Raw genomic sequence first — 144,179 nt, 5'->3', positions numbered from 1 at the left:
TGGTTCATCTCATTGTTGAAGAGGGCCACATCCATCAGAATTGATCATCATATAGTATTGTTGTTGAACTATATAATGATTTCCTGGTCCTGCTCATTTCACTTAGCATCAGTTCATGTAAGTCATTCCAGGACTTTCTGAAATCATCCTGCTGGTCATTTCTTACACAGTAATAATATTCCATAATATTCATATACCACAATCTATTCAACCATTGTCCAGTTGATGGGCAACCACTGACTTTCCAGTTTCTGACCACTACAAAGAGATCTGCCACAAACATTCTTGCACATACAGATAGCTTTCCCTTCTTTAAAATCTCTTTGGGATATAAGGCCAGTAGTAACACTGCTGAGTCAAAGGGTATGCACAGTTTGATAACTTTTTGAGCATAGTTCCAAATAGCTCTCCAGAATGGTTGGATGTATTCACAATTCCACCAACAATGTATCAGTGTCCCAGTTTTCCCACATCCCCTCCAACATTTTGCATTATCTTTCCCTGTCATTCTAGCTAATCTGACAAGTGTGTATTGGTATCTCAGAGTTGTCTTAATTTGCATTTCTCTGAATTTTTTCATATGGCTAGAAATAGCTTCAATTTCTTTGAGAACTGTCTGTTCAGAATCCAGCCATTCTGGAGAGCAATCTGGAATTATGCCCAAAAAGTTATCAAACTGTGCATACCCTTTGATCCAGCAGTGTTTCTATTGGGCTTATACCCCAAAGAGATAATAAAAAAGGGAAAGGGACCTGTATGTGCCAAAATGTTTGTAGCAGCCCTGTTTGTAGTGGCTAGAAACTGGAAAATGAATGGATGCCCATCAATTGGAGAATGGCTGGGTAAATTGTGGTATATGAATGTTATGGAATATTATTGCTCTGTAAGGAATGACCAGCAGGATGAATACAGAGAGGCTTGGAGAGACCTACATGGACTGATGCTAAGTGAGATGAGCAGAACCAGGAGATCATTATACACTTCGACAACGATATTGTATGAGGATGTATTCTGATGGAAGTGGATTTCTCTGACAAAGAGACTTAACTGAGTTTCATTGGATAAATGATGGACAGAAACGGCTACACCCAAAGAAGGAATACTGGGAAATGATTGTGAACTATTTGATTTTTGATTTTCTTCCCGAGTTATTTTTACCTTCTGAATCCAATTCTCCCTGTGCAGCAGGAGAACTGTTCGGTTCTGCAAATATATATTATATCTAGGATATACTGCAACATATTTAACATATATAGGACTGCTTGCCATCTTGGGGGGGGGGAGGGAGGGAGGGGAAAAAACGAAACATAAGTGATTGCAAGGGATAATGCTGTGTAAAAATTATCCTGGCATGGATTCTGTCAATACAAAGTTATTATTAAATAAAATTAAATTTAAAAAAAAAGAGAGAGAACTGTCTGTTCATATCCTTTGACCATTTATTAATTGGAGAATGGCTTGATTTCTAATAAATTAGAGTCAATTCTCTGTATATTTTGGAAATGAGGCCTTTATCAGAACCTTTAACTGAGAAAATGTTTTCCCAATTTTTTGCATCCCTTCTAATCTTGTCTGCATTAGTTTTGTTTGTACAAAAACTTTTCAATTTGATATAATCAAAATTTTCTATTTTGTGATCAATAATGATCTCTAGTTCTTCTTTGGTCATAAATTCCTTCCTCTTCCATGGGTCTGAGAGGTAAACTATCCTATGCTCTTCCAATTTACTTATAATATCATTCTTTATGCCTAAGACCTGAACCCATTTTGACCTTATCTTGGTGTATGGTGTTAAGTGTGGCTCAATGCTTAGTTTCTGCCATACTAATTTCCAATTTTCCCAGCAATTTTTGTCAAACAGTGACTTCTTATCCCAAAAGCTGGGGTCTTTGAGTTTGTCAAACACTAGATTATTAAAGTTAGCGACTGTTTTGTCCTTTAAACCTAACCTATTCCACTGATCAATTAGTCTATTTCTTTGCCAATACCAAATGGTTTTGGTAACCACTGCTTTATAATATAATTTTAGATCTGGTACAGCTAGCCCACCTTCATTTGATTTTTTTTTTTTTCATTAATTCTCTTGAAATTCTTGACCTTTTGTTTTTCCATATGAACTCAGTTGTTATTTTTTCTAGGTCATTAAAATAGTTTTTTGGGAATCTGATTGGTATAGCGCTAAATAAATAGATTAGTTTAGGTAGTATTATCATCTTTGTTATATTTGCTTGCCCTATCTAAGAGTATTTGATATTTTTCCAATTGCTTAGATCTGACTTTATTTGTGTGGAAAGTGTTTTGTAGTTTTTCTCATATAGTTCCTGATTTTCCCTTGGCAGATAGATTCCTAAATATCTTATACTTTTGGTAATTACTTTAAATGGAATTTCTCTTTGTAACTCTAAGTGTTAGATTTTGTTAGTGATATATAAGAATGCTAATAACTTATGTGGGTTTATTTTGTATCCTGCAGCTTTGCTAAAGATGTGGATTATTTCTAATAGCTTTTTAGTGGAATTTCTGGGATTCCATCAGATCATCAGCAAAGAATGATAATTTGGTTTCCTCATTACCTAAACTAATTCCTTTCATTTCTTTCTCAACTCTTGTTGCCAAAGCTAGTATTTCTAATACAATGTTAAATAGTAATGGTGATAATGGGCAATCTTCTTTCACTCCTGATCTTAATGGGAATGGATGCAGTTTATCCCCATTACATATGATGCTTACTGATAGTTTTAAATAGATGCTGCTGATTATTTTAGAGAAAAGTCCATTTACTCCTATACTCTCAAGTGTTGTTGGATTTTGGATGTTGGATTTTACCAAATGTTTTTTCTGCATCTATTGAAATGATCATATGGTTTTTGTTAATTTGGTTATTAATATGGCCAATTATACTAATCGTTTTCTTAATATTGAACAGCCCTGCATTCCCACTATAAATCCTACTTGGTCATAGTGTATTATCCTGGGGATGATTTTCTGTAGTCTTTTTGCTGATATTTTATTTAAGATTTTAGCATCAATATTCATTAGGGAGATTGGTCTATAATTTTCTTTCTCTGTGTTCAATCTATGTGGTTTAGGTATCAGTACCATGTCTGTGTCATAGAAGGAATTTGGTAGGACTCCTTCATTCCCTATTTTTTCAAATAGTTTACATAGCATTGGGGCTAATTGTTCTTTAAATGTTTGGTAGAATTCACATGTAAATCCATGTGGTCCTGGGGATTTTTTCTTAGGGAGTTGATTAATAGCTTGTTCTATTTCTTTTTCTGAAATGGGACTATTTAAGCAATTTACTTCCTCCTCTGTTAATCTGGAAAGCCTATATTTTGGGAGGTAGCCATCCATTTCACTTAGGTTATCAAATTTATTGGCATAAAGTTGGGCAAAGTAACTCCTTATTGCTCTTTTCCTCTTCATTAGTGGAAAGTTCTCTCTTTTCATTTTTAAGACTAACAATTTGATTTTCCTCTTTCCTTTTTTCTAATCAGATCGACCAAAGATTTATCTATTTTATTGGTTTTTTCATAAAAACCAATTCTTAGTTTTATTTATTAATTCAATAGTTTTTTTTTTATTTTCAATATTATTAATTTCTCCTTTAATTTTAGAATTTCAAGTTTAGTACTTGATTGGGGGTTTTTAATTTGGTCTTGTTCTAGCTTTTTAAGTTGCAAGCCCAATTCCTTGATCTTCTCTTTCTCTATTTTATTCAAGTAAGCCTCCAAAGATATAAACTTTCTTTTTTTAATTTTTTTTTATTTAATTTTATTTAATAATAACTTTGTATTGACAGAATCCATGCCAGGATAATTTTTACACAACATTATCCCTTGCAATCACTTATGTTTCGTTTTTTCCCCTCCCTCCCTCTTCCCCCCCCCCCCAAGATGGCAAGCAGTCCTATATATGTTAAATATGTTGCAGTATATCCTAGATACAATACATATTTGCAGAACCGAACAGTTCTCCCGCTGCACAGGGAGAATTGGATTCAGAAGGTAAAAATAACTCGGGAAGAAAATCAAAAGTGCAAATAGTTCACATTCATTTCCCAGTATTCCTTCTTTGGGTGTAGCCGTTTCTGTCCATCATTTATCCAATGAAACTCAGTTAAGTCTCTTTGTCAGAGAAATCCACTTCCATCAGAATACATCCTCATACAATATCGTTGTCGAAGTGTATAATGATCTCCTGGTTCTGCTCATCTCACTTAGCATCAGTCCATGTAGGTCTCTCCAAGCCTCTCTGTATTCATCCTGCTGGTCATTCCTTACAGAGCAATAATATTCCATAACATTCATATACCACAATTTACCCAGCCATTCTCCAATTGATGGGCATCCATTCATTTTCCAGATAAACTTTCTTTTTATTACCACTTTGGCTGCATCCCACAGATTTTGGTATGAAGTCATTGTTGCCATTATCTTGAGTGAAATTATTAATTGTTTCCATAATTTGCTGTTTCACCCAATCATTCTTTAAGATGAGATTATTTAGTTTCCAATTACTTTTTGGTCTATTTACCCTCTAACTTTTTGTTGAATGTAGTTTTTATTGCATTGTGATCTGAAAAGAAGCATTTACTATTTCTGCCTTCCTGCATTTAATTTTGAGGTCTTTCTGCCCTAATGCAGGGTCAATTTTTGTGTAGGTTGCATGAACTGCTGAGAAGAAAGTATACTCCTTTCTATCACCATTCAGTTTTCTCCAAAGATTTATCATACCTAATTTTTCTAATATTCTATTTACCTCTTTAATTTCTTTCTTATTTGTTTTGTGGTTTGATTTATCTAATTCTGAGAGTGCGAGGTTGAGATTTCCCCCATTATAGTTTTGTTGTCTATTTCTTCTTGCAACTCTCTTAACTTCTCCTTTAAGAAGTTAGATGCTATACCACTTGGTGCATATATGTTTAGTATTGATATTGCTTCATTGTCTATGCTACCCTTTAGCAAGATATAGTTTCCTTCCTTATCTCTTTTAATTAGATCAATTTTTGCTTTTGCTTGATCTGAGATAAGGATGGCTGCCCCTGTTTTTTTTTTTTTTAATTTCACCTGAAGCATAATAGATTCTGCTCCATCCTTTTATCTTTACTCTGTATGTATCTCCCTGCTTTAAATGTGTTTCCTGTAAACAACATATTGTAGAGTTCTGACTTTTGGTCCACTCTGCTATCCATCCCTGCTTTATGGGAGACTTCATCCCATTCACATTTATGGTTAAAATTACTAATTCTGTATTTCCTGCCATCCTACTATCCCCAGATTATGCTTTTTCTTTTTCTTGCCTCCCCTTTCCCCCTTTCTCAGTACTAAACTTACAGGCTCCACTTGTGTCACATAGCTCTCCCTCTTTAGGATCCCTCCCACCCCCTTTGAATTCCTTCCCCTTTCTTGTATCCTTTCCTTATTATGCTTTTCATTTTCCCTTTTCCTCTCCCACTTTTTAATGAGGTGAGAAAAGTTTCTCTGTAAACCATATATATCAATTATTTTCTCTTTGAGCCAACTCTGATGAGAGTAAGATTCACACAATGTTCCTCCCCCTCTCTAAATTAAGGGTTGCACTATTTATGGGGCTACATCATCTTATGTTAAAATGGTATTAGAGAATTTGCTTATGAAATTTTAACTCCTAGTGATTGGAAATCTATAGCAAGGACACATTTAGAACCTGGACAAAACTTGTTGTGGCTTTCAGAGTATAATGAACTCCGTAGGATACAACACCAACAAAATAGGAAAACTGGAGTTAAGGTACCAGTCACCTTTGATTAACTAGGAGGTATAGATCATTATGCAGACACTTTAGTGCAGATTAATTACCCTTTGATAACATATGAGCAAATTGCTGCTGCTGCTATCAAAGCATGGGATACCCTCTGAGGAAAACAAGATAGAGGGGAAGCCTTCACAAAAGTAGAGCAAGGTCCAAATGAACCCTTTGCTGATTTTGTGGGACATCTGCAGACAATTGTCATATGAACTGTTGATGAAAATGCAGCAACAGGAATAATGATAAAACAACTTGCTAGAGAAAATGCTAATGAGTTTTGTAGAAGAATTATACTAGGACTACACAAAGATGCTCCTTTAGAGGAGATCATAAGACACTGTGCCACAATGGGCACAAATACTTTTTATACCCAGGCTATGATGAACATGGGAAAACAGGGTCCCTTTTGGCAAGGGACTTCCAGTGAGACTTCTTAGTGCTTTCATTTGAAAGTTTAATGTTGGCATAGAGATAGAGTGAGAAGACAGGGTGGGAGAACAAGACCCAAAACCCTATGTCCAAAATGCAATAGAGGCTTCCATTGGGCATCAGAATCTAGATTGATTCAGGGAAATGGGAAGTGGGACCCAGCTCCGGGGCTCCGGTGAGTATTAGAATGCAGATTGACTCAGGGAAACAAGAGGTGGGCCAGCTCCAGGATCCCAGGCAAAAAAGAGGTTAGGCATGATGGTAGCTGAGGTTACACCCAGAGAGTCTTTAGAAACTTCTAAAGACTCATGTACTCAGACATGATCAATAAGTCAAAAAGTAATCTAATGGCAGAAAGGAATCACATGATCTATCAGCCAAAAAGCAATTTGAAAGGGATTATAATTGGGGAGAATACAGGTTTTATAATCAATGAAAGGGCAATGTCTGTGCAAGCAGCTCCACCAGGTGATGTGGAAAGCTCCCCAAAGTGGTGAATGGAAGGGACTAAATAGATTAACTGGTAGGAGGAGAGGATTTATTTGTATCTATACAGATGGAGAAAGAACCAGATGGGTTCCAATAAGCCATATTCTCCTTATCCATCAGAGAGAGACAGAAAAAGAAAAAAATCTCGAAACAAAGGAGAAAACTCAAGAAACATCAGATCACACTGTTACAGAACTTCAAAGCTCACAGGAATCATAGGATTCTCTGAGACATGATAAGACTGTTGTAGGACTTCAAAATCTGCAGGAATCATTGGATTCCCTAATGTATAGAGAATTGTCTACTCATCATCCACCTTCATCATACATCATCTGCATACAGGAATACACATTAACCTATCTATTCTCACCCCACCCCACCCAAAAAAAAGCAGTCAAAACTCTTCAACCTACAAACCCAAAGACTACAGTTTTGGGGATAAGAGCACATTATTTGACAAAAATTGCTGGGAAAATTGGAAATCAGTATGGCAGAAACTAGGCATTGACCCACACTTAACACCGTACACCAAGATAAGGTCAAAATGGGTTCATGACCTAGGCATAAAGAATGAGATTATAAATAAATTGGAAGAGCATAGGATAGTTTACCCCTCAGACCTGTAGAAGAGGGAGGAATTTATGACCAAAGAAGAACTAGAGATCACTATTGACCACAACATAGAAAATTTTGATTATATCAAATTGAAAAGTTTTTGTACAAACAAAACAAATGCAGACAAGATTAGAAGGGAAACAATAAACTGGGAAAACATTTTTACAATCAAAGGTTCTGATAAAGGCCTCATTTCCAAAATATATAGAGAATTGACTCTAATCTATAAGAAATCAAACCATTCTGCAATTGATAAATGGTCAAAGGATATGAACAGACAATTCTCAGACGAAGAAATTGAAACTATTTATAGACATATGAAAATATGCTCCAAATCATTATTAATCAGAGAAATGCAAATTAAGACAACTCTGAGATACGACTACACACCTGTCAGATTGGCTAGAATGACAGGGAAAGATAATGGGGAATGTTGGAGGGGATGTGGGAAAACAGGGACACTGATACATTGTTAGTGGAATTGTGAACACATCCAACCATTCTGGAGAGCAATTTGGAACTATGCTCAAAAAGTTATCAAACTGTGCATACCCTTTGATCCAGCAGTGTTACTACTGGGCTTATACCCCAAAGAGATACTAAAGAAAGGAAAGGGACCTGTATGTGCCAAAATGTTTGTGGCAGCCCTATTTGTAGTGGCTAGAAGCTGGAAAATGAAAGGATGTCCATCAATTGGAGAATGGTTGAGTAAATTGTGGTATATGAATGTTATGGAATATTATTGTTCTGTAAGGAATGACCAGCAGGATGAATACAGAGAGGACTGGTGAGACTTACATGAACTGATGCTGAGTGAAATGAACAGAACCAGGAGATCATTATATACCTCAACAACGATACTGTTTGAGGATGTATTCTGATGGAAGTGGATCTCTTTGATAAAGAGAGCCTTAATTGATCAAAGATTGACAGAAGTAGCTATACCCAGAGAAAGAACACTGGGAAATGAATATAAACTGCTTTCATTTTTGTTTTTCTTCCTGGGTTATTTATACCTTCTGAATTCAATTCTGCCTGTGCAACAAGAAAATTGTTCGGTTCTGCACACATATATTGTATCTAGGATATACTGCAACCCATTCAACATGTAAAGGACTGTTTGCCATCTAGGGGAAGGGGTGGAGGGAGGGAGGGGAAAAATTGGAACAGAAGTGAATGCAAGGGATAATGCTGTAAAAAATTACCCTGGCATGCGTTCTATCAATAAAAAGTTATTTTAAAAAAAGTTACTTGAAATTCTCCTGGTTGAAATAATTTTAACTGATTTCAGAATGTAAAGAATGTTGTTTTATTTTTAACTGTTAAAATTTTAGAGGGAAGCTTTTCTTTTAACTTATAAAGTTTATACTTTACAACTGAAAATGTCATTTTGTAGTTCTGTTTTTCCATTCCTCTTCTTTTTTCTAAAATAAGTCTATTTAGCTATTTTATTTATTCTTCTGCTAATCTAGGCAACTTATATTTTGTAATTATTCTTCCATTTCACTTAAATTGCTAATTTCTTGACCTATAACTATTAAGACTATTTGGTACTTGCTAAGAAATAGAAAGACAGATTAGTGGGATAGAGTAGACATAATTTATAGCAGGCAATAAATGCAGTAACCTTGTATTTGACAAACATAAAGACAAGTTTTGGGATAAAAATATTTTTTTGTGGCAAAAATTGTTGGGAAAATGAGAAAGCACTCTGGAAGAATTTAGACGTAGCCCAATATCTTATAACATTTACCAAGATAAGGTCAAAATACATCACCTTTATATATATACACATATATGTGTGTGTATATATATATATATATATATATATATATGAAAGAAAACAAGAAAAATTGAAGAATATGAAATGTATTACCTATCAGACTTATAGATAGATGAGCACTTCATGAATAAACAAGAGATAGGATTATGAGATTTAAACTGTATAATATTGATTACATATAATTTAAAAAGTTTTGAATGAACAAGACAAATGTAGACAAGAACAGAAGAAAAACAAAAATTGGAGAGATGTATAGACAGTTTCTCAGATAAAGTTCTCATACCTGAAAAAAAATTGTCAAATCTTTAAGAAATAAGATATTACCAAATTGATAAATGATTAAAGGATATAAAGAGGCAGTTTTCAATGAAGAAAATTTTCCATCATGAGTCTTTTGGAATTGTCTTGAATTATTGTATTTCCTAGAAGATCTAAATCAATCATAGCTGATGATCCCACATCATTTTTTAAAGCACAATATAGTATTTCATGACATTCATATACCAAAACTTGTTCAGGCATTTCCCAATTTATGAGTATCTCCTCAATTTCTATTTATTTGCCACCATGAGAAAAAATGCTGTATTCTTATAAATGGAGGTCCTTTCCCTTTTTTATGATCTCTTTGGGATACACCTAGTATTCATATTGCGGGAACAAAGGGTATGTACAGTTTGATTGCCATTTGAGCATAGTTCCAAATTGCTTTCCAGAATGGTTCACACCAACCATGCATTCTTCTCACATTTTCTCCAACATTTATCATTTTCCTTTTCTGTATATTAGTCACATTTCTACTTTTGAAAAATGCATTTGTGATATAGAAACATGGAAGTTCTCTGTAATACAGAAATCTTTGGTCTCTGTCTTTTTTTTTTTTTTACCTGAATCACACTTTGCCATATGAAATATATTCTCTCTATTCTCACTTTTCTTAATGTCTGCATTAAAGTCACTTAGTATCCAAGTATTTGTTGATTTGGTTTGGAGGGTTGCATCAAAGATTCTAGGATCAGAAATTCTCATAAAAGTTCTCTACTACTTTATCCTCTGCAATTGATGCTAATACCTAAGCTGCAATTATTTTCGTTAGTTTTTTTCTAATATTTATTATTAGTATTACAAAATGTGATGACCAAATGTCCCTTGAAATAATATACTTTGTAACTTTGGGTCTTATAATTAAATCTACTCTGCCATTCATTTTCTTTGCCTTTCTAGGGACTACTGCTAGCCACCCTTCTATTTAGCTACAACTTCCTTTTTTTTTTTTTCTGATTTTGTTTATAACAAGAATGTCACAATTGATATGATTCAGCTCCTCCAGGAATAGGTACACTCAGTCATTGAATAAGGATCTCATAATTAACACCTCCAACAGTTAAGTTCAAGTTTGCTGATGGTCTAAAATCTGTGATTTTTAACACCCCCTACTTCCTTTCCCACCACCTCAGAAGCAGAAGGAAGTAGCAAACATCTGAGATCCATTTTAGATCCATTTTCTCTATAAAAGTACTATACTGACACCTCATTTTGATCTGGGGTAACCTTGGGTTCTCAAAGGCTATGTCAGTGGAAAAGGACTGGAATATACTACCATGCTGGAAAGTCTTTGAGTATGACTCTTGAAAACAGAAAGAGTCTGTTTTCTGAGAACCAATCTGTGAGGTCATGAAGAAGCATGTCATCTGTAGGCTGTTCATCTTTTGATGCAACATTTTCATTTCTGGCAGTCCATGAAACAAGAGGAAAAAAATTATATATATATATATATATATATATATATATATATATATTTAACCTATTTTCCTTCCTACATAATCCTCACCAACATTTGAGTCCTCCCAACCTGAAAATAAGAACACTTAGTTTGTCTTGGTTTAATATATAATTAACATTTATTCAGAAATTGCATGTTGGAAAGCTTTGAGCAATTTAAGAAAAATTTCTACATTGATTAAAATGTTCAGCATTACTGCTGTTTCTTTGGGGACCATATTAACAAAGCTTATTTATCATCCAATTTAAAAGGATAAAGAGAGGAAAGATTGGAGGCCCATATGGGATCAGTTTATCTGTGTTTGTGAGAGGAAGGTCAAAGTTACAGTAGGGGATGAGGAGAAGAAGACACATTTTTTGAAACTGAGGTTTCCAAATCTTTCCCATGGATGAATTTGTCTTATGAGGAATTATTTCTTTGATCTAAAGAAATACTTTGCTAACAAAGTATTATGTTAACTCTAGTAGTATATTAATCTCTTTAGTAGTGTTGGAGAGGAAGAATGGTATATTTCTATTATTACAATTATTCATTATTATAAACAAATAATCTTGTTTTTCTACCTATATTTTCTACCTATTTCTACCTATAAACAGATTATTTTGACTAATGTGACTGTCAAGAAGAAATAAAAACATAATAGTGAAGTCAGTAAAAAAAAAAATTGACACAATTTGACTTTTTAAAAAGCCAATTTGATTGTCAATCAAAATAATCAGGCTAGTTTATGCTCAACACATATTTCAAATTATCTTCAAATTCCAAATTACCACATTCTAATTACCTCAAGTAAGTATTTAAGTACTTACTAGTGTCATCAATGGTTACAGAATTACTCAACAATTTGAAGAGAATGTGACCACTATAACTTTCCACCTAATCCTTTACAGCTAAGAATTCCAGGAATTGATTATAGACTTGAAAAAGAGAGAGATTATTTATCTTTTTGTTTTAAGTTTATTAGAAGTCCATTCTCATTTTACTTTAGAAAGAATTTGAGATTCCATCCTATACAGCCCTTCATCCCCTGGTATGAACTGGGAAATGGATCAGATAGTTATCATGTTTACCCCATAGGAACAGTTTCATTAGTTGGACTCCAAGACTCTTAAGGAGAAGGGGAAGAAAGAGGAGATTTTTTTTTTTTGCTTTGTTCTGTTCTCACCAACATTTCCACATTATGTTCAATTTGTAAGCTTTAAAGCCCAAGCTTTAAATATGATATTGCACAGATAAAAACAAAATTTATAGCATAACATTTTAGAACTTTATATCAGAAATCTTCCAAACTAGAGTGTTTCCCAACAGGAAGACTATAACTGTTGCTTTCCTTTTAGACAATGAAAATTTTGTCTACTTTTGAAAGTTTTTCATAGCATTCTATTAAATAAAGCTTAAGAATGAACTATTTTAGCCTTCAATAGTTGAAAAGAAAACATCATTTCTTTTGTGTGTAAAAACCGTTGCTCTAATGATGGATTACTATTGAGTTTAATTTTGAGATATTTTAGTGTTATGTTAAGCATGGTATAATGAAATTAATGCAGAAAGCAGGGCAAGGATGAAAATTATATGGTCAATTTGGATAGTAGAAATTATTAATCTGCATAATTTGCTTTAAAATGAGGTTTTCCCTAAATTATCAAATCATTTATGAGTCAAGAACACCAATTTGGGTCTAAATTACAGCTTTATAAACCCAACATAATGATCCAATTTGGAGCTTTTGACATGGAGAATACCTAGTGTTTAAATCTGTAGTTCAGTGTGATAGAGGAAAGTCACTTAGCAATTTAGGGAACATATTTATGATCTTATGAGCTATCCTTGACTTCATTTTAGAGTTAATTATTTTTTTAAGTCCTAACATATGTAAAAGTCTTTATTGAATTCTCTTCAACACATCTGCTAAGATATTTCATATTTAACTTTTCAAAAATGGCTAAATTAATTCCTTTTTATTTGAGCTTCTCTTTGTAAAATCTCTCTAATTATTTATTCAAGTGCCTAAGATTTTGACTGAGTTTTTTAAATTAGCACTTACTTTTTTTCTTCTCTATTCCTTGTGATCACCTTTTGTGATGAACCCTTTAAAGTTTTCCTACAATTACTTACTGATGTCTAGAATCACTTGGATTAATGTTCCTTTCACAGAATTCTCTGGATGAGATTTAATTTGAATTCAGTTTTAGATTGCTACTAGAGGCACATTTTGACTAAAAAGAAGTCCTGCATTTGAATTAACAGGCAATTCATTTTAGTTTATAGAACTATCCTCGTTCAAATACTAAATCCAGATTTTCTTGGTTTTCATAAAATTAATGCACCACTTCCGCTCACTGGCAATCAAATATCCATTTAAGCACAGATTGTTCTTATGTACTGAGAATGCATTCAAATTCATAACATTGCAGTAATTCTCTAGCATTTTTTTTAAATTTTAAAATTCAGTTTGTAATCTAGGAAGTATACAATTTTTAGGAGAAAATATGGGACATCCCCAGTAATATTCAGAATTTCAAGGGGGAAAGTACATTTATATTCAAATTTACATGAATATAATCTAATATGACAAGGATCTATGATAACAATTTTTGTTTAATCATTTGGACATTCTCTTTGGAAACTATTGCTGACCAACTACTATCAGATTGGTACAACAATGATGAGGTAGAGGAAAAGAGTATCATAATGGGACAGACAGAAATAAAGGTGGAGATACACAATAGATGAGTAATATAATTTAGCAATGATAACATGGTTAGAAGATAGAGAAAATTTTTTTCTTCCTGTCTGTATATAAATATACCAGGCACCATACTAAATACCAAAGATAAAAAGAAATAATCCCTCTCAAGAAGCTCATAGTTTAATGATAGTGGTTGTGGGAAGACAGGACGTTTAAAAAAAAAAAAAGAGAGGGATAAGATTGAAGGAGTTGCCAGGGCAAAACACAATGAAGTCCCACACCTTGGTGGGAAATGATGAGATGACTGCCCTAGGCACTTCCTAAAATGAAGAATCTGGGAGAATCTACCAGCATGTCTACCCATGATCCACTTCAATGAGAAAAAAGGAAGGTTTCAGGGGCACAGGAAATATGAACTTTAGAATTGTGGATCTTTCAGGATGAATGGGTTCTGGAGACAAGAAAGAAGTTTTATTTATTTATATTGATGAATTGATCTTGTTAAATTTAAAAATAGTATTTAAACTATAATGCTTTGAAATTATCCTCATTTTCCTTAGATTCAACATTTAAATGAAAAGATTTTGGATATGTCTTAAGGGGTTTTCCCAGTCTGTTCAAATGGTTTTTACTCTTTTTGTATGGTTGTTGCCTAGGTTATGATCCTTTTAATACTTATCTTTTCTCACATCTTGACTTTTCCTATCAAGGTTTCAATATACTGCCAGTCTTCAGAAGAAATTACTGGAAATGGCAATTTGAAGGAATTTTGCAGAAGCTGCACATGACACATGAAGGGCAGCAGATGACCTATCTTTAACTTATATCTACCTTATATCCAAATACCTAACCCAAATTTTGTAATAAAGCACTATAAACATCCCATAAGAAAAAGAGAAAAACAGACTTCTTTTCTAATATGAGGGGAAGACCAAAAAATTTTATGTGAAAATTTTTTTCAGATCATGGAAACACTATCCCCCTAACTCCTTTGATGTGCAAGGAATAACAATGACAGCAGTACAATGGTGCAAAATTGGGCAGAAGATGCTAAAAATCATATGCAGACTTTTTACACTATATACAAATATTTCTCTTACTTTTAAAATTATTATGGTAATATTTTTATTTAATGATTGATGAGCTAATATAGCAATGAAGTTAAACCATATTGACATGGACATTTTAATCTACGTGAAGTCAGAAGACATAAAGATATTGCAAATGTAGGGAGGTTCACTAGTTCTCTTTACAGAGTTGAGTAAATGATTACATAGAGTTTTGGTGAACAAAAGGGTAACAAAGAATAATTTTATAGCTCATTGTCATTTTAACTTCTAGCTCCCATTAATAGCACAAGCAAGTAGATTGATACAAACATTAATACAACTTATCCATCAGTATCTATTTCAGATGAGTAAGAGTACGCAAGGCAATATATGCCATGATATTGTGTGACTTCAAAGTGAGGGTACATGAAAGAATTTGATAAAAATGTTGAAAATCTGACTTGCCCAGGGAATACAGCTGGGTGACTCAGAATCAGTAAATGAAGAGACTGACATTTTTTCTATATAGCTGTGATTTCTTATTTTCTGTTCTCAATAACAGCAAGAATGTTTATATATACAGATTTGATATCATTCAATCCTCCTTTTATGCATTTTAAGTTTTTTAGTAGTTTCATGCCTATCGATCATGAATTCTTCTTACCAGAAAAGAACTGGAAGTCTGTGGCTATGATAAAACAGACAATATCACTCGGGAACTAGGGAACAAAGCATATAAATATTTGTTAAGTGCCAAGCACTGTATTCAACACTTTTCCAATTTTATCTCATTTGATCCTCACAGCAACCCCTGGAAGCAAGGGATTTCATTATCCCTATTTTATATTGAAGAATTTGAAGCAAACAGAGGTGAAGTGACTTAGCCATAGACAAACAGCTAATAAGTGCTAGAGGTTGGATTTGTATTAAGGTTAGACATTTCTTTGTAGACCATGCATTTCAGTCTGATTTTAGAGATGAAGATAAGACTGTAAACTTCCCAAGGCAGGAACTGTCTTTTACCTCTTTTTGTATACCCAGCACTTAGCACAATGCCTGGTATATAGCAAGCATTTAATAAATATTGTTTGGTTCTGATTGTTAACATCTCAGGAAAGGGGGAGGAAGGGACAGAAAAATGGAATTTAGAACTCAAAATTTAAAAAAATCAAATATTAAAATTGTTTTTTTACATGTAATTAGAGGAAAATATCATTTTATTATTTTTTATGTAATTAATAATAAATATTATTATTATTAAATAGTAAGTATTGATTGAAGAAATTGAAGCATAGAGAGATTAGGTGATTTGTGTAAGGTTACACAGTGTTTAAAACATCAGATCCAGGATTCAATATTCAGATTCCCCAAATTGAAGTACATAACATGCTGCCATCCAATTTTGACTCCTATCATTACTATTTTTGACAAAGTTTTGATTTTGTTAAAAACTTGTTATTACATCAATATGGGAAGTTCTACAGAATTAGTACAAATCTGAAATTTGTCAATAGATTATTGTCTTTAAAATTTTTCTGGAGGTACTGAGAAAGGAAGATCAGTTGTCCATGGTCACATGATTAGTATCTATTACAGGAAAAATTTACATTTATATCTTCCTAGGTACAGAGTCAGTTCTCCATTTCATATCACTAAAAGAGATAGCTTGCTATAGTGACCAGAAAACTGATCTCAGAGTCAGAAAGAGCTGGGTTCAATGACTACTTCTGACATTTTGACTCTGTGACCCTAAGAAAGCCACTTTATTTCTCAGTTCTCCAGAGAACTCTGTACGAGTTTAAGTTGCAGATCAAGTACTAATCTTTAGCAGAGAAAATTTCTCATCAGGAGCTTCCTATACTAATAAAAAAGAGAAATTCTGGTCAAACCAAAACAAAAAACAATCCTCACAATAAGAATGTCAAAACGAAGTAGACTTGTACTCAGCAAATAATGTTATTTGTATTCACTATGATAAAAGAGCAAATGGAAATGAATGTAAAGAAAATTGACTCATGTAAAGTGGTTGCATTTGGCCAAAAATATACAGAGGAAATCTATATATGAGGTAATACAATTTTAGGTCAGTCAGTAATAGATTTTTCAAGATATCTTCAAGAATTAAAAATTGCAAAATAACTTTAAAAAGAGCTTAAAAATTATTAATTCTTCAAACAAGTGATGAAGAGACCCATATGCTAATTATTCTCATTGTATGAAATTTTTATGAGCATCATATATATATATATATATATATATATATAAATCTTCAAAGAAGATTTTAAGGATTTCCTTCATGAAAGAAATAGTTCTTTCAGGTAGTTTCCCATAGATCACATTTTTATTGTCACACATTTGATTGGGAAGTCATGAGAACATAAGCTTCATCTGATATTTATTGTTTACTGCATATAAAAAAGAAATTCAAATTGGTAGAGTAAAATTTAGCTTTAATAGTTTTTATTTTACAAAATGTCTCTCATGCATATATTAGATTATACTGGATTCCTCAAGAAATGCAACCACAGAAATACTTTGTTAGATGATCCCCTAATCATCAGTATTAAGTGAGGCACATATCAGGATATACTTATCAAAGAGATACATTATAGGGTCTTAAAAATATTTGTTAATTATTGACAAAATTATGATACATCTTTGGATGAACAACATATCTAGTTTGTTGATTAACACATGTATTTTGGAGGAACAAAGCAAATGGACTGCAAGTTAAGATGGGAATTAAAAAGGACAAAACCCAGCTGTATTGAGTTTGGGAAATTATGTAGCTCTTTCATACATCTAAAAGTGTTCTCTGTCAACCAAAACCTATCTATTAAGTACTAATTTTTCCCTTGAGGTGCTAGACATGACTTCCAAATAATTAAAATTACAACTAAGGGAAAAAGGAAGGAAATGTTTGGTGGGTGCAAATAGGGTATTGAATATTGTTAATTATGTCAACATTCTTGGTAAATTCATGTAAATCAATTACTTATGACTTCACTAACATCCCAGTAACTTCCAAAACAACATTTACTGGACATCACCCATATCTTTGTCTTATCTATTAAAATGTGAGCTCTTTGAAGACAAGGAATAATAGCTTACCTTTGTTTTCACATTCCCAGTGATTAGCACCTGGGAATTTACTAAATTTACCAAATATTTTTTCATTCATTACTTTATTCAGTTATGAGTGGATTGCAACCCTGCACTAGCAGAGAACATTCAGATTGATTACAGGTTCTTAGAAGCAAGATTTTGAAAATGTACAATTAAAAATAAAACTCAAGAAAAAAAATGAGTGGATGAGAAGACCAAAATCAATGTTGAAATCATATTCAAAAACTGAGTTGTCAAATACAGGTACTGAGAATATTGTATTTTTTCCGGTGTAGATGACTTAGATATTCTGTATCTCAATTGACAACACTGTAAAGTAAAAGACCTCAAAAAGTTCTGTTGAATATAATTAATGCATGATAACAAAAGATTAAAAGAGACTGGAAAAATTTGAAGATTAATTATTAAAAATACTAACAATTTATCTATAAAAGCAATCTATTAAAAACCCAATAATACTTTACCCAGAAAGTAAGTTAAATTGTTTTAGATGAACATCTATCTCATTTTATAAGAACTACCTGAATATATCATAAGCAAAAAAGTTTAAAATCAGGGTAGTTCTTATCATTCAACCAACTAACAAATCAATCAATCAAATAATAAATAATTATTAAAATACTATGTACTTTATATTGTTCTGCAAACTAGAAATCACAAACACAAAAATGAAGCATTCCCTTCCTTCCAGGAACTTAAATAGACTGAGGAAGACAATATATAAAGGAGCACAAGTACATATAGAATATGTGCAAAATCAATCCAGGTAAAATACAGAATCAGAGCACTAGCAGTTGGAAGGAATGAGGAAAGATGTTAATGACGAAATGGTGTTTGAGCTCAGTGTTCAGGGGAAATGGATGCTTAAAGGCAGAGATAAAGAGAAAGTTCATTATAGGCTTTGCCAGAACAATTCAAGACAACAAATATTTATTGAGCCTAATATCTTCTGGTCACTGAGGATACAAAGAAAAGTGAAAAAAAAAATAACTGATATAATAAAATAGTCACTACTATTAAGAAACTCAATCTAATGAAGTGTCTGTTTTGTGTAAAGTACATTAAGAAGAGCAATTTGTCTGAATTGTAGAGTCCTAATAGAATAGTGATGTATAATATGACTAGAAAGACAGGGTAGATGATTCCAGAGCAAATTACATAATATATCAATCCTATGCCATGCCAATATATTTTTTTATATCGGTAAAAACAAAACACATTATCTTTGTGAAAATATTTTTTTAATAAAGGAGGATGTGTCATAAAAATGTATGATGCAACTCAAAAGTATATATGTGAGGTGATGGGGGATAGGACTTTACTTCCTGGTGTGAGAGATGATTCATTTTGGACTCCTGCTCAAATTCTAATCAGTATTAATCAGTTCAGCATGATTCTATAAGGGGTAATAATTATCAATAATTATTAAGTAACACACTTATCTAGTAATATATATAGTCAGGCTTCTAATAATAGATATAAAAATAAGCAATATACAAATCTATATTTTATACAAATCACTTAGGAATAACTGGATCAAATAGGTCCTTATAAAAAGCTTCAATAATAGGCTCATATTAGCTATTTGTTTACTACTAAGAAGCTTGCTTGTACACAGAATGCTGATATGGATATCTCAATCCTATTTGCTCAAATTTTATGAGCAAGCCAAGCAAGAGTGGAATGGTACAGAAAGTGCCACAATTCATATTTAATATCCTGTATGACTTGTATCATTTCTCTTGTTTCACATGAGGAGGAACCCCTCAATCTGAAGTCCAATTAGTCATTGGAGGTTTTCCCTGTTTCACTCAAACCATGACTCCTCTACTGACAGATCAAGTATAGTTGATGATTCATTTTTGGCCCTCAAAGCAAGGTCTATAAAGCAATGGGATTCTGTATTTTATGTAACTCCCTAGAGTGTTCAGTTATCAAAACTGGTATTAAAGCTATAAAAAATAAGGCTGTGAAGGAAGAAAACATCTTAGATTGTAGGAAGATCTGGTATCTATTTCTTGGAGAGGATCGTATCCCTTTAGAAAAGTATTATTGGTGCAGAGCTCTACCTCAGTTTCTCTTTTTGTCATTTGAGTGTCATTATTTCCATGCTGGCATCTGTTCCCAGTTGTGCTTTCTTCTCCTTTTCAAGATCTTTCTGAATTACAAGACCTAACTGCTTATTATCTACAGAAATCAGATTTCATTATTTCCAGTGGGGACTTTGAGCAATTGAACCTACAAATGGCAAGATCATGGGTATAGACACATACTTCTAGAACCCTTGTGCTTAGTATCATGCAAATAAACTTGGAGATATGGATGCAAATTGCTCCCCTCCAATTATTTCAATTTCTGTAATAATAAAATCCTCTCTATAAAATTTGGCTCAGTAATAGTTGACAAAGGTGATCATCTCTATTCAGTTGTTATTCCAGAAGGCTGAACTAATAGAATTTTACCATTGTGATATTGTGAAAAATATATGAAATTAAAACCACCTTATATTTGTATAGCATTGGAAAGTATATCGAGATGAAAGAAAAAATATTACTTTATATAAAGAATGAATAGATGATATTCACAATAATTCTGATAGGTAAAGCTAATATGGATAATGCTATTTTGTAGATGAGTAAAGTGAGTCTCAAAAAGGTTAAATTTTTACCTAAAATCACACAACTAGAGAATGGTGTTGTTAAAGTGGTGAGAATTATTGACTTTTTTGTATATTTTGTATGTGAACTATCTGAGAGTCAGCTTGAAGAAAGCCAATTAATCCTGTGTCAATTTTCTACAGCCTATGACCAAAATAAATCAATAATTTTCTCCTCCTTTTCCTCCTCCTCCTTCTCCTCCTCCTTCTCTTCTTCCTCCTTGTGCTTCTTCTTTGAGACAGGGTTTTTTGTTTTTGCATCACAAATGCTTAGTACAATACCTGCCCCAGAGTACGCACTTAGCCAATACTAATTGATTACCATCATCATTCACTAAGAATTGTTGAACATCTAAAATGCATTTATTTTTCTACTTATAAATAATACTATCTTGTTCTCATACTAAAAAAAAAATCCATTCCTATGAAAGAAGTTATTACAATGATCATCTAGTAACTTTCAAAGCCCCTTCCCCCCTTTTTTCCCGGAATGGATAGTGAGGAATGGAGAAAATATTTTGCATTAAGTAAAAGGGAAACCAAAACTTCTATTATTAGCACAGACTCACTGAATGAACTTGGACAAATTGAATGACTTCATGATTGTGCCTCAGTTTGTAAACTAGACATAAGACAGTGCTCTACCTTCTCTGAGGAGTGTTGGAGAATCACTGAGGTCTGTATGTAAATATTTCTCTTTGAGTTACCTAGAAGATGGGAATTTTTTAAGCATTAAGTATTATTGTTACACCTCTGGTATGCTGAGGAAAAAGTGCTTACACTTATGCTATTCCAAAAGAGAAATGACCTACTTTAGACACTCCTTGCCTCATCAAGTGGCTTTGGTTAGACTCTCTACTGCTCTTGGAGAATTTTTTTTTTTTTTTGCAGTTGACTAATGTGGAAATATAAATAAACCTTTGCAGCAGAGGGTTTGTGGGTGAGAAAGCTTGGCATGGGTGCAGGTATCCTGGCTGATCTCAAGCTGTGTAACTGAAGAGGATGAAGGCTAAAAACTGTTTAAAGGATGATTTTAAATTCCCCATTGGAAAACACAAGAAAATGATTCATTGTAAAAATTAGAGATTTTGTAAGGTTTCTAGGACTTAATTTAAATAGGACTTCATTGATTCTCTGATCTTTTATCTCATCTTATATGCCCATTTTAAAAATTTTATTTTAGATACACATAAAAAGAAGAGATTGGTGTAATACACTTACTGACATGGTTAGAAAATAGGATTAATTTGACACATTTCAAATAAGGTATAGAAAAAAAATTCAAAGTGAATTCACCTGTTTTCTTCCTATTTATTCTACAATGAAAGTTATTTAATTAGTCTCTCCAAGATCTAAGAATCTTCAGATTTTATTTTTATCTTATATATTATTATATACATACAGTATATATATATTATATACTTATATATTATTATATATTGTTTTGATACTTAATAATAACAAATAGCATTGAGGTTCACAAAGTAGAAGTATTTGATTTTTTTTTTCCTTACAGCAACCCTGGAAGGTAGGTATTGTTATTATCTTTACTTTCAGATGAGGGAATTTAGGTGAAGAGTGGTAGTGATTTGCCCAGGGTCATATTTAAGGTGACAGACAAAATTTGAACTCAGATATTCTTGAGTCGAGCCCCAGGTTTCTGTCTACTGCACCACCTTGTTTTTGGATACTACCTTGCATTCTTCTTTATTTTTTCATTTGCCTGCAGGGCATACCATCACAAAATTTTGAGAAGTTAGTAATTTACATAGTAATTAACTTAGTAAAATTCAAGCTGGACTCAAATGAAGGAGAGACAGAGAAAGACAGAGACAGAGAGCGAAACAGAGAGAAAGACAGGGAAGAAGGAAAAGAGAGAGAGAGAGAGAAAGAAAAAGAGAGAGAGAGAAAGAAAGAGAGAAAGAAAGAGAGAGAAAGAGAGAGAGAGAGAGAGAGAGAGAGAGAGAGAGAGAGAGAGAGAGAGAGAGAAAACCAGCCAGTAATTATCTCATGAATTCTGAATTTTTGTATTCTATAACTGAGCCATTTGAAGAACAGACAAAGTGACAAAGTAACTTTACTGGGGTTACACAAGTAGTATCAGAGTTGAGATTTGAATTCAGGTATTCCTGATTCCAAGTCCAAACCTCTACCTGCTGTGCCATTAGGCATCTCAATAAACCTTTATTGAACATGTTTTTCTATAAATAGAAGCAGCATGGTAATGGTAGATAGAGCTCTAGCCTTGAAGTCAAGAAGACTTCAATTTGAATGTTGTCTTTGACTATACAGTCTACATGACATCAGAAAAGTCATTTAACCTCTTAGTGAACTAGGTGATTCCAAAAACAAGTGCCAATATGTATCAGTAGAAGAAATTTACCTACCAGCAGTTCTTTATACCAAGAAATTTTGTTCTGTTCCCCCCCCCCCCCCAAGAAAAATACTTAAGTCCATAAGTGTAATAGGTTGAAACTGAGTTGATGCCCTGAGGTCTGAGCACTTAAGGCTAATTACCAAAAGGACAATACTCTATTAGCATATGCTTGGGGAAAGAATGGACCTGCGCACTAAGTCTCTGTGCAGGTTTGATCTATTTGGTATACAAGAGAGATTGAGGCAGAATTTAGAGGGTGGAGTGAGAAAGCCAGAGTCACTCCTGGCAGGATTCATATCTCTATTGCTCTCACTTCTTATCACCATTCTGTTCACATCCAAAAAGAATAAAGATCAAGGACTTTTGCTGATCCTGACTCCGGCTGATTCTAAAGTATCCAGGGTGCTAACGGGGTCACCACATGTAAGCATTTTGGTAGGACTATATAGTTTTAGGAAACTTTCTTCATCTCTTTTCTCCTCAATCTCTGGGTCAACTCAGACCAAAGCATAATAATTTCAGAGCACAAATTAAGCTTATTAACTGTGTATATAGAGTTAGTTTTTTATTAATTTTAATAGTTGTTAAACCCTTGAATTGGATGAAATTTCAGACATGAAAAATACAAATTCCTTATATACTCAAAGACTTTACATTAATGGAAAAATAAGATAAAAATATATGATTTTCTTTTTCATTTATGCAAATATAAACCAGTAAAAAAGGGGAGATTCAGTTATATATAGGATCATAAAAGTCATTCTAATTAGTTGAAAAGAAGCTTTTTTTAAAAATTGGGTACCAAAATGAGTTTTGAAAGGAAAAACAAACAAAAAATTATAAGTCAAAGTTTGTTTAAAGCATGCAGATAGACAGGAAGAAAGTTGAAGCAGGAATGAAAGTTGAAATAAAAAACAGATTAGAGCAACAGAGCATGCTTCAGGTAGAAAAACAAAGTCTGATGAAGCATAATCCTTATGCAACACTGGTATCCGAAATGCGGTGTTCAAATGCAGAGTGAATAAGTTTTATTTGATATAGAGGGTAAGTAGAAGTTATTGTGGCTTTTTAATTTTTGAAAATGAGTGATTGTGGTCAAAACAACAAGCATGAAAGATTTGATGATGTGGCTATAATGAGACCTCAAAATAACCAAAGAGAAAGGATGTGGGCTTAGAATCTTATGACAAAGTCCAAACTTCAACTAGACTAGTATTCTGCTATCCAGTTTAACTATTCAGTTCATTAAGCTAAACATTTAAAGGCCTAGTATGTGCTTTGTAAACAAAGGAAAAATCTCCAAGTGAAAAAGGGTAAAAATATTTTCCCTCAATGATCTTACTTTTTTCTTTCCGGTGGGTATGTCAAATGTATACACAGATATGTACATAGAAAACAATATTAGGAATCAGAGAACACTAATCTCTGAGCAGGGATCAACAAGAACAATTTTTTCTTTCTTTTTTTTTTTTTTTATACTTTTATTTATTTATTTTTTAAAATAACTTTTTATTGACAGAACCCATGCCAGGGTAATTTTTTACAACATTATCCCTTGCACTCACTTCTGTTCCGATTTTTCCCCTCCCTCCCTCCACCCCCTCCCCGAGATGGCAAGCAGTCCTATACATGTTAAATATGCCACAGTATATCCTAGATACAGAAGGCAGAAATAACCGGGAAAGAAAAACAAAAATGCAAATGGTTTACATTCATTTCCCAGCGTTCTTTCTTTGCGCCTAGCTGCTTTTGTCCATCTTGATCAATTGAAACTGAGTTAGATCCCTTTGTCGAAGAAATCCAATTCCATCAGAATACATCCTCATACAGTATCGTTGTTGCGGTATATAATGATCTCCTGGTTCTGCTCATTTCACTTATCATCAGTTCATGTAAGTCTCTCCAAGCCTCTCTATATTCATCCTGCTGGTCATTCCTTACAGAACAATAATATTCCATAACATTCATATACTACAATTTGCCCAACTATTCTCCAATTGATGGGCATCCATTCATTTTCCAGTTTCTAGCCACTACAAACAGCTGCCACAAACATTTTGGCACATACAGGTCCCTTTCCCTTCTTTAGTATCTCTTTGGGGTATAAGCCCAGTAGTAGAACTGCTGGATTAAAGGGTATGCACAGTTTGATAACCTTTTGGGCATAATTCCAGATTGCACTTCAGAATGGTTGGATTCAGAACTGTTTCTTATTGTGTAGGCATGGTGAATTTAGAGTGCTGGGCATGGAGTTAGAAAGACTCATCTTCTGTTGGTGGATCTGTGAACTGGTCCAACCATATGATTCAAGTGGGAACTTGAGTGAAAGGGCTGTTAAACTGTACATATCCTTTGATCCAGCAGTATCTCTACTAGGTCTGTGTCCCAAAGAAATCATAAAAAAGGGGAAAGGACCCATATGTGCAAAAATGTTTGTAACGGCCCTTTTTGTAGTGGGAAGGAACTGCAACTGTGTGGATGCCTATCAGCTGGAGAATGACTGAATAAGTTATGGCATACGAACTTAATGGAATATTATTTTTCTATAAGAAATGATCAGCAGAATGATTTCAGAAAGGCCTGGAGAGATTTATACAAACTGATGTTAAGGGAAATAAGTAGAACCAAGAGAACATTATACACAGTAACAACAAGATTATGTGATGAACAACTGTGGTGAACTTGGTTCTTTTCAACAATAAGGTGATCCAGGCCAATTCCAATAGGCTTGTGATGGAGAGAGTCCTCTCTCTGCACCCAGAGAGAGGACTATGGGAACTGAATGTGTATCACAACTTAGTGTTTACACCTTTTTTATTGCTTGCTTGCTTTTTTATTTCCTTTTTGATCTTATTTTTCTTGTGCAGCATGATAAATGTGGGAGTATGCTTAGAAAAACTGCACATGTTTAACCTATATTGGATTACTTGCTGTCTAGGGGAAGGGGTGAGGGAAGGGAGGTAGAAAAATTTGCAACACAAGATTTTGCAAGGGTGAATGTTGAAAACTATGTTTGCATGTATTTTGAAAATAAAAAGCTATATATGAAAAAGTGAGATTCATGTTCCTGAGTTCAAATCTGGTCTCAGACACTTATTAGCTTCTTAATCTTGGACAAGTCACTTAATCCTGTTTGTCTCCTAAGTAAAATGAGCTGAAGGAAATGGCAAACCATTCCAGTGTCTTTGCCAAAAAAAACCCAAATGGGGTTATGCAGAGTCAGACAAGATTGAAAGGAATGAACAACAGGAGATGACATCTGAGCTGAGTCTGGAAGGATTTTGAAGATTCTAAAAGGTGAAGGTGAGAAGGGAGTTCATTGGAGGGATGATAAAAGAAGACAGTCTTTCAAAGAAAATGAAAACCGAGATGGCATACTAATTTGGAGTTATAGCTACTAGTGTAGTTTGGCTGGAATGCTAAATGCATGAAGGAATGAAACATGAAAATATGAATTGGCTGGAATTGTAACTGGGAGCCTGACTGATCATTTATACCTTTAAGAAGAAAACTGAGGAAATAAGAGCTTCCTTGGTTAAAAGGATTACAGTTCCATCTTAAGAGAAGGAGCTTCTTTTACCTTTGTTATATTCTCAGTGCTTAGCACAGTGCCTGACACATAGCTGATAGTTAATAAAGGTTGACTAATTGCCGAGCTCTGGGGCTGGAAATAGGAATTTAAAAAAAGGACTGACTAATCACCAAGGGTAAAGTATGAGCACTTCCTGGACAAAAAGAGAAAGGTACTTTCTTCTGTATAGTAAAAAAAAACCCAAAAAAACAAACAAACAAACAAACAAACAAACAAACAAAAAACTACTGGATTTTGAGTCAGAGGACCTGACTTAAAATGCTGGTTTTGCCATTGTTGGCCTATGCCATTTTATCTAAGTCACATAACAGTTTGCAACCTTATATTCAAAATGAGAGGGTTTGACTCTGTGGAAATGGAGGAGAAAGAAGGAAACAGTAAGTGGAGAAAAAAAGGAAAAAAAAAACCCTTTCCTAGTCTTTCTTTTCCATAAGATAATCGTTATATTCAGCACAAGCTCCTCCTTTTGTCCCTACTTTCCCTCTTAAACTTATTCTGACTGCTCATCAAATCACCCATTCTTCTTCTTTGTGACATTCCTCAAATGAATTTCCTCTTTCCTCCCAAGAGAATATCCCCCTACCTCTTTCTATCCCTCCTCCCAAAGTCCTTTTCTTTCTCCCCACCCTCATTTCCCTTTCCGCTATTTTGCTATCTTTAGCCCTACCATTCTTCCTCTCTCCTCTTTTTAACTTTCTCCTTCGTCCAGGATCCTCCTGTGCCTTTCTAAGTCCACCTGTCTTTCCAGATTCTAGAACCCTGGAAAGATCCCAAGTGGGATTTGGTGTCCAAGGGGAATTTGCAGGTCATCTAATTCATTTTACAAATGAGAAAACTAAGATTCCAGAAGTGATCATAAAGTTGCAAAGTAAGTAACAACGTCTGGATCTGAACCCAGATCCTGGGATACTAAAGCCAGTACTTTTCCCACAGCACCGCAAGGGAAAAGGCAGCGGTAGTATACAAACTAGACTGGACTAGACGGGATGGGAGCAGACTGGTTGCTGGGTCTGGGGCCGCCTAGGGCGCAGCAGCAGGGCGGGCGCGCTGAGGCAGGCCGGCCCCCTCCTGGGCGCGGCGGGACGCCGAGTGGAGCAGCTACCATCTGCTGGTGCGGGGCGGTGAGGAGGGGGGGAAGAAGGTTGGACGGGGGAGGGAACCGGCACCGAGGGGGGAGGTCCCAGTCAACCACTCTCCCAAGTGGCTCTTTTTCTCCCACTCCCTTTCTCTTTCCTCTCTCGCATTCTCTCAGGTGCTCCAAATAAGAGGAGAACTACAATGTGCCGCTGGTCCCTGCTGTTCCTGTGGGGTTTGCTCCCCAGCAGCGCTCCAGGGGGGACTGGTCGCAGTTACCCACACCGCGCTCTCCTGGATTGGGAGGGCAAGTACTGGTTACAATGGGGCCACGAAGGCAGCACGCTTGCCTTCCGACTGGAGGTGCAGACCCCTGGCTACGTAGGTTTGGGCTTCTCGCCCACCGGAGCGATGACTTCAGCGGACATCGTCTTGGGAGGGGTGGAGAATGGCAGTCCTTATCTTCAGGTAAGCTCTCCCTCCCCACGGGACGGGGTGGTCCCTGACTCACTACTTACGTACCTCGTGCCCTACAGTATGTATATGGGGGAGTTTGGGCGCAAGCAGCAGGAAACAGATTCTGTGTTTGTGCATTTATGTAGAAGCTGGGGATCTTCAGAGATTGACATTCAGAACCACCCCATCAGTCTTTCTAGCGTTTCTAGAGTCAGCTCATTGACAACAGAGATTATTTCTTTGTAGTATCTGCAGCACCTGGCATATAGTAGGCACTTAATAATTGCTTGTCATCAGTGAGTCACCACCTTCCGTGCGCCTCATCCCTCTCCCAAACCTCCCATTTAAGCAAGAACATCCAATCTGCCAGAGCAGTCTCAGTTTCCTCTGGGACAATACTCTAACTCTGTTGGAAAGCGCGGTTCGAAGACATAAATGAGGCTCTTGCAGGTTCCGTACTACAGCTGCCTGCATTTCCAAGAGGGCACACTACGGGTTACAGACTTCCTTTCTCTCAGTTCATTCACTGATGGCTTTCTGATTGTTGTCAATCCCTGCTTTCCATTATTCTCCAGCCCTCGAATTTGGGAATTCCGGGTCGCCTTTATTTTAGTATCTTACTAACAGTAAGCACGGGATTTGAGGTTATTCTGTCAGAGTTTGGTAGTCTCGTGCTAAAGTTTTTTCTACTTGTCACCAAAGAACTTGGGAAGCAGAGGATCATTTCGGACAATTTCCTGTCATGTGGGTCACGTTGATCGTATTAACATTCATAATGTTATCACATCTCCTAATGCATCACAGGTGGAAGATCGCGTTCTCACTACTCTTTAGTCACTTGACAGCTACTGTCTTGTCAGATTGCTCATATCTCTCTTTATGAATAGAAAAGAAAGTGTATTCTTCAGGTGACTAGAATAAATCGGGAAATCATATCATCTGAAACCATTCATTGTCTTCACCTTCAGCAACATTCCAAAATTACTTATACATTCCCTAATGATAATGTACTTAAAAGTTATTCTCTTAGTTTCTTAAGATGATTCATTAAAAATATTAGATATTAGTATGCTAATAGTTCATAGGACATCAGTTCAGAGCATTACCTGAAAAATCTGTAAATAAGATTAGTGAATATAAAACATAATTTACATTCACCTAAAAGATATTTCCAGATGTCCTTTCCAGTATGCACTCCTCAGCTCTTTCTATCCCTACTAACACATTCAGTTTTAGATAAGAAGGGATTATGATTCAAGAACACCTATTTTAGTAAAAAAAAAAAAAAAAACTAACAAAGTTAATAGTAAAAATTGCCAGCATTGTCCTATTTTTAATTTCCTACTATTTTAAAGAAGACTAATGTACCCTTCCTCTTCCCTCCCCCCCCCCCCCACCCAGGGAATTTCATCACTGTTTGAAACCTAAAAGGTAGTCTTTGGAAATAAAATGATACTTAAGAATTTCATTCTGTGAAATGTCATTGATAAACAATTTCTTCTTGTTGTTTATACACTAGCTTTTTGAACCAATTTTTTTGATCTGAAGGCATGCTTCAGCAAATGGAATGATTTGCTCTCTTATGACAAGACATAATGTCTTATTTAAATGAAACCTTTTCATTTTATTTTCTTTGGCAATGTTTTTTTTTTTTTTTTTTTTTGTTGTTGTTGTTGTTGTTTCTTTGTTTGTTTGTTTGTTTGTTTTTTTAGTTATTGCTACATCCTCCATTGGAAAGAACATAGGGAAATCTCATTATCTAGATTTACAAAACAAAGTATTCTTTAAAGATTATCTTAATATTTCTCCCTTCAAGAAAGAGACATTTTAGAGAACCCAGACAATATGATAGAAGAAAAACTAAACGTAGAATCTTGTTTTAACATGCATAAAATCCTAGTTCACATACAAGCACAATGAATTTGTATTGTGATCCCACTAAATATAGACTTTATTAATCTAAAATTCATTTCTCATAATTCTGGTATTCAACAAATGTTATATGTAGATAAATTAGCATTTTAATTTATAATTTAATTTTGTAATTCAAATAATCCTTTGACATGTAATATGAATATACAACTAGAGATCCACTCTTTTGAAATATATTTTAATTAGAAAGGAAGAGAAATTTGTTACCATCTTTTTCATATCTAATATGTTTGGTTCAAATATTAGGCTAAAGAAGATTATTTTTCCCCTGAGCTATAATGTCACTACTTTCCCTTCATTTCATAATATGGAGAAATACAATGAAATTACTTTAATCAGGCTTCCAGGAAGATGGGGAAAAGAGAATAAAGAGTATAAATAGAAACATCTTTCATTTAAGATAATTCATGGAAAACAGAATTTATGCCTTTCATTTTGTTATTCTAGGTTGAATTTAATTTTGAGCATATTTATTTTAGAATATTTTCATCAGATCCCCATTCATTTACAATTTCTTACTTATTAATTTGGATAATGGTCTTATGGCAGTATGGTAAAGTAGGAAAAGGATGGAATTTGGAATCGATCAGTCTGGATTCTTTTGAGTACTATCCTGTGACCTCACTTTTATGGGCCTCGGGCTCCTTACATATAAAAATAATGGGGTGAGACATATGCTCTCTAATGTTTCAGCTCTAAATCTCATGTTGATAAGTAGCTAAAGCTTAAAAGTTTGGGGTATGGGTCTATTAGTAATTTACTTCTGGGATTAATACTGTGCAATTATTTGCCATAATAAACTTTTCAAAGACCACTGGGAGAATATCTTCAAGCAGATTAAGGAGAAAATAGAGAGGAATATAAAATTTAAAATAATCATGACTATTCAAGGAGTGGAATTAAGTTTTTAAGGATGTCAGAAACTTAAACTGACATACCTATCCTTCATGAGTATGCCTTTAAGATTTGTCTTCCTAGTATGTTTCCCTTAGTTTTAATGCGTAAATTTGATCTTAGGGTTTGGATTTCTCCCTTTCTCCTTTTCAACTTTTGGAATTATTATTTTTTTAACAGGATCCCCTATGACCATAGACAGTAATACATTAGACTGTCAGAATAAAAAGGACAGACCCTTTTTTTTTCTTAGAATTTAAAACATTATAAAAGACTGTAGACTTAAGTATGATTTTATTCATTTATATTTACAAATTTGAGCCACTGAAAAAAAAGGGAAAGATAGCAATTGAAACCAAAGGTTAGAGATAAACTTTCTAGAATTATGAAAATCAGAATACATGTTACAGAAAAGTGTTCCAAGTCAGAAACTAATAACAGTTGATGTTGATACAGTTATAAAGTGTTTTTAAAGTTATTGTTATTACACCAACCCTGTGAGGTAGATATTAATTAACTTGCATTTATTAAATGCCTACTCTGTGCTAGACATTGTCCTGGGCACCAAGAATATAAGGACAAATTAAAGTTAGTTAAAAACAACAAATATTTATTAAATACTTACTATGTACCTCTTACAGTGCTAAGAATTAGGAATGCAAGGACAAAAAAAAATAATATTTGCCCTCAAGGGACTTCCATTCCAGCTGAGGAGATAAGTTCATATGTAGATATATGTTAATTTTTTTTTTAAATTAAGGCAAATACAAAGTAATTTTTAGGAAGCAGGGAGGAGGTGGGGAATGGAGAGAAGAGGTGAAGTTCAAGGGTTCTTATAGAAAATGGTGTTAAACCTGGAAGAAAACTAGGGATTCTAAGATACATAAGTAAAAAGAGTGTTCATTCTAGATTCATTCAAGGGGAAATGAGTATTTATTAAATGTTTTTATGTGCCATGAATTTTTTTTAAAACAAAAAGAGGAACAGCCCCTGTCCTCAAGGAGCTTGCATTTTGATGAAGGGAGATAACATAGAAAAGAGATCTGGAAAAGGGGACAATCAGTAAAGAGTAGCATAAAGAAATACAGTCAGTGTTATTTCCACAATAAATATAAAGAAATTGAGGCTTAGAAATTAAATAAGTTACCCAGAATCATGCTATGGGGACTTGAAAACCCAGTTCTTCTGATTTCAAGTTCAAAGCCATTCTTCTCACATCTCAGTCTCAGAGGTTTGGGTTCAAATCCAGGTTTTGGGACCTTGAACAGATGATGAGTTTTTGGGTGCTTATCTTTTTCATCTCTAAATTAGGGCATTTGGATAAAAGATCTCTAATGTCCCTTTCTGTTGTGAAGTTCTGTGGGCATCCATGATCTTCTGTTTGGGCTGTTCTTCATTAGTCTTCACCCTGCTGCTACTCTGTCTTTACCCTATTCATCACTTGCTATCACCTGCCTGGCCTCCTCTCATATTGCTAAACAATTGCTTGTTCTTCTACCATCTATATCCCACTCTCCCCTCTATTTCTTGAGAGTCAGTGGGTGGCCAATACCATAGTCACTCCCCCCTTACAGGAAGGGGGACTTTGCTTGTCCCATCACTTTTCAATGGTTGCTAACCACTCTTGACAGTGTGAGGCCACCTCAGACAGCAGAGTGTGGCATTTGCTTGATAGCTTGTTAAATAACTTTGTATTTTGCATTTTTGCACATTTATAGGGTTGGGAGGAGCAGTACTAAAATTTGGCATTTTATCCATTTGTCCTTCCCATTTCATGAAATTAGTCTGACAGTGTTTTAGAGAAATATATATCGGGCCATACAAGATGCATATGTTAAGATAAAAAAAAAAAGTGAGAGAAGTGTTCAGTTTATATAGTGAAGAGTATCTCCATCTAACATATTAGATACATTGCTCTAAAGCGATTTACCTTTATTACCTAGAATATGGCTAGGATTGATTCCTTTACTATCTAAAATTTAAGTGCCTAGGGGCAACCTTTATTTGATTTTTATAGTTACTCTTTAGATCCTTGTGTCAGTGAATGGGTTTAACATGCTTGCCCATGATAGATTCATGTTCTGTCCTTGTCCCCCATCCTTATGTGACACAGGGCAACCCTACCCTCAGCCAAACCACATAGCAGCTGAGAAGCCCCATTTTGAAGCAAGTAATCCACTCTGATGAATGCCTGTTTTGTGTGAGTTAGAGAAGAGAGTAGCATTGTGAGGTTTGTCTGTTGCAGTTACAAAAAAATTGATTCATCTTTACCGTGGGGCCATAAATCCTTAGTGAATGGGGAGTGAAACATATGTTATCATTTGTTACTGCCTGGCTTGTTAGCTGTCATTAAAACCAAAGCATTTCTATTATCAAAAGTAGTTTTCAGTGGCAGCTTAATTGCTCCTAGGCTGTTCACTGGGAAGTGCTTGGAATGGATTTTAAATAACAGAAAACAGGGAGCATTCTTTGTGGTTGACGATATGCTGCTTTTAAGTGCATCCCTGCCAACGGCAACAAAGAAATGTTTGGAAAGCAAATTGGAAGGCCGGCAAACCGTGAAGATGAAAAGTGTGTGCCATATTGACCGAGCTCAGCTGGTCCTTTGTTAAGAGATATTTTTAAGTCTTTGAGTAAAGCCAAAAAATTTGCAGATGACAAAAGGATCCATCCATGCTTCATGCTTTGGGGTTATTAGTAATAAGTAGACACGCTATGGTGTTTCACAATGCTCCCTCCAGCAGTATTGTTCTCTCTGGCTCAAAGAATGACTTCAAAGAACCTGATTGAAGAAAGGCAATTTAGGGAACAATGTATCTGAGTTGATACAAGTAATTGAACCGTTTTGGGAAAGCAGCAATTTCACTACTGAAAGTTGGAAGAAACCTATATGCATTTTAGAGAATGAGAAGTTGATTTTTTCCCTCTTAATTGTTGATGATACCATGAACATTTTGTTGTTCAGGAAAAGGATATAGTCTTCCATAGAATCGTGCAATATTAGAGTTGAAAGAAAATTTAGAAATTAGAAAAGTAGAGATTTAGGCAATCTGCTAAGCGTTTTACAGTATTTTCTCATTTAGAGAAATAACTCTCTCAAAATAACCTTTGTATTATTATTATCCTCTTGTTATTATGATCTTGGATGTCATCTAATCCAATATCCTTATTTTCTAAATGAAAAAAAAATTGAATAACAGCTAGAACAAGTGACTTATTTAAATTCATTCAGCTAATTAGTGGCAGTCCCATCTAGAACCAAGTTTTCTGAATTCCAGAACTTGATCTTTTTTATATTGTAGTGAAATGTGTTCTATATTATGAGAGTTTACAATATTAAAAGGGAAAAAATCTACATCTGAAACATACTGTAAAGATCAATTAGTCAGTGGTTTTCAAACTTGTTGATCTTCAGACTTCTTTACAAACTTAAAATTATTGATGACCCCAAAATATTTCTGTTTATGTGATTATACGTATCTATTTATAGTAGTAGAAGTAAATCCTAATAATTTAAAAATATTTATTTACTAATTCAATAAAATTTTAATAAACCCCATTATATGTTAACACAAATAACATGAAACAAATGTGTGTTTTTGGAAGCAAAATATTTCGTGAGAAGAGTAATGGTGTTTTATATTTTTGGAAATATCTTTTAATGGCTGGTTTAACAGGAGACAACTGGATTCTTATATCTGTTTCTGCATTCAATTCAATGTTATTTGGATAAAATATTAAAAAAAAGAAAAACGACCTTACACAGATATATAGTTGGAAAAAGGAGAAGTATTTTATTAGATTAATAATTCCTTAGTCTTATGAAAATAGTTTTGACATGAGATTGTTGAAAGAGTCTCAGGAATATGCAAGGTTCTATAAGAACTGTTGATCTAGTCCAAACCTTCATTTTATAAATGAAGGAACTGAGGCCCAGTGAATTTAAGCTACTTCTTCAAGAGTCACACAGCTAGCAGGAAAATGAAAATTCATACTAAATCTAGTGTTCTTTCTATTACATAGCATATTAACCCTTACTAGACATGAATATTTTACAATTGTAAATTGTTATATAAATATGTTATTATAAACATAAAGTGACTATAAATTAGCTACATTTTATATCTGGATGCTAGACAATAATTTGTTATCAATGAAAGAATTTTGAGAAAATGTAGAGAAGAGAACCAATAAGAGTAATTTTATTGATTTTTTTTTTCTGGGGAGATTTAAAAAAATTAATAATAGTTTTTTATTTTTAAAATACATGCAAAGATGATTTTCAACATTCACTCTTGCAAAATCTTGTGTTCCATATTTTTCTCCCCTCTTTCCCTCTACCCCTTTCCCCTAGACAGTAGGTAATCCATTATAGGTTACACATGTGCAATTCTTCTAAACATATTTCCATATTTATCATGTTGCATAAGAAAAATCAGATCAAAAAGGAAAAGAAATGAGAAAAAAACAAGCGAGAAACAACAAAAAAGGTGAAAATACTATGTTGTGATGCACATTCAGTCTCCATAGCCCTCTCTCTGGATGCAGATGGCTCTCTACATCACAAGTTTATTGGAATTGGTCTGAATCATCTCCTTACTGAAAAGAACTAAGTCCATCACAGCTGATCATCACATAATCTTGTTGTTGCTGTGTACAATGTATTCTTGATTCCCCTCAATTCATTTGGCATGAATTCATGTAAGTTTCTCCAGGCCTTTCTGAAATCATTCTGCTGATCATTTCTTACAAGCAATAATATTCCATAGCATTCATATACCATAACATATTCAGCCATTTTCCAACTGATGGGAATCCATTCAATTCTAGTTCCTTGCCATTACAAAAAGAGCTTCTAAAAACATTTTTGTACATGTGGGTCCTTTTCCTCTTTTTTATGATAAGTGATTCTATTCAGTGACCTTACTTTTAGGTATTTTAGGTCATTCTTTTAGGTTTATATATCTGAATATTTTACAGAGGAGATAATCGGTTTGATACTGCACCATTATATTCTAAGTACAACTGATAGCTAATATCTTCTTATATTTTGGGGGGGTTATTATAATTTTTTGGCAATGCCAATGCCAAGATGATTTTGTTCATAGAATCAACAAGAGTTAGGTGGATTCTTAGGGATTCTTTAGTTTTTATTCCCTTCCCCTTTTACAATATCATAAGTTCTCAGTTAGGATGATGTCTTTTCAAAATTTTGTATTTCCCCATTGCCAGTTACAGCATTTTATAGATTGCAGGTGATTAGTAAATATTTGTTCAAAAAAGTAATGGATCTAACAGATAAAGAAACCCAAGAGCAATTCAAATACTTTGTCTATGAATAATCATATAGCTATTTAGCTATAGAGTTGAGAAACCTTAACTCCTCAGAACAGCCTTTATTAAACTATACTTGTAAGTTATAGCATAAAGACAGATTCTAACTTTTTTTATAACTGTTCAAAACTCAACCAGCTTCTTTTTGTTTTTTTTTTTTAATAACTTTTTATTGACACAACCCATGCCAGGATAATTTTTTACAGCATTATCCCTTGCATTCACTTCTGTTCCGATTTTTCTCCTCCCTCCCTTCACCCCCATCCCCGGATGGTAAGCAGTCCTTTACATGTTGAATAGGTTACAGTATATCCTAGATACAATAAATGTGTGCAGAACGGAACAGTTTTCTTATTGCACAGGGAGAATTGGATTCAGAAGGTAAAAATAACCCGGGAAGAAAAACAAAAATGCAAACAGTTTATATTCATTTCCCAGTGTTCTTTCTTTGGGTGTAGCTGCTTCTGTCTATCCTTGATCAATTGAAACTGAGTTAGATCTCTTTGTCGAAGAAATCTACTTCCATCAAAATACCTTCCTCATACAGTATCATTGTTGAGGTATATAATGATCTCCTGGTTCTGCTCATTTCACTTAGCATCAGTTCATATAAGTCTCTCTAAGCCTCTCTGTATTCATCCTGATGGTCATTTCTTACAGAACAATAATATTCCATACCATTCATATGTCACAATTTATTCAGCCATTTTCCAATTGATGGGCATCCTTTCATTTTCCAGCTTCTAGCCACTACAAACAGGGCTGCCACAAACATTTTGGCACATACAAGTCCCTTTCCCTTCTTTAGTATCTCTTTGGGGTATAAGCCCAGTAGAAGCATTGCTAGATCAAAGGGTATGCACAGTTTGATAACTTTTTGAGCATAGTTCAAATTGCTCTCCCGAATGGCTGGATGTGTTCACAATTCCACCAACAATGTATCAGTGTCCCTGTTTTCCCACATCCCCTCCAACATTCCCCATTATCTTTCCCTATCATTCTAGCCAATCTGACAGGTGTGTAGTGGTATCTCAGAGTTGTCTTAATTTGCATTTCTCTGGTTAATAATAATTTGGAGCATAATTTCATATGGCTATAAATAGTTTTAATTTCTTCGTCTGAGTATTGTCTGTTCATATCCTTTGACCATTTATCAATTGGAGAATGGCTTGATTTCTTATAAATTAGAATCAATTCTCTATATATTTTGGAAATGAGGCTTTTATCAGAACCTTTGATTGTAAAAATGTTTTCCCAGTTTATTGTTTCCCTTCCAATCTTGTCTGCATTAGTTTTGTTTGTACAAAATCTTTTCAATTTGATATAATCAGAATTTTCTATTTTGTGGTCAATAGTGATCTCTAGTTCTTCTTTGGTCATAAATTCCTTCCTCTTCCACAGGTCTGAGAGGTAAACTATCCTATGCTCTTCCAATTTATTTATAATCTCATTCTTTATGCCTAGGTCATGAACCCATTTTGACCTTATCTTGGTATACGGTGTTAAGTGTGGGTCAATGCCTAGTTTCTGCCATACTAATTTCTCAAACAACTTGCTTTTCCCTTACCATTTGCCAGATATGTTTTTTAGGAAAATATTCACCTGTAGACAGGGACTAAGTCAGAATATAATAATAACAATAATAACATTGTAACAACTATGGACTTCCAGCATCGATTACAAGTTTCTGAAAGTTGTTTTTGCCAAGTTCACTACCGTATACATACTATGAAACATAACCTGGCAGGAGCTTCAAAGAACTCAATAGATGTTGAGCATAACAAGCTGTCTGCCTACAAGAAATATAATTAAGGCTTTCTCAAATCTATGTGTAAACTACATGTTCTTTCCTTTCTCTTACTATATTGTTTATATGTATGTTTAGTAAACTACAAGAGTCTAACTTTGATCTAGCTTGCCAATGACTTTTATAAAAGTTTGGTTTTTATTAGTATCTAAACTTTTTCTCTTGCTCTGTTTTATTTTCTTATCTATGATGACAAAAGATTCATAGGATAATAAGACTTAGAGCTAGAAAGGATGTTAAACATCATTTAATCTGTTTTCATTCCACAGATGAGAAATTAGTCTCAGAAAGGTTGGGCTTACCAATAATTATGTAGGAAGGAAGTAGCAGAGTTGGTGTGATAGACCTCCTTATAGATCCACTAATAATCATGCCAACATTACCTAATTTCAAGCATTCCCTGAATTCTGCATTCACTCACACTGGTGTCCTCTTCCTCTGTTCTTTCATCTCTTCACCCTCATGCAGGTACCTTCTATACTCTCTGCTTTCGAGCACCCCTTTACATCTGTCTGTCTATCTTCTATCTATATATGTTGATCTTTCTGTCTACCACATCATTTTCTATATTGTGATAATGTTGATGTATATTATAACACAGAGACTCTTAGTACAGATAGTTCTTATTTTATATAAATGGATCTTTCCATGGATTTCTATATAAAGATAAAAATTTGCCAGAGGATATAGGAAAGGAAGGAGGAAAAGCAGGACCATGAGAGCAGGAGGAAAAATACCTTGAGGTTAGCTATGTGGGAGTCTGGTCAGAATTGAGAAGAACATGAGATAGATGTTTAGGAACTAGATATGGACAGAGGAGAAAAAGAGGTGGACAAACAGGCACCAGAGACAGACATGATGTACCTGAGCATAAACAGAATTTAGACATTTAGGGGGCCTGGCAAGCATTCTGGTGGGCAGAGTGAAGCCAAGTTTTCCTCTTTCAATGCAAGAGGTTTCAAACCAAATCTGGCAGCAGCAGTGGCAGTGTCTTCATGTAGCTCCTTTTCTTTTTACTTGGAGAGCTTCTTAAGTTTTGGGGAATGTATGGAAGAGGAAGCCATAAGCACAGAAACAAAGGGTAGGAGGAAAGAGAGAAAGAGACAAAAAGAGAGGGAGAGAGAGGGGGAGAAAGACAGAGGGAGAGGGGGAGAGAGAGACAGACAGACAGATAGACAGAGAGACAGAGACAGAGATGGAGAGAGACAATGAGAGAGACAGAGACAGAAAAGAGACAGAGAAACAGAGAGAAAAGACAGAGACAAAGGGAGACAGAGACAGAGAGAAAGAAATAGAACAGTAAAATAAATACAGGTTTTGTTTTTGTTTTTTAGAATATAGCTTTCTTTCAGGATTCTTTATAATTTGCATAATATGAATTTGCATAAATTCATAATGTGAGAACTGTTCGTAAATGTCTTCCTCAATCAATGCGGCTGAAGAAATTTGTCCCTTGATGAATGACTGCCAAGAAAATAAGTCAATTACAACATCTCTTTCAGCTTAACTTCAAAACCTCTGCATTAGTGGGGGAAATAGAATGTTACGTCTTCACCCAGAATTAGAACATCACTATAATGGCAGCCTAGATGACTACACCTATGAGACTATATTACAAAATTCACTTCCTCTCCTATTGACTCCAAGATTAAAATAAGCTATTCTGAGTCGCATAGTGGTTCTCATTATGACAAAAGTCTGGTGACAATAACATAGATTTCAAAACAAGAACAGAAAATGAATTTGCCTCAAAAATTACATTTGTGAGCAAATCCTCTTTCATTTGATTCTCTTCCAGAAACCACTAGTGGTCCATCACTTTTATTGACTGTAACATCCTGAAAATTCTGGATTCTCAAGGTGGCATGTTTAGTTTTCAGCATTCTGCCAATTCTCATAGTAATCAGGCAATAGAATACATTTATCTTCCTTCAAACTTTTCACTAACCCTAATGAATATTAAAGTTGATTCATTTTACATTTGGAAAATCCTAAAACTTCACATCATCTATATAAACACATCTCTTCTTCCCCTATAAGTGCTAATGAGCATTGAAATGTCCAAATGCCACAGAAGCATAGAAAAGCAGCACTGCCTGGGGATCATGAGTCCCTAAATACTGGAATATTAACTATACAGGTAAGAAATGAGTCAGTGCTGCCCTAGTTTAAACTTTCTATTTATTTTTATATTGGAGGGAGAGAATTTCAGCTTAAAATTAATCCATTAAATGTAAGATTTAGAACTCTGAAAGATTCCCAGATAGTTTGAAATAGAGAAAAAGAATGTTTTTATTTAGTTTATGTTTGTTTCATTTTAATAACTAAAGTCCTTTGAGAAAATGTAATAATGTAGTAATGTTTAAGATTCAAAAACTGTGATACTTTTTTATTTTATTTTAATTTTTTACAAAATCTCCTATGATAGCTTTGTGGGTAAAATGTAGACTGTTTAACAATAAAAGTAGATGTAGTGTTCTTTAATCAAATTTAAAAGGGCTTGGTTCATGGATCAGTGTCAACCTAAAAGAAGTGTCATGTCAAAGGGTTCTAATCTTTTGTCTTGTTTCAGTGTTTCAGCTAACACTTTTATCAGCGACTTAGATAATGATATATAGAATATATTTACCATTTTTTAATTAAAAAAAATTGAGAGGGTTAATCACTGCTTCTGGTTGCAAAAACAAATTAAAAAAAAGTTTTGCTAGGCTTAAATGATATTAAATGATTAAATTTAATAGGAAAGCATATCAACTACATCTTTAAAAATATACTATTCAACCAGACAGGTAAGATCCATATGTTACTAGGAGATATTTAACTTGAGGAAAACTTGGAGAGGTAAGAATCGATCAATTGATTAATCAATAAACATTTATTAAGTGCCTAATAGGCATGATGGTTATCTTCAGATATTTGAAAAAAAATTTGTAAAAGGCCATTTCACATCTATATAATGTTTTAAGATTGCAAAGGGGTGTTACACTTATTTAATTTAGGCCCCTGATGTAGAACTAGCAAACATGGGTGGAAGTTATATGGAGGTAGATTTTTCACTCAGTCTAAGACTGCTCTAACATTTTGAGCTATAAAGACCTGTGGCATTCTTGTGACAGAAATTTTCAAATAGAGGTTAAATATACCATCTATCATTAGAAAGAAAATTCCTGAAAGCACTTAGGGTTCATATGTGCTTTCTCAATGAGGGGGAGGTAGGGAGGTGGCTGAAGAAGGGAGAGAATCTGGAACTCAAAAGTTTTAAAAAGAAATGTTGAAAAAAGTTTTAGATGTAACTGGAAAAATAAAATATTAAATTATTTTTAAAAGAAAAAAAAAAAGAAAGTACCCGAATGTCTCCTCTAAAATTGAAGATTTTATGATTTTATGAATATGGAAATCAGCATATTGCACTTATTCTACATGTGTAGTTAAGTAAATACACAATAAGGGAAGACAGATCTATTGAGATATGAATGAGCCTATTTGAAATAAATCTTAAATATGTTTCCATGGACAGATCTTTTTTTTTTAAAGGTTATTTTTAAAATTAGTATTTTCTAAGTAATATGTAGTATATATCATATAGATTTTGGGGGAAGAGTTATACTGTGTAACTAGATACAATTAAGTTTTAGCAGTGAGTCTTAGAGAATTCACAGAAGATACATCATTTTGATGAATTATGGAAATTCACATTCCTGTTATCTTTTACTAGTCAAAAATTTCTTCCCATTGTTGGGTGATTACTTCAATAAGTTTAAGTGCCAAAAAAAGTGAAAAAGGAAAATGTACAAAGGTAGAAGTGAATCCACTATATAAGACAGATAAAAAACTTTTGGAAGGTTTTTCATGAATTAGAAAAGACAATCTTTACAGGCTAACACCATTTAACCCATTATATTAATATCTACAACAGTATATTATTGCCTATGTGAACAAATCAAGTGAAAGAATGTTCAGGAAAGAAGTAAGGAAGGAAAGAAGGAAAACTTCTATGAAAGGAAAAGTTTTAGAATGAGGATGACTTCAGAAGCAATGTTAATGGCCCAATGTTAAAATTTAGTCCAATTCAAAAAACATTAATGATTTATTCTATGTCAGGGATTTTAAATTTTATTGAGAGTATAATAACCTGTACAAAGATAATTAAGAATGAGAAAAATTGGAGGTATCAGAATAACCTTTTCAAGTAGGCAGTACTTGAGTTGAGTTTTGAGAAAGTGAAGAGAAATCATTTTCTACATAGACATGGATGAAAGTCTGTTTAGAGGCATGTAAGTTGCATATTGAAAATCAAATCTGAGAAATAACTCAAACTTAAGTTTGAGGAACTTAAGGAAAATGAAGGAAAATCATGTGAAAAGCTAAATTAGAAGGGTTAAGTAGTAAATAATAAAATAGTAAAGTATGAAGGAGGTATGAGGTTTTAGGAGGAAGATACAATCTTATTTGGATGAAAAGTGTCCATCTTTGCCTCTCAGGTAACAAACACAGAAACACAGGGAGACAGAACAAGAGTGGGAAACAGACAGAAAAACAGACACAGAAACAAGAGAGAAAAACTGGGAGAGGAAAAGACATAGACTCACAAACAAAGATAGAATGGAAGACAGAGACATATAGACAGAAAGAAAGAGGTAAAGAGAGAGAGAGAGAGAGAGATAGAATAGAAGACAGACAGAAAGAGAGAGAGAAAGAGAGAGAACAAGAGATAGATAGATAGAGAAGAAAGACATATACATACACACCACATAGAGACATAGAGAGATAGAGTGGGACACAGACAGACAGCAGACAGACAGACAGAGAGAAAGACAGAGATACACACATACACACAGAAACAAAGACAGAGGTGGAGGGATAGAATGGGAGACAGAGACAAAAAGAAACACAGATATTCAGACAGAGAAATAGAGAAAAAGAGACACAGAGAGAGACAGACAAAGAGACAGAGGGATAGAAAGAAACAGACATGAAAGAAAAAGAGAGAAAATAATCACAATTTTATAGAAAAATGTCTGGAAAGATGAGATAGTGAGGGGTATTCATGTTAATGGAAGATATGGAAGTTGACTCAGAAAAAGAGGCTAAGAAGAAATAATAAGACAAATAGGAAAGCTATGCTAGAGCTTACAGAAGGAGGAGAAATTGTTCAGAGACAAACTCTAAAGGTAAAGGAAGATAGTAACCAAGAATAAGTCACCAGCAGTAAGGAGAACATGGATAATTTTGGAAAGAGTGGTTTCTATCATGAAATTGGGTTCACAATCATATTGAAAGGATTGGAGAACATAACAGAAATTGAGAATTGCTGAACTAAATTTTTCAAATGGTTGTTGTAATATTGTTTCTGGTTTCCCTCAAATTCCAAAAGTCTTTCAAAGAGTTTGGCTATGAAGAAGAGGACATACAGGATGATTGTGAGGGAAGTAGCAGTCACTTGAAAAGTATGCAAATCAGGAGGAAGACCTGAGTATATAAGCAGTATAGAGGGGGAAAATAAGAGAATAAATACATCCAAATTAATTCTTTTAAATCTTATGTGCAATGGACAAGTTTTATTTCAAAATTATCAGAACATAATGTCTTTTTCTTTTTATTATTATTATTATTATAGCTTTTTATTTACAAGATATATACATGGGTCATTTTTCAACATTGACCCTTGCAAAATCTTCTGTTCCAACTTTTCCCCTCCTTTCCTCTACCCCTCCCCAAGATGGCAGGTAGACCAATACATGTTAAATATGTTAAAGTATACGTTAAATACAATTTATGTATACATAAATTCATTCAGTTATTTTGCTGCACAAGAGAAGTCAGACTTAGAAATAAGGTAAAATTAATCTGAAAAGGAAATCAAAAATGCAAGTGGACAAAAACAGAGGGATTGGAAATGTTATGTTGTTGTTCACACTCCATAGTGTCTTTTTCTCAAGATTATTTGGGCCAGGCTTCATATTTCTTCCTGTATTTTCTTATACATTTATAATCACTAGAGAATTTAGGTTGATTATTATGGAATATGGTATCTAGATGATGCAATGGATACAGTATTGGGCCTAGAGTCAGGAAGTAATTTGCCTAAGTTCAAATCTGGCCTTAGACTCTAGCTGTGTGATCCTGGACAAGTCACTTAACCCTGTTTGCCTCAGTTTCCTCATCTATAAAGTGAAATAGAGAAGGAAATGGCAAACAGCTATTGTATCTTTACAAAGAAAATTTCAGGTAGGGTCTTGAAGAGTTGGACATGACTGATAAAAAATAGCTGAACAACAACAAAAGTGTAGCCAATCTCAGAACCAGGAAAACCTGGATTCAAGTCTTGTCTATGATATCTATTGGCTTGGTAACTCAGAACAAGTCACTTAACCTTTCTGTTCATCTTTTTAAAACATGAGTTGTAGAGAAAGTGCAAATGCATCAATAGAGTTTCCTAAACTTGGCATTATATATGTCATTGAAATAAACAGGACCAGTCTTTCTCTCACTCTCCCTCCCTCTCTTTTTCCCTCCCTCTTTTCTTCCTCCCCCCCCCGTCTCTCTCTCTCTCTGTCTCTCTCTCTCTCTCTGTCTCTTTCTCTATCGGTATTATGTAGCATAAGGAATAGAGTCAGGAAGACAAGTTCGAATTTTGCCCCAAATATCTACCAGATATTTGATCTCAGGAAAGTAATTTTATCCAGTTTCCTCATTTTTCAAGTGGGAATAATCTTTAAAAATCACAATAATAACACCTACCTCAAAGGTCTGTGAGTCTCAGATAAAATTTTATATATTTACATATCATATACTTACACATATACACCGTAAGTATTCTGCAAATCTTAAAGAAATTTATAAATGTTTATTGTTATAAATGTCTGTGCACAATAAAAGGTTCTCTCATTAAACCTAGAAAATTTCTGCTTTATCTGAACTACTTTTATTCAGAAAGGGTATATCTCTCCCATTGTGTCCATTTCCAAATATCAAATATTTTGAATTAAAGAGACTACTTTAATTAAAGTCAATGTGCCATATACCTATGAATCTTTCAGTAGGGATGAGAAGCTAGTAGGCCCAATTGTAGATGTGGTGTTTATGTACTTGGTTTGTAACTTGAGAATTTTTCAGGATCAAAGATTCTCTTCAGCATAAAGATATTTACTATTGTCACAGTCAATATCATCAAACTACCATTACATGCTTCATGGAAAATTGATTTTAAAACCAACAATCTTTGAAGTAATAAAGATTTTGAAATACTTGTTTTTAAAATACTACTATCTGCACCTGTTGAAGTATATGATGACAGATGGTTACATTTTTCTTAAGGTTCCTATAGCAGCTGTGCTTATATTCTCCAAGGCCCAACAGGATCTTTTCCTAGTCTTTATTACTCTCATTAGAGTTTGTATTCCATTCTACTTTTCCTAACATCAGTGAGAAAATTTTTCTAGAATTTGTATTAAAAGGAGGAAAAAGGAAGTCCGGATGTATGAAAAACAGATTAACAAGAATTCTCATTAGGCCCATAGGTAATCAAGGCTATTATTTCTTATGTTGTTTCCATGTGATAGATATCAACTATATTTCAACTTATATTAATGTCTATTTTTAGGATAGACTCCAGCCTTATATTTTATATGTCAGTTGTTGCTTTTTAAAAAATTCTTTAAAAAATAATGGACTTTTAGTAAAATATGCCATTAAAACCCATTTTAGGAATGATACTTCTATGCCATTTCAAAAAATTAAATTTTATTAAAGTATTGTCCTGGGTAATTGATGGCAATATTGCAATGGAAGATGCAATATAAAAGTATTTAAAATATATGATTTCTGAAATTGTATGATATATTATTACATATTACATATACAATTAATTTGTATCTGAAATATTTCATTCAAATTATTTCATTATTTGGTAATGTTTTCTTATATAAAGTGTGACTGTTAGGATTATTTAATTAAAGAGTCATCACTTTGAATATTGCGTATAGGTGATCTTTATCTTTTGTAACTAATTAAAATGTTGGTAGGTACTAAGTCAATTTTAATGCCATCATATTAATAACTTGAAAGTTAAAGTTCTCTTTAAAGGAAGATTTTTGAATTGTAAATACATTGGAATTGTTCTAAAAATGTCATTCTAGGGTAGAATTCATTATGAGTGTGAATTTTGTTGAGTCTAACAAAGACTAACTAAAGAAACTAAAATATTCATTCTAAATAACACTGGACTAAATTATATTAATGTGAATTTTACCAACATGGTATTAAGATATTAGAAAAACTTTGGTTAGCAGCTATTCTGAGGAAACAAACATTTTGGAGTATTTTATGAATTTATCAGTTTAGAAATAAAGGAAAAAAGAAAAATTAAATTTTATTAAAGTATTGTCCTGGGTAATTGATGGCAATATTGCAATGGAAGATGCAATATAAAAGTATTTAAAATATATGATTTCTGAAATTGTATGATATATTATTACATATTACATATTAGAAATAAAGGAAAAAAGAAAATTACAAAAAGCAAGAATAATGCAGAGCAGCTAATGATAGGCATAGACTTGGTTATATTTATCAAAATATATTTATTTTATGGGGAAAGAAGGAGTCCTATCAAATTTCTTTTATGATACAAATGTGGTGCTGATACTGAAACCAGGTAGGGTCAAAACAGAGAAAGAAAATTATAGTCCAATTTCCCTAATGAATATTGATGCAAAAATCTAAAAAAAAAAAAAATCAGTAAAGAGATTACAGCAAGTCATCCCCAGTCATACACCATGACCAAGTAGGATATATACCATACATGCACTCCTGGTTTAATATTAGGAAAACTATTAACATAATTTACTATATCAATAAATAAACTAACAAAAATCATATGATTATTTCAATAGATGCAGAAATAGCATTTGACAAAATCCAAAATCCATTCTTATTAAAAACACTAGAGAGTATAGGAATAAACTGAGTTTTTTCTTAAAATGATCAGTAGCCTCTATTTCAAACCATCAGCAAGCATCATATGCAATGGGGACAAACTAGATCCATTCCCAATAAGATTAGAAGTGAAACAAGGTTGCTCACTACAATAATAATGCTTATTATTCATTATTGTATTAGGAATGTTAGCTTTGGCAATAAGAGAAGGAAAAGAGTTTAAAGGGATTAGACTAGGTAATGAGGAAACCAAATTATTATTCTTTGCAGATGATGATGGTATACTTAGAAAATCCTAGAGAATCAACTAAAAAACTACTAGAAACAATTCACAACTTTAGCAAAGTTGCAGGATACAAAATAAGTTCACATAAATCATCAGCATTTTTTTTACATATTACCAACAAAGTCCAGCAGCAAGAGATACAAAGAGAATTTCCATTAAAATAAATGTAGATAATATTAAATATTTGGGAGTCTACCTACCAAGGAAAAGTCAGGAATTATATGAACATAACTTCAAAACACTTTCCACACAAACAAAGTCAGATCAGATCAATTGTAAAAATATCAAGATCTCATGGATAGGCCAAGCAAATATAATAAAAATAACAATACTACTTAAATTAATATACTTATTCAGTGCCATACCAATCAAACTCCCAAGAAATTTTACAGATCTAGGAAAAAAAAATAAGAAGAAAGTCCATTTGAAAGAACAAAAGGTCAAGAGTTTCAAGGGAATTTATGAAAAAAAAATGCAAATGAATGTGGCCTAGCTGTACCAGACCTAAAACTATATTATAAAACAACAGTCATCAAAATCATTTGGTACTGGCTAAGAAATAAAAATAGTTGATGAAGTTAGATTCACAAGTCAAAATAGTCAATGACTATGCAATCTAGTGTTTGACAAGCCCAAAGACCCCAGCTTTTGGGATAAGAATTCACTATTTGACAAAAAACTCTTGGGAAAATTGGAAACTAGTATGGCAGAAACTAAGTATTGACCCATATCTAAAACCATATACCAAGATAAGGTCGAAATGGGTCCATGATTTAGACATAAAGAATGATATTATAAGCAAATTAATAGAATATAGGATAGTTTATCTCTCAGATCTGTGGAGAAGGAAAGAATCTATGACCAAAGAAGAACTGGAACTCATTATTGACCACCAAATAGTTAATTTTGATTATATTAAGTTGAAAAGATTTTATACCAACAAAACTAATGCAGAGAAGATTAGAAGGGAAGCAATTAATTGGAAAAACATTTTTACATTTAAGGGTTCTGATAAAGGCCTCATTTCTAAAATATATAGAGAATTGACACAAATTTATAAGAATTCAAGCCATTCTCCAATTAATAAATGGTCAAAGGATATGAACAGACAATTTTCAAATGAAGAAATTAAAACCATTTCTAGTCATATGAAAAAGTGCTCTACATCACTATTAATCAGAGAAATGCAAATTAAGACAACTCTGAGATATCACTACACAAGTCTCAGATTGGCTAAGATGACAGGAAAAGTTAATAATAAGTATTGGAGGACATGTGGGAAAACTGGGATACTAATACATTGTTGGTGGAATTGTGAATGGATCCATCCATTTTGGAGAGCAATTTGGAATTATGCTCAAAAAGTTATCAAACTATGCATACCCTTTGATCCAGCAGTGTTTCTATTGGGCTTATATCCTAGAGAGATCTTAAAGGAGGAAAGGGACTCACATGTGCAGAAATGTTTGTGGCAGTCCTTTTTATGTTGGCAAGAACCTGGAACTTGAGTGGATACCTATCAGAGAATGGCTGAATGAGTTATGGTATATGAATTTTATGGAATATGATTGTTCTGTAAGAAACGATCAGCAGGATGATTTCAGAGAAGCCTGGAAAGACTTACATGAATTGATGCTAAGCAAAATGAGCAGAACCAGGAGATCATTGTACACAGCAACAATAAGATTATACAAAAATCAATTCTGATGGACATAGTTCTTTTCAACAATGAGATAATTGAGGCCAGTTCCAATTATCTTGCGATGAAGAGAGCCATCTACAACCACAATAGATATGTGCTGTGTATCACAACATAGCATTTTCACTTGTTATTGTTTCTTTTTGCTTTTTTTTTCTATTTTATCTTCTTTCTTATTTTTACTCCTTTTTGATCTGATTTTTCTTGTGCAGCATGTTAATTGTATAAATCTGCATATATATATGTATATATCTTGATGAAAAATCAAGATACTATCTGAGAAGATCCAAAGAAAAATCCTGGGCAAAAGATTAACCCATGTGAAATGCAAATATCTCTAGGCTAGCTCCCCAGAAACTTAAAATGGGGAGCCCTAAGATGAGTTGGGTGGGGCGGGAGCATCAGCGAGAATCACGTAAATTTTCATCTCCTGGACAACTTGTGGAGTATGGGTCTTAATTCAGGAAAAGGGGACACATAGTGAATCTCTGCTGATTAGTAACACCAGGCCCAGTTGTGCTGCTGAAATGCAGCCCTGGGCAAGAAGGAATCAGCACCTGGTGAGTGCAGAAGCCATGGAGCAGGAAGGCTGCTGACTGCTGGTACTTGCTGGAGGGGAGAACTTTTGTTTTGGAATCCCATGTCACATAGGAGAGTTGAAGGAAAACCAAAGGCACCATCTTTCCCAACCCCAGAATTAGAGGTGCTTACATTTTTGCCTCTTATTTAAAAAAAAATGAACTGGCAAAGAAGAAGCAACCCAAACATAGAAACTTACTAAGGGAATAGGCAAGACCAGGGTTCATCTTCAGAGAAGGACATTGAAGTAAAAAAAAAAAAAGCTTTTGCTCCAAGAGTCATGTGAAATGGCTCCCTACCCAGAGAGAATTTATAGAATAATTCAAAAAAGAATTTAAAAATGAAATGAGAGACATTGAGAAAAACCTGAAAAAATACAAATAAAAACCATCCAAGAAAAACTAGAAGATTATGAAAAAATATTAACCAACTAGAAAAAGAGATACAGACTCTCAAAGATGAAAATTAGAATTATGCAAGGGGAAGCCAGTGAAGCTATGAGAGACCAAGAAATTAAAAAAAAAAACAGATTAAAAAGAATTTTAAAAAGCAATAGAATGTGAAATATCTAAGAAAAACAACACATCTGGAAAACAGATCAAAAAGAGAAAATAATTGGACTGCCTGAAAGTTGAGACTAAAAAAATAAATCTTAACACAATAATGCAAGAAACAATTCAAAAAAATTATCCTGGGGTGATAGAATATAAGGGAAAAGTAGAAATAGAAAAAAAAAAACTATTTATCATCATCTCAGTGAGATCCTTTGTGGAAAACACATAGAAGCATTATTGATAAATTTTGAAACCCCCAATCAAAGAGAAAATTTTGCAAAAAACAAGAAAAAAAAATTCAAATATGCTGGAGCTACAATTAGAATTGTACAGGACTTATCTGCAGCCATAATAAAAGACCGCAGATCCTGGAATCATATCTATTGACAATCAAAAGACTTAGGCCTGCAACCAAAAAATAAAACATCCATTAAAATTATCTATACTATTGGATGGGCATTCAATGAACTTGTAAATTTTTAGAACTATCAATCAAACCCAAACTTAATAGAAATTTTTATAAGAGACAGTAGCAAAGATCAATTTTAAGGAACTCAACATGGACAAATTGTTTATGTATATAAAATATATACACATTTTATATGAGAAATACTTTTAAGATTCATATCAACAATAGGGTAGCTCAAAGGTAGAGTTTAAGTAAAGATAGTAATGATGTTATACAAATGAGGTGCAGAGGAAGAATAGGCACAGAGGCATTAGAGGAAGGAAGAAGGTTCGTAGTTCTGAAAACCTACTCACATCTGGAATGAATTAAATAGGCAATACTATCTATATACCCTAAAATCTATAGTACCCCCAAAATCTATAAAGAAATAAGGAAGGAAGCTTTCGAACAGGAGGAGTGCATGCCTCTGTTCAAGTAGATGCATGCCAATGTGGGCAAGCTGTTCAAGGGAATCAACAGGTACAATCCTGAGAACCTGGCTACCCTGGAATGCAATGTGGAGACCCAGGTCAAAGAGAACGCCTATGATCAGGAAGCCAACTTCTTCTATGCTCAAGCTATATCAGTTCAATCCGGCCTTCTTCCAGACCACAGTGACAGCCCAGATTCTGCTGAAGGCCCTCACCAATCTCCCACACACAGACTTCACTCTGTTCAAGTGCATGATTGACCAGACTCACCAAGAAGCGCAACCTATGAGACAGATCTTGTACTTGTGAGACTTGCTGAAGACCTGTCATTTCTAAGCTTTCTGACATGCCCTGGATGAGAATATGGATCTACTTCTCCTTAATGGCATCACAGGCTTTGAAGACTCAGTCCAAAAATTTATCTGCCATGTGGTGGGCGTCATGTATCGGCATATTGACCGCTGCCTGCTTAATAAGATGCTGGGACATCTGTCAGGCAACCAGCTGGAAGTGTGGATGAGCAAATATGACTGGAGCTCCAATGAAACAGTACAGGTTTTCATTTGCAGCCAAGAGGAGTGTATCAAGCCCAAGAATATTGTGGGAAAGATTGACTTTGAGAGTGTTTCCAGCATCATAGCCTCTTCCCAGTAGCTCTTTGTGTCTAATGTTCCCTTTTTCCTGAGTTTTGTTTCCCCTCACAGCCAACTTCTTAAATAAAAGCTCTTTACCTCCTGAAAAAAAAAGAAAGAAGTGGGGAGGGATGGGCAGACAGGAAAACAAAGGATGAGAGAAAAAAACAAGAGAGAGATCCATGGGTTGGAGATAAAGTAATAGCAAGGCAAATTAGGAGTAGAATTAAAGCAAAGGGTCAACAGGGATAGGAAAGGGTTGTGTGTGTGTGTGTGTGTGTGTGTGTGTGTGTGTGTGTGTGTGTGTGTATACAAATATATACATAAATATATCAAATGTATGTATACAAATGTATACATAAATATCTCCTTTCTTAACTATAGCCTGCTTGGAGGTGGGGGGGGGGAGTGAAAAGGGGGAAAAAAAGAATAAAAAGTAATTTTTTACTTTTTACTTTTTCTTTACATATCTTTTGGTGTGCAGCAGAGAACAAAAGAACAATTAGCAAGGAAGTAAAAAAAAAAGATGGATTCTCTACTTTCTTCTACTAATTTCTTCTACTAATAAATAAAAGCTTTCTAGAACTAGTAATTTATTGTTATATATTTTGAATCCTCCCTGATGTTCTACTGAGCACATGACAATGTTCTTTTTTTTTGTTTTGTTTTGTTTCATTTTGTTTTGCATTCCTTTTCTGTTTTTTTCCCCCTTTTTTCTTATTCTGTTTTTTAAATAATTTTTTTTAAAAAAGAGAAATATGTTCAGGCTCTTTTTCTGGTGATAATGTTCAGGTAGTCCAATGATTTTTAAATTGTTTCTCCTTAAATCTGTTTTATATCATTTGTTTTTGGTATCAATAGATTGATGACAAATAGGATTTTTTAAGAGAGTTCCTCAAGATAAGAATGAGATGTTTTGTATTTTCTTTTTATAATTTTGTTTTCAACATTTCTTGATTCATGAACTCATTGGCTTCTCCTTGGTTCATTCTAATTTCCAATATTAATTACTTGAACAAAGTATTTTTAATACATTTTAATTAATTCCCTTTCTAACTCTTTCTTCCATAACTTTCATCTCTTTTCTAATTTTCCTTCTGGCACTCTCATTAATTTATAAAAACACATAAAAGCTAGTGACCTTCAGGCTCTCAAATGCTATTATCCAGGAGAAAATCAGATTATTTTTCCCCTGCTCTGAGCAGCAGTAGATATCTGTTGCACTTAGTTATTATCATCCAACTGGGAAGCTCTAGTGGTTCAGAGTGGAAGATCTGCAGGTTCCTCTTTGGTTTAATATTCTTGCCGAGGCAGACTTCAGACTGAACTGGAAATTGTAATATATACCTTGTTCTACTCCTGGAACTGACTATACTGTTGCTAGTTGTTTTTTTTTTTGTTTGTTTGTTTGTTTTTTTGAACTTGCTACTCCATTGATATATGACCTTATATCATCATACCCCACCTCACACTCCTCCTTCGACATAGGTCTTAGACAATTTGGATCTTGGCCTGGGGAATGAAAAACCGAATTTCAAGTTTTTTTAATATTAAAGATCATACTATAAAAAATTGAAAGATAAGAAGATCATCTATCTCTTATAGCTATGGGTAGAAGATGTTTCTTTAGTTAACAGAAAATAGAGGCGATTTTAAAAGATATAATAGGTAACTTTGATTACATAGAACTGAAAAACTTTTATACAGAAAAAAGTAATATACATAAGATTAAAAATGAAGTGATCAAAAGGGAAAAATATTTGTACCAAATTTCATAGAATCAATTTACATACATGAATATTTGTGCACACATGTATATATAAACACACATACAATCATGTATATACATACATATACATTATATATGTTATTCCCCAGTTTTCAAAAGTAGAACTGCAAGGTATTGAAAACAACAAGAAATAATATTACAAGTTATTAATAATAAGAAATGTACATCAAAACAACACTGAGATTTCATCTCACATCCTGCAAATTGGTAAAGGTGACAGAAAACGCTAATAGTCAATAGTGGAGTGGTTGTCCACTATTGAAGTGGTTATGGAGTGATAGGCATTCACCACATTATTGATGGAGCTGTGAAATGGTACAATCATTTTGAAAACCAAATTGGAATAAATAAAGTGACTAAATAGTGACTAAAAATGCCCACACCCTTTGGACCAGAGATACTGTTACTAAACCCACTGTTACTGTTACCCTTAGAAAACCACTGATAAGAAGAAAATCCCTATTCAAACAAAAATATTATCTTGTTGTTGCTCGTTTATTTCTGACTCTTTTTGACCTCTTTTGGATTTTGGCAGATACTGGAGTGGTTTTATCATTTCACTTTCTAGCTCATTTTCCAGGTGAAGAACTGAGGTAAAAAGATGATGATAAAATCAGAATAAATCAAAACAAAAAAGCTTAATTTTTAAAAACCAATCTCTTTGAGGTCATGAACAGTCTTTCTTTTTGCTTGCACTTGTAATCTCAGCATTTAGCATTCTTCTGGTACATTGTAAGTACTTAATAAATGCTTATTGACTTGATACTTGTATTCTTTCATGTCTGTTATCTTCTTCCCTAAGAAGAAAGCCACTTGAACTTTGTGCATTATCAGTGTTACTTGGTCTTGGAAATAATAACATTATAAATTCTATATTTTGCTGCAAATTTTGCTTTGACATACACTTATTTGAAGTGAATCTATTGTCTTCATTTTGCTCTAGGCTAATCTGTTTTTTCAGCTTAAAGTGCTTTTGCCATGCCTCTTGATTTTGATGATGGGTTTTTGCTCCCTGATTTTTGCTAGGGAATTGGATCTGTGACTTCACTGATAGAGGGGATGCCTGGTGAGGAAAGATCTGCTTATACAAGCTGTATCTTCTCTAGAACTTACATTTTTAGACAGTTGACAAGGACATAGAAAAGTTAATATGTCTAAGATCAGATTTGAACTCAGGTCCTCCTGACTTCAGGGCTGTTGCTCTATCCACTGTATCACCTAGCTGCCACTAAGAGACCTTTTTCTAAATAGTTCAACACAATCTACATTACATTTGGTTGTTAATATATTCTTGCTAATCCTTAAAAGGACAGAAAGAAATGTAATTTTATAGGAGCTAATTTTAAGCGAAATCTGATTATCTAATCAGATTATCTAATCAGCTAAATCTAAGCTTCATTGTATCTTCTCTCTGATGATCTGAAAAATGTCTTTTAATTTTTTTTTTTTCTGGCTGCTTGGATCTCTGCATTAGCTTTTTCATTCTTTCCTGATACTCAGTCCAGATCATCTACTCTCAGGGAATGGAATTTAAATTGTGGGGAAAGAAACATAAACAATTTTGGAACATGTTATCAGTTGAGGGGGGTGGGATTAGGGTAGACCTGGTTGAACTGTAGTAACGAAATCAACCTGAGTAGAAAGGAATCATTCTTTTAGGAAAGGAATTAAGAAAAAAAATAGATGAGGATATCAAAGACAAACTTCACAAATTGCAAAATTTTACCTTAGCTTGATCATCTGCTTGGGAAAGGGAGAAGAAAATCTCCTCCTTTTTCTTCCATCTAGCCTCTCTTTTTCTTCCCTTTCCCTATTCTCTCTCCACCCCCCCACCCCCCAATCAATTGAAAGGTTTTCTGTTCATAGTATCCAGAGCATAGACTGATGTTAATATAATAGTATTCAGCCAAGTAGGTTATTTTAAGGAAGCCAAAGATCTGAATTTTCAGAATGTAGGAAGCTAAAGACCATTTGTGACATTATTTATATGGGAAAATATGTTTAGATGTTTTAGTTTCATAAACTTTTAAAATTCAATCCAACCATTCACAAGTAACAGCATGTATATTCCAACCAGGAAAAAAAAATCTGCTTTCATTTATTCTCCTAAAGTCTCTAATAATAGGTCCATTACAGGATTATTTTGCAATGATTGCAAAGAGAAAAAGGGGAGGCTCAGTCATTGTGATATATTAAAGTGTAATATGACTCTGAGATCTATAACTCTCGGATTCAATTTTAGTAATTCATGCTTCTTTGAAGCAGGAACATGGATTTTGTTGGTACATTGCTAGGAAGTTATTGATGCAGAGACAATGTGATGAAGGAGAAGGAATACTAGGGCATGGTATCAGATGACCTAAGTTCACAAATTGACATTCTACTATGTATATTTTATTTTGCTTATAAAGGAATGAGACAGTTAATTATACTTCTTAATCTTATATGGACAATATTTTAAAATGTTAGGTGATAAATATGGGGATTTGTTTTAAGATAACAAAACAAGGCACTAAATCTGAAGGTATTAAGGAGGATTCTCTTAAGATCTAATAAAACTAAAAGAAAATCGAAAAGGGAGGAAAAAAAAAACTTTAAGAAAAATAACCCTGAACACTGAATTGTCTGTTACTGAACTCCAGAAACAAACATAAGAGAACTGATAAAACTGAATTTAAGACAAGTAATCATAAGGCATATTTGTTTTCAACTTGTCCATTTAACAAAAACAAAAACAAAAAATTACTCTGTTTTGGTTCAGACTAAAATCAAATTTTATCCTGAGAGAGGGCTTTAAGAGAACTGACCTCTTGACATATTTCAGTGAATTTTTCACTTTGCATCTGAATGTTTCATGTGTTGTGGAAATATCCTGGGTTCATGGGAAAAGTGAAGTAGTATCTACACAATAATCTTCAAATTAATTGAAAACAAGACAAACATGGAATTTATTATTTGGTACTTGTTACACAAAATTTTTAGATCTAACCTTAACACAATTTTTTCATTAAGTAATGAGGAATCAGCTATTTTTAGTAATGATCTTTCTCCTTGGACCCCCACTGTTCCTGATTGATAGTTAAGCAATTATAGTGTTTTTCAAATAATTGACTTCTGTCTTTTTAGATGTTGAACTCTCAGCTGTTTGCAGAGAGTGAACTGAGGAGGACTCTTCAACCAAACTAGTCAAGCACTACCCTCTATTCTAGACAAAGAATCTTTTATAGGTCACATTACAGAAAACGCTCTACAGTGAATATTCAAGTACAATAAATGCTTTCTTTGGTCATTATAGGTACTTAAATTCTTAGGAGCATAGATAGTGACAAGATGCTAGAAGTCCTAGGGGGAAAAAAAAAACAAAGTAGAAAAGTTTTAATAAAAAGTAGTAAAGCTGATAAAATTGTCTAGTGACTATTTAGACCTGTTGCCAAAATATACATATTTTGGATATCTGGATTTTATTTGGATCACTGAAAGAAGAACTTAGAATTCTGAGCCCCACAGACACTAATTTACTATGTGATATTGGATAAATCACTTTATCTTTAGGAACTGCAGATTACTAATTTGTAAAATGAGAGGATTGGGTTATGACCTTCAATTTTTCTTCTAGTTTTAACAGTTCATGAATCATAGCCACAGTAATCTCAATATCCTGGTCCTTTGGGCTCTTAAAGACAAAACATCTTAAAGCATCTTAGAGTCAAATTCATAGAAGGTATAGCTACTGAACTAATAATTAATGATGATAGTGCCTGGGTTCAGCTTAATATTTTTTAGCATCAGAAATTTTGATATAAGCATAGATGGTATACTTATAGTATATTTACCATCATTTTAAGTGATAGGTAACTAAGAGAAGAATTAAGAACCTTTAAAGACAAGGATGATTTGCTTTTGTTTCTCTGACGCCTAGCAACTACCTAATATTGTAGATATTTATTAAATGTCTATTCAGTTGAATCAAACAATTAGAAAATAGATTTGAAAAGTGAAGCCATGGGCAGAAGCTAACAAATTTAAATTTAATAAGACTAAATTAAGTTATGAAAGGTAGCCTGGTATAGGCTGCTAACTTCAAATGCAAAACTTGGGTTTACTTCTTCTGACATATATTGGCTGTGTGATATTGGACAAGTCACAAAATATTAGAAGTGGAAGAATCTTTTAAGTAATTTAGTTCAAAGTCTACCCAATGTGGATCCTATTTAAATTATTATCTTAAATAGGATTATATTATATATTAAATTATAGGATTATAGTATATATTAAATAGACTATCTAACCTGTACTTGAAGTAACCACTACCACCTAAATCATTTCTCTCTTACCAACCCTGTTCATTTATCTGCAAAATGTATTATTTCCTTTTCTTTTTTTCCCTTGAAAAGATTTAATTTATTATTCTTAGGATTTTGTTATTACTATTATTTACTAATCAATGTATGTATTCTTTTAAATCAATGATTTAAGGTTTTCATTTATTGTTTTTGTTAATTATCTAGACTTAAAAATGATGGAGAAAATACTTACATAGTTTTTTTGAGAGTTAAATGTTGCCAGGACATCCATACTTATACCCCTATGTATCTATTATTTGTTGAATGCTAAATAAAGCAAAAAAACAAACAAAAAAAAACTTTGTATTTTTAATACAATATAGAGACCAAAAAAGTTCGTGATAGAACAGCATAATTTAACACAAAATGGTAATTTTTTTTTCTTTTTGTTGTTGTTGCTTGTAGACTTGCAGGGATGTGAAGAAAAAAAAAAAGGTGGAGAATGAGTCCTGGAATTTCTTGTCTTTTTGGTTACTGATGTTATTTGATAGTCCTTGGCTATACCCTAAAAGAGCCATATTTCTTTCTGCTAATAAGGATATTTTTTAACCACTTTTCTCTGATTAAATAGACCAGCACATAGTCCTAAAGAGAATAGATACTTGAAGTCTAGCAGACAGCACTAGAAAAAAGTCAGGTATCCATGAAACCACTGGAAACATCCAACAGGAACAAAATTTTAGAGTATGGAAAGTGTTTCCTAATGGAAAAATCTTGCCCACAGACAGCATCTAATAACATTTCTAATTAACAGAGGCATCTCTAAATAATTTGAGGCATGAATTACCCTAGTAATGTGTAAGTCTTGGTCACACTTTACCCTCTGTGTGTGCCTTCCACACATGTGACTTGGCCACATGTGACTTTTTCTATATAGGTATCTCCTTCAATGGTGCCATGGAATGCTGTAGTGTAATGTACACTATATTTGCATGAGTTAAAGGAATTTTTAAACCTTATTTGCTATTTGATTAAATATATTTGACTCTGAACTAATGTGTCTAGCTATTTGGTAAAAGTAAATCTATTGGTGGGCTCATGAACTATTGTTCTAATTGGTTACTGAGTCACAGAACAAATTAACCTTGTGAGTTTTGTGGGAAGGTATACAAATAGGGCAAATGAATTATAAAGCTTATTGTTGCTTAATTAATTCCACAATTTTTTTCAATTACTTGTTATTCTGAACTTATCAATAATAAACAAACATAAACATTTTCATACATATGGAACAGTAAAAGAAAACTGTATGTGATATGATGCCACATATCCTTATTATGTACAGTTTTCATTTTTAAAAAGAACATAATAAATTTATCATGGATATTTAAAATCCATCCTGCTTGTCTGTTTTTTTGCCAACCTCCTTCTTTTCTTTTCTGTGCTTTTACAATGCTAAACTAATCCTCTTTTCTTTTTGCTATCACTATTCCTAGAACTTCCCAAATTCCTCCTAACCCCATTAAATAAATCCTCCCTTGTAAGAAATAAGCATGACCAAGCAAAACAAACCCATACATTTTTCTTTTCTAAATAAGTGTATCTCAATCTGCTTTCCATACTTCCTTCTTCTCTGCTAAGTGGTGAGTATCAAAAATCATCATCAATCCTCTGGAGAGGTAATTGATCATTGCGTTGATCACAGTTTCTAAGATTTTCTAAGATGTTTTTCTTTAGCTAGGAAAAGCAAATGCTTTACTTTTTTTATTCCTTTGGCTCTATCATGCCCTCTTTCTCTGGAAAACTCATCACTAAAAAGCCTCATCATCCTGTAAAATTGTATCTGCCTGATATTCACATTTCCTCTATATTTTCTGCCCTTCTGATGTAACCCTTTGCCTGGGTGGCAGGGACATGAGTTTCTCCTTGGTTTTCCTCACAGGTTTCACTTTTTCTCCTTAATGGTTAAACTATTTTTGGATTTCTGTAGAATTTTCCATCATTTCCTAGTATCAGATATTATTTCCCAACTCCCTGCCCTTTAGTTTCCTTTTCTATGTCATCTTCCCCAATTAGATCATAAGTTCCTTAAGGGAAAGACTTACCTTTTTTTTTTTTTTTTTAATTTTGTATTTGTATCTCTATAATGTAGCACAGTGATTAGCACGTAATAGTCATGCAATAATTTTTTAACTGACTTTACCATGCCATAGTTATTACAGAAGTTTTTCTCCTGATCCTTCTCAATTCATTCTGCATCAAATAATATAACTATCCTCAAATTTATCTTGTTTGTCATTTCTTGTAGTATAATAATGTTCTAATCCATTCTTATAGCAAAATTTGCTTATCAATTCAAATACCTACTTTATTTCCAATGCTTTCCTGTAACAAAGAGTGCCACTATTTGTAATTTTGGATATATAGAGCCTTACTGTCTTAGAGTTCTTTATAGCATGTACCTAGTAGTGACTATTATTCATCCTTCATTTTCAAAGAATAGCAATGACATGATAAGGGTGAGATCTTGACTTGCTTGTGAATTGAATTTAAGTGAGGCAGAACTATTCAAAGTCATTAGCCTCTCTCTCTTTTTCAGAATCACAAAATTCCAATGACAAGACAAAAGTAAAGGTGACTGGCAGTGGCTCAGGAAGCAGTGGATGACATTAGCATTTTCAGTGACCAAGCTTTTTGCCCTCCACAGCATCAGCTGCCTTCATTGCTGTTGGAATATGTTGTTCTTATTTGTACATCCCATTGGAGGGAGTCTTCACATGCTTGGAGCAGACATCCCTCTAACTATCCCAAGCATGTGAAGAATAATAGTGACATAACTGGACCAAATAGCATGCATGATTTAAGTGAATTTTGGAGTGTATTTCCACATTGCTTTTCATAATGTCAGGACCAAGACACTGCTTTATCAATAGTAAGTTAACGTGTCTGTTAAGCTGCAGTATCTTAAACAATTTTTGTTTTCTTTTCTTTCTTTTTAAATTTTTTTGGTCAATTTTGCCTATCTAAGAAGTCAAAGGTAGGGCTTCAGAGTTGTTTTAATTTGATTGTTCCACATATATTTCTAAACATGCCTACAGGTAGGATATATAAAGGTTCCATGTTTTATATCAGTTCGGTGCAGGATAAGCACAAGTTCTCAGTGAAATAAAAGAGGGAATATAGCATAATATAATGACTATTAAATTTAGAATCAAAGCCTTTGGGTCAGGAGGAGCTGAGTTCGAATTTTGCTTTTGCTGTGTAATTTTAAATAAATCTCATTTCTCTTAGCCTCAGTTCCTTACCTACAGTAGATGTGGGTAGGCCAGATGGTTTCAGTGATTACTTCTAGCTCTATGTATGATCTTTTGACACATGATTGAAACTTTACAACTTACTCTCTGTGTGATTGTGAGCAAGTCAAGAAACCTCTTAGGATTTTACTTTCCTCATCTGTAAAACAAAAGAAGTTGGACAAATTGGGTACACAGATTATTTAAATTATAATATTCTATAACCTGAACAAGATATGGAACTAAATGTCTTCCTATTAAAGTATCAAATGTAGATATTATAATCTTCAGAAGCAGCATATTAAAAAGAACAGCGTAATAAATAAAAATATTGCCTTGAAGTATGTTGAAGAAGCAAGAAAAATAAATAAAAATATCATATGACCACTTTGTTTCAAAATTCTGGAATGATTACTAGATATCCGAGTATGATGGCCACAGACAGATTCAAGTCTTTTTCCAATACTTGTTTCTATTTTGCAGAGCATCAAAATTATTTAGTGAAGTACTTTTAGAAAGGCAATTTACATATTAGTAAAAATTATTGTAAATGCCATCATTCAATACTTACCTCTTTTTTACTATCCAATAGACACATATAAATATGTATGTAATTTTTAATTAAAGTTATTTTTGCTATAAATTCAGATTATTAGTTCATTTAGTAGATTTTTTATGTCCTGTAAGTCACTAAAATGATCAATGAACACTAGCACTATTAATTGGAGACATAAAGAAACAGGCATATCTTGCAGAAATATAAAACTTGTAGTTTTAAAAATTGAGCAAATTTTGTAAGGTAAATACTTGTGAACCTTAAAGACCTATATAAATAAATGATAGTTATTGTCATGATTTTTATTGTTGTTGGAATTAATTAGTATTAGACTATGAAACTCTCCAAAATCTAGTATTCTGAGATGATGCCCTAACTTATTCATATATCTACTCTTAATTTGCATGATTCCAGCTGCTGTGTAGAGTGACATCTCATAATAACAAATCTCAGAATAGAAAAGAATGGGATCACAGAGTGTTGTCATAAACCTGCAGTAGCAAGGACTCTGTCTTTACATAAGGTTATATCTTCTGTGAGAGTGGTGGATAGATGATTTTCTTTCAATTCTGTTGCACAGTGTTACACTGCAAACAAGTCTTTCAAAATAATGAGATTTGGGTTTTAATATTGGTTTTGCTGTTTACTATTGTAACTATTTGAGTTTGAAACTTCTTTTTAATTTAGTTTCCTTTTCCATATGAAGATGATCTCTAAAGTAAAATCCTTTGACTTTATCTCTGGAAAGAGCCAAAACAAAAGTGTCATTTGAAGATTTTTGCTAAGAACCAGAATTAGAGTAGGTCCTATAAACTTTCTTGAGTTCAATTCATTTCTGAGGTCATAATAATCAGATTTTTTTTCTTTTCTGTATTTTCTGCAGGATTATTTTACAGATATAAATAGAGAATTAAAGAAGGATCCTCAACAGGATTATCATCTAGAGTATGCCATGCAAAATAGCACACACACTGTAATTGAATTTACCAGGGAGCTACATACTTGTGACATAAACGATAAGACCATAACGGTAAGAAGGTTTAAAATCTGAATTTCTGTATATATATATATATATATGGGCATCATTGAAATTAATCTAATGTTATAGTTGGGAGCATCACATCCCTACATATGAATTTTGAAGACAACATCACATTTAGTTTATATATACATTTTTAAAAAATAATGTTTTATAGAATTTGATGCCTTCACCTGATTTAATATATTTCATCTGAAAGATAATGTTATAGGAATGACATGAGCAATAATTAAGAAAAATATGGAAATAGATTTATTTGTTAAATGAACACAAAACTAATATCAGCTTTCCTTTTATTTTGTAAATAAATTATATAATCAACTTCAGATAGTAAAATAATCTATAGTTACTCCTCTATGCAATTTTTAAAGAATTATAAAACAAAGTCACCTTGCTTTGTGGAATATATCTATTCTCAGTTTTTTTTTATAATGGATAAGAAAAGATCAAAGGTATTTAGAAATCCACTCTAAAACATCTGTGAGTCTTTCAGCTATCGTACAGACATTTCTTAAAAGAAAACATCAATATATCTGTTTCAAAAATGTTATACAGTCAGTGAAAGCTGAAATTTTAATATACCTTTCTGTGATTTAAAATAAATATAGGATCAGAATTTTAGAGATAATGAAGCGGGTAACAAAATAATTTTAATACTTCACAAATATGTTGTTTTTATTTCATTAAAATTAACATAAATCAAAACCCCTCCAAGTTGCAATAGAAGGTCTTTATGAGTCATTGTATATAAAACATCATTATCCACCTGGTAGACAAATTTCTGATTATATATATCTGCACATTTAGCTAGGCTGGTCATGAACATGTCATTTACTGAAAGGTTGTTAGTGGAAATCTTCTTAGCTTGATAAGACCTGCAGTAGTTCAGTAGTTCAGTTTATTCTAGCATGTTCTTTAAGAATCAAGCTTTGCTTGCATATAAAAGTCATAGAAATAATTCTCTTGCAGAGAAAGAATTATCATGTGATTAAATAAAGAATACTTTCAAAGATTCATATTTAAATTGATAACTACTTTCCACCCTTAGAAATGATTTTTTTTTTGCTGAGGCAAAAACCCTGGGCAAGGGTTAAGTGACTTGCCCAGGGTCACACAGCCAGAAAGTATTAAGTGCATGAGACCAGATTTTAACTCAGGTCCTCCTGACTTCAGGTCTGGTGCTCTTCCATTGAACCACCTACCTTCCTTAAGATGATTTTTTAAAAATTGGGTTCTATATCATTAAAATGAATGAAATAATTTAAACTTTGCAGAGATGTACAATTGAAATACTTAGATTCTTAAACTTTTTTGTGTATATTGAAATACAATTATCAGAATTCTAAATAAAAACCAAACAAGATCACAGTCTAAATTTGAAGAATCTTTGACTTAAAAGACAAGTTATGTGATACTTTAGAAAACACTACATGGTATATTGGAATTAATTCCATCCCTACATTTTTTTAAGATCATTGTTTTCAGGGCAGCTAGGGAATAGTGGGTAGAGTACCAGTTCTGAAGTCTGGAGAACTTGAGTTCAAATTTGATCTTAGACACTTAATATTTCCTAGCTATGTGATCCTGGGCAAGTCACTTAATCCCAATTGCCTCAGGAAAAAAAAAATGTTTTTCATTAGTTTGCTACTCCCTCTACCAACATTGATAACAATTCATCCATTCTTTTTTTTTTTTTTTTTTTTTTTTGAGGCAGTTGGGGTTAAATGACTTGCCCAGAGTCACCCAGCTAGGAAGTGTTAAGCTTCTGAGTCTGGATTTGAACTCAGGTTCTTCTGATTTCAGGGCTGGTGTGCTATCCATTACACCATCTAGCTGCCCCCATCTATAAAATTTTAAGAGTTGCTTTGCTCCCCCAAATTCATCAATCTGGTTATGAACATCTAACTGCTATATCAAAGAACAACATATTTCTTTCATTTAGTAAATTAGTAAAATAAATTTAGTAAATTTAGTAAATTAAAATATTAATATGATAATTATGTTTTGATATGATTCTGATTAGAATCAAACAAAAACAAAAACATCTAAGTAGTCAGTATTACTTTCATGAACTATAGAATGAAACCATTGTCTAATATTGAAATTATAGTCACAGTAATCCTATTTTGTGAGGAAAGAAATACAGTTAAGATTTTAAAGGAAAAAGCTTTACTTTTGGATTTCTTTTCAAAACTGTTATGACAAAGCAGCTGGCAGTAGCAATATAAACATGTGTGGGTGGTCCAAGTACATGCTTTTTTTCTTTAGCCAGCCTGGCTGGTTCAAAACAGCATACTTATTTGATCTTACCAGACCATCTCAAATCACAAATATTCAAACTAGTAGAATTTCCTTTATTACAAAAATGATTCTACATTTTTGTTACTATTCCTATTTTTCAGTCATATCCTACTTTTCATGATCATACTTGGGATGTTCTTTGCAAAGATACTGGAGTAGTGTGCCATTTCCTTCTCCATATCATTTTATAGATGGGGAAACTGAGGCAAACAGGGATAAGTGACTTGTCCAGGTTCACACAGATATAAATATCTGAGATCAGATTTGAACTCAGGAAGATAAGTCTTTCTGACTACAAACCTGACACTCTAAGCATAGCTATTCTGATTATATATAGATACCAATAAATCAACATCACATTTATGGTTCCATTTATATTCTATCAATGAATACTTTGTAGATTTAGAAACGTATCTAGAACTTTATATTATGTGAGCTTTTTATTGTGAAGATAGATAGAGGTCCTGAAATGAAGTGTGATTTTTATGTTTTTTCCTTCCCAAATTAATCAATTACATGTTATATTAAGCAAATATATGGTCCATGTACTTCCCAATTCAAAAAGTTGTATGCTTGGTGGTAGTTATACCAAAATTTTTAGTTTTGTCTTTTTCCTCAAATCAATGACATGGGGCAATTGCTATAGTACTCTATTTTGGGATTATTTGCATCATCTTTTAAGAAGTAACGAACAGATAACTGGTCTGGAAGCCAGAAATATCTGAGTTCCATTTTCACCTTTTTTACATAACTATATAACCCTGGACAAATTGTCAGATATCTCATTGTCATATCCAACTCTATAAGACTAATGTTTTTTTTTTTTAATTAAAATGAGAATTTTTTTTTAATGAACAGAAATGTATTTTCTCTCTATCCTACTTTCACTTCATTTAAAAAAGAAAAGAAAAACAAATTCTGTAAAACAGATATGCAAATTCAAACAAAACAAATTCTCTCATTAGCCATGATATTTGCACTTAGAATCCATTCCCTACTGGTCAGAAGGCGAATAATGTGCTTCATCATACCCTGGAATCATAACTGATTAATACATTGTTCAGAGTTCTTATAGCTTTCAAAGTTTTTCATCTTTATAATGTTATTGTTATTACACAAATTATTTTTCTGGTTCTGCTCATTTCACTTGTTTTCAGTTTATAAAAGTCTTCAAAATTATTTACTTTTATAATATTGGCATTAAAAATGAATTTATGCTTTTACCCTTTATTACTTATTGTTAACCTATATTATTAAAGAGTAATAAATAATTACCCTTTATTTATATATCCTGTTTTGTAAAAGTTTTTATTTATTAAATCAGCTATGCTCTAAGGAAAGGGTTTGTCTGAATCTCCTTTTCATAAGATGAAATTTTAATTTAGGAAAGCACAGTGAGAGTGATATGGGCTTATCACCATGAAGATATCAGTGAATCAGGTCCTAAATACCATGGATCTAATCGGGGAACCAAGAGTCTAAAATTGTTGAATCCAGAGAAAACCAACATCTTGCCCACAGACTTACCATATTTTGACTTGACAAATAAAAACGTAAGTCTCTTTGGGGTTATATATTACATTAAAATGAAAGTTTTGATGGAATGAAGAGCATTTCCTAAATCAATTGCTTTTGCTTACATGGCAAAGTTGTCTGACTTTCATATTTTCCTTCCCTTCTATTAAGACAGGTGCCGATTCCAAATAAAGGCACGACATATTGGTGCCAAATGTTTAAGATACCTGTTTTCCAAGAAAAACAACATGTGATAAAGGTAGGGAAACTATTCACAGATTAAATGTGGTCTGCTGATATGTGATGATTTTCTGTTTTTAAGCAAGTGTTATTGACTCATGTATTTCAAGTTAGTTGGGATGTTAGGGATCATCTGGTCTTAGTTTCTTATTTTCTAAAAATCCAGGTATATTAAATTATTGGTCTGGATTTATTGCAGAAAGATGGCAGATCCATGCATTTAGGTCTTCTGACTCCACATCTAATCTCCTTTTCAGGATACCAAATAAACAGAAAAGAGATTTTAATTTGTCACAGATGAGTGAATCATGTGATTTTGAATCATAGATCAGGGTAATAAATAATTTAGTCAAATAATCACTGGTTTAAATTTCACCAAATTTAGTAAATCTTAGAAAATGATGTCATTTTAAATATTTTTTATATTTATAGGTCGTGCTCTTAAATAAAAGACATAAAATGTTTTCCAAGGAAAAAGAGTAGCAGAGTGTCTATATGTTTGTATGTGTACGTGCATGTTTTGTTTTTAATAATGGAAAATAAATCTTTTTATCAGGTAAGGTAACAATGATGTCAGCTTGAAGTAGAACATGGATATTTTCCAGTACATTCCATTCAAGAAGGTCGCAGCTAAGTAAACAATCATTGAACAAATTCTGTTTAAGCAGTATCCAGCATGGTGTTAGCCACCAAGGAGGATAAAGAATCACAATTATCAAATTATATAGACATTCATGCATACACACACACACACACAGACACACACACATAGACATATATATAAGAGAATTTTGCAAAGCTTAAAAAAACTATATGTCCTATTATTATTTATCATTCTCATCATTATTCTTGATATAGTTGAGAAACAAAATTAACATTTGTGAAACAACAACAATGCAACATAGAATACAAGTGGAAAACCTTATTTGTCATCCTCAACTTCTCTCTATCTCTCCTATCCCCAGTCATATCCAATCAGTTGCCAAGTTCTATCTTTTCTACTTAAATAATATTGGCTCTTATAGACGCTCTTTCCTCTGGCACTGTAACAATTTTGGTGCAGATTCTCATCATCTCTATTGCAATAGCTTGCTATCTGACCTGCCAGCCTTATTTCTTCCCAATACCATTTGTCAAAATGGATGTTTCTAAATCTGAAATCTGAGCATATTTCTCCTCTATTCAATAAACTTCATTGGCTCCCTATTACTTCTAAGACTAAAAAGAAAATCCTTAGACTTTTAAAGCCCTTTGGGACCTGAATTCTTCCTAAATTTCTAATCATTTTATACTTTACTCCCCTTTACCTAATCTGTGATTCCATGATCCTGGCCTCCTTGTTATCCCTTAAACATAACTCTCCCAATTCTGAGTAGAAGGGTTAAGCACTTGCTACAGGCTTGATTTTAAAGAAATTATCTAGTTAAAACCAGTTAGTTTACAGATGAAAAAAATGGAAGCACCAAAATGTTAAATGGCCCAAGGTTATATAGTTAGTAAATCAAGAGACCTTTTATTCTGTCTGGTACTTTTTATTCCTTAGTTGATTCATCAGCTATGGAAATGGCATTCTCTTTTTCAATAGGGTATATATTAGTGAATATCTTATGTGAGCAATGAGAATACAAAAGAGTATCATGACAATTCTTGCCCTCAGGAAGCATAAAAAATCTTTTTCAGGAAACCATATATTTTATTCAATTCAACATAAATACTTTTATTGTGTCAACTATGTATAGTTCATAGCTCTATGATGAAGTTTTTCTCTACTGGTCTCTCTATAACTATTAAGTTGCCTTTTCTTCACTGGAGAAAGAAAAAAATGGGGATTTTATTCAGTTTTTAGTTCTCTGATTTTGGGACATTTAAAGAATTGAGTATTGCTTTTGGAAAGCAAACATGTGAGGTTTGAGATAATATTTCAGAGATTATGAAATATGTCAAATTGCATACCATGGTTATAATGTGGTGTGATTGAAAAAAACAAACTTTAGTTATATTCAGAAGATTCCTGAATCTTAATACTTGAGTGACAATGAAAAAAAAAGCAATAACTTCTATTAATTTAAGTTTCTTCATCTGTAAATTAAGGATAAGAAAATTTTGTCCTACTTATCTTACAGAGATATAATAAAAATGGTTTGTAATTTATAAGGTGCTATATGGAAAAGTAATAACATCATTACCACAACCATGACAATCATGATTGGCAACTAAAATCTCAAGGGATTTGTTGTACTATTTTCACTACAATAGAGCAGGGTACATTATTTAACACCAAGTTAGATTTTATTGTGTCTCTATATTTCCCTGAATTATAGAAATGTGGACTGTTTAAGTTGGCAGAAATCTAAACAAATCCAACGGTAACATCACCAAAATTGGTTATCTAAGAAATGTTTACTAAGCCAGATAATTGAAAAGCTATGAAATATCCACTCATATAGATCTGTTTTCATGTACTATTCCTATCTCACTTTTAATACCAATATGTCAAAAAGAAATTCTAGTCCAGTTTTCTCTTTGAATGACAATTTTCCATTTTTAAACAGGGTGCTATCTACTGAATTTCCCCACATTAACACACTTTTGTATTTCTTTTTTTTTTTTAATTTTTATTTAATAATTACTTTATATTGACAGAATCCATGCCAGGGTAATTTTTTTACAACATTATCCCTTGCACTCATTTCTGTTCCGATTTTTCCCCTTCCTCCCTCCACCCCCTCCCCTAGATGGAAAGCAGTTTTATATATGTTAGATATGTTACAGTATATCCTAGATAAAATATATGTTTGCAGAACCGAACAGTTCTCTTATTGCACAGGGAGAATTGGATTCAGAAGGTAAAAATAACCCAGGAAGAAAAACAAAAATGCAGATAGTTCACATTTGTTTCCCAGTGTTCTTTCTTTGGGTGTAGCTGCTTCTGTCCGTCATTTATCAATTGAAACTTAGTTAGGTCTCTTTGTCAAAGAAATCCACTTCCATCAAAATATGTCCTCATACAATATCGTTGTCGAAGTGTATAATGATCTCCTGGTTCTGCTCATTTCACTTAGCATCAGTTCATGTAAGTCTCTCCAAGTTTCTCTGTATTCATCCTGCTGGTCATTTCTTACAGAACAATAATATTCCATAACATTCATATACCACAATTTACCCAGCCATTCTCCAATTGATGGGCATCCATTCATTTTCCAGTTTCTAGCCACTACAAACAGGGCTGCTACAAACATTTTGGCACATACAGGTCCCTTTCCCTTCTTTAGCATTTCTTTGGGATATAAGCCTAATAGAAACATTGCTGGATCAAAGGGTATGCACAATTTGACAACTTTTTGGGCATAATTCCAGATTGCTCTCCAGAATGGTTGGATTCGTTCACAACTTCACTTTTGTATTTCTGAAATGTCAGCTGGGTTGGTATATTTCTGTTTCAAGAAATGTGTAAACCCTTTAGTCTTCAAATCTATGAATTCTGGGAAATTTGTTTTCCCAGTGTCAGACAAAGGATGTATTTCTTGACAACTGGGAGAATTATATCTTTGGGAATCTCTTTACATTTTTTTTTTTTTGGCATAGCAGTTTTTTTTTTTTCTTCCCAAGATATTTTACTTCCTTCCTTATGGATAAAGCATTTATTTTCTAAGAACTGAGAGACAGCATAACATAGTGGCAAATGAACTGATCTAGAAGCTGAGATATCTTGGGTTCAAGTGTTGCCTCTGATTTATACTGATGGTGTGATTCTAGGCAGTTTGTCTGGTTTTCTAATCAATTTTCTAAAACACTATTTTGTGATAATCTGAATTGATACAGCAAATTTCATCACTCTAGAATTCCTTCTACTAGTGAAACCACAAATCCAGTCCTTATTCATATTATGTACATCAAGTTTAATTCCTAAAACCATGAATTTTAAGATTTCCTGTTTTTTTTTTTCTCTTATTTTGAGCAATTTAGAAGAGTAATAAAAATACTTAACTGAAAGTCAGGAGAATTAAATTTCTAGCCTCCTACACACACACACACACACACACACACACTTTTACTAATTTCTATAACTAGTAATCTATCTTTTCCAAAACTGAGATTTCTCATCTATAAAGAAAAAGTGTTAGCTCAAATTATCTCTAAGGTTCCTTGTATCTTCAGGGTGCTTAGAGTTCATTTTTTCATGTTTTCATGTTTTTTCTCTTCCAATATCCAATAAATTTGTAAACAGTTTGAAGTTTATTTATCAGGGCTTCCTGAATGCTAATAGCAAGTGTCTCAGAAGGTATTGGGAAGGATGTATCTGCCATTGGCTTTGTGATATGTAGTCATCATTGCCCAGACCACTAGCATACTCTGAGGCTAAGACTTAGAGCAACTTATAGTACAGCCTAATGCAAAATATTTTTGTTCCCTCAAGGATACTAACAGTCCAGGGGAATACTTTTGTCTATTTTCATTCACTCTGTAGAAGTTTTCTAATATTTGCTTTCCTAATTGCATTGCTTCTTAATATAATTGTAATTTTTTAAAAAGGCATTTGGGGTTAAATGACTTCCCCAGGGTCACATAGCTAGTTAAGTGTCTGAGACTGGATTTAACTGAGTTCCCTTTGACAGAAGATCTGGTGCTCTATCTACTGTATTACCTAGCTGCCTCTTGTAACTGTGTTTATAAATATATTCTATTTGCTATTTCTGTTTTTTAGGGTAGATCATTACTTTATCTTCACTCTATTTTACATCAAACTGTTTCACATCACCACTGAAAATTTTTATATGGGAGTATTTTGTTGTTTTTGTTGTTGAGGGAATTGGGGTTAAGTGACTTGCCCAGGGTCACACAGCTAGGAAGTGTTAAGTGTCTAAGGCCAGATTTGAACTCAGGTCCCCCTGACTTCAGGGCTGGTGCTTTATCCATTGCACCAACTAGCTGCCTCTGAAGTATTTTTAATACTACTTTAACATCCATGTTGTTGTTGTTGTTATTTTGTCATAAGAGTTAGCAAACAGAATAAGTTTCCTGTAGCAAAGCTATATGATGACTACAATTATTTTTCCTCCTTCTCTTCCTCCTTTCCACTTCCTTCTGACTTGACCTGAAGAGTCAAGCTCTTCAATCACAGGGTATGCATCTGTTCTCAAACCAGATGTATCTTGTCCTTCCTCTTTAGCTTTAATTAATGCCTCTTGTAATGATGACATGGAGGGTGGGCAAAACTGCTGTATGGGCGGTGCTAATGGTGTCACTGCCCCTCCCACTCCTCCTCTTCCCTCCCCCCACAAAGACAGAGTTAAGGGAGGAGGGTCAGGAAATGGGGAATGCCCTAAGGGCGCTTAGTGTAAATGGAAATGAACCTGAGCTGTGAAAGTAAGAAGCACCACACCCCATAAGCTCATCAGCACTATCCTTAAGATACTTAACTTTTTTCCTGCCCAACTGGCCATGCCTTCCAGGTAAGTTGTCAGTAATATCCTCCTTGTGAGCTGTCTACATTAAAATCTTTCCTTGTTTTAAAACTTGTGGGATTCTTTAAAGCCAATTTGTATTGTATTGTATACAAGGAATGTTTCCTCAGGAATTGAATCAGTACCCATAGCTTTGTAACATTCAATTAGTTGCTCTCCCAGTAGTTCCCACATCTCTGGCTCTAATTTTTCTTCCTTAGAGAGCCAAGGAGAAATGTCACTCTAATATATTTAAGAGGCCAGTAACAAACAAACCTTGTTTCTCTATTAACCTAGCTACACATGTTTCATGTTTTCCTGGGATGGGGGAGGCTCTTTTCTTATTATTTGCCCCATTTCAGCTGAAAAACCTGAAAGTGATTAGTTTAGCCTTTACCAAATTTTCCCAGTTGCTTGTTTTTGTACTCATTCTATTTCTGGGTCATTGGAACTTCTCCACTGAACTTGTCAATTGTGTTAATTGAGCTGCTGAGTGTAGGGCCTCACCTAGAGCCCCATGTTTATGCACCAGATGTAGTGTGCTTTCTGGAGGTCCCATAATTAGAGTGCCAAAATGTACCATCTGGACTAGATCTCTGGAGGATCATACTTATTTATCTATTTATTTATTTATATTAACCCTAAATTTGCCTTTTTTTTTTTTATCAATTTCTACCCTTTACTAATAATTCTGTCAAGTGGGGCCAAACAGAATATTGAATTCTTCTTCCACATTGCAATATTTCAAATATTTAGAAAGGCTGCCATCAAATTTTCACTATGTCCTTTCTTCAAGATAAACATTATAAGCTTCTACACTAATTTTTATATTACAGGTGCTCAGGGCCTTTCAACATTCTTGTTGTTTTATGGATATTCTCCAGTTTATCAACATTGATTTCTAAATTGTGGTCTTTCAAATGACATGTAATAATCCAGATAGAGTTCTGGTACAGTGGGACTATTATCTTCATGTGTCTTTTTTAATGTAATAAAAGTTGAATTAATATAAAACATATTTTTTAGAATTGTAGATCTAGTGCTGAAATGGACCTCAGAAACCATGTTGTCCAACTTCTTCTTTTTATAGATGAGGAAACTGAGACTCAGAGATTTTAAATGACTTGATCAAGAGCACATAGGTGATGAGTGTCAGAAATAGACTTGTAGAATCAGCAGTCTTTCTGCTGTTCCATTCCTATTTCAATAGTCACCCAACTAAGTGTGAAAAACTTTGTAGTTGGTCTCAATTCTTCATCCACTCTCATCCCCAATTAATTACTTTTCACTTGCTAAGTTTTATTATTTGTATATGAACAACATTTCTTATATAGGTTTCTTCTCTCCACTCAAATGACTACTTTTTATACATTACTGTAATCAATTCCATAATTGATTTTACTTTTTTGTCTCTCCCCTCTCCAGTGAATTCTCCATGATGCAGAGAAAACATAATCTTAAATCAAGAAATTTAACAAGATAAATTAATCCACTAATTCAAAAAGCGCCATTGAGTCCTTATTTACTCTGCTAAAATATAATCACTGATTAGCATTTGGAACCCTTCATAATATGACTCCAACCTCTTTTTCTAGAATTATTATACTTTTCTTCCCTTCACAAGCTTTACATCTTACAAAACCATTTTACTCAGTGTTCTTCATGTACAACATTCCATCACAAAACATCTGTGATTTTGCTTTACTATCTTTACTCCATGTCTGGAATGTATTCTTGCCATTCTTCTGAACCTTAAAATCCCAAGCTTCCTTCTCATGTAATCTCTTTGAGTATGATTACTGTTTTGGTTTTGCCTTTATACCCCTAGCACCAAACATCATACATGGCATACATGCTCTCAAAGAGTTGTGTATGACAATTTTTTTTGAGTGAGAAATGTGTTTTTTGGTTGTTATTAAATTTTTAGCCATATTTGTTCACGATTCCATTTGCAATTTTCTTGATAAAGATCCTTGATAAACTAGTGGTTTGCCATCTTCTTCTCCATCTCCTTTGACAAATGAAGAAATTGAGGTAAACAATGTAAAATGACTTGTCCAGGGCCACACATTTATTTGAGATCACATTTTAATTTTGATCTTCTTGATTTCAAGCCCAATACTCTATCCATTATGCCAGCTCACTGAATGAGTAAGCATTTTAAAATGCTTATTGATTGATAATAGTAATAATAACTAATATTTAAATAATACTTTATGATTTATGAAATACTTTACATGCATTATTTTATTTGATCCTTATAAATACGCTCTGAAGTACATATTATCCTCATTTTATAAATCAAGAAACTAAAAGACACCGAGATAATGCAGTTGATAGAGTACTAGATTGTAATGACCGCGAATTTAAAATCAGCTGGAGTCAGGAATTCAGGTTACGGGAAAAATCTTCAATCTTTATTCTTTTTGAGGTGAAGGGGGATTGCCATAGCAATATGAGCAGCTGTGACAGGAAGCCAGCCAGCAGAAGTAAAGGGGGATTACAGATGAAGGGGGATCGGGATAGCAATGCAAGCAGCTGTATCAAGAAACCAGCCAGCAATCTCTCTTTTCGCTTCCCTTTCCACTCCCCTGCCTCCACCCACCAAAATCGTTATTTCCTATACAACACATCAGGACTTGCACAAAGAGTGGGCGGGGGCCATTCTTTCTCCTAGCATATATATTAATAGAATATGGTCCAATTACTATTTAGCCTCACGTGCTTGGGACCTCAGTGCATCAACTCGAGCCTCAGCCCATTACACTAGATCTGGCATCAGAAAGACATGAATTCAAATTCAGCTTCAGATACTTATTCATTGTGTGATCTTCAACAAGTCACCTCTGTCTGCCTCAGCTGGCTCAACTGTAAGCACTTAGCATTATTCCTGCATATACTAGGTGCTATGTAAATGTTTATTCCCTTCCCTTCCTATTTTTTTCAAGCCCCTGATGTCAGAGGTGGGACCTGAAAAGCACTTTGAAAATATTATTTCATTTGATTTGTTCCACATTTTGAATATGGAATATGACATACTCTCAAGCTGAGTATGAGCTAGTTTTGCTAAATTTAAACATTATTATTTTTTCTTTTTTTCATTATTTATTACTGGGGATGACTCTGCAGGTAGGGCAGAGGAAGTCATATATTTTGAAATGAAAGTAATATAAAGAAATAATATAGAAATAATTCTTTTCTAAAAGAATACTGAACTGAATGTGAAAAAGAGTTAGGCTCTGGGCCTGGCTCTACCACCAACTTCCTAAATGGCTTTACTCATTTATTTTACCTCTGAACTTTACTTTTGTAAGCCATAAAATGAGACATTGGATTCAATAATGTCTAAGAGCCTTTACAGTTTAAAATTATTCTAGTTTAATTTGGATATTTACAATTTGTTAAAAAGAATTAAAAATTCTATGGTAAGGAAAAAATGGTTTGAAATGACTCACTATAATCCTCAAAATAATTTCGCTGCTTTGTAATCCTTTCCATAAGTCATACTTTGCCAAGTATAATTTTGATAACCATTATCATTATGAAATTTGTACACTGATTCAAGTCAGATAGCAGTAGAAAATATTTTAATGTTAAGGTATTAATATGATTTGTAATTTTTATCAAGAGAAAGATTCTTTTTCTAGATTTTATCATACATGACCTTGAGCCAATGACATATTATTAGTGATATAAAACAGCATAATTCCAGAAACATTCTTCATTTTGTTAAAAAGATTTTTCTAAGAGTCTCAAAATGAGGAATTTCCTTGGAGCATTACAAAACATATTTCTCTCTACAAAAAAAGTCTGAATCACATACAACTCTTCAAAAGAACATTTAGTGCATAAAATATGACATGCTTACATTGATATATGGGCTGCAGAATGGATACTTCCTTTATTTAGTGCCTAGTGTTTCTCATTTTACATTTCCAGAAACTCTATTAACTACCCTTGTTAAACTAAGTCCTAACATCCTAATGCATAGTGTTCTGGACAGAGATAGGTACTTAGTCAATATATTTGATAGTGATCTGGATTTGAACAATGTAAAATTCTAAGATATAGTAACAAAGAATAAATTTGGTATTTTTTTGGTGGGAAAAGCTAAAATTCCAGCTGTTTTCTGAACTCACAGCTGAATTTCATCACAAAGATATAACCTGACTTATTTCAGCTAAAAAGCATGTCTCTTTTCTTTTCTTTTCTTTTTTTAGGAAGGGGGAAGATTTATGCACTAGTAAAAGTAAATAATAAAAAGTTAACCCTTTATGTTAATTGTCAGGATCTAAAAAGGTAAGTGTTAGTAACTGCATAGTAAAAAAAAGATGCAAACTTAGAAGATAAGAAAAATCTATTTAATTACAAAAGATAACATAAAATATGTTTCCAACACTGAAATCTCAATAAATAATACCAAATCTAGTTTCAAATATTAACCATAGGTGAAAAATATTATAAATAATCATTAAGAATTCTACGAACTTATACAGAAATTTTAACAAAAATCATATTCTGCTCTTGTTTGATGTGAGAAAGACTAAAATAATATATGAAAAAAATTTTAATGCAATTTATAATTTGAAGTTTGGATTGTTGGAGGATCTGTAATAATAACAATAACAACAGTAGGATAGGGTCATCCAAATAAAATTTAGTTAAATATGTAACATGAGATTTCAGTTACATAAACATTTATTGAACATTACTATTTACTGTCTTCTGGGTTTACAAATACAAAAAATGAAAAAAAAATGCTTAAAGCAAGGTGCTTTCATTTTAATTAAAGAGAAAACACACTTTCATAGCAGTATCTCTCCAAGTTGACTTTCACTGTGACCAATCACTAGAAGCTATTTATCCATTCATTCAAAAAATAGTTGTTGTTTTTTTTTTTTTTTTTTTTTTTAGAATCTACTATGTAGAAAGTTCTCAAATCAATTCCACATGCATTAACCAGGTATTACTGGATGTTAAAAAGATGAATAAGACATGATCCTACTTCCAAAGATCTTATTGTCTAGTAGAGAAGATAAGATATAAACAGAAATATAAACAATAGCCTCAATAAAAAAATTCAATAGCCTCAAAAGTGAATGAAAAAGAAACAGTGTACTATTTAAATTCAGAGGAGCAAGGGATAATTTCTAGCTCAGAATGAAGTCAGGATCAGAGAAAATTGGAATATAGGGCACTGAGGCTTCTCTCTCTGCTCTCCCCCCTTTTGTGAGGCAATTGGAATTAAATAACTTGCTTGGGGTCACACAAATCATAAGTGTTAGTTGTCTGAGGTCAGATTTGAAGTCAATTCCTCTTAATTTCAGGGCTGGTGTTTTATCTAGCTAATCCTAGGTAGAATTTTAATGAACAGAAATGGAATAGAGTGAGGAAAGACATATGGGTGAGAAAGCATGGGAAATGTTTGGAGACTAGAGAGCAATTTAATTGGTTTGGAACTTGTAAAAGGTAGTGTATGAGATTAGACCAAAAAAGAAACTTGGAGTTGTTACAGATGGCATTATTATCAGACTAGAATTTAGTTGCTATCATAGCAGAGAATTATAGAGCTAAAAGAGATTTTAAAGATCATCTAAACAAACTTACTCATTTCATAAAGAACCTGAAACCTATAAAGTTTTTACTTAATTTGGAAGGCAATGGAAAACTAGAAGTTCATTTGATTTCTTTTTCATCAAGGGGTGACAATGAGAGCATATTATTGAGATCATTGATCTAGCACAACTTATTGGAAGGATGAGACACTAGGTGTTGAGTTTATTGCAATTGTCCCCATGAGACATGTAAAGAAGAATGGTTGTAATAGGAATGGGAAAATTAAAGTTATTGAAGATATAAAATGCATGAAATTCTAACCCTAATGCATTTTCTCCAAGACACAGGACTCTCCTTCAGGGCCACAGGAAAAGCTAAGAGGACATTGCTATTGAGGGTGCATAACAGACAAAAATGGAAAGAGGATCACTCTACTCCTATTGGATTTCATTATACCAGTTAAGAATGATGTTTTGTAGTTAAAAAAAGAAAAAAAAAACTGGTGTATTCATTTTTTAAAATATCCTTATGAAAGCAAATAATTATTGAAAGGAAACAATCATTTTAATTGTAGCAGTTTAATGACATTGTGATAAACACTTTATAAATATTGTCTCATTTGATCTTCATAACAACCTGCAAAATACTATTATTATTATTCTACACATGAGGAAATGGAGGCAGAAATTAAATGATTGCCCAGGTTCACACAGTTAGTAAGTTACTAAGACAAGCTTTGAATTCAAGTCTTTCTGATTCCAGGTTCAACACTCTATACACAATTTAGGATACATTCTGTTTCATTTATTCATTTGGAAACTGCCTGATAAAAACTGCAGTTCTAAACCACATGAAGTATTGCTTCATTGGCAAGTATTTTTGAGCAACTACAGTGTGTGATTGAGAACAATACCAGGTGCCCTGAAGAGAGGAAGATTCAGTTCAGTTCACAACTTAGTTGGAGAAGCAAGATAATACAGGCATGAAGCAATAAAATATGATAGCACGATAGAAAATATTTAATTGCTAAAATATTTGGTTTAGGTTATCAAGAAAGGAATTCAGAGAAGACATAAAACAATAAGACTTAAAGGAAATGGACCTTGAAAACTAACCAGAAAGTAGTCACATGGAAAAAGAAATATAGCTTTATGATGGTGGTTGTTTAGTTTTTGTTGATAATATTATTGCCAACTATCTTTAGTTGGGGCTATATAAGGTGGGGCATTTTGGTCCTGGTTGTTTATAAACTTAGAGACATTTTAAATGCAGAACATTTATATTAGGCATATTTTTTGAAAATCAATGTTCTCAAGGCATGGGTGGGGGTTAATCACATTCTTACAGTTGCTTTTTTCCCTAAGGAAAGTTTGGTTGTTAAAAAATAATATAAACACTTTGACTGTTTATCATCAAAGCATGACTATGAGATCAGTGAGAAACAGGATGTGTGTAGGAACTAAAAAAAATGCCTTCAACTTTGGTGGGGGGGAAAGAGTGCTTCAATGACACCCATTGGTCTATGAGGAAGTCCCATGTTGGCCTTATAAAAAGCAAAGAACACTTTCTGCTTCATCAGACATCTGGTCATGCTGGAGCTGTTTAGCAGCTGCTTTTTAGACTTCAAATTCAAATCTATAGCATAAAAATGTCAGATTATGAAGTAGAAATCCTGTGAAAAATAAAAATTGTTGTCAGGGTAACTAAGTAATTTTGACTGGAGAATGCTTTAGCAAAACCAAAGACTCCAGTGTGGAAAACACAAAGGAACTCCAGTCTTTGACCTTCAGTGCCTAAATAAGAGCACTGATTTTTATCTTGAGTGATACCAGTCAATAGCTGCTTTTATTCTGAGAGTTGAACTGGCCAGTTTTACTTAATGTTAAAACTCTGTCCAATTACATCATGAAGTCTAAATAGTTCTACATCTTAATTGGCCACATATGTGTATAACAATTTAATTCCTTAAAATTAGTCTTGAGTCAGAAGGTTGATCAAGGTTCACAGAGCCCACAGATTGCTATTCAAATTAACAGGAGTACTTAGTAGAATTTCAAGATGGTAAAAACATGCTGTTGACTAGAGGATTTGGGGTTATGCTTGTAATTGTCATCACAAGTATTTATATAATCTTCCTGATGTCTTTGGGCTGTTTCATGATCTTTTTTATGATCATTCAAAACATCTAAGTAAATCATAGGCCTAATACAGACCTCCAGAAATTACACAGTAATTTTTCCTTCAACTTTCAAGAAGGAATGGACTGACACATCTGTCTCTAGTCTAATCCTAAAAATCTCCAGGGAAAGAGATTTTTGAAATTTCTAAGACATGTTGATATTTATTTTCTCTGCAGTCTTCTACTCTTGAGCAATGATAAGCATTAAATATTGAATATTTTTTAATGTTGTTAATCATGACTTGCCTCCTTAACTAGGTTATGAACTCTGTCCACTCACCCCTATCTCTTCCTTAGCACCTGTCATAGCATTTGGCTATTTACAACAATTTGTCATTAAGAACTTTTTGATGAATCAATGCTATCTGTGGTTTAGAGTTGTAGTATGAAAGAGAGCAGTTTCAGAGAAGGGCAGAATCAGCAAATGCTTTATGTAGAAAGTGACACTTGAACCCAAGCTTGAATATAACTAGGGATTCTAAGCAGTAGAGGTAAGGAAGGAGTTCAGTCCAGCCATCAGAGACAACCTATGCAAAAAAAAAAAAAAAAAAAAAAAGATAAGGCATGGAATGTCATTCATCGGGAACTTAAAAGAGTCAGTTTGGCTGTAATATATAGTATTAGAGTAAGGTGAAATTAATAAGATACATTAGAAAGAAGTGGAGTTGAAATGCCTGAATAGCAGGAGTAAGTATAGTCTAGCTTCTGCAAAACACTTCCCCTATTATAAAATGTACTAAACCAAATCATTATTTGGAAATTTAAGAAGAAATCATATTGAATAATTTTCCAGTTAAGTTTGGTTTAGGGAGAGCAGCTTTGTTGCTTTTTTACCCAATTCTGGGTCATAGATCCAAGAATGACCAAGAAGAGGACCTGCAGCTAAGATTAATGTTATGAGACATGAAGAAGTCTTGGATCCAGTCTGTATACTCTTAGAGGAACAAGTTCAGAACTAAGACCAACTGGATGACTCAGACCCTAGAAGCTCAACAAGATCTCAGTTCCAGGTTGTCTTCCAGGCTGAAGCCTATAGTAGAATGACCAGGGTGGAAATCCCATACCAAAAGAAAAAAAAAAAGATTGCAGCTTGTAATCTTGCAGCTAAAGCTAGGCTCATAGTAATATTAGCCCTAAACTGTCAGGAATTTGCAGAGCTCAGATTAGAAGGATCATTTTGGGAACCCTGAAAAACTTGCAGATTCTCAGCTTGAGATATCCTTGAGAGCCTGAAATAACACAGTACTAAGTTCCTCAAGAAAGTAATCTAAGAAGACAAAAGCTTATTTCAAATTTTTTCCCAGGAATATACAGAACCTAGACATAGGAAAAAGTCCAAAATCAAGACATAAACTAGAAAAATGAGAAACTAAGTAAAGAGTCCAACCATAAAGAACTATGATGTCATAAGAAATGCCTAAGACAAACCCAGGGAAAGAGAATGCGTTTCAATATATCTGCAGGCAGAAGCTCAGAGAAAAACACAACTTGTAAACTAATTCCACCATAATTCCCAGAAGAAATAAAGCAAAAGCTATAAAAAAGACAAAATTATTTTAAAAACTAGAGTGTTAAAGGTCAAATTACAAAATACTCCTCATACAAGTAAAGATTAATATAATAACCTGAGAAAAATGAATCCCTTATGGGTTGGCTCAACCAATACAATAAAAATAATTGCTACTTAAATTAATTTACTTATTCTGTGACAGGCTAGTTAAAATTCTAATGTATTATTTTATAAAGTTAGAAAAATAGTTTAAAATTTCGTTTGGAAGAGCAAAAAAGCAATATATCAAAGAATCAATTTTAACAAGTGGGAAAGAAGGGATCTTAATATTCAAACATGTCCAATTCTTTATGATCCTTATTGGGTTGTTTTGGGGTTTTTTTTGGTACAGATATTGAAATAGTATATTATTTTCTCCTCCAACTTATTTTTACAGATGAACAAACTGAGGCAAACAGGGTTAAATGACTTGCCCAGGCTCATATAGTTTTTGAGTATCTGAGACTGAATTTGAAAGCAGGTCTATACATAAATAAAAGGATATGAATTGTCAGTTTTCAGAGGAAAACAAATCAGTAGCCATATTTTTTTTAAAAATACAAACTAAAGCAACACTAAAGTATAACCTCACGTTAATAAACTTGGCAAAATTGACAAAAAAGGAAAGAGGCAAATGCTGTAGGGGCTGTGGGAAAAGATGTACATTTATATCCTATTGGTAGAATACTAAACTAACCATTAAGGAAAGCAATTTGGAACTAAGTTCAAAAAGCAACTAAACTATGCATTTTTATAATGATACCACTACTAGGTTTGTACTCAAAAGAGATAAAAGGAAAAGGAAAATGACTCATACATACAAAACCAGAACAAAATAACATCTATTTTTGTGGTAGCAATGTATTGAAAGCTGAGAGCTTGCTTACCAATTGGGAAATCACTAAATAAAGTATTCTGTATGTATATAATGAAATACTATTGTATTATAAGAAATAAAGGGTATGATTTCAAAGAAACATTGGAAGACTTCTTATGTGAATGGATACATAGCTAAGTGAATAGAATCAATAGGATAATTTATATAAAAATAATATTGGAAAGACAACTTTGAAAAACTTAAAAATTTGATCAATATTATGACCAATCACAATTTGTATTTAATAATTCTAAGAAGAAATCACTATACTGTAATATTCATAATACATATCATAAAGATTTAAGGAATATGTATATATACATATAATCTATTTTGTTCTTTAAGGGAGTCTAAAATAAGATCATTTTACATAGGCTGTGAACATAGAACATAACATATGAGCATAGAATATAACAACTCTTTATCAAGAACAAAAAGTTTAAAGTCAAAACTATACTATGCTCTGAGACATTCAGAGTAAAATGACTTGCCCAGAATCACACATCTAGAAGTGTCAGGTGTGTAAAGTTGGATTTATATTCAGGTTCCCCTGATGTTATAATACACATAGTTACCTGACAGTGGCAGCTGGAGATCCAACCCAGACCTGCAGAATGGATCTCCTTGTGTGAGAAGATGATATAATGAGACTCAGAGACAGTTGCTGTTCTCTGATCTCTCTGACTGAGAGGCCTTTGTGTTGTCTGACTTTTCTCCTCTTCCCTCTGCCTCCAATTTATTTTATTCCCAGTCCACAACACCTGTGTCAGTAAAGGCTGCCCTGCAACTCCTTCAGATGCTATGATTCACAGCTGTAGAGGCTCTTGGAGAGTTGATTTCTCCTTAATACTCTGACTGCAAGGTCAGTGTTCTATCCACTGCCCCACCTAGCTATTCTTAATTTTTTGTTGTTGTTTATAAAGTACTTTTTTTTTGAAAAAAGTATTTAATAATTTATTTTCCCCAATTACATGTAAAAAAGTTTGTAACATTAGTTTTTAAAATTTTAAGTTCCAGATTCTTTCCCTTCTTTCTTCCCCACTTTCCAAACCTCATTGAGAAGGCATATGTGAAGTTATGCAAAAATATTTCCATAAAGTCTTCTTGCAAAATAAACATAAACCTCCTCCCTCCAAAAAAATCCTCAAGAAAAATAAAGTTAAAAGGATGCTTCAATCTGGAAGCAGACAAGATCAGTTCTTATTCTGGATCATTTCATTGCTGAAAATAGCAAAGTAATTCATATTTGATCATCTTACAATATTGCTATCATTTTGTACACAATACATTTCACTTGGCATAAATTCATGAAATTCTTCCCAGATTTTTCTGAGAGTATCAAGCTCATCATTTTTTGTACCACAATAGTATTCCATCATAATCACATACCACTATTTATTCAACCATTCCCCAAATGATAGCTATCCCCTCAATCACCAGTTCTTTGCTCTGAGAAAAGAGCTGCTGTAAATATTTTTGTATATATAGATTCTTTTCATTAAAAATATCTTTTGGAATTCATACCTTTTAGTGATATTGTTAAGTCAAAGGATATGCATGATTTTATAGTCCTTTGAGCAGAGTTCCTATCTTTTGATCATTTTTCAATTGAGGAATGTCTCTTTTTTATATATAAATTGACTTACTTCCCTATACATTTGAGAAATGAGGCTTTCATCAGAGAAACATGATTCAAAAGTCTTTTCATAATTATTACTAACTATACTTCTCCCCTGTTTATTCTATTATCTCTCCTTTTACCCTGTCCCTCCTCTAAAGTATTTTGCTTCTATTTACCAATATGCCCTCTCTTCTATCACTCTCTTCCCTATTATATCTCCCTCCCCTCCTACTTTCTAGCAGTGTAAGATAGATTTCTACACCCATATTAAGTATGTATATTATTTCCTCTTTGAGCCAATTCTGATGAAAGGTTCATTCACTCCCCCTTTTTCCTCCTCTTCCCCTCCATTGTAAAAGCTTTCTCTTGCCCCTTTTATGGAAGATATTTTACATCATTCCATCTCTCCTTTTCCATTCTTCCCAATACATACCTTAATTTTACTTTTTTTTTTTAAAAAGATAATATCCTTTCATATTCAACTTACAACGTGTCCTTGGAATATATATATGTATGTATATGTTTATGTATATATCTTCTGTCATAATAATGAGAAAGCTCATATGAGTAAACAGAAAAAAACTTAAGTCCCTTATGATTTCCCTTTCCTGATTACTTCCTTATGCTTCTTCTTAAACTTGTATTTGAAAATCCAATCTTCTGTTCAATTGAAATGCATAAAAGTCTTTTATTTTATTGAATATCCACTTTTTCCCCTGAAGGATTATATTCAGTTTTGCTGGGTAGGTGATTATTGGTTGTAATCCTAGTTTCTTTGCTCTCCAAAATTTCATATTCCAAGCCCTTTGATTTTTTTTTTAAATGTAGAAGCTGTTGTTTTCATGACTGTGGCTCCACTGTACTTGAATAATTTCTTTCTGGAAGCTTGAAATATTTTCTCCTTGACCTGGGAATTTCAGAATTTGGCTATAATATTACTGTAAATTTTCATCTTGAGATCTCTTTCAGAGGTCCTTGGTGAATTCTTTCAATTTCTGTTTTATCCTCTGAGGTTTTTTTTTTTTTTTGGATAATTTCTTGAAAGATGTCTAGGCTTTTGTTTTTAATCATGGCTTTCAGGTAGACCAATAATTTTAAAATTCTCTCTTCTGGTTCTAATTTCCAGGTCAACTGTTTTTTACAATGAGATATTTAATATTATTTTCTACTTTTCCATTTTTTGTTTTGTTTTATTGTTTCTTGATTTCTCATAAAATCATTAGCTTCTATTTGTTCAATTCTAATTTTTAAGGAATTATTTTCCTCAAGCTTTTGTACCTTCTTTCCCATTTGGTCAATTTTTTTTTTGTATCACTCTAATTTCTCTTCACATTTTTTCTTCTATCTCTCTTACTTGGTTTTCAAAATCCCTTTTGAGCTTTTTGATGGCCTGAGACCAATTCATTTTATTTTTTGAAGACTTTAGATATAGGAACTTTGATTTTGTTTTCTTCTAAATATGTGTTTTGATTTTCCTTGTTATCCTAATAGCATTATATCATCAAAATATTTTTTTTGGTTTTTGCTCATTTTCCCAACCTATTACTTGGCTTTTAATTCTTTGTTAAAGTAGGGCTCTGTTTTCAGGGTAGAAGGTACAATGTCCCAAACTTCAGGGGTTTTGTGCAGCTGTTTTCAGAGCTCCAACTAGGGAGCTGTACTATGAGCCAGTACTGATAAACAGATCTAAGTATAAACAAATCAGCAGAGTCCTATCTCAGTGCCAGCAAAAATCTCCCTCTGATCAGTTATTTTTCCCCCTCACCTGAGTGCTGAGATTTCTACAAGCAACTGCTGCCAAGGTCACTGTCTTTGCTACAATCATTATTATTGTCATGGTCACTGCTATCAGCATTATTGATTCAGTGATTCCCAAAGCCCTTTCCTAATTGGTTGGGACTCCTGTCACACCTTAGTATGCCAAATCTTTCCTGCCAAGTAGTCCTTGGCATCTGTTCTGTGGGCTGAGAGATTTGGAAATCATTGCCACTGCAGTTGATTTAGATTCTTAACCCTGTCTACCTCAGTTTCTTCATTTGTAAAATGAGCTGGAGAAGGAAATGACATCCCAAACCTATGTTTTTGCTAATGAAATCCCAAAATGGAGTCATAAAGAGTTGGACATGACTGAAAAGACTAAACAAGAGAATTATAACTTGATTTAAGAAAAGACCTTGAAATTAAATATTTTTGAAAATGTAATTCAAAAATAAGAATGTTATTTTGTCCTCTTAAACTAATGATGAAGCTAGTGTTATCTTCCCCTTTTATAAATGAGAAAATTGAGGCTGAGAGAGGTGCCAAGGTTCATATAGGTTTTCTCAAACATAGGTAAGTGTCTACAACAAGATTTGAACTCAGTTCTTCCTCATTCAAAGATGTACTTTATTTTGCATTGTGCCTCTGTCTGCCTAATCTTTCTGACCTTTTAGTTTCTTCATCTGTAAAATGAACTTAAGTATATTTGTAGAGTAAATGTTTAGGAAAAACTTTGTGAATCTTATAGTACCATATCATTGAGGATAAAAAAAAATGGTACAAGGGCACAATATTTAAATACTATTTTATGATGACAGAACATAAACAATATCACTTGGCACTTAAAATCTTTAACATGCAAGGAAAAAAAAACTCACACTTTGGATTTTTCTAATATATTCTTTGCATTTAGAAGTTCTTTAGATCTTCCTTTAATGTACCAACAATAGAGTCTGGATACTATTCTTTGGGGGATATATTTCCTTTATATTATTATAAACATGAGAAAATAAATCTTTCTCAAAAATAAATTTTGAGATCATAAACTTTTGAGTTTTGTTAAACTTTAACATGGTCATGTTAAAGATTTTGTGGTTCTTTGTTACTTTATGGGAAAAGAAATATGAAATACATTGCCAATACATTTAATTTTTTTTCCCTTAAGCAGATGATTTTTGTAACATGTGATTCTTTTTCTGTACCATGCAGTAGATCTGATGTTATTTGAGTTCAGGGGAGAAATAAGCTGATTTAAATGTTTCTTGAATATAAAATAAAAAGATGAGAAGCCTGAAATCTTCAGGAAAGAGTTCAGGGCTCACCTGGTTTCCCCACATCAAAGAATCTCTCTCTCTCTCTCTCTCTCTCTCTCTCTCTCTCTCTCTCTCTCTCTCTCTCTCTCTCTCTCTCTCTTTCTCTCTCTCTCTCTCTCTCTCTCTCTCTCTCTCTCTCTCTCTCTCTCTCTCTCTCCAAACTATGTTATCCTAAAGATAAACCAAGGCACAGTAATTTGCCCTAAGTTCTTTCATGCTAGCTTTTCCCCCTCAAGACACACAGGGGAAATGAAAGGTATAGAAAGACTGGTTTTCTGTTAATCTCTCATACTGTGGTATGTTAATCACTAATTAGCTTAGTATCCCTGAGCAAGTCACAATCCCTCTATAGCCTTGGTTTCCTCTCTAAATGAGGACTGTGCACAATTGATTTTCAAGATCCCTTTCAGCTCAAAATGTCTTTTGTTCATTGAAACTGTAATATATTTATAGACATGCCCTTCTAAAGAGACAGTATAGTATAGTGGAGAGAGTCTTTGATTTAGCATCAGGAATACCTGGCATTAAATCCTTTCTAAGAAGTCATTTGTGGGTGAAGTTGTGTATATTACTTAATCTCTATGGTACTCACTTCCTTTTCAGTTAAAATGAGGAGGGGATGGATTTAATGATCTTTTACTTCTGTCCCTTACAATTTTAAATTACAATCCTTTAACCTGATTGGGATAGCTGTGGCCACTTCCTCTAACTGGTTTGTCTAGGGTAACGTATGGTTAGGGATTTGGGTCTAGCAAATAATAATTTGGAGATCTATATTCAATTCATAGTTTTAAATCAACTTTCTTCTGAGGTTTTAAGCAGTATAATGAAGCATCATTTTTTCCCATTGTGGGATAAAGCTAAAATCCATTTTACAGGCATTTATAGGGTTAAAGAAATGATCATTCCTGGATTAAAGTAATTTGAATTCTATATGAAGCAATGTTGCCAATTTGTGTTGTCTATTATGAGATGCATTCTTGAGGTTATTGTTCTTAAAGAATAAAAAATGTCATCATTCTTCATTTTTCTTCAAACTGAGGTGTTTGATCTATTAAGTTGCCCAAAGAATGAGAATATTTAAATAAATATAAATAAGTGCTAAGTTAATGTATCATATGTAAACAAGTCACAAATTTTCATAAGGACTGGATATATGAACACATGGACATTAGTGATACCATTAAAAGAAATAAGAGTTTTTGAAAACACACACACAAATGAGATACTTTTACGCAAAAATGTTCTACTGGAACAAACAAAAAACAAAACAAAACTTAAATTGTTTTTCCCAACTTATGGCTGCCAGATTTTATTGAGATGATCATTTGTTAATAATTTGTGTTTTCTATCCTTTCATGGATAGAATCATTAAGACAAAAAGTTGTAAAGAACAGATGACTGTAACTTCAAAGAAGACAAAGAAAACAAAGTAATGAAAAATAATTTGTGGAAAAGTAAGGAAAGCGTTTCAATCTCTCTGTCTTATCCCTCCCAGCAATAGCCTTATCTGTTCAGAAATTAGGCAATGTAACTGTCCTGATATATGCCATCTGTGCTTGGATCTGACATTCACTCTTTTTAACCATGTGTCTACAGAATAAGAGCTATTCTGTAGAAATCAGTAGTTTCTTCACCTAACCTGGGCAAGCAGTTAATAAAAATAGTAATCCACAAATATAGGGAAACAGCAGACATTGATTAATATGAAATTGAGTGTGTCCTGGGAATCCAATTATTTTGAAAGATCTTCAGAGATTATAGTATGAAGCGGTGTATAACATAATTCAGATACTTATTGTGTCCTCATAAAGAGTGAAATGATGTTTTATCTGTGAAGAGCTGTTACATCTATATACTTGGTGGCCAGACGGTTTGGAGAACTAATCTAATGGCAACTTTCAATCCTATTAGTCATGTAGTCTATCAGAAGGGGTGATTGGGATAGCTGTGGCCACTTCCTCTAATTGGTTTGTCTAGGGTAAGGACTTTTATTCTGTCATCTGTGAACAAATATAACCTGTTTCATTTGTAATCTTGTACATTTAAAAACAATATCCTGAAAACCTGTTCATGGCATACAAAAAAAAAAAAGATTAAAAACATCTAGCTAGGGGTTGGGAATAGAAAGGTAGTATCAAATATGAGAAGTAAATTCATTAGTTTCAAGGTACAAAAGAAGAGCCCAAGGACTGAGCAAGAGGGAAGCAGGTTAAGATGTTACACATATGAGTAGGAGAGGATTACAAGAAGAGACCCTTCATGATATTACTTTTTAGAAAGATCCATAATTTAATGTCAGAAAAATCCACTTCATGTGACATGTAGGTACTTTATACCAAGTAGTATGTAACTTTATGAAGTCTCAAGTCATATAATAAAACACAAAGGACTCAGTATTCAAACCTTTCCTAGAACTATCCAAAGCTCTGTTACTCTTCTCTTTTCAGTTGAAATGCAGAGGCAATGCAATAGAATGATGTGAAATCAAGTTGTCAAAAACATTTATTAAGCATTTATAATATGCCAGGCACTATGCCAAGCACTGAGATTTAAAAAAAAAAAAAAAACAGCTCACACTGTAATGGTGATGACAAAATGCAAACAACTATGTACAAACAAGATATACAGGACAGATGGGAGATCAACAAATAGAAGAAACTAATATTAAGGGAGATAAGGAACAGTGAAAGGCAGAAGGTAAGATTTTCTCTTAGATTTTCATAAAACCAAGGAAGCCAGGAAATAAAGATGAAGAAAGAAAGAATATCATATATGAAAAACAACCTGGGAAAATTCTTAGATGATAATTTTTACAATATAATTTTTAATTTTTTTTTTATTGACAGTACATATGCATGGGTAATTTTTTATAACATTATCCCTTGCACTCACTTCTGTTCTGACTTTTTCCTTCCCTCTCTCCACCTCCTCCCTAGATGGCAGGCAGTTTTATACATGTTAAATATGTTACAGTATATCCTAGATACAATATATGTGTGCAGAACAGAATAGTTCTCTTGTTGCACAGGAAGAATTGGATTCAGAAGGTAAAAATAACCTGAGAAGAAAAACAAAAAAAGCAAACAGTTCACACTCATTTCCCAGTGTTCCTTCTCTGGGAGTACCTGATTCTGCCCATCATTGATCAATTGGAACTGAATTAGATCTTCTCTTTGTTGAAGATATCCAATTCCATCAGAATACATCCTCATACAGTATTGTTATTGAAATATATAATGATCTCCTGGTTCTGCTCATTTCATTCAGCATCAGTTCATGTAAGTCTTTCCAAGTCTCGCTGTATTCATCATGCTGGTCATTTCTTACAGAACAATAATATTCCATAACATTCATATACCACAATTTATCCAACCATTCTTTAATTCATTTTCTAGTTTCTAGCCATCACAAAAAGGGCTGCCACAAACATTTTGACACTTTTGGGTCCCTTTCCCTTCTTTAGTATTTCTTTGGGATATAAGCCCAATAGAAACACTGCTGGATCAAAAGGTATGCACAGATTGATAACTTTTGGGGCATAATTCCATATTGCTCTCCAGAATGGTTGGATTCGTTCACAACTTCACCAACAATGCATCAGTGTCCCAGTTTTCCCGCATCCCCTCCAACATTCATCATTATTTTTTCCTGTTGTCTTAGCCAATATGACAGGTGTGTAGTGGTATCTCAGAATTATCTTAATTTGCATTTCTCTGATCAATAGTGATTTGGAACATTCTTTCATATGAGTGGAAATAGTTTCAATTTTATCATCTGAAAATTGTCTGTTCATATCCTCTGACCACTTACCAATTGGAGAATGACTTGGTTTCTTATAAATTAGAGTCAATTCTCTATATATTTTGGAACCTTTATCAGAACCTTTAGTTGTAAAAATGATTTCCCAGTTTGTTGCTTCCCTTCTAATATTGTCTGCATTAGTTTTGTTTGTACAAAAGTTTTTTTAATTTGATATAATCAAAATTTTCTATTTTGTGATCAATAATGATCTCTAGTTCATCTTTGGTCACAAATTCCTTTTTCCTCCACAAGTCTGAGAGATAAACTATCCTATGTTCCTCTAATTTATTTATAATCTCATTCTTTATTTCTAAATCATGGACTCATTTTGATCTTATCTTGGTGTATGGTGTTAAGTGTGAGTCCATGCCTAATTTCTGCCATACTAATTTCCAGTTTTCTCAGCAGTTTTTGTCAAATAATAAATTTCTATCTCAAAAGTTGAGATCTTTGGGTTTGTCAAACACTAGGTTGCTATAGTTATTGAGTATTTTGTCCTGTGAACCTAACCTATTCCACTGAGCAAGTAGTCTATTTCTTAGCCAATACCAAATGATTTTGGTGACTGCTGCTTTATAATATAGTTTTAGATTGGGTACAGTGAGGCTACCTTCATTTGATTTTTTTTTTCATTAATTCCTTTGAAATTCTCAACCTTTTGTTCTTCCATATGAATTTTATTGTTATTTTTTCTAGGTCATTAAAATAGTTTCTTGGGAGTCTGATTGGTATAGCACTAAATAAATAGATTAGTTTAGGGAGTATTGTCATTTTTATTACATTTGCTCTGCCTATCCAAGAGCATTTAATATTTTTCCAATTATTTAAATCTGATTTTATTTGTATGGAAAGTGTTTTGTAATTTTACTCATATAATTCCTGACTTTCCTTTGGTAGATAGATTCCCAAATATTTTATGCTATTCGACAGTTATTTTGAATGGAATTTCTCTTTGTATCTCTTGCTATTGGATTTTGTTGATGATGTATAAAAATGCTGAGGATTTATGTGGATTTATTTTGTATCCTGCAACTTTGCTAAAGTTCTGAATTATTTCTAATAGCTTTTTAGTAGAATCTCTAAGGTTCTCTTAGTATATCATCAGATCATCTGCAAAGAGTAATAATTTGGTTTCCTCATTACCTATACAATATAATTTTATAATAATAATATATTTAATTAAATTTGAATTTAAATAACATTTAATATTTTTTTTTGTGCTGAGGCAATTAGAGTTAAGTGACTTGCCCAGGGTCACACAGCTAGGAAGTATTAAATGTCTGAGGCCAGATTTTAACTGAGGTCCTCCTGACTTCAAAACTGGTACTTTATCCACTGAGCCACCTAGCTGCCCCTAATGTTTTATTTTTGATATAATTTAATAATATTTAACAAAAATATATTTAAAATATATACTAAGTTATATGTATTAGATTTATATTTTTATGTGAATCATCATTTTTATTATATTACTTTATGGAAATGCTTATTTTTATTCCATAAATTAAAAATAAAATGAGTAAAAATTTTAAAAGATGCTTGGGTTCAGAGTTTTCAAGGAACATCAAAGAGACCAAAATCACCAAGTTGGAGCTAACTAAGATTTGAGAATACTGTAAAAGTAGGAAGAGGTCAGAACATGAAGAACTTTAACAGTCAAATAAAATATTATATAACTGATCCTTGAAATTTATTGAATGTGGTAGGGTGGAGAGTGATATGGTCACACTTTAGGAAGATCACTTTGTCAGATGAATGGAGAATGTACAAGTGCAGTGAGATTAGGCAAGGAGAACAACCAGTAGATTATCCCAATAGTCCAAGTAAGAGATAATGAAGGTCAATGTTGGGATGTTGGCAATGTCAGAGAAGAAAAGAAGGTAAAGTATAGAAGAGTCCTTGCAAAGATAGAATCAATAAGACCTCTGAACCAATTGGATCTATGTAAGATTCAGGAATTAACCAGATACTTAGCCTTTGTGTTGGATTGTCTGGAAGGATGAAAGTTTCAGTGAGGTCTTTTTGTAGGTTTAGTACAAAGCAAATGTTTCATGAGTGTTCATTGAGCTGAATTCTGGGGTTGAGCATCCCATCTTGTGAGAATTGTAGAATATAGTAACATGGCTCTGCTTCTTTCCCAAAGCACACCAAACAATATGGATCTGCTTGTGTCCCAAGAGTAAAGGGCATACAGCATTCCATTACTAGGTGATGGTAATTGTAATTTAAATTTAGAGTGAGCCTTAAAGAATAAATTGAGAAATTTGGTAAATTTCGAAAACAATATACTATTATAAAGTATGCAAATAAATCTTCCCTTTATGAGAACAATTAGTAGGATTTAAAAAAAAACTATATAAAAGTGAAAATATTTTGAAGTATATAAAATTTTAAAAAACTAAGGATTTGGGTTAGGATTCGACAAAACTAAACAAATAAAAAGACAAACAGTAAAACACAATCACTAATATTATCAAAGCATAGCCAAACAAGTTTTAGAATCTTGCTGATTCAGTATTTCCTTTTTAAAAATTATGTACATCTTTTATTTTTACACCAACTTCATTTTTGCTTTAACTGAGCCCTCCCCATTAGATTCATTCTTTTAACAAAGATTTAAAAAAAAACTCACTAATTACTGATGAAGTATCAATCAGAATGGAGAACATGGAAACTCCAGTTACTACCAGCTACTGCTGTTTTAGTGCCAAAAAAGCCACTCTTTATAGCCTATAAATATTGATTCTGATGTAAGTAAATTATGTCTTAGGATGAAGATTTAAATTATATGGCCTCATATGTTAGTGTAAGAAATCATGTGTCACAATAAAATACCTGTCAGTTGGCAAGAAAAATCATTCAAATAGGAAAAGGTAGTCTGTTCCTATTAGAAAGTGAGCAAAAAACATATCTGTGGAAAAAAAATAGCTAAAAACATTGCATGTGATTTTTTTTTCTATTTAACACCCAGAATTGTTGTGAGAAAAGTGCCTTATAAGATTTAAAGCATATGTGTATATGAACACACAAAATTATATGTATGTGTGTATATATACATACATGTATGTATATAAAATAGTAAATATATTTTTATATATCAAGTGCCAGATTACATGACACTGGAAATGTAGTAGAAATGTATAGAAAGGGAATTAATATGGGCCAGAAATTCAGAAAATACATCATGGAATAAGTGAATCTTGAAGGACAAATAGCTCTTAAATGATTAGAAAAGGAAGAAAGACATAGTAAGGATGGGGTTGGAAAATGCCAGAATTATGGTATAAATGTGCAAATAAATATGATATATATGAAGAAAAATTAGATAATATATTCAGTATGCAGAGAAAATATATTGGGAGAAGTGAAAGAAATTGGAACAGTGTTTTATGAAGTTAGTCTGGCATTGATAGTCAATATATGTTAAAGTGGAGAGAGCCCCGAATCAAGTAAATGAATGAAGCAATTAGTGTAACAATCCAGGTACAAGATAAAGGTTGGATTAGAGGTGGATTGGAAAAAAGAAACAACTTAGACAATAGTACAGTTGAATGGATTTAGAACTGGTTAATTGTTCTGATCCATAATAGTCAATTATACTTTATATCACTTTTGAAAATCAAGTAGTTCAATTCTACAAGCATCTTTGCTTGGCCTTGTGCTATTTTATCTGTAAATTGGATGAAGGAACAAATAATATATTTATCAATTTTATATATAACATTTAATAAATGTTTATTGACTGATTGAAATTTCTTCCTATTTTGAAATTCTATGTTTCTATAAATAGAAGAAATATTTTAAAGATAAGATCAATGATATTTTATGAGGCTCCACTGAAAAAGTTTAGTTTCTTTAAAAAAAAACTCTCTATTTGAAAAATAAAAATTATACATTTTCCAATTCCACTAAAATTATTAATAATTGATCTTGGGTCAAACATTTCAGCGAGTTCCAAAATGATCCAGTTTTTCTGATATTTATCATCAACCCTTTTTCTATCTTCTTTCCCACTCTAATCTGGTACTTATCACCTCAAGAGAACAAATTCAGCCTAAAATAACTTTCAAATAACTTTTTCAAGTGTATTATAATTCTCAGGACCATTGTCCTGAGAAGTACTATTTTGGGGCATGACTTTGAGGGAAATTGAGAGATGGGATATTTTGATATCCCAAGGACACATGATGAGAAAAAAAAAAACCGAATTGGGACCTGCAAATTAATGTTACAGAACTGTCTTCTTCATTAGTTGTTATTTCTGGGAATATGATTCTTCAGAAGAATATATTTTGCTTTTAAAGGGGGAGATATGAAGAAGTAGGTAGAGGAAAATATTTAGTAGCTCTAATAAATGATCTAGTTAGAAACAACAGCAAATCTTTTCTCCCTCAGAAGCTTTAAGCAGTATGAAGATCAGAGAGACAAGAAGAAGAAATATAATTTCAAATACCACAAATGGGACATTAATTTTTGCATATGCACAGTATTCTAGAAGGATAAAGGAGTAAGTAGATAGCACTAAAACATCTTATAACATTGTAATTGTGAAATTACAATTTAATGCAACTGAAATTAAGGACATGGGTAGGTTGGGTAAAGGAACTGAAATGTTTTAGTACATTTCTCTTGTTTGAACTTGGAAAGGGAAGAACTCAAAATTAGAATAATAAAGAGAATAGCAATAAAAGTAAACTTGAGGAAATTAGAGTTGGGAAGAATTATGGAGTATAGCATAAGAAAAACAAACCACAGAAAATTTGTGTCAATTCAAATGAAGAGAAAACTAATATAAAAAACTTAATTGGAAAAAAAACAAACAATTGTGATTATAAATGTGAATGGATTCAACTTCCTAATTTAAAAAAAAAAAGACTATAAAAGAATGGATAAACCCCCAACAATTTTCACATGCATAAAAATATACACATGCCTGCAATATAGAAATTAATGGACAAAATAAAATTTATTATATTTTAAATAACTTCAAAAAAGCAAGATTTTTAAAACAGGTAACAATACAAATTATAATTTGAAAAGATAAATAGGGAAAGTAGGTTACAAACATACTCTAAATATGATATTATATGTATCATGATATATAAACACATATATGTACGTGTGTGTATATATATATATATATATTATATATATATATATTATATATATATATATATATATAAAAACACATACATAGTCACACACCTAGCAAATGGTATAACATATAAGTTCTAAAAAGTTAAACTTGGCACTTCAGATATAAGGATATTGTAGGAGTGTTAAATTTAGGAATAAGGATATATTCATATATATATATATATATATATATTATATATATATATATATATATATATATATATATATATATATATGAATTATTAGATTCCTGGCACATGAACTAATGGACAATGGATTCCTTATGGACTGTTTCTAGGACTTATGGACATGTGTAAATTTTCAGGATGATTCATGTTATTTGTTACATTACTACTAGCCTTTGTTATATTGCTATGTGCTTGTGTAAATTATGTGTAATGCCTCCCATATTGATGGATTTATGTATACCTATTTCAAGTGAGCCCCTTCAGAAACCCGCTAATCTGATTTGATTTCCTATTTCCTTTGGTGTTTTCATCTCCCTTCCTTCAGATATATAAGGATATTGTAGGAGTGTTAAATTTAATTGTAGGAGTCTAACATTCAGAACTGTATAAATCAAAAATTAAAATTAAAAAAGAAAAATAATGCTGAATAGATTTTCCAGAGAGTTAATTATAAAAGATACATGATGATTTCTTAATAGGAATTATTAAAAATATACATATTTTAATATCCCTAATAATCTTGGAAAACTGAACAAGTGCTATGTCATAAGGGAATCATGGGTAAAAGAAAAAATAGAAAAATCATGTCTTTTATAGATCACAAAGCAATAAAACTTGTAAATGAAAAATATTGGCAAAAGATCAATCCTTAATGAATATTAAATAAAAATATCCTGAATAATGCATAGATCAAAAAAATTAATCATGGAAATAATGCATTGTTCTATTAATGGTAATGTGAACAATAAAAAAAAAAATCAGAACTTACATGATACTGATAAAATAGCTGTTGGAGAAAATTTTTATTTCTGAAAATAACAAAATTAAAAAATTAAAGAACTAAACTTTCAATTAATGATTCCTAGAAAATAAATTATCAGTGCTGAAACAAGCTTTAAAAATTATCTTAATTCATTTCAACAAACATCAAAGAAAAAATCAAATAATGAGATAATCTTGAAAAAAATGTTAACTCTCTATAAACCAATAATACAATTAAGAACTTTTTTGGTAAATGCTAACTTCTGGACTAAGGCTTCACAAGCTCTAGCTGGAGGACCTGCAGGGCACCAAATAACTCATTCCTATAATTGGTAAGGGGTTGTTTTTCTTAGGAGACAAAATTGTCAGATCTTTGATCCTTTGAGGGGAGAGAAGATCAACATTAGCCCAGAGTTGAAGATCATAAACTTAAAGCAGTTCTCAAGTAAAAATTAGAAATCCAAAAAGAAAACTGATCTAGGGAAATGGGCAAGGAAATGTTGTTTAAATGTAGGAATAAGAAGTCCTAAGCTAAAGGTATTCATATAGAGATATGTCAAGAAAACAAGTGTTTCGTGGGCATAGTACAGGGACTTAATATGTCTGAAATCTGTCTCAACAAATTGTTTCTCAGCCTTAGCTACAACTTGTTATGGCTTGCTCGTTATACCCTCTCTCTTCTCTTAGCTGAAGAGGCAACAGCTGATGTGGATGCTGAAATAAAAGGCTTCTAATCTTTAATATGTTCCATTTCTCAGGATATATGTATATAATTGATAACAACTCAGATTAACTAAAGGAACAAATGTCCAATTATCTAATTTTAGACATCAGAAAATTGGTGGGAAAATATATTTTGGTATTCTATGAACTGAAATCATTCTGACAGAACATTTAGTATGCCTATTCATATGGCCAAATTAGATCAGAAACAATCTTTTTTTTTTTTTTTTTGTCTGATGCTACTGACAGCTTTTGGATTTTTTTAAATAACTTTTTATTGATAGAACCCATGCCAGGGTAATTTTTTAGAGCATTATCCCTTGCATTCACTTCTGTTCTGATTTTTCTCCTCCCTCCCTCCACCCCCTCCCCCAGATGGCAAGCAGTCCTTTACATGTTGAATAGGTTACAGTATATTCTAGATATGATATATGTGTGCAGAACCGAACAGTTTTCTTGTTGCACAGGGAGAATTGAATTCAGAAGGTATAAATAACCCAGGAAGAAAAACAAAAATGCAAGCAGTTATATTCATTTCCCAGTGTTCTTTCTTTGGATGTAGCTGCTTCTGTCCACCTTTGATCAATTGAAACTGAACTAGCTCTCTTTATCGAAGAGATCCACTTCCATCAGAATATATCCTCAAACAGTATCATTGTTGAGGTATATAATGATCTCCGATCAGAAACAATCTTATAAAAAATTTTATTAGTGAATAGTTGGGACCAAGGTGACTGGGAAGAAGGTCATTCTATCAATGAAAATGCAGAAGTTTGGCAGATTGATGAGGAAATGAAAAGGAAATAAAAAACAAAGTTTGAACTAAAAATTCAATGTCAGAAATTATTTGTTAAGTGATTACTATATACCAGGATCTGTTTCTCACATTGAGAAAATAAATACAAAAAAAAAAAAAGAAAGAAAGAAAGAAAGAAAGAATCACTATTCCTAAATAGCTTACATTTATCAGGGCTGGGGGTGCTATTTGTAGAAGTGGGAGATACAAATAAATAAACAAGGATACACACACATATAATATACATAACATACATCATAAAGTAATGAAATATCAACAAATAAAAAGTAATTATGTATAAGGTACTTTGGAAGGGAAGGTACTAGGAAGGAAAAGAAGAATTTAATAATATAGAGGTAAAACAGACAGAGCATTCCAGAAATGTGGGGCTGCCATTGCAAAAGCACAGAGAAGAAAAAAGTGTGTGTGTGTGATGAACAGAGAGAGGCTAGTTTGGTTGGTTTGAAGGATGTTTTTGGGAAAGCAATGAAGCTAAAAAGATAGGCCAGAGCCAGTTTGTATGTGGATTTAAAAACTAAACAGAAAATTTTCTTTTTTATTTAATGGCAAGAGAAAGCTATTGGAATTGAGTAAAAGAGTTATATGGTCTGATGTGCATTTAAAGAAAATTACTTAAGCAGGATGGTATAGGATGGATTGGAGTGGGGAGAGACTAGAGGCAAGAAGATGAATTAAGAAGCTCTTGCGATAATTTAAGTGAGAGGTAGTAATGGATTGAATTTAGGTCACAGATTTGGTGTGAAAGGTGAAACAAAAAAAAGTGAAACAAATTGTGAAGGAAAGAGTAGAAGGATTTGGCAGTTGATTAAATATACAGTTGAATTTGGAAAGGGGGATACTAATAAGAAAAGGAAAAAAGGGAATAAGAACAAAAGGGGAAATTATGCCTAATTAGAGATTCCACTCACTACCACTCAACTTTCACTTTAAATTTTAATTTATTAAGTTGCATGTTGTTTTGGAAGAGTTGTACTCAGCTCAAGTTTCAACAAGCAAGGGGTTACATATTACATGGCTTGTACTAGGAGAAATAATTGGAAAGGAAGTTGTGCAGAAGGGTTGTAAATACCTTCCTATTTTCCCAGTATTTGCTACACAAGGGCAAGTCAAAGAGTTTTTCTTTCATCCAAAATTTGGAAATGAAATAAAATGCACATAACTTTTTTTAAAAAGAAGCAACATATTTTTAAAATTAATTAAGTTTAAGCAAGCATTTATTATGCAAGAAAGCTATTTTTCTTCTTTCATAAATCTCTCTGTTTTCAAGTAAAAGTTGTTTCAGAAAAGTTCATGGCACAGATGCAAGTTTGTACATTTTAAAACTTTATGAAAGTATAAGTGGGGGTGAAGGGATGAACAAAACATGCTTGTTTCAATAAGTGTTATTGTTTAGGTAACTGATGACTTGAAGTCCACAAAAGGATGTGGATTCCTAACTTTGGTGATATCCCATGGTTTTCAAGAGAAGTTCTTTTTGAAGTAATGACCATGCACACAGCAGGTACTGAGGCACTGAACAGCAGGCAGGAACTTTCCATGTTTTGATAAGGGTACCCTTAGCTCAGTAGCAGAGACAGAAGAAACATTTCCCATAACCCTTTCTACAGTGTGCATTCTGAAAATATTTATTGGTTCTAAGTTTGGAGAAATGCTCACTGCCTTTTGATGTCTTGAATTTGTCTCAAGATTTAGAAATTTGTTTCTGAACCATCTTCAACAATTGGGCATAGTATAAATTGAAAAGTCAGCATGACATTGTTATGGGCTTAATTAAGAGCTATTCTGTTATGATTTGGTAGTTTAACCTATGATCACTGTTACACTTATTACATGATTGGATAGCTGTTATCCAATGGTGATATTAGAGTTTATAATAAGATTAAGTAGTTCAAATATTCTAGCCATATAGTATTAGATAAAGTTAGGGGAAAGAAGGTAAAAGAATCCAGTTTTTTCTTATGCAGCTGCATATTGGATGGATGGCCTTTATAATCACAAGAGCTTGTTACCTGAAAACACATTCAGTGTGATATATAGGGCATTGGTCAGTAGCCCCTGGGGAAACAGAAAAAAGGAATCCAAAGGCTTGTGTGTCATTGGACAAATTTTTTCACCTATCTGGTCTCAACCAAGAAATGAACATCTAAGAAATGATAATCTATCAAATGATGATCTATCAAATGAACATCAAGAAATGATCATCTATCAAAGCCTTTCTTCCATGTTACATGATAAAGTCTATTGCCAACCTTTTCCCAGCATTTAGTGTGTATTATAATCCCTTTTCCTTCTTTATACACCTGGACTTAGTGAATGTCCTGACCTGGATAAGACAGCTATGATATACATTCCAGTCCATGTTTTATACCCATACTTTTGCTTTGTCTGTTCTCTGCTCTTAGAAGGGACTCCCTCCTCACTTGTCCCTCTTAGAAGCCCTTATTTCTTTCAAAGCTCAACTCAATTTTTAAAAATTTTAAAATTGATTTTTCTTATCTTTGTTATTCAATAGTATTTTTTGCAATTAAAAGTAAATAATTTTCAAAATTCATTTCTGTAAGTTTTTGAGTTTTTAATTTCTCTTTCTTCCCCTCTTACCAGGATATCAAGCAATCTGATATAGATTATATATATACATATATTTCTATATATACACACAATAATTTTAAACATGTTTCCATTAGTCATGTTGTAAAACAAAAATCATAACAAAAAGAAAAAGCGACAAGAAAGAAAAAACAAACAAAACAAGGTGAAAATAGTATGCTTCCATACACATAGTCTCCATTGTTCTTTCTCTGGATGCAAATGGCATTTTTTATCTCAGTCCATTGGAATTTTCTTGGATCAATGTATTCCTGAAAAGAGCTAAATCCATCATAGCTGATCATCATATAATCTTGCTGTTACCATCTACAATGTTCTCCTAGTTCTGCTCACTTTATTCATTATTAGTTCATGTAAGTCTTTCTAGGTTTTTTTGAAACCCTTCTACCTGCTCATCATTTTTTTGTGACATAATATTATTGAATTATATTCATATAAGATAACATATTCAACCATTTCTCAATTGATTGGCATCTATTCAATTACAATTCCTTGCCATCATAAAAAGAGCAGCTAGAAACATTTTTGCCCTTGTGGGTTCTTTTCCTTCTTTTATGATCTCATTGGAGTAGAGACCCAGTAATGACACTGTTAGATCAAAGAGTATGCACAGTTTTATAGCCCTTCAGGCATAGTTTCAAATTGTTTTCCAAAAAAGTCGTATCATTTCACAACTCCACGAACAACGTATTAGTGATCTAGTTTTCCCACATCCTCTCCAACATTCATCATTATCTTGTCCTGTTATCTTAGCCAATATGAGAGGTTATGAGATAATTCGCATTTCTCTAATCAATAATGCTTTAGAGAATTTTTATATGGCTATAAATTGCTTTAATTTTTTCATCTGAAACTTGTTTGCTCATATCCTTTGACCATTTATCAATAGGGGAATGGCTTGTATCTCATAAATTTGAGTCAGTTCTCTATGTATTTTAGAAATGCGGTCTTTATCAAAAACACTGGCTGTAAATCTCCCCCCCCCCCCCTCCAGCTTTCTGTTCCTCTTTTTATTTTAACTGCATTGGTTTTATTTGTGCAAAATCTTTTTAATTTAATGTAATTAAGACTATTTATTTTGCATTTCATAATGTTCTTTTTTGGTCCTAAATTCCCTCCCTTCTCCAAAGATATGACAATAATCTATCTCTTGTTTTCCTAATTTGCTTATAGTATCACCCTTTGTGTCCAAATTATGGACTCATTTTGAACTTATCTTGGTATAGGGTATGAGATTTTAGTCTATGCATAGTTTCTACCATGCTATTATCCACAAACACCACTCTTGCCATGAAACCTTTCTGAGTTTTCTCAATTGCTAGTGCCCCTTCTGAAATAACTTATAATTTATTTTCATTGTGCTTGTCTATGTTCACACTGTCTCTTCTTACTGCTTTTTAAGGAAAAGGAGTGTTTCATTTTTGGTTTTGTAGTCCTGCCACTACAGTCTGGTGCAGAAGGTGCTTAGTGAATGCTTGTTGGTTGATTAATTGATATTAAAGAACACTGATTGAGTTAAAATAAGAGTAAAGTCCTGTTAGAGTGGTCTTATCAGCTGCCTTAAGGAAGACACAGTGAAAGAAGACAGATGGGAAAGATGTGAACAAAATATTATTACCTAAAAAAAAAAAAAAAGAATGGATCAAAAAGAATATCTTATTTATTGGTCATGTTCACTCCTATACCCTCTTTCTTTTTTTCTTTTATTCCTCTCTCTCTCTGTTATTTCTCAGCCTCAGGTTCTTGACTTGATATTTTTTAACTTCTACCTTGAGTTAACCAGAGTGTTTTTGTTGCATAATACCTGCTGAAGCCTTGTTTAGCTGATATTGTAAGGATCTCTAGTACTAATTTATTCTTTGCCTTTCCTGGGATTGATCATTAATGATGTTTTTATTTTAAGACAGAAATTAAAACAGTTTTTATCTACTTCCTTAGTAGAGCAAATCTAAAATGGACATTCCAAAAATAATAGTCTCATATTTTTTTTAACAAAGATCCTTCTCTATCTGACTTATTTTTAAATTTGTTTTTGTTTTTGTTTTTCCTCTGGGTTATATCTGTCAGACTGGAGTTTTTCTTTGTTCCTGCTACTAACAGGTTGCCAACAACTCAGCTAGACAAGACTTCCTGTAATCACCCTGAAGGCATACATGAAGTTTGGGGTAGGAGCCAAGACCTAATATTACAAGCCCCTTCCATCTCCCTGTCCTGGGATTAAGTAACTAATTCAACAACAATTCTTTCCTTTTTTTCTCTTTCCCTTCCTTTCTTTTTCTCCCTCCCTTCCTCCTTTCTTTCTTTTTCCTCCTTTCCTCATTTCCCCCATCATTTCTTCCCTTCTCTTCCTTCTTTCTCCCATCATATAGATATATCAAAATAAAATGGGATAGGCTTCCATTACAAAAATACCAATTCACTTTCAGCTGCATACTTTTTTCTTGTCATAATTTTAATTATTCTTTGCAAGATTTTGAATAATCCATCTAATTCAACCAACTTTTGGTATTCCTTGCTTTTATAGTAATATCTTATTCAGTGTAATATCATAGATCAATGAACTTTAAATAAGGAAGATGGATTCTTACCACTTACTGGTTATATAACTCTAAGAAAGTCATTTTTTTTCAAGACTCAATTTCGTCATCTTTAAACAGCAGACAATATTATTCAGAAAACCTACCACCAAAAGTTGTGAGAAGCAAATGAGTTAGTGCTATATAAATGTCAGTATTATTATATTTTTCTTATCTTATTTGATTGAATTAAGAAAAAAACATTCTGAAAAAACTGTCTGCTATTATGCTTTTATGCTTAACAATCTTTGAATTATTTCACAAATGACTTCAATGATTGCTTTTTAACTCAAAAGGTACTAGATTGAATTAGATAAAGGGATTTTTGGATTTAGGAAGACTTAGATTTAAGTCTTGTCTCTGAGACAAAATACACAGAAGTTCATTTAACGTTTCAATATTCTTATTATTGTTTTGTCATTTTCTGTCATGTCTAATTCTTCATGACCCTATTTTTAAAGTTATCTTGGAAAGGAAATGAGAATAATTTTCCATTTTCTTCTTCTCATTTTATAGATGAGGAAACTAAGGCATGCAGAGTTAAATGACTTGCCTAGAGTCACAGTTAGGAAGAATCTAAGGCTAGATATGAACTCAAGAAGATGAGTCTCCCTGACTCCAGACTTGACACTCCATTCAACGTATGACTTAGTTGACTCTTGTAGACAACTATAGGTCTCTTATAAAGGAGGTAGTAACATATATTGGTAGAAGAGTTTTGACAACCTAAGTCCCTATGCAAAGATTCCGAGTCTAAAACAGATTTGGGGTAAAAGAGGGAAGAATCATAGTTCCTGAGTAGTCATAATCTATAGAATAGAAACCAAGGAAGAAAATGAAATAATTCATAAGCAAATAATTGGAAGCATAATACTAACTTAAAGAACAGATAAAACATTTTGTAAGAAACCAAAACGTAGGAAAGGAAAAGACAGTGGAAGAAAGAAATGAAATTCTGTATAAAAAGGAAGAATTTTTTATGTTAAGAACTATATAAATAGATAATTATCATGAAATGGTGCTACTGTAGAGTGAAAAAAGAAAAGGAAAATATCTAGTAATTAGACTTCTAGAGTGTGAAAACATATTAATTATGGATATATTAAGTTATAATATCTAATATTCAGAATATCTATAGAAATTTAACATTTGTTCAGCATTTATTTTCTTATCAGATCATCACTTCAAATAGGGTCATGAAGAGTCAAACATAATTGAAAATGAACAATATGATTATGGAATGGTTAAGTGAATTGCTGTAGTTAAAGAGGCATTTTGTGTCGGGGCAAGACTTGAACTCAGGTCATTCTAAATCTAATAGTCCCTTTATCTGTTTCACTACGGTGCCTTTTGTGAGTTATGATAAAAAAAAAAAAAGGCCTCTGGTTCCAACATAAATCATAGCATAAGTGTAGGGAGAAAATGTATATACATATATATGCATATATGTGTATATGTGCATATATTTATATATTGTCTGTGGATGACTCTGGAAGAGAGAATGAGGCCAATGATTTCATGTAATTTTACTTCACTTAAATCCAATTTATACACTCATCAAAAGACATCAATCATATCCGAATTCAGTGGCAATAGGCAGATGATGAAATAGCAGATCAACTCTGTATGTAGGTAATCCAAGCTACAGTCATCTCACTGGAAGGAGCAAAGGAATTCAATAGCCTCCGGATGTTTGAGCAGTCATTAAAGGATTGCTCCTGGTATGAGGAAGGGTTAGAAAAGACGCCCTAAAAATTTCTGCTTTACCCTGACCTGCTTACTTTGGTAGACAGGAATCCCATCTTGTGATCAAAACACAGAAAAAATGAACAAAAACTCCTGGAAAGATGATTTTGCTTTCAAACAGTACATGGAATATTTGCATGCTTGCATATAGCATGAAACCAAGTATACCTGAATGATGGTCTTGTTGTAAAAGAAATTACAAAGAATTGCCTCCAAATAGTAGCTGTAGATGAAAAAAAAAAAAGCTGGCAAATGAAGATCAGCTACTTAAGTTGAAGCTATCTACTCATTTTTTTTTTTTCTGCAGTGACTGCAGTAAAGAAGAGCACTATGAAACTGGTGTCTGTTTTGCAATCAAAACTAATCCGGTCAACAAGAGACAGGATGTGAGAATGATAAGGCCAATGTGTGGCACAGAGTGCTGGACTGATCATAGACTTATCTTTCCAAGATATATATTTGCATTCAAAAAAAAGCAGTGGACCCCAGGGAAGATGACTTCAGAAGACTTAATAATAATAGAGTAGAGTACTTCTTTATGGATAAACAATTTATTGCTAACTTGATGTTTTTGCATCAAAAAGGCACTATGCTCTATGACTGAAGCAAAATTGAAGTAGTTCAGAAGAAACATGAGATGCATCAATTTGCAGACATCACCACTACAAATGTAGATACTATGTAGATATAGTGATGTCATTTTGGTCCTCTTTGAGAACAAAGGATAACAACCAATCAACAAGACATGCATGAATGATTTTATCATTTTATTAATGATTTTAGTCATTTTATGATGGTAGCTGTCACAATGCTTATTTGTGAGCAAGTTGGAAAGTAACTTGGAGAATAACAATTGAATAAAAAATTTAAAATAAAACTTTGTCTCATGACTCAAACCAGAGATATAAACACATGAAGATTTTTTTCCTACTCTTTTTTGTCCTTGTTAAATCCTATGCAAAATGGAGTACTTGGGAAAGTAAGAAACCCCATTGATGCACTGTTAAGCAGCTTTAATCTATATAATACCACTTGTAAGTACATATATGGCTTTGTTAGCATGAGTACTATAATTGAATACATATTTACAATGGATCATTTAGTGTGATCTGGGGGATTCTCTCCCCCCTACTCCATCCATTTTTTGCTTCTTATATATTTTCCCCATTTCAGAACCCTGAAAAAGCAAGTGTAATATATAAATGCTTTTCATAAGTATCTGACTATGATTCACAAGTCAGGCTCTATTATGTTCTAGGGCTAAGGCACAGAGTACATGAGAAAGATTCTGAATTGTAATGATGCATTCTTCAGATTTGAACATGAGCATGTGAAGTGGCAGTTAAAGATATTTTAAAGATCTGATTCTTTCTTTCCTGGATTCTCTTCTAAGGCTACAAATCTTAGAACTATGATTTAAGCATTGTTTTTCTTTTGTTAAATCATAAAGATATTGTTAATATTTGAGAAAAAAAAGTTTTTAAGTCTATACTCTTGCATGAACAGTAATCATTATTGTGTTATCATCATCATCATCATTCCTAATACCAAATTACTTGTAAAACAATAGTAACCTTCATTTCTCTTCTTACAACACTCTTCTTATAACAAAACTGTGAATGTAAGGATAATGTGTCATTGTCTTTATTTTACAAATGAAGAAACTGAAGTTAGAGAAGTGATTTTGTCATTGTCATACAATGGAAATTTTCTGGACATGAACTCAGTTCTCCTCAGCCCAAATTCACTTCTTGCTTCATTCCACCTATGCAAATAACCATATTATAGTTCAAAATAATATTACTTAAAAACAAATTAGTCACAATATTTGTGTATCTTGAACAAGATACTCATATTCAAGATATATCTGTGTCACTTGTTTTTTGTGAAAATTATTCTATTTATTACCACTTTATTTTCCTTCTCTACAGGTTGAACCAGTAATACAGAAAGGCCACGAGAGCTTAATACACCACATTCTCCTTTACCACTGCAGTAACAATTTTAATGAGAGTGTTTTGGATTATGGCCATGAATGCTATCACCCAAACATGCCAGATGCTTTCCTGACCTGTGAAACAGTTGTCTTTGCTTGGGCCATTGGTGGAGAGGTAGGATTAATAGTTTAAGAGGTAACAATTTGTCATCAAGGCATAAACATTGCATCCCTAAGAAATGATGTCTCTAATATGTTTTTGGCTTTAAGAATCAATGCAAAAATTTGAAAGAGAACCAGGTCTTGGTGTCAGGAAGGCATTCTACATATCACTCATAGCAATTGTGTCACTTTGAATTAATTACTTAACTTTTCATTTCTTCCAAGCAATTCTCTCCAAGTAGCAGAATACTTGTTGATCGGAATTGGTAGGAGTTTCCTCACTCAGAACTGCCTATATCAGTGAAATAATGGTCATTGACTCTCAAGCTTAAAGCAAAGAAATAAGCAAAGCAAAAAAGGCTTTCCTCTCTACTTATAGAAAATGTTTTATTAAGCCATTTCATTTTGTTTTTATGGTTTTGAATATTTGATAATTTTGGAATTACTTTGAAAATGGAAGTTTGTAGATTAAGATTAAAGCTTTCAATAGTGAGCATATTATAGTAATTACATACATCTCAATTCTTAGGGATTTTCATATCCTCCTCATGTTGGCTTGTCCCTGGGTACGTCATTAGACCCTAACTACGTTCTTCTGGAAGTTCATTATGATAATCCAACATATCAGGAAGGTGAGTTTTCTTTTTTTTTTAATATATTTTCCATTTCATGTGTATAAAATGCTATTTTCTGAATCTTCCAATGCCACTCATTAAGAATTCAAACAACAAAGAGAAGATCTAACTCAGTTTCAATTGATCAGTGATGGACAGAAGCATCTAGACCCAAAGAAAGAACACTGGAAAATGAATGTAAACTGTTTGCATTTTTGTTTTTCTTCCCGGGTTATTTTTATCTTCTGAATCCAATTCTTCCTGGGCAACAAGAGAACTGTTTGGTCCTGCACACATATACTGTATTAGGATATACTGTGACACATTTAACATGTATTGGATTACTTGCCATCTGGGGGAGGGGGTGGAGGAAGGGAGGGGAAAAATCGGAACAGAAGTGAGTGCAAGGGATACTGTTGTAAAACATTACTTTGGCATGGGTTCTGTCAATAAAAAGTTATAATTATTTTTTAAAAAATAAGAAAAATTAAGAAAAAAAGAATTCAAACAAAAGATCAGTGCTGTGCTTTCAGGGAGAATTTTGTGGGATTGATTTGAATCTGTTGATGCATGAACTATGTAGTTATGTTATGGTGTGGGATAATACAAGTTATGTTTTATGACATGTACCTGATAAATCTTTGAGGCAACTTTGTGCTAAAAACATTCTCCAAATGAAGTAAATATACAGATTACCATTTATTACACTGCAAAGTAGAAGTATTTGTGTCGTCATGTCATTTTGTCATACTTAGGACAAAAATCATAAACATTGCCCTTAAGATCTAGTAAGACTATCTTTGGGGCAGCTAGGTGGCGTAGTGAATAGAGTGTAAGGTCTGCAGTCAGTAAGTTTTATCTTCTTGAGTTCAAATCTGGCCTCAGGTACTTTACCAGCTATCTAACTCTGGACAAGTCACTTAGTCTTATTACCTATGAAGAAGGAACTCAGATTTTTAATTTTGTTAATTTTTAAACATTCATCACTTTACTAACATTTGGGGAGATTATCATTTAGATTTTAAATGTATTTTTCTAGGGATTTGGACTGTGGGTGATTTTTATCCTTTACAGCTGCTGTGTCTGCAGTTACCCTTCCCAAACAGTGGGTTCTGAGATCTGAGAATGCAGCTATGGAAAGCTGGAAGCAATCTCCCTTAGAGCACTGCTGTAACTGTACCTCCTGATTAGCTACATTTCCTGACCTAAATTTGATATCAAATGATGTTAGGGATCCCCTATTGCTGATGATTCTGACCTCCTATCTTTTTGTCTCCTAAGAATGCTATACAGAGTTATGGCTCTATAAATGAATAGAGTGAAGGATTTTTTTTTTTTTTTTTTTTTTGCAAAAAAGTAATACACTTTGGAATTCTAACCCTATAGAGGCTGGTGGTTTGCCTAAACTTTCCCTTGTTTATGATTATGTTTTTCTTGGAATTGTGGCTACTCTTTCAGAAGAGATGATTTTTTTTTCTTTTGTGTCTGCAGAAGAATGTGGGTCCCTTGTGGCAATTCCATTGGTCTTTTGGTAGGCTGTAGGTAATAAAAAAGAGTGTAATAGTCTAAAGTGGTCAATTGCCAAAACTGCAGCTAATAAGCTTGGCAAACTAAACTGACTAGGTCTGTATTTGCCCATAAGATTCCAAGGCCCCAATCTATCTCTAATAAGAAATAAGTAACATGAACTTTCATATAAAAAATAGCAATTGGTACTAATGTATTATTTTGAAAATAATTTTGTTTAGATAATGAATTATTGATTTAATTCAATAAATAACATATTAGTGGTGAAAAGATTTATTTCAAAAAGGAATTAACACATTTTCCAAAATCATAAAACTAACAACTTAAAACTCATTGGAACTATCATTTAACTGAAACTTTTTGTATTTTCCTTTTATTATTTAAAAATGTATTTTATTGGCTTTCTTCTTTTACATATATTCTATATATGTAACATATACATGTTTTATATACATATATGTGTCGGTGTGCTTATATATGTGAATAAATACATAAATACACACACATATATGTATGTATGTATCACACTAGTATTTAAATCAATAAGCTATTGAAAAAAAAAAAAAAACAAGACCCTTGTAACAAATATGCATAGTCAAACAAAACAAATTTGGCTTGACTTGACTTGACTTGACTTGAAATCAGAAAATCTGAATTCAGGTCTGGCCTCAGGAACTTATTAGATTTGTGAACCTGTACAAATTATTTCAGCTCTCTTATCCTAGGAACCATCTACCAGGAGCTTTTAAAGAAAAACAAAAACAGCCTCTGTTCTCAAGGAGTTCATAATTTAATTAGGATGGGGAAGGGGAAGACATGCAAACAACCATATACAAATGGTTTGACAGGGAGACAAACAACTTACAAACTACATACAAATAAAATATACACAGGATAAATGAAAGTTAATCTTACAGGGAAGGCATTAAAGAGGATAGGGAAAGATTTTCTGAAGGAAGCATTACAGCTAAGACTTGAAGCAATATGTGAATCAAATGAAATTTAAAAAGAGTTTTTTATAAAGACTTTTTTTTTTATTTTTCCATATACATAAAAAGATAGTTTTCAATATTCACCTTTGCAAAACCTTGTGTTCCAAATTTTTCTCTCTCTGCCTCCTCTCCTAGATAGCAAGCAATCCAATATAGGTTGGACATGTGCAATTCTTCTAAACATAAAAAAAAAAGTTTTACAAAACAAAACATTACATTAATATACAACATTAATACAACTATTATTGGCTAACTATTGAGTCTATCACTTTTCTGTCAGAAGATAGATAACATGCTTCACCCCTAGTCCTCTATAAAGCTAAAAAATTTAACCTTCTTTTAAATAATAAAGGGGTATGCCAGTCTAACACAGCTAAAGACAAAAGAGAGGACAGGGGGATATCCTTTCCTCTCAGGAATTTAGCTTAAGCTTGGGGTTTCCTTGATAACTATTTTATCTTGTAATACTGATGTAGCTTTCCTCATAATTGATTAGTAGGAAAGCTGTCCCAACAGAGAGAAGGAGATCCCTTAAAAGTGAGATAATAAAGCCAAAATAAGGGGTTTATTTAAAATTCACAAACTGAAAAAGTTTTAATTAGAACTCAATAAACCAAAATTACCTAGTAGAAAGGTACAACCTACAAAGGGAAATCATTGCATTGATCAGAATTATTGAATCTTTTCATTTTGTTAGTCTTTCAATATTGTTGCTATTCAATGAATTCAATGGGTTCAAGTCATGCCAATCTGTATTAGTTCACATAGTATTCCCACACTGTTCTGAAATCATGATATTTTTGTCATTTCTCATAGCCCAATAGTATTATTATTATATTCATATAATACCAGAACTTGATCAAATAGTCTTAACTTGACACTTCTGCCTTTAGTTTCCAGTTCATTGCTGTCATGGAAAAAAAATGAATCTTTTTCCTTTTTCTTGGACCTCTCTGGGATATAAAGCTAATACTAGTATTGCTAGATTGAAGGTGTGCATAGTTTAGGGACTTGGAGGCATAGTTTCAATTCATATACATTTTACAAAGTTTCTGAAAATTATTCACATTAGCCCTTTTCATAGTAATAATATTCTTTATAATTCATATATTATGTTTTAGCCATTTCAATACTAATGAGTAGCTACTTTACCACAATAAAAACTATATGTATATTTGTCTGTGTGTATGTGTTTATATGTGCATGTACTATATGTTTGTGTTTATATGTGTATATGTACTGGGCATAGATGCCTAGTAATGGAATTGCTGAATAAAAAGACCTGTACAACTTTTAGAGAATTTTTAGCCATTAAATTGTTTTCAAGAATAACTGAATTACAAGATGGTGGATTAAGAACAGTCATCCAGACAAACTTTCCCACATTCCCCTCCAGCAATTTCAAAATATCACCCAAATCAATTTTTGGACTGGCAGAGCCAAAAACAAATCAGGATAGGAAATTTTTCTAGGCTAAGAAAATTTAAGAGATAAGCAGGAGACATTTATAACACTAGATAGAGACTGTATGCTGATGCAGATTCGTCCAGACCTCATACATATGGTGGGGAAGCTCTAGCAACAACTTTGAGAATTTTCAATACAGAAATTGTGAGGGAGTTGGACAAGTGCTCAGAAAAAGATTATAAGGGATCATTTGCTGACATTTGTTGTACAGCTCCATTATTCACATGCACTTCTAAATCACAGGTCCAAGGTGTAGAGGAAAGTTGATAAGGTCAGTCACAAGGGAACAAAGACCCTGGACACTGTACCAAAGGAGAGAGGAGCACCAGTGTGGGCAGTTGCAGAGGAATAGGGGTGATTTCTTGGTAAAGATCATAGTGTAGACCAAGAGAGAAGTGATATCACCCCTCTCCAGTATCACATCACCTTGGAAGCATCAAAAACTATCAGACTCCCACACTCAGAACTATTTATGAAAACAGTGGTGCAAAAAGCTTGCATCTGAGGAAGTTTCCATTCCCAGCCTCAGGTGAGCAGAGCCCAGCTTTACCATAAAGTTCAAAGTAAGTAGATAGGTTGGGAAAATGAACAACAACAACAACAACAACAAAACAAAGAATTTGATTATAAAAAAGTTACTGTCATGGCAAGTAACAGCAAACGATTAACTCAGAAGACAACTATGTGAAAATAACTACAAAAAAGTTTCAAAGAAAAATATTGGATCCAAGTCCAACAATAATTTCTAGAAGAAGTCCAACAATGAAAGGAAGAGGAAAATTAAGGAAAAAAAATAACTGTGATTAAAGAAAATTATGAAAGGAGAATTAATAGCTTAATGAAAGAGGCACAAAAATACTGAATAAAACAATACCCTAAAAACAGAATTGATCTGATTTTGGCTTAACTGGCCTAATGAGGAATAAAAATTCAATGAAGGAAAGAATTCCTTAATAAACAAAATAGATCAAATGGAAAAAGAGGTGCAAATTAGAATTGGACAAATTGAAACTAATGGCTCCACAAGACACCAAGAAACAATAAAACAGTCACAGAAAGAAAAAAAAAAAAGAAAAACAAATGTGAAAGATCTCATTGGAAAAACAACCGAACTTGATATAGAACAAGAAGCGATAATTTAAAAATTATTGAACTGTCTGAAAGCCATTATCAAAGATGGAACCTAGACATCATATTTCAAAAAATCATCAAATAAAACTGTTTCAATACATTGAAACAGAGAATAAATTAGACATTGAAAGAATGCATTGATCACCTTCTGAAAGAGATCACAAAATGAAAATTCCCCACCATATATTATAGGCAAATTGTAGAGCTCCCATATCCAAGGAAAAATACTTCAAGAAGCCAGAAAAAAACAATTCAGATATTGTGAAGTCACAGTCAGGATCACACAAGAATATTTAGTGAATAGAGAACTTTCAAGCAATTCTGATGAAAAGACCAAAGCTGAAGAGAAAATTTGACAAATATAAGACTCAAGAGAAGCATTAAAAGGTAAACATGAAAGAGTAATCATAAAGAACTCAATAAAGTTAAACTATTTACATCCCTATTTGGAAAGATAATACATGTAACTCTTAAGAACTTTATCATTATTAGGGAAGTTAAAAGAGTTTGCATAGACAGAGAGTATGAGCGGGAGATGTTTATATTGGAATGATTTTTTTAAAGATAAGGGAAGAAAAGCATGTATGCACTGGGAGAACAGAGAAGGGAAGGTTAGAATGTATGTACCAAGAAGTATGCAAGCAATGCTTGAATCTCACTCAGAAATATTTTTTAAAAAAAGAAGATTATATATACACACTCAATTGTGTATAGATATGTTACTAACTCACTGTGGAAATATGAGGGAAAGAGGATGAGAGAAAAGGGGATAATGATATATGGACAAATTGAGGGAGGCAGTGGTTAAAAGCAAAATAGACGTGTGTTACTAATAGTACAACTAGAAGCAATATACATAGACTGAGGGTAGAGGTAGAAGGTGAATTTGAGGAAAAACAATTTAGGGATGAAAAAGTGGAGACACTGGGTACAGAAGGAAGGGAGAGATAGAATGGGATAAGTTATTTCATAAGAAGAAGTATGAAAGATCTATTGCAGTGGAGGAAAAGATGGGAGGGTAGGTAATGGGCATTACTTGAACTTTACTCTTATCAATATTGGTTCAAAGAGAGAATAATATACATAATCAGTTGAATATAGAAATTTACCTCATCAGGGAAGTAAGAAGAAAGAAGATTAAGTAATTAGGGATATTGATAGAAGGGAAGGCAGATTGGGGGACATGGTAGACAGAAACAAAACACTAGTGAACCACTTTGGATAGTTGTTTTTAATGTGTTGTTGTTTTTTTTTTTGTTTGTTTGTTTTTTGATAATTAGCACATCAGTTGCAGAACTGGAGTTATTTACTTTTATTTTGAAAATATTGTGTCAGTTCAAAATTAAGAAGAACCTTCTTTGAATTACTCTTGATTCAGATGAACGACCTTTAAATTAATATTTGGTCTTCATATTAGAGGATTGTGGCATACCAGATAGGTGACTCAGATTTTTCCATAATTTACTATGAAGTTTGATGGTGGTTGAGGTAGTGTTAGTTGCAGAATAGTCTGTCTAACTTTCCACTAATGACTGGCCTTTTAATTAGGGCTTTTCAATTCTTACAATGCTTTTATGTATTGCCAGCTTTATTCCTTCATTGAAGACTTTTCATTGCAGAAAACTAATGAACCCAGCTTAATAGACTAGAGAGTAATGGTATTTTTTATTTCTTCTTTTACAGGGTCAAACTCACTTTCCATCATGTGCTTTTATTACAGGCTTGATAGATAGCTCTGGACTGAGGTTCTTTCATACCACCATTTTAAGGAAATATGATGCTGGGATAATTGAAGCAGGTCTCTGGGTCAGTCTCTTCCATAATATCCCTCCAGGGATGTCTGAATTTAGATCAGAGGGTCATTGCACTCTGGAATGCCTTGAGGAGGTATGTCTCTTATCTGACTTCATTAGTTAAAATAACTTTTTGCATTAACTAACATTCTCAGAAAAGTACATGGTTAAGCATTCAAGGAACAAACATTACAGCAAAAGTTCTGAATTTAGCTATTATTAAATATCTTTGCTTCAATATTAAGAATATACTTTTTAAGTGAAATTTATTTATGAATTGGGGGTCCATTTATAATGGACCCATCGTAAAGGCAACTCATCTCTTTTTGATATTGTGATGGTAGTTTAAAAAATGCATTGGGCTCTTTTATCTGTCTCTTAAGTCCTAAAATGTGTTTCCTCATTCATCTTGAAGGACCAAGAGATCAGACACTAATTAGGAAAGAAAGATCTAGGATAAAGGATAAGAGGGATACTTTCCCCCTTATTTTCTTAATATCAATTATAGATTACTATTTTATTTATCCTTGTAATCTTGTTCTTGTTTACATATCCCCTCTCCTTCCCCCCCTTTTCTTTTTGAATCTCTTTTTTTCTTTTTCTTTCTCTTTTTCCATGTCCTCGGTTTCTCAATTCTCCTATTCTCTATTCCCTTCTTCCCTTTTTATTCTTCACCAGAAGGAAATAAGAATGTTAATTAAAAAAAAAAAACTGTTGTTTTCCTGGAATTAGTAATTTGAAGAGACTCTTATAAATGAAAGCTCTGTAAACTTGGGACAAAATTTTAAAAAATGATTATGAACAACACTGAGCTCAAAAAATTTTTTGATTTAAAATTTGCTTGTGCTGAAACACAAAGAATAGTCCTGAATAATCTAAGTTTAGAATGGCATTGTGGCTGTTCAAACATTTATTCATTCTGCCTTAGTTTTTTTTTTCCCCTGCCAACTTTTTCTTTAAGCTTTCATTACTACAAACCATCTCAAACTTCCATTTGTTTTTGGCCAATAGAATGTATGCTCTCTGAGGGTATGAGCTTTCATATTTTTGTTATCTAGCATCCAGAACAATGAATATAGAAGGTACTAAGTAGCTTCTCACTGAACATTTTTATTTGTTTGTTTTTGCTTTCAAAAAATGTTGATGAGATTTTTTTTTTTGCGGGGGGCGGTTCTCTCTCAGGCCCTAGAAGCTGAAAAACCAAGTGGAATTCATGTATTTGCTGTTCTTCTCCATGCACATCTTGCTGGCAGAGGTATCAGGATGCGCCATTTCCGTAAAGGGGAGGAACTCAAACTACTTGCTTATGATGATAACTTTGACTTCAATTTCCAGGAGTTTCAGTATTTAAAGGAAGAAAGAACTATCTTGCCGGTATGAATATCTTCATCCTTTTCTTTAAAAGAGTATGGAAGTTCCAATGACTTATACTTATGAAGGATTCTACTAATCAAATGAGTAGGCTGAGAAGTGCCTAAATTTCAAAAGAATAAAATATTATCATCATTATTTACCAGTCAATTTAGGACACATTCAATTTGAATTCTGAAATCTACTCATTTCCCTACTCTGGTAATTGTTCAGTGGTTCCATTCAGGTCCCACTTTTCATGACCCCTATGAAGTTTTCTTGGAAAAGATATTGGAATGGTTTGCTATTTCCTTCTCATGTTCATTTTACAGATGAGGAAACTGAGGCAAACAGGGTTAAATGATTTAACCAATCACCCCTCTAGTTAGTATTTAAGGTTTTATTTGAACTTAGGTCTTCCTGACTTCAGGCCTGGTACTCTATCTATTACATCATCCAGCTGCTCTTATCTTTGACAGAAGCAGATAATAATTCAAAGGTGCAGATTTTAAAAGTAGATTGAGATACCAGAAACTCTAATGGTTGCTTCACTCTTTATTTGACTTAAAACTTAGAAATCCTTGGGCTTGGAATCCTGTATAACAAGCAATCAGGTATCTTCTATAGAGAGGTCAACAAGAATTTCACTTGCATGAATGAGGTAGACACAAGTGGTGAAAAATTAATAATTAATTTTGGGGCATGATTGAAATGGTACCATCATTCTTAGTTATATTATGGTGATGTCAAAGGTTGCAAAGTGATGATCTTATGATATAATGACTTTGTGTGCTAATGATTTAAAGATGGGATGGAATTCATATGTGCATGTGTATATTTACATGTATGTGTATATATATATAATAGGTGATAGAGCTAGTAAGTGCATTGATCTCTTATTGAGGGGCATACTCAGTTTGATTAGTCCTTTTATTTGCATAGGCAGATAACATATGCTACATATATATTCATATATTCAAATATATATTTCACATATAATATATATATTCAACCTATGAATAGTCCAATTCATAACAACACTAAGTCATAGAGAAATTTTAGAAAGGAAAGCACAGAAGAATTTTAGAAAGAAAAATGTTCTTTTTTTTTGTTGTTATTTGTTTTCAATGGAAACATTTTCATCAATTTAATAGTATGACATATCCCATATCCATACCTGTGGTCTATTCTGCTACCCGATAGGATTTTGATGCTTTTTTAGTAATGTATTTGAGTTTTGCCATGTGACCCAAAGCATAGGAAGAATTGAAAGAGGTTCAATTTTTATATTATATCCACACTATATTTTGTAGCACAGCACCTGGACATTTGAAAGATTGATATTAAATATATCTAAATATAGAAAAAGTTATAGCATCTGCAGGTAACTCTTTTGAAGTCCTGCCTTTGTTACTAACAGATCTGATTTCTTTTAAAAGCAATGTAAACTTTAAATATGGGCATTTCTAATTCTGTTTTAGGGTGACAACTTAATCACAGAATGTTGCTATAATACGAGAGATCGTGTACGCATGACATGGGTAAGCAGTTCTTTTAACTAGGTTGAGTTGGTTGGAAAAGAAGGCATAACCTTTATTTTTTCCAAAAAATGAAGGAACAAAATATCCCCACTTGGAAAAAGAGAAGGTAAGAAATTGTATATTGCCACAAGAAAATGAAGCAAAATGCATTAATTTTTTATTAAAATTCAAATCAATAAATGCAATTGTGTTATGAGAATGAAATTATTTGATAGTATAACTTTTTATAAAAAGCTAGTGTATGTATTTTTCATATCAAGTTTTATTACTAATAATATCTTTGGTCATTAACTCAGTGTATTAGAGAACCTGGATGTTAATAAGAACAAGTTCAATACTTGTAAAGTTAATCCTTGACTTTCTTTTTATTCTATAGCATCAGAATCCTAAATCTAAGAGGGAAAGCTACTAAAGGGGACTGATTTTGAGAGCCCAGGAATTGGCATAAATGTTTTTGTGAAAATGATTCCAAATGTTGGCCTTATATACTCTTCAAAACAATAACAGTGTATTTATTCATAGCACTTTTTTTTTTTTTGGGGGGGGGGGGTATGTAATGACCGCGTATTTAAAATCAGCCAGAGTCAGGAATTCAGGTTATGGGAAAAATCTTCAATCTTTATTGAAATGAAGAGATGAATAAGGATTGTGATAGCAATATGGGCAAGAAAGATTGCGATAGCAATATGGGCAGCTGCGACAGGAAGCCAGCTAACAGGGAGATCTGAGCTGAGAAAACCGTGGCAATCACAATGCAAGCAGTCTCTCCTTCCCCTTCCTTTTCCACTCCCCTGCCTCCACCCACCAAAATCGTCATTTCTTATACAACACATCAGGACTTGCACAAAGAGTGGGCGGGGGCCATTCTTTCTCCAAGCATATATATTAAGAGAGTATGGTCCAATTACTATTTAGCCTCATGTGCTTGGGATCTCAGTGCATCAACTCAAGCCTCAGCCCATTACATCTCCCACTTTCTTTTGTTTTAGAACACAGGTGATCATGCCATCCCTGACTCCTCAGGAAGATCAGAGCCCCCAAGGGGAAGTGATCACACCCTCCTTGACTTCTCAGGAAAGGAGATGAAAGCACTAAAAAGGAAATAATCACGCCCTCCCTGACATCTCAGGAAGAGAGATGAAAAGCACCAAAAGGAAATGGGGGTTGCTAGCAGGTTTCTGGGCTGAAGGGTCTTATTATGCACAAACCCATCAGCATGGGAAGTATTACACAAGCATATAGCAACAACGCAGAGGCTATTAGTGATGACTCTCCCCACAGTCAGTGCAGGCTTGATGTGGTGTAACAAACATGAATTATACACCCAAGTAATATTATAACAAACAATATAAATAAACATTGTGTTGTAAAAGATTGCCTGAAGTCCTAGAAGGAGAGTATGTAAACAGCAGTCACACATGCACCTTCTTCAGCAGCCAAGAGATAGTCCAAAACCAATCTATTGTCCATTGCTTCATATATCAGGGAATCCAATGATCCCCCCAAGTTTTTAAAGTCCAGCAAAAGTCTTTTTTATGTCTTAGGGAATCCAATGATTCCAGCAGATTTTGGAGTCCTGTAACAGTCTTATCATTTCTCAGAAAATCCAATGATTCCTGAGAGCTTTCAAGTCTTATGTCTTAGAGAATCCAATGATTTCTGAGGGTTTTGAAGTCCAATGATTTTCTATGTCCATGAGTCAAACGCCATAACTGCCACGCTCTTTCAATGGTGAGCACAGTCAGCAACAGAACCACCAGATGTTTCTTGGGTCTTCTCCTTCGTTTTAAGGGTCTGCTCCATCTCTCTGTGATGGACAAGGCAAATAAGGCTCGTTGGCACCCATCTGATTCCTTCTCCACCTGTAGAGATACAAGCAAACCCTCTCCAGTTAGCCTATCTGGTCCCTTCCATTCACCACTTTCTGGGTCTCTCCACATCACCTGGCAATTATCTAAAGATAGTATTGCTGCTCGCACTGGACACTGCCCTTCCAGTGGGTTATAAAACCTGTCTGCTGGAGCCAGTGCATCTTTGTCAAAAATCAAGACGTTAATAGTATAAAGTGCTAGATTTAGTAGTTCTCTAGGGTTACCTGTGGCTCCCCCTTTCTTTTGTTTTTGGAGCAGCGTCTTAATGTCTCTGTTTCTCCTCTCTACTATTGCCTGTCCTTGAGGATTAAAGGGTATGCCAGTGGTGTGTAAAATCTTAATACTGTGCACAAAAGTGTGCAAAATGTTTGGAGGTGTATACAGGACCATTGTCTGTTTTTATTGCTTGTGGCACATCCATAATGGCAAATGCTTGTGTGAGGAATTCAGTGACCACTCGGGCTGTCTCTTTTGCTGCTGGTATGGCAAAAGTGAATCCTGAAGAGGTGTCTACCATAACATGGATAAAAGACAGATGACCAAAAGATTTATAATAGGTCACATCCATTTGCCAGATTTCATTGGGTCTCAAAGGAGGCAGTGTAGGAGCATGGAAAGAAAGGCAAGCTGTACAGGTTTTTACTATGCTCCTAGCTTCCTCTTTTGTAATCCCAAATTGTAAACGCAAAGCTCAAGCAGCCTGATGGTATTTAGAATGGGATTCCTGGGGCTCCTGAAATAAAGGCGTACTGGCTAACATAGTTAAAAGGCTATCTGCCTTTGAATTCCCATCAAAAATAGGACTTGGGAGTCCACTATGTGAGTGGACATGCAAGATATAAATCTTACCTGGATGTTTTCTCACTTGCTCCTGAAGTTCCTTAAAGAGCTGATATATATTAGAAGCTGCAAATTTTATTTGGGCTGTGGCAATTCTTTGTACCACACCTACTGAATAGGCTGAATCAGATATTATATTTATGTCTCTGGGTAATAAGTGAGAGCTAACATGATTGCATATAACTCGTTCTGCTGAGTGGACTGAAAAGGAATTCTGACTACTCTCTTTATAGTTAAGTCATGAGAGTACACAGCACAAATATTGTGTTTGGACACATCTGTAAAGATAGTTGGTCCTTTAAGAGGAACTTTAGAAACTTTTTCTTCAAGAATCCATCGCCAATTATGTAAAAGTCTGGTTATCTTTAATGGAGATGCATGTGTAAAATTTGGAGCCATGGCTAATAAAATTTGCCACTCTGGGATGGTCTCACAACACACATTAATTTGTGTATTGGTGTAAAATGTATATATCTTATCAGGTCTTGCCCCAGATAATTGTACTGCTCGCTTAATGGCCTTTAACAAAATTCTAGCTACAAGCACTGGGTAAGGAGTAAGGCTTTGTTCTGGTTGTCCCGGGAGGTTCACTCACTCTATCACGCTATTTCCTTGATGAAGGACTGCTGTGGGTGCCTCTTGTGTGGCAAAAACTGATATTTTCAAGGGTTTTTGAGTGACTCTTTCAACCATATTGGATAAAGCCAGTTCAACTTTTCTCAAAGCCTCTTGAGCTTCTTTTGTAAGATGGCATGGTGAATTTAAAGCACTGTCTCCCCTTAAAATATCATATAATGGTTGTAACTGATAGGTAGTCAAGCCTAACACTGGTCTCATCCACTGGATATCTCCTATCAATTTCTGAAAATCATTTAAGGCGTTTAGCTTCTCTGTTCTTAAGGACAGTTTTTGTACTGTAAGCACCTTAGGGTATACTTCATATCCTAAATATTGAAAAGGAGCATGTCTTTGAATTTTCTCTTCAGCTATGTATAATTTGTAGTATCTTAGTGTTTCTATGGTCTTTTGTAGACATGCTTCTAGCATTTGTTCCTCAGGTGCACATCCCAATATATCATCCATATAATGTAATAGCATAACTTTTGGAAATGCTTTTCTTACTGGAGCAAGAGCAGCAGCAACATACATTTGACACATAGTGGGGCTGTTTTTCATTCCCTGTGGCAAAACTGTCCATTCATATCTTTTATAAGGCTCAGCTAAGTTAACGCTGGGCACTGAAAAGACAAATCTTTTCATATCCTCCTTATCCAGAGGATAAGAAACAATCCTTAATATCGATGACCCAAAGAGGCCACTCTCTAGGCAATTGAGTAGGAGATGGAAGTCCAGGCTGAAGAGTTCCCATAGTTTCTATCTGTTCATTCACTTTTCTTAAATCAGTGAGCATCCTCCATTTTCCTGATTTCTTTTTTACAACCAACACTGGGGAATTCCAAGGACTTAGAGAAGATTGTAAATGCCCTTGTTCAAGCTGCTCCTGTACTATATCTAATAAGGCCTGAATTTTATCGCTACTTAAGGGCCACTGTTCTATCCACACTGTTGTATCAGTTTTCCATTGGATAGGAACAGGTGAAAGTGTTGGCAGGCCTTCAACAGCAGCCCTGCTTAAAAAACCGAAGTACTCATTTTTAACCCTAATTGTTGTAAAACGTCTCTTCCCCACAGATTGATGGGGAGTTTTTCAACTATAAAAGGAGTAAAAACTCCTGTTTTGCCTTCAAAAGTCCATCTCATAGGGGCAGCACTAACTTCAGCTGCTATTGATCCTCCTACTCCAGACATATAGGTGTCTGCTTTAATCTTTGGCCAGTGACTGGGCCAATTGGCACCTCTAATAACTGTACGATCCGCACCTGTGTCTACCAATCCTTCCAATGGTAGGCCATTTATATAGATCATGAACATAGGTCAGTCAGCTGTTACAGCTGCTGTCCAGTATATTCCTGGATTTTGTGGTCTGGAGTCAGAATCTGGGTGACTATCACCAGGTTGCTTATTAGGATTCTGTATGAGTAAACCTGATGCTACTACTTCTCCTGGTGATAAGTCACACATTGTCTATTTGTATTAGTGACTGGGATATTATCTACACATTCCCCAGTTTCCCACATCAGTGTGTGGATGGACACTGTTTTGTACATACAAGGAGGTGAAATGGTCAAGCCTACTGTGCCTGGAGGTAGGGGATCCATAGGCTGGAGAGGAACAGATTTCACCTCTCCAGGGGGTATCTCAGTTGTCCCAGCTGCATACAGCTCTATTCTCCCCAATTGTAATTCCTTTCTGCCATCAGGTTGCTTCCTGGCTGATTGACTGTCTAATCCCCTTCTCCCATCATATGGCTTTCTGGCTGATTGGTCATGTCTGGGTACTGGACTTCTAGGCACTCTCTGGGTGCACCATTGGCTGCCATCATGCCCCAAGTGTTTTTTACCTTGGGCCCTGAGGCTGGGCCCCTCATCCCGTTTCCCTGAATCTGTCTACATTCTGAGGCCCAATGGAAGCCTCTGTTACATTTTGGATATGGGGTACTGGGTCTTGTTCTCCCACCTTGTTTTCCCATTCTATCTCTATACCAACATTGAGCTTTCAGATGTCCTACTTTTCCACACTGAAAGCATCTACGAGTCTCTCTGGAAGTCCCTTGCCAAGAGGGACTCTGTCTTCCCATGTTTGGATTTTGGGAAGTCTGCATCATAGCCTGGCTATAAAAGGCATCTGTGCCCACTGTGGCACAGCATCTTATGATCTCCTCTAAAGGAGCATCCTTGTGCAGTCCTAGAATAATTCTTCTGCAAACCTCATTAGCATTTTCCTTAGCAAGTTGCCTTATCAAAATGTCTATTATTAAATTTTCTCCATTTGTTCTTGTGATAGCTGTCTGCAAACCTCCCACAAAGTCAGCAAAGGGTTCATTTGGCCCTTGTGTTATTTTTGTGAAGGCCCCACCCTTGTCGTCTTTATTGTGGAGAGAAGCCCACTCTTTGATAGCATTAGCAGCAATTTGCTCGTATGCTGCTATAGGATAATTAATCTGTACTGCGACATCTGCATAAGGACCTACACCTGTTAGTAGGTCACAGGTGATTGCAGCATGAACTCCACTTTGACTATTTTGTTGGGCTTGTATCCTACAGAGCTCACTATATTCAGAAAGCCACAAGTAGTTTTGTTCAGGTTCTAGGCATATCTTTGCTATAGATTTCCAGTCATTAGGGGTCAAGATTTCAAAAGCCAAATTTTGTAATAACATCTTAACATAAGCTGATGTAGCCCCATAAAGAGTGCAAGCTTTTTTCAGGTCTTTGAGGATATCTATATCAAAAGGAGAGTATCTTCTACTTTCTTGACCTGAAGAATTAAACTGTTGAATAACGGGAAAAATGTGGTGTTGAAATTCCAATACATTTCTCCCTTACTCTTTGGCCTTAATTAGTTCCTTTTGCAATCTGCTCAAAGGAGCAGCTGGATGCAGTGGGGGGAGGTGCTGGATGCTGGGGTGGAGGTTCTGGTGCTGTCATTGCCCCCCCTCCCCCCCTCCCCCCCCCCCCCCCACTACCACTCCTCCCTCCATCCCAGAGGGTGGAGTTGATGGAGGAGAGTCAATTACCTGCTCCCAGGTGGGGCTGAAGCTGCCTCAGATTCACCCTGCCCTTGAGCCTCACTTAAGTCTCCCTGCCCTGTGGGGATATGGCCATTAATCTGTTCTTTGTCTTCCTCCTTTATCTCAGGCTTCCCCATTTGGCTATTCCTAGAGTTTTTTTTTCCTTTTCTCCTAGAACTTATACAGTATTTTAAGGCCAACAGTATCGTATTGTATAAATAGAATGCCTCGAAGGGAACTGACTGAGGACCGTTTTCAATGTTATAATCGGAGAGCTGTTGACCAACCAATGCCCAGTTATCTAGAGAGATTTGCTCTTCCTCTAAGAACCAAGAGGAGGTGCGTTTTAATGTACCCAGAAGTCTAGCTGCCTGTTCCCAAGTTATAAGGCCCTTGATCTTCTATCAGCTTAAGCAGGCTTTCTATAGCACCACTCCTGGGTGGGGCTGGGGGTGGGGGGGTGGAGAATCTTTACCTAGGATCTGTCCCATTTCAACCAAAAAGTTACTAGTTTTAGTCTTTAAGAAAATAAGTTCCTGTTTGTCTTATACTCAGTTCCTGATCACTAAGTTCCTGGTCACTACAGAGGATAAATGTTGAGGTCTAGCTTTGGGGTACCTAAATGAAATTAGGGTTAAGGTCTAGTGGCAGGTTTGGGGTACAGATTCGGCGCAAGGGGGTCTAGTAGCGGCGCGAGTTCCCAATAAAAGCATTTATTGGCCCAGAGAGCTAGATTGATAAAAGAGGTTTATTATTAGATAAGCAAAGTTAAAGTATAGGCAAAGGTAGAGATAAGGAGGGCACTGGACAGAGGGTCCAGTGGACAGAGGGCCATCACATGGTAGCCATGTTTGTAATCTCTGCAAAGAGGGGTTCCCAGCGTGGCCTTTTTATAATAGGACACTTAGCTTGAGGGGCTTTCGAGTGTAGCCCCAAAGTTGGCTCATATCCGGGTGGGGCTGGGAACAGGTCAGATCTTCTATTGGAATTCAAAGGGACCAGGATTTGTGAGTTAAAGGGCAATTTACATTATTAACTAGGAGAGGGTGGGAATCTAGAAAGGAAGCTTTCCCGTATCAAAAGTAGGTTCTTGATTCCCACGCGTGGGTGCCAAATGTAATGACCGCGTATTTAAAATCAGCTGGAGTCAGGAATTCAGGTTAAGGGAAAAATCTTCAATCTTTATTGAAGTGAAGAGATGAATAAGGATTGCAATAGCAATATGGGCAAGAAAGATTGCAATAGCAATATGGGCAGCTGTGACAGGAAGCAAGCTAACAGAGAGAGATCTGAGCTGTGGCTCAGGGAGGGAGAGCCATGGCAATCGCAAAGCAAGCAGTCTCTCCTTCCCCTTCCTTTTCCACTCCCCTGCCTCCACCCACCAAAATCGTCATTTCCTATACAACACATCAGGACTTGCACAAAGAGTGGGCGGGGGCCATTCTTTCTCCAAGCATATATATTAAGAGAGTATGGTCCAATTACTATTTATCCTCATGTGCTTGGGGTCTCAGTGCATCAACTCAAGCCTCAGCCCATTACAGGGGTAAGAGAGGGGGATGTGAATCATTTACTCCTTCTGATCTCATTATAACATGTGAATGCCTTTTTGATTGAATCAAGGAGAATAGTAACTTAAGTGTCTAAGTAACAATTTGGCTACATCTTTGGGGAGCTAAGCTGTGCATAGATTCTAAGAGCTGGAATGTTAGAAACAGCTAGGACTTCCTTTAGAAGAGTACATTTCTATAGGTTTGAGGTTTGGAGTTTTTGTGGGCAGTCAGAGAGATTGTAGACAGAGATCAAGAGACAGAGAAAGATACAAAAAGAGAGATCCATATTATTTAGATGTGGAAACTGAGACTGAGAAATTGCGATATCACTAGGCTCTTTCATAGTTGTCTAAGATGATATCTAAATTCAGGTCTTTCTGAGTCAAGTTCTAATGTTCTATTCATTTTGCCATCCTGCCTCATGTGTAGTACGTAACATGTTATAATAGAAGACAAATTAGAGAACTTTCTGTGCACAATTGTGTAAAGAAGTTCTGTCTCTTCTAATTGAAATTCTGAACAACTCTGAGTAAATTGGGTAGAAATGTGATTTTATTAATACTTAGCAAACATATAAAGAAATCTGAAAGAATGGGGCAGTTAGATGGTGCAGTGGATAGAGCACTAGCTCAGAGTCAGGGTGACCTGAATTCAAATCAGGTCTCAGATAATTAAGACTCACTAGTGTGTGACCTTGGACACTTACCCCAACTACGTTGCCAAAAAAAAAAAGAAAAGAAAAAGTTTGAAAAAAGGAATATATCATTTACTCATTTAACAAATAATGAGCTCCTTCTTTGCTTTTGCATTTTATAAAAACTGTTGCATATTATCCCACATTCATTTGTAACTAAATAGCATTACTACTTGTAAGTAGTAATAGATTTATAGATAGACTATAATAATTTTCTCTGTATTTTTCCTAGATAAATTTAGGTTAGACTTGTGATTCCTGAAATCAGAGCTAGAGTTAAGATGAGTTACTTGGATGAGGTGAGGCAAATTATTCTCCTATACACTCTCTAAGCTTAACTGAGTTCAAATTCTGTGTTTTGACCAAAGATGCAAAAAACCCTACTTTTATAGTTATAAATTTTTAAAATCGGTTATCTACTCTATTAGAGACAGATTTATTCAGGTGATTGGGAATTGTTTACTGAACTGATCAAGTTGGCTATACAGTTTAGAAAAGTTACTAGATCAATTAATATAATTTTATCTTGTAAAAGGAATAGGCACTATTCTTGATAATTATGAATAGCAACTCAGAAAACCAAAATTATACTAAGGATATTTTTTATCTTCAAGATTTCTTATACTTTAGTGTTAGCAGGGATTACAGGATAGTCTCATGTGTTACCCATCCCTCAACCACAACTAATAATAGCTGTTATTAATTCAACTTTGGCTGAAATTACTCCATTTTTAGGGTGGACTAAGCACCAGAAGTGAAATGTGTCTCTCATATCTACTCTACTACCCAAGAATCAATCTTACTCGATGTGCAAGTATTCCAGACATTATGGAACAACTTCAATTCATTGGTGTTAAGGAGATCTACAGGCCAGTCACGTAAGTAGTCCAAGGTCCTGTTAGACTGGTTATCTATCTTAGTACAGCTCCAAGTGAGCTTAATTTTTGTATTAGCTTCATTATCCCAGTCATGGTTCTTTTGGCTTTGATGTTCCATCATTTTTATACTAGTGGAAGGAACATCTGGAAGGGTGATCTCTCCTATAAGAATTCATTTTTCTCTTTGTATTCTCCTTGAATTACTTCTTCCCTTCCAGTAACCAATTATCTCTAATAGGTTTCACTCTATAAAGGAAATCTTCCTGCATTTTGTATAGCGTGTTGTGATTTTTCACTTGCATTTCCTACAGCTCATTGTACCATTCCTGTCTCCCTTCCATACTTAATGAAACTGGGATTGTAAGTTCTCTGTCACTCTTGCTAGCTCTCTTAGCCAAAACCTTTGGTAAAGTGCTGGTTTGCTGGGGCTCTTCATAGTAGCAGCCTCTTTTGCTCAAGGTTCCTGTTATATTTCCTTGTTGTTGTTGTTTTTTTTTTTTTCCCCTGGGGCTTTCCCTGAGATCTGAAGGTGCTTGCTTTGATTTGCAAGGTTATTTGATCTGCAATTAGCAGATTCTGGCTACCCCAAATGCAGACATTAACTGCCCTCAGTTGTTATCTTCCTTTCTCTCCTCTAACCTCTCAACAGACTTCAGAGACTGTCTACAGGAGTCTTGATTCTTCTCTCTTGTACTATCTTCTGATGTCCTGGTTATTTTTTCACTTTGATGAACTTATCATCAGTAAATGATGTATTCTACTGGAAAATGAATAAGGATGTCTGATGTGAAAAGTCTTTGTAATTACACAGTGATCCCAGGATCAGTAGCATGGAGCTATTAAACAAAGTGAGGACAGTAGCTCATGTTTATATTTCCTTGGATGTAGATTGGCAATTCCTGTGTAACTTATAACTCAAAGAGTTTCCTAGGGTGCTACTGAGAGAGAGGTTAAGTTATTTACCTATAATCACATTATATCTCCTTAACTCTAATCCAACACCAGCCATCCATTTACTGGGTCTCCCTTCTGTAAATATCATTATATCCATTTTAAAACTTATGCTCATGATTTGCCAAAGGTTTTATAACTGGCAAGTGGCAAAGCTAGGATTCAAACCCAGACCTTATTACTTCCAACAGCATGTTTTGTTTTTTTTAAGGGGGCCTATGAACTTTCTTTTTTTTTTTCTTTTTGATAATTTTCCCAATATAATTGCTTTTCTTTGTAATCTTGTGCATTTTATTTTATGAATTTAAATGTCATTCTGAGAAGGGGTCTATAGGTTTAACCAGAGAGAGAAAACTATCCAGTACAGAAAAAAGTTGGAAAACTCCTGGTGTTTCTCTAGAGATCATGCTTAACAGTTTAGCTCTCTGGGACTAGCTCATGATCTTGTATTTAGAGTGTTCATGGTTTTCATTCTCTTCAAATGTGTGTGTGTGTGTGTGTGTGTGTGTGTGTGTTGTATAATTTACTGAATTTTTAGGGGGCAGTAGTATCCAAATTTCTCCAAAAGAATGAAGGGCTTTTTTTAATTGTTGAAAACAAAAGAAAAAGAAAAAGCTTTGTAATACAAGAGAGTTGCTTTATGTCAAGTTCTATGACATCATAATTTTCTTCTGAATCCTGAGTCATTTGGAGTCTCTAGATATGTTTGGTTTCCATTCCTTAAAAATGCCATATTCATATCCAAATGTCCCAAAGTATCAATAATTTTCAAATTACTGTGCTTGAGAAATGTGATACTTAGGTAGCATTGCAGAAAATGGTCTTTGCATGACTAGAAGAAAGTGGGAAGGGCCTCACAGAACAAGGTCAGTCTTGAAATGACATTGCCCACATCAACCATTCATCATCATGGCTAAATTTATTTAGTCCTACCAAGCATGAATAAAAAAGAGCCTCTTTTTTGAAAAACACATTAGGACTCTAAATCAGAGATTGGGTTTTACTTCATCATCACAGTGACATAATTAATGGTAAAGTCCAAACCAATATGGTGCTGGCTGAGAGATCTAAAGGAAAGAAAATAGATGGGTCATTTTTTCTTCTTCTTCTAACTCAAAGGAACACTACTAGTGTGGTTTAAGGCCCTCCCTATTTTTTAAATAAGCTATTAAAAAGGAATGCTGTGTAACCTAATGTGGCAAAAAAATGCTGTTCTATGTTCTTCATTTCATTTAAAACTAGGTACTCTGTTTTAAAGTTGACATTTCCTAGTCATCTAGGATCAGCAAGGAGGGGATAAAAAAATGACCACTCATTCTTGTCTCAATTTCATTATGTAATAAAGGGTAGAAGGAGGGAGACATTAATTCTCTGTCTTACAAAATATAGCAAGATTCCACTGAACACCAAAAACTTACAGTGATCACACAATGAAACAAATGATGAGTTAGAAAAGTGGTTGCTTAAACCATCCTTCCTTCCTTTTTCTCTTATAAAATATCTATGGATAGAGAATTATAAGCAGGAATCTCATGAGAAGAAAGCATTTTGATAATAAAAAAATAACAATGAGTTTGGAATCAAAAAACTTAGATTTAAATACTTGGTAGTGACATGATTATAGATTTACAGTTGGAAAGGACCTAAAAAACTAGATAGCTTCTAGTCTGATCCTTTAATTTTACAAATGAGGAAACCATGGCCTAGAGAGGTTGAGTTTTGCTCAAGGTTATAAAAGTGAATAGCAAAGCAGTGATTTTAATTCAAGTTCTATCTTTGTATCAGTTTTTTTTCCCCCATGAACCTAACTACCACCCCTAGTTGTGCAACTGTTGGCAACTTGTCTGTATCTCAATTTCTTCAACTGTCAAATGAAGATGATATTATTTTCATTTTCCCCTCATAAAGCTATTCTAAGAGAAATGCTTTGTAATAGAAATAGGGAGTCATTATAACTAAAGTCAGTGGTAATTTTTAAAAGAGAGTCTACTGGAAATAATATGATGGTCTACAACCAGATTTAAACTTCAGTGGCTTGCCTTAACTTGCCTTAAACTTGACTGGATTTAAGCCAGCTAGGAAGGATTCTTTCTCTTATATGCTTTCTTATTCCTGAAATTACTTGCAGGGAGGAATAAAGCCTTGTTTTTGTAGTAGCAAATTTTCTAGATTTATGCTCCTAACCCCAACTCCATTGGAAGGTCAGGTCTCCAAAGTATTCTAGACTTAACCTTGAGAGTCAAGTTTTACTGATGCCTTCCAAATAATATATGCCCCTCTAGTGCAATTCCCCTCATTGAGTATCAATCAGTATCAATTAGCTAGGGTTAATTAGCTTTGAAAAAGGGTTATTTTAGTAAGGTTATTTAATTAAGAACAGTTGGCACACTCCCACCCACACCCCCCCCCAAAAAAAGGAAAGAGTATAACATATTCTCTGATTAATAGATACTGACTCTAGGATAAAATTGGGTTAAGCTTAGGGATCACTTATTGCAAAGAAGTAATTCACAAATGGAAACCCTTTTTCTGGAATCCTCAAAATATGTCTCTTTGATATAGTGCAGCTTTTTTTCTGGGTTCCATATAGAAGCTTGAATTTGCTTTTCCTTGTTGTTTCCAGTCTATAATTGGCTCCTGGTACAGATATTGCTGCCAGTCACTGCTGTCCCAGAACTAAAGAGGGAGAAGAGGAAAACTGAGGGTCTTTTTCTTCACCTACACAACTCCAAGTTATTCTTTCTAAAGAACTTGGCGGAAAGTGATTTTTCACTTCCTAACGTCTGAATCTTTATTCCAAACTGTCCTGTTGATTTTATACATGTTCTTCAGGGTATGAACAAGTCCCTCAAGCAATTTGAACATATTTACTTGAGTAGTATCATTTCACATTATCCAATGACTTTCAAAGACTTTTAAATTTTGCTTCAAGACTTTATGATTGACTGATATCTATGCCTTGTCTATATTTCTAATTGATTGTTCTCACTAGAGAAAGATATCTAAGCATAATTTATTTAAAGTAGGGTGGAATGATTTGATTGATTACACATTTATAAATAAAAACCAGACATTATTAGCTATTAGGAAAGAAGCAGTATTCTGGCAAATTCAGTAAATGATTATTGTCAGATCATTTTCTGCCAACAGGTGATTTCTTTCCTTCTTTCCTCCCCCAGACTGCAGCTAATCTCCTTGTCCAATGTTTTCCTCAAAAATTACTGAAATGGCTATAATCATTTAAGATTTTAAAATGTTTTAACAATATCCTTTGTTTCTACATCCTTGTACATGTGGACTAGATTCCTTTTTCCAAAATGTATTTCTTAACATATCATTCTTCCCTTTCCCCAAAAGCTATTTCTTATTATTATAAGAAAAAAAAATATTCAGTAAAATATCCAACACACTGGGGAAAATGACATAATATGTAGTGTTCCATAGCTATTGTCCTTCTCCTCTTATAATGAAGCAGGGTGGTGGAAAGGGTTTTTTGCATCTTTTGGACCAAGTTTGTTTATCTTAATTTTTCTACCTTTAGTTTTAGTTGTTTTGTTGTTCTTCCCATCTACATTATTAAAATGATTTAGAAATAAAGGCTAGCAAGAAGTGCTAAATTCATTCACACCTGTTCATGTCACAGTACTATAAATGTGAGCTACTTTTTAAACTTTTGAACTGACTGATTTCCGATCAGTTCTTTACATATAAAAGGTGATTGAAAATGGAATTTTTTTTCAGAAATAGCAACAAAACCTGAATTTATTTGATCATCTCTTTAAAAAAAAAAAAAGATGACATTGTGTTGGATATTACTGGCAAACAAAACAAAATAATACACAAAAACTCAGCTATAAGGAATTGTGCTGCAGATTGTTGGTAGCAATGCCAGTGCCCTCTTGTGGTTTTTTAAAGAGTTAGCAGTTTGATTTGTGTGACATTTGTAGTATTTTCCTGTATATGTGAGCTAGATTCTTATTTTTTTAAAATATGTACAACAATAGTTTGTTGAAAGATAGATATGACTTAAAAATTGTTCTCTTTTTTGAAAAAAAGCTTTCCCAAATTTGTTATTAACTTTTAAAAGAGAGCTATATGTAATAGAAATAGTTCCCCAAAAGGCCAATATTAATTTAAATTAATTTTAACATTGTGGAATCATCAATGGGTTATATGTCCATTACAAATTTTTTTATTCAATCATGATATAGATCTTGTGTAATTTCTCTGTATTTGGATTTGATTTCTTGATTGGATTTGATTGGATTTTTAATGCTACCTTATTCTAAAGTTTTCAGTAGCCATGTAACTCAAAAGAATGGAAATGGCATTAAAGATGATGTATCACCATTTGCTCTACTGGTTCACCTTGAGAACCAATACGTGTTTCCATCTGATTTGAAGCTAAAACTTCCTCTATGTGTTTTCTATAGCTGGTAATATATGAGTACCTTGAAACTAGTAACTGTCTTGTTTTCCTCCCAGATTTTAGCACAAATCTTTGCACATACTAAAGACTTAATAAATATTTTTCTCCCCTTTATTAATTTATCAAATATGCATGAGGAACAAAAGAGGGGTCTTCCATTAAACAAAAATGAGCCTGAAGGTGAAAAATTACAAAATCAGAAATTACATACTACTGTTCTCATTCTGTGTCTCCTCAAAGAAATAATGCTATTTTAATAAGCTCAATTGCATAGATGAAGAGTGACATCCTGAATAGACCAAGTATTTGTTTTAAGATGATTCCACTAAAAAAATACAAATTTATAATCCTTAGCAAATCACTATTGCCTCAGACAATTCTAAAATTATAAGTTACTTATGAGCTGTCAGTCTATGTCGTTGGAAGGATTTCTATACTGGGAGTTCCCTACCAATGATAGCACTGGTCTAACACAAAAAATAAATAGAAAAATAATCTTCAGACTCATAGAAAAGATCTTGTACAAATGAAATGTAAGGTGATGAGTCAAAAAATTGAAATTGCCTCAGATGACCATGTACACATATTTAATGAGTAAAGAAAGATCTTATTTATAAGTAGGTATTATAAAAATACATCTTTAGTGTTTCTTGCATTTATAGATTCAACTCATATGTCAGATTGTAAATCACTATCATTCTGAAAAATCTAGCATTCCATATCTAAACTCTGCATATTTCTTAATTAAAAAGAAGGCTTTCCTTATAGTGGTTGAAACTTAAATTTGATTTTGAATAAACCAAAAAACTAATTAGACATAACAATGGAATATATGTGCTAGGTAATTTAGCTTATCACTAGCATAATTGAATGCACATTGTTGACTTCTGTGTTCTCTAGAATACAGTGATATGATCTTGGAGTGTGAGAACATGCTCACACTTACTAGGAACTTTTCAGACTTGACTGTGAAATTCCACTGTGATTGTATATGTTGGACATGTCCTTTGCTTTGAATGGTCAAGAAAGGGTCTTTTTCATGTGCAAGAGGCATTTTTGAGAGCAACAACAATGAACAATGCAACAACAATGGTGATCTCATCAACTCCCATGGAATCAATTATAATCTCTGATTCTCAAATTGAATTATCCAATCTTGCATTTTAAACTATCCTGTAAGCATCTTAAAATCAATTTATCCAAAACTGAACTTATTTTCTTTTCCCTAAAACCCTCCTCTCTTTCCAACTTTACTTCATGCCTGGACCATTGCAATGGCCTTATGATAGGTCTGCTTAACAAAAACTACTCCCTTTCCTAGTCCATCCTTCATTCTGCTAAATAATTTTCCTAACATATAGGTTCAATCATGTCTCTCCATTTTGTTGTTTGTACATATTTCTTTCCTGTTTAGATTCCTGCTTGTTCATAGACCATCTAATTCTAGGCCTATAAACCAGTTCAACTAATTTTATTTAGTAGAATAAGACTTCAGAGTGAAGTTTTATCTAGCATAGACTGCTGCTGAGAAGGAAAAAACAATCCACAGAGTGATTCAAAACATGCATATGATTGAATCTCTAAAATAGAATAAGGTACCCAACCTTTTTACAACAACATCTCACTCAATTATTGGCCTTCTGATTGTGAACATCTCCAAGATTAGATGACAGAGTCCTGTACAGCAGACATGAATTCCATCATTAGGTTCACACTCAAAGTTTTTTTCTGTTTAGTAGAACCCAAAAGTATAATTCCAAAAGAGCTTGGACTCTTCCAATGTGTTTTTGAGAACCAAGATTTACCTATATGCTATTTGTTACGTTGACATTAAAGTAGAATTTTAGGGAAGATGATTTGGTATTAAGTAAAGGAAACAAGGGAGAGCAAAAACCTAAGACAATTTTTTCTCCATTTTATTTGTTTGTATTTATTTGTTTTCTGTTTAGATCCCTATTTGTTCATAGACCATCTGATTCTGGGCCCATGAACCTGATCATGTAATTTTATTTCTCAAATGTTTGAAAAATTAACAAGAGCCTTGGTAAGGGCAATATTTATTGGTTTTCCTCTGACTATGTCTAATTTGGGTACTTATTTTAATTCCAGGACTTGGCCTTTCATTATCAAGAGTCCTAAGCAATATAAAAACTTATCTTTCATGGATGCAATGAACAAGTTTAAATGGTCTAAAAAAGATGGAATATCCTTCAATAAACTTGTTCTTGGGCTGCCTGTGAATGTGAGATGTTCTAAGACAGACAATGCAGAGTGGTCGGTAAGCTTTTCCTTATTTTTGTTAGATGAAGAATACACAAAGTATCTACAAATGAAGTGTCTAATGAAGAAAAAAAGATACTATTTTATTGGGGAGAAGGGTTACTCAGTAATAAAGGGAGAAACATTTCCAAATGATAACTTGTCCTTTGAACTCCAATCCAAAGACTCTAATTCCTTCCTGAATAGTGGATATACCTGTATCCTTTTAAATGTAACATGTTAATCTATTAGATCATAAACTCCTTGAAAACAGAGAGACTTTTTCCTATTTTTGTATTCCCCCATCTCAGACCATGTGACTGGCACATAGCAAGAATTTAATAAATGTTTATTGATTGTTAAATTGTTATTAAGAAACAAATTCATTATTATTCCCTGTCAAAAAGAATACTTCTTGATTTCTTTATTTTTATTGATATTTTCATTTTACTAGTTACTTAGGTGCAAAGTTTGAGTCAGAAATGAATCGTCCTCTCTCCCAACACAAAATAATAACCAAATCTTTATTGATTCAACAATAACTCATACTTACATGGCATTTTAACATTTGTAAAATAATTTTCTGACAACTATGAGGAAACTGACAAGTTAAAATTACTCAAACAATATGTACCTGAACCCAGAGTTGTACTCAAGCCATTTGACTCCTGAATGAAACAGAGATCCAAAAGCCAAGATTGTTTATTTTATTTATATTTCTTCTTTTGAGAATTCTTTTTATCATTTGTCTAATGCTTATTTAATGGGAATGACAGCTCTTTGTATCAATTACCTATATATCTTGGATATCAGTCCTTTAACAGAAATGTTTTATGTGAAAGTCTTTTCCAATCAATAATTTCTCTTCTATACTCTCTTTGGTTATGCATTTTCCATCACTTTTCACATTTTCAAATCACTTTTACCATTATCCTAGAGGTTTTTTTTTTTTTTATTAATGATGTAACCTTCCAGATTATAGATTTATCGATTTGGAACTTGTTTTGGCATATAGTTGGAATGTTATGTTAAACCTAATGTCTGCCAAATTGCTTTCTACTTTTCAACCCATCTAGAAAATAAATTATCATTTCTTCAATGATTTATGTGTTAGTTTATCAGTCTCTGGGTTATGTTTAATTGTTTTTAGGTTTTATTGATATAACCTACTCCATTTATCTATGTTTTTTAAAAGTACAGGTTAAAATTTATTTGGGTACTTAGTGATTTATGATATAGTCTGACATCTGGTAATGTGGGGCTCCCATCCTTTCTGCTTTATTTTAATATTTCTTTTAGACTTCTTAGACTTTTGTTCCTTTAAATAAAATTACAGTTATTTTATTTAGTAAGCTCTTGGAAGTTTGGCATTGCACTAAATTTATACATTAAATTAGATGGTATCATCTTTTCTCACTACCACAACCCAACTGTGAACAATAAATATCTAATATTCTCCAAGAAATATATCCCTTGTTTTTTTGCAAAGAATGTTTTGAAAATGTATTTATAAAGAAGACACTTAGGTGATACAATGGATAGATTCATCTTCCTGAGATCAAATCTGGTCTTAGACAGTTAGTTAGATATGTGACCCTAGGTATGTCACTTTAATCCTATTTGTCTCAATTTCCTCATCTGTAACATTAGCTGGTGAAGGAAATGGCAAGCCATTCTAGTATTCTTGCCAAGAAAACCCCAAATTGGCAACAAAGAATTGGACACAACGGAATGACCAAACAACCACTACAATTAATATGAACCCTGAATATTGACTGATCAGATAATTCCTAGCTATTTGGATTTTAAAATTATTTTGAATCGTTCATTTTGTAGTTTTTCCTTTATCTAGATTATAATAACTAACAGATTCCTGATTTGTCTCTTTTCCTCTCTTTCTTTCCTCTCATAATTCCATATTGTACCTAATCATTAAATTACTCTTTCTAAAATATTGTTTTACACAACCTTCAATAACTCATTATTTAAAGGCAATATTTCTGAACATAGTAATTAAATTTTGCATGATCTGATTCACTCCTCTTTTATACTGACTTATTATCTACTGTATCTTTAATCAAACCCTATAGGAATGCCAAACTTGTTCATTTCTTATCCTCTAAAGATGACACATGTATTTTATACTTTTTTGCTTATGTAGTTTCCTTCCATTGTAAGCCCTCCCATTTATCCCAGTTTTATCAGCTTTTCCCCATCTTCCCCCACTAGCCCTCAGCAAGTTCAACCTTCATTATGAATAATAGAATCTTATAGAAGTATGGAATTTTAACTTGGAAAGATATTCAAAAATTAATTAGTTCAACCCCTACATGAAGCATGAATTGTATCTTCAATAAATATATCCAGTCTCTACTTGACCAATTCAGTCATGATTAATTTGCTTTCTCCCAAAGAGCCCATTGCATTGGGACTACTATAATCAGTTAAGTTCTTTTTTATATTGAGCTTAAAATTATCAACTCCTTTCTTGGTGACTATGGCCCTTATTGTCTATGTCACTTACATAGCTCTTAAAATCTAAGACCTTATAATGTTAGTTACCATTGAAAGTAAAAGTTCTCTTTCTCACTTAATTAAAATTTTACTTAAAATACATTTTGATTTGTTGTATGCAGGAATTGGGGCATTGAGAATGGTACTAGCTATGTGATCCTGGGAAGTCACTTAAGCCAATCTGTCTCAATTTCCTCATCTGTTAAATGAGCTGGAGAAGGAAATGGTAAACTACTTTCATGTTTTTGCCAAGAAAAGCCCATATTGGGTCATGGAGAGTCAGACATAATAGCTTAAACAATTCAACAACAACAACTTGAGGATATAGACAGAGAACTTCTAGTACCTTATACATAGTTTTTGTTTGTTTTTCTTTTTTTTATTATATATTTTATTTTATTTTATAATAACTTTATATTGACAGAATCCATGCCAGGGTAATGTTTTTACAACATTATCCCTTGCACTCCCTTCTATTCCGATTTTTCCCCTCCCTCCCTCGACCCCATCCCCTAGATGGCAAGCAGTCCTATATATGTTACATATGTTGCAGTATATCCTAGATACAATATATGTTTGCAGAACCGAACAGTTCTCTTGTTGCACAGGGAGAACTGGATTCAGAAGGTAAAAATAACCCGGGAAGAAAAACAAAAATGCAAATAGTTCACATTCATTTCCCAGTGTTCTTTCTTTGGATATAGCTGCTTCTGTCCATCATTTATCAATTAAAACTGAGTTAGGTCTCTTTGTCAAAGAAATCTACTTCCATAAGAATACATCCTCATAAAATATCATTGTTGAAGTGTATAATGATCTCCTGGTTCTGCTCATTTCACTTAGCATCAGTTCATATAAGTCTCTCCAAGCTTCTCTGTATTCATCCTGCTGGTCATTTCTTACAGAACAATAATATTCCATAACATTCATATACCACAATTTACCCAGCCATTCTCCAATTGATGGGCATCCATTCAATTTCCAGTTTCTAGCCACTACAAACAGGGCTGCCACAAACATTTTGGCACATACAGGTCCCTTTCCCTTCTTTAGTATTTCTTTGGGATATAAGCCCAGAAGTAACACTGCTGGATCAAAGGGTATGCACAGTTTGATAACTTTCTGGGCATAATTCCAGATTGCTCTCCAGAATGGTTGGATTCATTCACAACTCCACCAACAATGCATCAGTGCCCCAGTTTTCCAGCATCCCCTCCAACATTCATCATTATTTTTTTCCTGTTATCTTAGCCAATCTGACAGGTGTACCTTACACATAGTTGATACCAAATTATTATTTTCTGATGCATTAAAGACTTTAATTCTCCATATTATGTAGGAGAGTCTTTTTATCTCCCAATTTAGACTCGATGGAGAAGGTAGAAACAAGGAGTAAAATATTTTTAAGATTAGAATTGACCTCTGATTTATCCAAAGCTGGCTTTTGGTATTTCTTTTGGCTGTTCATCTCCCTGACCATATAGAAATTTGGATGCTCTATTCTAGCTAGTCAGTAGCAAGCACATAGCAATGGAAAGAATTCTGACTATAAAGTCTACTACTCCTTTAGGGTAAGTCATTTAATTGTCTCGGGTCTTAATTTCTTCATCAGCAAAATGAAGGTGTTTGATTAGGGCCTGGAAATTTATGACCATCAATCATATTTTATAAAAGACATACTCATTTCTATTTGTTTAATTTCAGATTCAAGGAATGACAGCATTACCTCCGGAAGTTGAAAGACCATATAAGCCAGAGCCATTTGTGTGTGGATCTTCCTCCTCCTCCTCCTCTTCCTCATCTTCCTCCTCTTTATATCCAAATGTTATTCTCCAGATGATTGTTTTCTTTCTTATCTTCAGCAACAAAGTGAGCATCAGGCATTATGTATAATAATTTGATTGTACTTGATGATATTCTCTATGTCAGGCAAGCACAGAATATGTTTGCACTCTTGTTTCCCATGATCAAAATGAATAATTAAGATGCAATCACAGGTCATAGACAATTTGGAAGTCCTTTTCGCTCTCTCCCCTGCCCAGTTTATTTTTCTTAGGATACTCACTTCCACCCCTATTTTATTCTAGCTCATTTAGAGTACACCAGTCAGCCAATTTCTCCTATTTTCCAGAGATGTTAAATGCTATATGACATTCAGTGAAATGAACACTCCATGAAATGAAATCTTTCTTTGGGAATAAGGAAAAGATGGGATATTTGTGTATTTTGATTTTCAGGTTTTTTTTTAAATATTGACTATATTAATTTAATTTCTGTTTTTTAATACAATTTGGGCTTTCTCTTATGAATTAAAAAAAATCTTTTATCTAAAAAAAAAAAAAACTGAGGCAAGTTTCATTCCACTTTTCTTCCTTATTCTTGATACACATTATTATTATTATTCTTACTTCCTCTTTCAATTGTTACATGTTTGTCTTTTTCTCTTAAGCTTATTTGTATCTCTTTTTATATTTAATTTTTCACTCTTTTTTTTTTTCATTACTCCCAAGTATTGCAAAATTATATCACATTAAGTCTACTCTTTCTTTAAGGGCCTGGTTATACTCTTCACTTTTCTTTCAGTTCTCCTTTGAGATTACATAGTCCACAATCTCATAATTCTCCTTTTGCCTTCCTCACTTTCCTATTTATGAGTTTTACCTTGAGTGCTCAAATCACCTATATAGTTTCTGGAACTTTAAGAGTACACAATAGGTGATTTCTTGTAGACTCATAAACGAAAAGCATTCCTCAACTTGCTGATGACTAGTTGTTGAGAAGTCCTTTACTCTGATTCCTTGTCAGGGGTAAAATAGTCTGACATTCATAGATGAGAAGCAAGTAATAGTGGGAAACCTATGTAGCATGCTGCCAAAACAGTGCTAGCATGTCATACTTACTGAATACTGACTGAATTTGAGCCCTGATTGCTCTTGTAGATTTATTTTTATATGCATACTTAATGAACTAATTTTCCTTAATAAAACCAGTTATTACTTTAAGAAAGCTCCCTCAGTTTCTGTGTCCAGAATATACCCACATAACATTCTTTTTATGTGATTAACATTGATTTCTATGCAATTCAAATACATTTCCACATTTTCAAAATGGTTTTATGTTAGGATAGTATTAATAAACTAAATATAATTAAATCTACCTGTGGTATCTTGTTCTCTCTTTGAGATGTACAAGTGAAACAAGTATTCCTTTTACTAGGCCAGTCAATTACATATGTTGCTGTTATTGATGCCATTTTAAAGCTGTTTTTCTTCTGGAAAATGTCACATAAAGCCTTTCATATGCATAATATTTTGAAATGTTTCCTTTATGTATTTGCAATGAATCATTTGATTAAAATTCTGTAATATTTATAAAATATATTGTTATTGATCTTTGATTTTTTCTTTTATAATATTATATGTTTCTACAACTTTCTATGAAAATTTTCTTTATGAGAAATATGTTATCAACTAATCAATTTCATGAAATACTCAATCTGACTCTACAAACCTATGGAAACTTCTTTTTAGTTTAATTTCATTCCGTCTCTACTTCCTGAGAGAGGCATACTGGAGTCATCTCCTATCTGGATCACTAATTGTTAAATTTTTGGTGTGAGCATTTATACTTCAGAGATAAGCAAGTGTTACAAATTAGGGCTTGACAATATTTTATTGATTATCTAGACTTAGGAAACTATTGGAGAAAATGTTAATGATTAAGATTAAATATAAAAGTTTATTGTGTTTACATTTTTATGGAAAGACAGTTATCAACTATTTATCAACATATCTCTGCTTCATAGTTACCCAGTGACATTATCTTTAAGATCATTGATTCATTTGTACTTACTTTGGAAGACAGGCTCTGTTAGTCTGGCATGTGTCAAGGTATGTCTAGAAAGAAGTTATTGGGCTCATTTGCTGCAATAAGATCCAGATGAAGGCAATCAAACTGAAAATAAGAAACCTTTTTTATTTGGTAATTTTAAAGGCAAGTTAATTGACACCTTGCACCCCATTTCCAGGGAACACAAAGGAAGAATCAGATTACCACAACAGAAAAGTCATGCCCTCCTCTGAACAGGCTCAGAAATTGACCTAATAAGAGAAGCCCATAAATTCCAACTTTGGGGTCAGAATCAACCCTTTCAAAATGAGATTAGGAAGGTAAAGAAAAGATAAAATTAGCGATCATATTAGAGGGACTCAGAGATCTTTTAAGGAGGAGGGAGATCACAATGGTCTCATAAGAGTCTGTTCCCGGATTTTAGCAGTTCATTATGCCGAACTTTTTCCAGTTCATTGGGTTGAATGACTGGATCTGTCTCTACTCCATGTGTCAGGACAGCTCAAGGGGATCAGGTTTTTTACAGGGAAGGACAAGGTCCTGCTTAGGCCTCTTTGGTCTCTTATCCTTGAAGCTAATGTGGTAGAGAAGTGCCATTTTCTTCAGGAAATGGGAATTTTTTAGCCTATGAGATTCCAGAAATAGAAGATTCCAGATAAGAGGGGTTAGTTTCAGAAAAGGGGTGTGACAGCTCTAGGTAGGAGAATGGGGATATCTGATGATAGCTTGTCATCAAAAAGGCTAATCATAGCCTCCTCTCTCCAACTAGTTATTTTTCCATTCTAAATCAGAAATTTCCCTTGGAACATTTTTGAAAGACTTATTTTTATGGATCCCAGGTGTTTCTACTTTCAGCTGAATGAGTTCTACTCTGCTTACATATTGGTGCAGAATAAACTATCTTACCAAAAGGAATTTACATCAGTATATATGTTTCCTTACAATGAAAGAGTTCTTTTATTGGGATTGAAGTAAATTATTTTTCTTAATACAAAACACTCCATTTACTTATTAATAAGACAATGTCTCCAAAGATCAAAACATGGAATGTCAGAAGAAAAAGGGATCTTCTAGAAAAACAGCATCATGTGAGAGAAAGAACTCTGAACTTTTAATTGGATATACCTTAGTTGGAATACCAACTGACCTTTTATTATGTGACCATAGGAAAAATCATAAACTCATTGAACTCAGTTTCCTCATTTTTGTCATAGTGGGATACATTCTTTATATACTTTAAAGTGCTTTGGAAAAGTGAATTATTATTATGAGATTTTGTTTTTTAGTCAACTGTTACGATTGTTTGGTTATCCTTATGATATAGTCAGAGTTCATATAAAGATCTTAACTTCACTCCCAGCATCCATACTCACTTGACAGATACTCTACTTCCCAGGTAATATCAAGGATGTTTAGAGTATTGATTTCTCTATATGCTTCTGTAAGAAAGTAGAGATAAGAACATTTCTTAAAGCCACATTCTTTGAAAAGAGGCAAGATAGTTTATTTTGTTATTTTTTTGTCATTGTAGTATTCTTGGACTGTGTGACCCCTTTGAGATTTTCCTTCCAAAGATAATGGAGTGGTTTGCCTTTTCTTTCTCCAATTCATTTTATAGATGAGGAAATCTAGGCAAACAAGGTTAAGTGACTTGCTCAGGACCACATAGGTAGTAAGTATCAGAGGTTGAATTTGAACTTAGATTTTCCTGATTCCAAAATTGGCATTCTATTTACTTTGTTCCCTAGATGGAGTTATGAAGACTTGACTTGATTGAACTGACTGCTTAATTTCTTATAAGCACTTGTTCTGATAAGCGCATTTATAAACCCTAGCCATAACAAGCCAATAATAACATGGGAACTACTTCTTTCCCAGTATTCTAGACCCAAAACTCTATCCGCTTAACTACCTATCTGCCTCCCAACACAGAGGTAGTAAAAGATACAATCAGCAATTTAGAAAAATTCCTACCATGGAAGAAATACTTCTATGGTTTCTATCTCTTGCAAGAATAAACTATTATGAGGAACTCAAAATAGGCACTTTAGAAGCTTCAATTCCATGAGGAATGTAGAGAATAAAGAGAGTGTGTATATATATATGCATATATATATATATATATGTATACATATGCATTATATATATGCATATATATATATACACACATACATACATATACATATCTATATATGGATGTGTATGTATATATATGTATATATGTATATGCACACACACACATATGTATATATAATATAGTGAGCATTAACAGATAATCAGAGACTAGAATAAAAAGGAGAGAGACTGAGTAGAAAAGCTGTGCAGTAAATTCAACCCATTATTTTCTATCCTGCTACCTTTCTATACTTCATGATTTCCAGAAACCATTCTGAAAGATGAAATCAACTCTGTAATCCTCATTTTCTCAGATCATTCTCACCCTACCTGTAGGTCTACAGTATGCTTTTTTCCCACTCAACCACCACTTTTTAGCTTTATTTTTCTATGTATTGTCTTCTCTGCATTAGATGTTGAACAACTTGAGGGCATGGACTGTCTTATGCCTTTCTTTGTGTCCCCAAGACTTCATAAAGAACCTGGCATATAGTAGATGTTTAATAAATTTTTATTGACTGAGTTTTTATTGGCTTTTTAAAAGTCAATAAGTTCTGAAGAAAACCAGAAAGCAATATGGCAAGAATTAGTCACAAATCAACAGTTGATATCATATTTCACAATCACTCTAAATGAAAATATGATCTTAATATTAAAGATAATATCATTAAAAATTAGAGAAGTACATTTCACTGCTATGGTTCAAAGTGTATTATTGACCAAAGATTAGATAAAGGCAAAGACAAAAGATAAATTTGGATTTTATGAAACTGAAAAGTTCCTGCATAGCTTTTCTATATGCAAAATTAATATATCTAGGATAAGAAGAGAAGTGGTTATGATGTTATTTAAAAGATCATCTGCTGGTTCCAAATGACATAATCAGAATTTGGCACCAAATGATGAGACTGATGTAGACAACAAATGTTGGGATTCAGTCATGTGAAGAATTCACAATGGCCTTTTTCT

General features: G+C 33.4%; 1 protein-coding gene and 1 pseudogene across 1 annotated transcript; both read left to right on the top strand.

Moving 5' to 3' along the window:
- The first annotated feature begins 27,561 nt into the window (after positions 1-27,561).
- MOXD1 (monooxygenase DBH like 1) lies at positions 27,562-140,624 on the top strand. The gene is made up of 12 exons (XM_051997756.1): positions 27,562-27,920; positions 62,246-62,392; positions 66,088-66,255; positions 66,393-66,476; positions 107,045-107,224; positions 107,741-107,843; positions 114,663-114,829; positions 115,918-116,109; positions 117,567-117,626; positions 126,951-127,093; positions 134,583-134,751; positions 138,951-140,624. The coding sequence occupies exons 1-12, from the start codon at positions 27,657-27,659 to the stop codon at positions 139,137-139,139; spliced, it is 1,866 nt and encodes a 621-aa protein (XP_051853716.1). The 5' UTR covers positions 27,562-27,656; the 3' UTR covers positions 139,140-140,624.
- LOC127562221 (eukaryotic translation initiation factor 3 subunit K-like) lies at positions 50,800-51,695 on the top strand (annotated as a pseudogene).
- Positions 140,625-144,179: the final 3,555 nt, after the last annotated feature.

This window comes from Antechinus flavipes, chromosome 4 (assembly GCF_016432865.1).
Source record: "Antechinus flavipes isolate AdamAnt ecotype Samford, QLD, Australia chromosome 4, AdamAnt_v2, whole genome shotgun sequence".
Taxonomy (NCBI): domain Eukaryota; kingdom Metazoa; phylum Chordata; class Mammalia; order Dasyuromorphia; family Dasyuridae; genus Antechinus; species Antechinus flavipes.
The sequence above is the reverse complement of the archived record's forward strand: the minus strand, read 5'-3'. Positions and strand labels throughout refer to the sequence as shown.

Bases quoted from the DNA above. Each gene is read 5' to 3' on its own strand.
- MOXD1 (XM_051997756.1), top strand. From the start codon at position 27,657: ATGTGCCGCTGGTCCCTGCTGTTCCTGTGGGGTTTGCTCCCCAGCAGC. The intron at 117,627-126,950 runs GTAAGCAGTTCT...CTCCATTTTTAG, and splicing joins ATCGTGTACGCATGACATGG to GGTGGACTAAGCACCAGAAG. The intron at 127,094-134,582 runs GTAAGTAGTCCA...TTTTAATTCCAG, and splicing joins GAGATCTACAGGCCAGTCAC to GACTTGGCCTTTCATTATCA.